Here is a 144,179-nt window from a genome sequence, read left to right on the forward strand (position 1 = left end):
ATATCCTGTATGATTTCTCTCTCAATGCTGTTGAAAGAAAAATGCTTCATACCCTAAAGTTCTTTATAAATAGTATTAATATATCCTGGGGACAAAAAAAAGTCCTTGGGCAGAAAAATGCCATTTCTCCTTTTGGACTGCTTTATTCTAAGACATAATCACAAAGAATTTGTCACTGCCCATCCCTGAGACTGTCATTGAGATCTTTCCTAACCTTTGGTTGCCTTCCCACTTAATATTCCATTTACACCCCAAAATAAATCACTCCATTCTAAATGTTCCAAGAAATCTTATTTTCTTTATTGTTTGATTTTTTTTGACTCGACAATGGTTTCTTTTTTTTTTTGGAAGTTTTTCTTTTTTTTTTTTTGAAACGTACTCGTTGTCTTTATGAGTCTTTTGTTTTGTTCTCGTTAAATGCACTCGACCCAAAATTGGTTTGGCATATCGAAAAGGAGGAGACCAAGGTGGGGCAGGTGGGTGGCAGGAGGACAGGAGGAGGGAAGCCCAAACAGACAGAGAGAAAGCAAGGATGAAAAGAAGGGTAAGAAGACAAGACAGATGGGAGAGACACAGAGGAGAAAGACAGACAGAGGGAAAGAGAGGCAGAGACAGAAAAAAAGGGAAAGAAGGCAAGGGAACCAAGAGAAATGAAAATTCAGAAACTGCCTCCCACAAAATTTTAAGAGGGAAGGAACTCATGAGCCCAGGGAAAGGAGAGTAGGGGGAGGAAACCAAGAACCTTCTCTATACAGTGGGTCCTGTCCCAGCTGGGGTGGGGGTGTCAAGGCACCAGGGCTGGTTGGGGTGGGGGGAACAGTTGGGTTCTCTAGGGTGGCTTGGAGCTGGGCTGCGATGGTCTCTGTATCCCCACCAGGGGGCCCTGCCATGCAGCCATGAGGCCTAGGAACCCTTGCTGTTGCTATCCCTGTCCTTGCTAGATGAGAACCTATTGACTCATTTCACCCTACCCCCATGATTGTCCATGTCTGGGGAGAGAAGGGGAGGGTGAGGGGGGTGGGGAAAGCAGGACTCCTTACATTCCTTCAGGTTCCACAGAAACCCAGGAGTTCCCAGTCCCCAGCTGGTGTCATAGGGCTGCCCCCAAGTTTGAGGCAGAAAGGGTATGGGGGCCCTCTAGGCCTTCCACCTACCAGCTCCCTCATCAGTCACATCCCTTCTCTACCTCTCCCCCCCCTCTCAAATTGGGCTTTTCACAGCCCCCCCCCCCCAGGTGGCCTTTTGCCACAACCAGGGAATGGAGACAGAGGTCATTGGGGGTAGCTCCTTCCCTAAGTCTCTCCCAAGCACAGAAAGAGGGGAATGTTGTGTTGGGGAAATGGTGATATGGGGCCTGTGGATGGTCCTTCCCCAACCTGACCTCACTGCCATTCAATCCAGGGGCTCCTGGTGAAATGAATTTAGCACTTTCTCCACAGGGTCACTCTCAGTCTTACCTAGGAGAATAAGAGATGGAGACCAACCATGTTCTCTTTCTAGCTGTCCTCCCCACCCCTGCCCCTAATGGGGGACAAAGCCGTCATTCTTTGGTTTGACCCCTTCTCCCCCACATGATGGGGGCAAGCCAGCCCCAGCTCCCCAGGAGGAGGGAGGGGGTTTCTAGCAGCAAAAAGGATTCCCCCAAGACCCCCTCTCTCTCCTCCTAACCACATATACTTGTTCCCCAATTTCTCCCTGGAGCTCCTGTCCCCCAAACCAAGAAGTTAATGGCAGCAGCAGGCTGAGACCCAAAGATGTTAGAAAACTCATGGCACTTGTGAGAAGAGTGGTAGAGGGAGGGTATGAGGTGGGGGGAGCAGGAATGGGGAAGGGCCACCCTTTGGGGAAATGGCCCCGAGGGACTCCAGGAACTGGGGCATAGGAGCAACACTGCCCAGCTGGGCTGTTCCCAAGAGGTGTGGAAAGGAGGCCTTAGGTGAGGATGAAAACAGGTTAGAGAAGAAGGGAGACTATTATAGCAGGGAGAGGCACTCATGAGCAGCCCCCCCCCAAAAAAAAAACCCAGCTTCTAAGAAGTGGAGGAGGTTTGGAGAAACAGTTCAGCTGAAGTGTCCTCCAATGCCTTCCCAACTGGTAACCTCTCATGCTTTCCAGAGAGGGCATACTCCCCCCACTCCAAACCCTGACCCCAAACCCACAGACATGAAACTCCCATCTTACCCTTCCCTTCTCCATCACCTGGGGACAGGGGGCCTTTGCCTTTTTGCTCGTTTTTTTAAAACTCTTCCATTAGCCCCTCTAGACAGAAAAATGACGCCTTTATCCTTTTGTTGGTCCTGAGGCCCAGAAGCAATTTTCAGTTAACAGAACTTAAAGAGGTGATGCAGCCACCTCAGGAAAGCATCTTTGGGTCTGAGGGGTCTCCCCTTGGCAGGGAAGGAGGGGCAAGGAGAGGAACATGGGTCTATTCCTGGAGCAGGTGGCAGGACACATGCCCCAGGAGAGACGATACTAGGGACTAGATTCAGAGGGAAATGACAGGAACATGGTGCCAGGAAGGAAAGAGGTTGTGTCTCTTTTGCTTCTTGTTTGTTTGTTTTTTCTGTCCTTTGATTGTAAAAAGCTGCCATGGAGGCCCCCACTCCAACCTGGCCAGGATGCACGCACAAGCAGAGAGAAGTCTTGGCTGCTGGGTGGGTAGGTAGATGGGTGGGCAGGTAGGTGGGTAGGTGCTCTGGTTTTGGTGGAGAGCCAGAGCTGGCCTGGGCTGTGGGCTCCCAGTGGCTTCAAGTGATGAGATTTTTTTTTTGTAATTTTTTTCTTTTCCATTTCGTTGAAATATTTACAGCAATGAGGGAGGAGGGGAAGGGTAAAGAGGCCCCCCGCCCCAGGGAGAGTTCCAGACCCAGAATCTACTCCCCAGAGATCTGAGCCCACAGAGCTGGGAACTGCCCCCCCTGAGGGGTCACCCCCATGGGCTAGGGGCCCCATGGGGGGTTGTGCTTAGTCAGGAGTCACCCTGGGGGGGTCAGTGGGTATAGTCTTGGGGAGGGAGCTCAGAGCAGGCTTGCTTCCAGAGAGGGAATGAGGGGTAGTTGGCTCAGAAGAAAGTTCAACATTGAAACCTCCAGCCGCACCCCTCAGTTTCCCTCCTGGGGCTTTCCCTTGGGCTAGAATTCCCAGTTTCAGGGGAGTAGGAGGATATACAGAAGGCTGTCCAACTGTCCTTTGCCCTGAAATTCTTCCATGGGGTGGGGCCTGCAAGGTTTCTGGCTGCAGAGAGGAGCCACTGAAAGGTTTGGCAAAGTGGGGTTTTGGCAACCCTTTACCCTGGGGAGGGAATCAAGGAGGAACTGTGTTTCTCCACCTTCTCACCCATCTACCCCAGAGGGCCCTCAGCTTCTCCCCGCAACACTCCCCCAAAACAGCTGGTGCGTGTGGCTGTCAGGAGCTCCTGTGTACTCTGTACATCAGGGACCCTGCCCCCTCTGCATCCCCTAAGGAAACAGTAGGGCCCATAGGTGAGAGGTACATCTGGAGAGGACAGCCTGTCTCCTACTCCGATTAGTTCACCTTTGATCCCCTAAAGTCCTCCCCTCCCCAGGGTTCCCCTCCCCTGGCACTGGGCCACCCAGCCCTCTGGGTCCACAGGGTCCCTCAGAGGCTGGTGACCAGTTGCATCTGGCCATCACCATCAGGCCCCGGCCCCTCGAGGCCTGGGGCAGCCAGGTAGCCTTCGTGGCTAGGCCGCCGCACCTGGTAGTAGCCCTGCAGGGGGTTCCGAGCCACCAGGGCCGGGCGGGAGGTGTAGTAGATTTCAGGAGGACCAGGAGGGGCCGGAGGGGGGGGAGGAAGGGCCTCACTGGGCCCCTCTGGGCTACTGTCCGGGTAAGAGGGCGAGTCCCGCAGGTTGGCCCCACTGGCATAGAGCGAGTCCCGGCCAGGAGGAGAGGAGAGGGGCCGGCTGACTGCCCCGTCCTCAGCCGCACAGCTCTCTGATTCGTCCAGGTCGCTCTGATACAGCACCGACTGGGCCCGGGGCAGCAGGAGGGGCTCCTCCAGGGCCTTGTAGAGCAGTTCGATCTCAGCCCGGTCAGCCCCCCCGGGCACCCCTGCCTCTTCATCCCCACCACTACCTGGGACTGGTGGCACTGGGGGTTCAGGTGGTGGGGGGCCCTTGGCTGCCCCACTGCTACCCCGAAGATTGTTGTGCACCAGCTCTGAGATGATCATCTTCTCAAAAGCAGCAGCATCAGCCAAGTTTCGTCCTCTGGGTGGTTCTGGACCTCCATCTCCTGGGGGGAAGTCACCGCTTCTCAAGGAGTAACTGTTGTTAAAGTTGCCATTTAGTGGAAGGGTGTCCATGCCACATGCATCCCGACCTCCTAGAGGGTGTTCTGTAAGACAGATGGGCATAGTCAGGAGGAAGAGGGCAATTCGCATGAGAGCAGGAAAAGAAGGGAGTGGGGGGGGGGGCTATAGGTGTGGCTGGAATGATGAGGGAAGGGAGCAAGTGAGGCAGGCCGAATTTTTCTCTCAATTGCTCTATGACTCTTCCCTTCACCCTGGGGAATTAAGCTCTTCCCACTTCTTACCTCCTCACCTGCTGTTGGGGATACTATTCCCTGTTCCAGCTCTCTCCACCAGAGAGAACTAACTTTCTCAAGGGCCATTATATCTCATCAGGAATTCTTCAGAAGATCCTGAGGAGTCAATAGCTAGGGGCTTGGACACTTAGGAATATGAAGGGCCAAGGTTGAACCCTGCCTAGAGAGCAGGGCAACCTAGAACTTGAGGCCATCCCCATCTGGCAGCCCTACTGCCTAAGATTGTCTCCCACCTCCTGAAATATTACTGGAAAAGGGTAGGACGTACTGGGCTCCCGGTAGCTCCCTGTAGGTTTGCATGAGGAGAGAAAAGAAAGAAGTTTAGAATCAGATTGGTCCAGAGATATCATCTCCCAACTTCAAACACCTAACCCCCCAAACCAGGGGTGATAAGCCATCCCTCAAATAAAGACATAGGTACCCCATTCCTCAAAAAAGGGTCCCATTTTTCTTTAAAAAAAAAATTTTCTTTAGTGGCTTAAGGTTACAATGCTTTCCTCATGACAGCTCTGAAGCAAAGTATTATTATACGCATTTTATAGATGAGGAAACTGTTCTTAGTCACCCAGTAAGTCAAAGAACTGCATTTTGAACCCAGGTCTCCTGATTCCAAGTCCCACACTCTTAGTGCTACAACCAACCATGCTGCCTTTCTCAGCTCTGTCCCCACAGGTAGTCCTTTTACCTGGGGAGTTGAAGACAGGGGGCGAGGAGGGATTGAAACCCACAGACTCAGCAATGAGGGTATTGTATGGGCTGGTCCCACCTCGAGGCTGCAGTACAGGGTTGGTGAGCAAGTGGTTCCCCATGGTGCCTACCAGAGAAGAGTCGGGTGTCAGAGATCACTAAAGAGTCTGGATTCTGATAGAATTTCAGGACTAGGAAAGGCAGCTGAATAGAGTCAGGAAGGGCAGGGGCATCAGGTTCTCACCTCGGTTCAGGGTTGGGGTACTGTTGATGTCTCCAGCCATGAAGGATGACTCCGTCTGTTTCCTCACGGTGTCATTCCACATCCTTCGAATTCGGCTCTAGAAAGACAATGCCAGACATGAAGGATGGTTCAAGAAACCTCAGTGCCCAGACTGGTTGACCCCTCCATGACAAGGCTAACACCTGACCTTTCTCTCCTAGATGGATAGCTTCCTCATCACCAACCCTGCCATGGAGCTGCTTTCCCAGCCCAGACAGAGCCCTCAAGCCTCTGCAGCAGCCCCGGGTACCTGAGTCCCAGTGTAGTATCGGTTGTTGCTGCGCATGGCAGAGGTCTTGAGGGAGCCATGGGCACCTCCAGGGGGTGGTCGGATGCAACAGTAGGAGTGGCGCAGACACTTGCTATATTCCTTGTGTACCTGAGGGTGGGTGGAGGAAGAAGCAGGAGGGTGGTGGGTCAGAGTGGGAGGAGTGGGGCTAACTCACTCACTCTGATCCCAAAGCTGGTGTATAGGGGAGAAACTGTTCCAGAAAGAAGAGGCCTGGGTTGGGGGGGGGGTGTGAAACTCAGAATACTTGGGTTGGAGCAATAGCCCCTCACCTTCTTCTGCAGAGCGCAGTGAAAGACAAAGATGAAGACCCCCTGGAAGGCATTGAAGGTGGTGAAGAGGTAAGCCATGACCACCGATTCCTTGTTGATGAAGAGGAGGCCAAAGGCCCAGGTGAGACCCAGTAGGAAGAGGAGGGCAATGGCCCCCAGGGCCCAAGACCTGTAAGGTGGGTGGGGGGAGCAAGAGGAGAGAAAAAGCATCCTGATCATTCCCTATGCAGCAGCTTCTTGGAGTTAAGTCAATGTTACAGAGCAGAGGCGAACTTAGGTGAAGTTGGAGGGATCTACAGGTAGGGAGGGACCATCTCCCTAAGTTTCTGCATCCTCCAGGTTACCCCTTCAATTGGCAACAGGCCAATAAGGTCCTCAGCCAGGCTGAGACCAAGGTCTGGGATGAGCAGTCAGTTCCTGGGGCTGGAGCTGAAGCTGAAGGGTCCTGGGGGAGAAGGGGGAGAGAGTTGTCTTTGAGTGGCCACTTACTTGATGTTATCCAGGCGGCTAGAGTCAGGTTTGAGCACAGAGGAGCTACGGATCATCTTGTGAAGTGTCACCATGAGGAACACCAGGTTCACCTAAGAAACAGAGAAAGGAAAAAGGACATGGTGGAAGGTGGATTAGCCTCCTTGGCTTGGCATAACTTTTCCTCACCATGATGCTCTTAAGATTTGGCTAGATCTGGTTTGAAACCATTGAATGCTGAAGGGAGAGTACCCTGTTGTCTGACATTGGAAACGTGTCCTTTATGGGGACTTAGAGGATAATCTGGAGCTATTTTGTCATTCCATTCCTATTGAAGAATCAACCAAAGTAGCTTCACTTGTGTCCACACCAACACCCATTGGATATTAAAGGGAGACTGAATGTCATCACTACCAGAATGTATGGAAAGAACACCAGATTTGGGAGTCAGGAGAACCTGTGCTTGAAGTTTGCTCTAGAGCAAACTTATTTCTGTCAGGGACCAATTGGATATTTATAAGATCATTTGCTTGCTATATTTGATCAAACATTTAGTTAATTCACCCCTAAAAACTTCTTAAGATTTATTGAATTTTAAGTCCTGCCTATGGTTGCCATGGCATCATCAGACCATGGACCTTTCACAGCCAGCACATTCCCTGCCTCTGGTTTAGAGGAACTCTGAATGTTTGTCTTGCTCTGTAGGAGTGTGAGTCTAGAAACTATTCCCTGTATGAGTAAGATCAGAAACCACCTTCTTTTGGGGAGACATCATAATTAGGCAAGGGAAGATTTGAAACCACCGATAGGTGGTGGAGAGAGGATTGGTTCCATTTCTTGGGTCTTTGAAAAGGGCAGGGAAGAACAGGATACAAAAATTTTCCTCCTTTTCAAATTTTAGGCTAAGTCCCTTAGTAACAATTCAAAGAATGAGAGGATGAAGTCCACTATGATTCAAGGAGCCTGGGGCTCCTCAGTTAGGGCTCTCTCCTCTGACTCACCACAATGACAAATGAGACAGGCCCAATGAAACTCCAGATGAAATAATTGTCCACTCGGAGCCAGCAGCTGTCAGAAAGATAAGGTAGAAGTTATGCTGGGAAAGGAGAAGGAAGGGTAAGAAGCATTTCTACAACCCCTACTATGTTCCAGATACTGTGCTTTACAAATATTATCTCATTGGAGAGGACCCAGGGAACCCAACAGCTCCCCTTCCACTACCAATAGGACTCCCTACTTTGTCCCTGGGGGGCTGATCCTGCCCGGTGGAGTGGGACCTTGAATCCCAGGCTCTGGGGAGTCTAGGGGGTTCCCTCTCCCTGAATGATCCTGTCCCAAGGGCCAGTGCTATCTGGGGGTTTAGGGAAGCAGATACCAAAGAGACAAAGGGATGAGCAAACACTCACGCCTTCTCAGTCCCGTAGCTGCGGTAGTCGATGGCGGCGGCGATGCCCACAACCAGGGCTGGGAAGCAGTAGCCTCCCAGGTAGTAATATTTGGTGCGTGAGTACTCGCTTTCAAACACCTCCACCAACAGCAAGTAGAGATGCACGCCCTCCAGGCACAGCCAAGAGAAGGCTGCCAGGAAGAAGTAATGCAGCAGCCCCGCAAAGATGGGGCAGGCGATCTACGGGCACAGGCACTGGGCATGAGGGGGAATGGCCCTGCCAGGGCCAGTCCTCCTGCCATGCTTCCAACCCGGCTGTACCCGTGAGCCCCTCTGCCCAACCCCCCTGATGCTGGAGAGGTCCAATGTTGGCACATGTTGACATTGCCTCTCCTCAGGGAGGGAAAGAAGTCAACCCTATTCCCCTGGGCAGCGGACTCCTTAAACCCTGACTTACCTCATATTGAGTCTTGTCAATGCCAACAAGGAAGAGAAGCTCAGCCAGGAAGAGGTTGATACAAAGATTCTTGTGGATGGTGTTTCTATCAGTCTGTAGCCCCCGAAGGAAGCAGAAGGTGGAGATACAGATAGCCAGGCAGACAAGGGAAATCACAATGCCCACCCAAGTGATGACAGATAGCAACAGCTCATTGATCCGACCTTGGTACTGGGGAGAAATCAGGAAAGGCAATTTTAGTATGCACCTAAACTTGATTCAACCAGGGCACCATTTTAGGCAATTGCTAAGGACAATATGGACCACCCATCCAGACCTTCTGCCCCTTCATCAGCTGACTGGATCCCACCCTTTTGTGGATGATATGCTCCCTTCCCCCATGCTCTGGAATGCCCATAAAGAAGTAATGAAACTAGCACTTTCTCCTCAATGTCTGAGGAAAAGGTGGCAATTGAGACAGAGTAAGGAAAAGTAACCCTTTTCCCTTGTCATATCTACTTGCTTCAGCCCCATGCCCTGAACAAGGGAGATACTGATGGCTCCCTATGCCCAGGAAGTTGGGATTCCCTTGGCATGCCTCATGTTATAATGCCATGCAAAGCCAGGCTAACAAGCAGGCCCTGGCCCAGTAGAGCTGGTGGAGCCACTGGCTTACGATCTCACGGTGAGCCATGAGCACGGCAAAGTTAGTGAGGTGGCTGCAGGCACAGGTGGTATGGGTCTTGTTGGAATCCACCAGACGACAGCCCTGGGTCGACCAGTAGCCCAGCATGGAACGCTCTGAGTAGTTCCAGAAGGAGCAGTTGGCATTGAAGTGGTTCTTGGCCTGTTGTGTGGTGGTAGTTGGGGGGGGGTGTCAGAGTAATACAGTGAGAGGCATAAGATCTTTGGAGTCCTTTCCAACCCCTCACCCCCACCAGGGCCTCAGACACAGATACAGCCACTGGATAAGTACCATGGGGTGGGGGTGAAACCTACAGGTAAGAGGCTTTTAAAATAAGATAAGAACTTAGCACTCCATGCAAATGGGAGGCAGTATAGTGAAAAAAACATACTGAACTAAGAAAGAGTCTAGAGTTTGGGGTTCAAGTCTCCTATCTAGCTCCAAGAAGCTATGTGACCTTGAGCAGCCGCAACATCACTGAGCTTCAATTTCCTATTGCAAAATGGGGGAATTGCAACAAGAAACCACTATGATTCCCTTAAAGTTCAAAAATTCAATGGTCTAGTTTAAAATAACTGTACCTGAAGTAGGGAGTGCTAAGTACTATGAGAATCAGGAGCTAAAGAACTCTCCTATAGGGAAGAGCTCTGACAGTTTCCTTCTCATCCTAGGGATGTGGTTCATTAAGTTCTGCCCTGCTCATCATCCCCTCCCCAGATAAAGAATAGGACCCCTGGGAGGATGATGCTCTTGATAGGCAAGGATACTCAGAATCATCCTGAGGAAATGAGCATTGTGAGAGGAGGAGCAGGTTAAGTTCCAGGACTTACCTCTAAGTGGGCAACAGTGAAGATGACTGGGTCCATGAGGAACACACGGCTCGATTCTTTGTTGATGGAGGCGGCAATGACTTGGGAATTTACCACTAAAGCAGCTCCCCCAGGCCCCCCAGAGCCTGCCTCCCCTGCCAGCTTCACTGTGGCATTCTCCGTGGACAGAAAGAGGCCGAGGTTATTATAAAGGATGAAAACAACTTTCACCACCCCTGGAATAGAGAGTAAGGGGAGAGCTGTCAATACTGTTAAAATACTTGCATCAATGTTGACTATTTCCTACCTGTGTGACCTTGGGCAATCTCTTCACCTTAGTCCTTCATGTCCTCAGTTGTAAATTGAGAGGGTTAGACTAGATCAGAGTTTTTGTTTGTTTTTTTAAACTTTTGTTGTACCACAGAAATGAAGTCCTTTATCAGAATAATGTATTTAAATACTTAAAATAAATACTTTAGATGGCAAAAGTAACCAATTATAGGGAAATGCAGTTTTCAGAATTTAAAAAAAAAAAAAAAACCATTCACAGATCCACCCATCTCCCTCCTCCACTCCAGGTTAAGAATCCTTGACTCAAAAGACTTCTAAAGTCTTTTCCAGGTCTAAGTTACTGACTGGAAGCATTGGAGAACTAGAAGAGATTTTGGGAGATCTCTAGTTCAATTCATACACAAAAAAGAACCCCAGCTATAACCTGTCCAAGAAGTGTTTGGGAGGCCTCTCCTTGAAGATCCAGAATGAAGGGCAACTCATTATCTCCCAGAACAGCCTATTCCACTTTGGGATAGCTCTAATTTTAAATACATTTTTCTTGACATCAAACCTGAATTTGTTGTTTTGAAACTTTTTCCATCCATTCCTCCAGTCTCTGCCTTCTGAAGCCAAATAGGATATGTCTAATCCCTCTTCCATTTAACTGAGAGATTCAGATACTTGAAAATAGAGACTATGCTTGTGATTTTATTTTTCAGGTTAAATATCCCCAATACTTAGATACTGTAAATTCAAGGTCCTTTGGCCATTCTGGTGAATTTCCTCTGGATGCTCTCCAACCTATCCACATCTTCTCTACATGTAGTCCCCAGGACCACAATACTTCAGATGTGGTCTAACCAACCTGGATAAAGTAGGGTGGTACAAACAACTCATTATTCCTGGAGGCTAATAAATTACTTCTGGAGAGGACCCATTCACTATATATTCTGGTTTGCCATGATGAAGCTGAGTGCTGGGGTGTTAAAAGCTCTCAGCAATACCCTCCCGAATGGGTTCACTTCCATCCCCCTCTCTCCCCTGGTACTGACCATTACGGCTGTTCTGCTTGATGGTGTTGGCAGATAGTTGGATAGAGTTTTCACTGGGGTACTCCTGGGGGAACACCAGTTCTTGTACCTGACCCTCAGTGTTCAGCACGGTAACCTCGAGCACTGTGAAGGGACATGAGAAGTGCTTCAGTACATTTGCCTTTGGTATCTAGGCCTGAAGATGGAACTCTCTGGTAGGAGACTTGGCTGAAGGAGCTAGGCAAGATGCTCTCCCTCCTTATGGCCTAAAGTCTTCTTATCCATGCTTAAGTCCCTTATGTTCTCAGCAGGTTCCTGGGTTTATATCTGGAGCCAAGACATATGTCCAGGTGGGTTGCTGAGTTCTAGGCTTCTTTTGGAGGTACGTCTACATAACTTAATCATTGCTTCATGTCCCAGGCAAGGAGATGGTTTTTTCCCCAGGGGGGATTACTCACCCACATTCTGCTTCGCAGTGAGGAATCGAGCTGGTTCTTTGACATTGTCAGCCAGCAGGAAGGCCCCCTCCTCCAGGATGTCCAGGAGCATGGTGGCTGTGTGCACTTGTTCTGTGGCGTTCATGTCTTTCCATGACTCCAGGGCTTCTGGGCGAAGCAGGTTATCCACTGTCTCTACCACTGCCTGTGGGGGTGGGATAAGTAAGATTTAGAGTATCTGTTCTAACCTGACTACCCCAGCTCCACTTTTTTCCCAAAGTCCCAATGTTCCCTTTCCAACCTGTAGTCATTCTTAGCCTGGCCTACCCTGGTCCCTCCCTCAGCCCTAAGCTGTAGTTGGAGCGCCGTTTATATCTCACCTTGATATAGTCCTTGCAAGTCCTCTCTCGCTTGTGCATCTAGAGCAGAAGAAGAAGTTGTCAGACTCAAAACCCTAGTCCCCATACTGGCATCCCAGTCCCATTGTTTCTGTCTCAGCTAGGATCCTAAGGGTCCTGTTCTCACCCATGTCACCAGCTCATCCTGATTGCCAGCCAAATATCTAACTCAAGTGGCTTCAAAGGTGAGCTTGGCAACTAATTTCAGAACTTCCTGACCTCACAAGATGGTTCAGGTGTTATAGCTGCTAAATCTCAGCCTTTTGGATTCATTTCCTTTTTCAACCGGGGAGTTGTGAAGGTGCCTCAGAATGGGGCTGCAGAATTGGGAGGTAAGATAGCTCAGAGGCTGGGTGGTACCCAGGCCCCATTTGAGTATCTTTTTTTCCTCTCTAAACCTAAGCATAGGGGATCCTTTTAGTTTTCCAAATTCTCCCAAGATGCCCATGATCGGGCCTACCTTGTTGTAGTTCTTGCCAGCGGACTCGCGCTCGATGGGACGGAGAGCCTGCAGTTGGGCATCCAGGATGTCCAACAGCTGCTCCATTAGCTTCACTGAAGATGAGACATCACCCGCATAGATGGAACCCCGGGTATGGCGGGCCAGCTCACTGGCAATGTTGGCTGCATTCTCACCACTCTTGATCTGGAGGCAGGAATCCCTTACCATGACTGTTGCCTTCTCTAAGCACCCATTCATTCCCAATTCTTATTGAACTTCTCCTTGCCCAGATTTTGTCCTCGTAGCCCTTGCAAGGATCAGTTTTTCTCTCTTTTCTCATTATTCCAGTTCCTCACTCATTCCCCTACCCAGTCCCTCTTTTCTATGTCTCTCCAGTAACCTAGGAGCTCCCTCTCACATTCAATCTCCCATCAGACCCTTCCCATCCCTATGACTCAATGCCTCAAGGTACGATGGAGTAGGAGCAACTACTGGTACCTTCTGGGCCACCTGGTTGACCCAGGGGGACGTACAGTTGCTGAGATCTGGGCCTCGGGGGTTCCAAAGTCCCAGGGCTGGTAGACACTGGAAGGAAGCGATTCCTATAAATATGAACAAAGATAGGAAGAGACAAATGGGAGGGAAGAATGAATAGGTGAGAAAAAAATAAATGAAAGATGGGGAAGTGAGGAGATAGTGATAAGAAAAAATGGGAGAGGATCAAAAGATGAGAGAGCAGGAAAAACCAAAATAAGGTTTAGAACCAAATGGATGGGAAGAGACAGGAGAAGGGGAAATGGAAGAACAAAAAAAGAGAGACAAAGGAACAAAGTTGTAGGAAGCAGATGGACAGTTGGATGTTGACATTTTCTATTTACCCTTTCCACTCAAGGGGAAGAGGTCACCCTAGCATCCAGAACTGACTCACCTCTTGTGCCCTTAGGGCAAGGCCTTTCTACCAACATGCCTTGCTGGGTGGCTGGCCATTGGACTCTCCGAACCTCCCGGGGCTCACAGAATAGCTCAGGTGACACATGCAGATTGGGGGCCGGGGGTCTTCGAGTACTAGGGGCTGGGGCTGTAGCAGGTGGTACATCAGGTCCTAGTTGATTGATGGCACCCACAGGATGGGTAGTGAGGGGTGCTCGGCGGAGTGGTGTGGTAGCAGCAGGTGAGGCTGTGCTTGTCAACGGGGTGGGTCGGGCTGTAGTGGTCGTGCTGAGGGGAGGTAAAGTGGCTGGGCCTATATTTTAGTAGGGTGAGAGAGAATGTTAGAGTTGGACCTTTCTGAGCACTATATCCCATCCTCAGACACATCTTACCCTGGTATTCCAAATCACCCCATTCATAACCATTTTGCTACTGTGTCTCCTGATAAGTCCAGGAAATGTTTTGGCCCCCTGAAGATCCTTACTTCCCTCCACATCTAGTGTGGCCAGTCTTTCCACAACTTTAGCACAACAGTTAGGACAGGTCTTACCCATACAAATGACACAGATCTGAGGCCCTTCGCTATCTGGTTACCCTTCTTGGGATGCTCCAGCTTATTCACATCCTCCCTGAATATAGTCTCCAGGACCACAGTACATCAGATGTGGTCTGATTCAACCAGGATAGAGTAGGGAGACAAATCACCTCCTTATTCCTAGAATCTAATGAATGACTTCTGGAATCCCACACGAGATAGACCCCAAAGTCATGCCGTGTGGAAAAAGCAGTTGTTTAAAATCCTGGCTCTTCTATTTAGCATCATTTTGGTCAAGTTACTCAACCTGATCCTCAGTTTCCTTATCTATGAAAAAAAGAAAATTGAACTAGATGATCCCTAAGGTCCCTTTTCTAGAATCTGACTATACTTAAGATGGTGGAAGTATTGAAAATGAAGTCAAAGATTATCATTCCTGTTACTGAGTCTAAGACCAAAGGAGTATCAATGACTCAGCCAAGCCTGGGTCAGAGGTTACCCTTACCAGCACTGGGGTCTGGTGGTCCAAACTCAAGACTGTAGCGCACCACAAAGTAGTTGTTCCACACATAAAGCTGGTTGTCACGGGGATTGTAATCAACTGAGGAGACAAACTGGTAAGGGTTGGGAAATGCCAAGCTGACGGGTTCTTCTCGGTTGGCATTAGTGTTGAAGGCATAGTCGACTCGGTTGCCAGCAGCCTCACTGTCATCATCCACATACACGGAGCGCAACACGTAGAGGACACCACAAACCATGAAGGCATTGGAGGCTGATCGCTTGTCATAGCCTGTCTCCCAAGTACCCTCAAATCGCAGGGTGTAGGGATTGAGCTGGCTGACTACCAACCGCCCATTGTTGCTTTCTGTGGCATAAATGACCCACAGCCCATTCTCGTCCACTGCAAGGTCAATATCTGTCTTTCCCCCCCAACGATAGGGTGAGGTATCATGGTAGTTAGCAGTGTTGATCACCGTCTCCCCACTCTTGATACGCGTCCGTAGGTCATACTTGACAATGTTTCGAGTTCGTTCCTTATTGTAGAAGACAGCACCATCATAGACCACAAAGCCTGTGCCATCCACACGGTTGGGTAGGCGGTAGGTGGTGGTGTGGCGGGCAGCCACATAATCCTCCCATGATGCATATTCGGTCAGTGTGTCTGTTCGGTAGGGGATCCATGGCATCACATAGATGCGGTCCCCAGCTTGTAGTGGGTCCTTGCACCATGCCCCTGATTGGTGCTCTGACTCATGTGTAGATGTGGCTTCCAGCACCTTCTGAAGAGTCCCAGGGCACACGAAGACTGGGCCAGGGGCAGGCAGGATAGGGGAGGTAAGGGGGTAAAGAGAAGGCACAGGGAGAGAGAGAGAAAGAGAGAGAAAGAGAAAGAGAAAGGAGAAAGGAGGAATCGATCATAGGAGGCCAGGTTAAAAGGCAGGTCTCCCCTCCTGCAGCTGCAGTCACGGTTGCTTGGTGGGACTGGTGATGGGAAAGGAGTTTCTGGGGTGGGGATGGGGTACCTCCCTTGCTGTTCCCTGCCCTAGAGAGGTTACCTCTGGAAGCTGAGAGTGGTAAGAGTCAAGACCTGGTTAGTGTATGGGAATATACCTTTCTTTTTTCTATGCAGAAGATAAAGAGACTACACTGGCCCTGGATAAAGGGTTTGCTTTGATACCTCCCCTAAGTGTTCATAGCATAACTGAAATTGGGGGCATATATATTCCTCTGATTTTTTTTACCCACTCCCCACTTTGTGCCTTTAGGTTTTTCCTTCAGGAAAGTCAATCAATATTCCTGTTTCCAGGAGTGTTTTAGAGGACTCACATACTCTCCTCCACTGGGAAAGACTGTGCCCCACTTTCTCTGCCTGGAAAACCTGAAGGGGTTCACCAGTGGTGTTGCTGAGAGACTCCCCCATACCATGGACACTGTCTAGGGTCCTCCCGGACCAGAGGTGGTGTTGAGGGGTCCCTCACACCACGGGTAGTGTGGAGGGCTCCTTCTCACCAGTAGTACTGTCAAGACCTCGCCCCGCCAGGGGGCAGGGGAAGGGGTATCAGCTCTTCCAGTGATGGTTATAATGATGTAGATGGTGATGATGATGATGCCCAGTCTTCCCCCACACAATAAAGAGCAAGGAAGAGGATTCCCTGGGGGCAAGTTCCAGCCTAGGAGGGGCCGGGAGGAGCGGGGGAGGGGCGGCTCCCCTCACCCTCCTGCTGGTAAGGTTTCACTAGGGGGGTCACTACACGATCATTTCAGCAACAGACACTGGCACTCGTGCACATGGGGGGGAGGACTGGCGAGGAGACGAGGGAGGAGGCAGGGAGGGGAGGGGGGAAAGGGCAAAGGACAGCTATGCGGCGGAGAAGAGAGACAAGGAAGGGGAGGGGGCGGCGGCGCCAATCCTGGGTCCGAGGTGAGCCCGAGAGAGCCTGGGGAGAAAAGGTTAATAATGCTGGCGGAAGGAGAGAGAGAGAGAGAGAGAGAGAGAGAGAGAGAGAGAGGGAGAGAGGGAGAGAGGGAGGTCAGGAGGGAGAGAGAGAGAGATAGAGAGAGAGAGAGAGAGAGAGAGAGAGAGAGAGAGAGAGAGAGAGGTTGGAGGGGGCGAGCAGAGAATTCACTCCAGAATCTAGGCCCGCCCAGGATTACTCGGGTGCAATCCCAGGTCCGGCCAGGAGGGGACGAGGGAGGGGACGAGAATCTAGAATGAAGATAGGGCCCCCCCCCCAACCACCGGCCCCCCTCTCCCTCCCCCGCCCCCCGATTTACCTGGGGCCGTCCCGGGCTCGGGAAGAGGGATCAAGGCAGCGTTGGTGTCAGAAAGGTGGGGGCCCCGCCCCACCCCCCCCATTCCCTGAAAAGGAGGAAAACCTCGACTGCATCTCTGTGTCCATTCGGCCCTGCCCCTCCCTGCTCACCCCCCGAGGACTGGCCTGGAGGGGATTCAGCCTCTGCCCATCACGAAGTGCTGGTCCTGACTTCTTGGTAGGATGAGGATCAGTTTCCCGCCCCGCCCCCATTCCCACCCCCACATGGGTGGCTTCTCCTCTTTCCCACAATTTCTAGTCTCACCCCTATTAAAAAAGCTCAGTCACAGGATAATGATGATCAGTTGGGGATCGTAGAATTTAGAATGGGTAGTGACCCTCTTCTAGGGCAGGGCTTCTTAATCTGGGGTCTGCGAACCCTCAAGGGCAGGGGACTAGGGATAGATTCTAAAAGGTCTGTGAATTTGGATGGGGGAAAAGAACATCTTTATTTTCACTAATGTGAAAATCTTCAGTTATGATTCTAGAAGGGGAAAAAAAATGAATATTCCTAGAAGGGCTTTGTAGGTTGTGACCATCCGGCCAAAGGGGTCCAAGACATAGGAACACTTACTCTAATCCTAACAGAGGAGCATGAGATCCAACAAGGTTATGGACCTATCTCAGGGTCACAGGGTGGTAAATCAAAAATTCAAATTCAAGGGTTCCAACCCTAATTATTTCCTTTACCTTTACAATGTTTCCCCCCATTAACACCTATTTTGTTTTCATTATTATTCAGGAGAGTTCCTATTCTCCCCTTCACACAATAGCAGTTTTTAATTTGCCTCTGAACCACAATATATTTCTAGTATTCCCCTTTACAATTGAAGCTGATTTGTTTTATCTCCCTCATTTCAGGGACTACAGGCAATTGAATGCAACACAGTTATGTGGTTCAGGAAATCTTAACCCTCCCCAGTCTCTGCCCCACCTGAAACCAAGGCCATGAGGGAGAGGGAGAGGCACAGGGAGATGGAGTCCTGGGGGGGGGGGGGTCTGAAGTGAATTCTCTGCTTTCACTCAGCTGCTTTCTGAAGCTGCTGGCCTAGTAGTGGGCACAGGGAAGGGAAGGGAGTGTCTCAGAGCTCCTCTTGGACATTGACCTGAAAGGGCAGCAGCAGGTAGCCATTGCCTCTCAGGGGTCCTAGTTAACTTGGGGAGTTCATGCATGAGACACACAGAATTTGCCTAGGGTTCAACTCCTTCCCCAGTTTCTTGGAGATCCTCAAGAGGGCCCCAAAGCATGAAGCAGGCAGAAGCTTCTCCCATGTAAACAGGCTGAGGGGAAACCGAGGCACAAAGGTAATGAAGGAACATGGAAACTTACCATCCAATAGGCACTGCTTCCCTTTGGAATGGGGATTCTCTGGAACCCATGTAGGGCTCTGAGTGAGGGTGGGTGACACCACAGGCATTTCCTCAAGGGAATTTTGGCTTAGTTTAAGAGACCAGCTCTGGGAAGGAAAGTAGGTGCACACCAATGGTCCCAGGGCTCTTCATCCATCCATCTGTCCATTTTTACCTATATCCTTCTCTCCATGCCTCCCAGAACTTCTGCCAGTCAACTCTGGCATATATACTTTAGGTTCTTTGCCCATCCTTTTCTGGTATTAGCTCAGGCTGTCACCTGGTTGAGAGTGATGACTCCTTCCCCTACCCCCTTGTGCCTCAGTTTCCCCCTTTTTCATGCTGGGCTTTCTCTGCCAGGTGAGTGGGGGTTGGCTGCATATGTGGTATGGTGGTGGTAGTGGTGGTGGTGGTGGTGGTAGTGGTGGTGGGGACAACACAGGGTCTTGGAGCCTGACCTGGCAGAGGGGGAAGGAAGAATAAATTGTTAGCAGTAATACTGGGGGAAGGGGGTGCCAAAAGGGGAGGGAAGAGCAGGGTCTATACTCATGAGTTTGGCCCTTAACCACAACCATAGTGGTTGCTCCTATGGGTATGTTCATCCATCAATATATCACCCTTCCCCAAAACCAGGAGAGAGAATAATCCAGAGCCGGTGTGTCCAAGCTGTGCCTGCAAGGAGAGCGTCGGGGTGCCAGGAGGAAGAGAGACTCAAGGAAAGAGAAAGGGTGAGAGAGGAGGGATGGAGCAGGGACCCAGAAGGTCTGACTGCCCAGGTCTCCTACAGATGGGGAAGAGGAAAGGGAGGGGTAGGAGAACAGCTCAGTAATATCCCCCTTCCTCATAACAGGGATACTCCATGTACCGTAATTTCAGGACAAAAGGGTCATTGATGGTGATGTTACCCAGCTCCTTATCTCTTGCAGATGTATTTCAGATTTGCCATTTGTAAAACTCTGAGGAAGAGTCACTATTTTCCCTACCTGCCCCCCCCACCATGTCTTTCAAAGGAACCTGAGGTCAGGACTCTGGCCTGCCCACAATGAACACTCCCCCAATTTCTTTTCTCTAATGGAGAAGAAGATATATATTTATATATAGACTTGAAATTACGGTACTTCTGGAAGCACCCCTCCCCTGAACCCCCACTCTCCTCTGGCCCTCTAACCACAACAGCCCAGAAGAAACCCTGACTGCAGCTTGGCAAGTATGGAAAAAACAGAAAGTCCCACCCCCACTCCCATTCCATACACACACACACACACACACGCACACACACACACACACACACACACAGACACACACACCTCCAGGCCCCCCCACCCCGCCTTCCCCAGAATCCCTTCTACTGCAGGACACTCTCCCAGGTCTCTCGGTTCACCTGACTTGGAAGGGCAGAGCAAGGCAAGGGTGGGGGTGATGGGGAGGACTGGTACTCCATTCTCCAAAACACCTCTTTGCCTTGGAAACTCCAAAGTGAGAAGAGAGCTTCAATAGCTGTCAGAAGCCAGTGGGAAAATCAGCTCCCCCAAAGGAAAATGAACCCCTTTTTCCTTCCCTGCCCTCCCTCCCCCCAACCCAAACCCAAATCCAGAGAAGGCAAAGGAAAGAAGGAGATAAATGACCCCCAGTGGGGGGAGAGAGGGAAGGAAGTCTTGGGGCAAGTTGGGTTGGGCAGTTTGGGGAGAGAGAGTGAGGTGCATGCCCCCCTACTCCCCAAACAAACTAGCCCTGGTTGCTTACATATTTCCCCTGAAGGAGGCAAAAAGAGGCATGAGAGGCTGTCAGGTCCCTGACAGGGGTCAAGGACTAGGTGAGAGAAAGAGAAAGAAAGAGAGAGAGAGAAAGAAAAAGAAAGACACACAGAGAGACAGAGAGAGAGAGACAGACAGAGAGAAGAGTCCGGACCTCAGAGAGAAGCCCCTCCGTGGGGTTGTCGGGTGGGCAGAAGAGCCCTTGGCTGGCACAGGGGGGGCTGCCCCAACCTGGCAGGGGGCACCAGGGTCGGAGAGCATCGACTTGATTTGGAGGGGAAGAGGGGAGGAAGGAGAAGGTGAGGATGGGGAGGGTGGGGGGGCGGAGGAAGAGCCAGGAGAAAGGGGCAGGAGTGGGGGGTCACATTAAGTATAGGCACGGGGAGAACAAAATGTGAGTTAGGGGTTAGCATTGGTAACAGTGCGTTTACCTTTCTGCTCCACTTCTACTTTAAGCATCGGAAGAGAGAGAGAAAAACAATTGAAAAAGGGTGCAAGAAAAAAAGAGAAAAAAAAAGAGATTAAATTGCTTTTTGTTTCTTTTCTGGCAATGCATCCCCTTCTCCTTTTCCTTCCTCACACCTGCTTCCCCAACCCCTTCTCACCACTCGGCCGCCCCCTCCTCCCTCCAAATCCCTTCCATTGGGGCAAGTGGGGGGGCTGGGGGAGTGTCTAGAGAGACAGACACAGATAGACTTGGCGAGAGAGGAAGACAGAGGGCCTAATGACAGGGACAGGCACAGAAAAGGAGGGAGACAGAGGGAGAAGGAGAAACACCCAGGCAATTGAGAGCAAAGGGAGCAGAGACAAAGAGACAGAAGGAAGCAAGGAAGAGAGACATGGAGAGACGGACAGAGGGGAGACTGGAGCTGGGAGCTCCAGCTGGGAGGCTGCAGCTTCACACTGAACCCTCAGTTGAAGGGTCTGGGCTGCCTTCCTAAAAGAGAAGCTTGGCCCACAGAGCCTGGGTGGGGCGGGCCGAGAGGGGTGTGAGGAAGAGCCATTGGCCAAGGCTTCTTGGCCCACTATTGGCACCCTCTCCTTTCTCTGGGGGACCAGGGAGGAATAGGGCCCATTGTTCCCGATTCCTCCCAGCCCTTCTGCCCTTCCTCAGGTCTTCCTTTGTCCTTCCTGCCTCTCTACCTCCAGCCATCTCTTGTTCCAGTTCTGGCTCAGATCCCCTATTCAAGGGAATCAACCTCTCCTTTCCTATGCTCCCTCACTCATTGCCCTTCCAAGTTGAAGTAACCCCCTCTAATCCACGCAGAATAAACACAGGAAGAGAAAATCAAACAGAGAAAGACACAGATAGCAAAATAGCACAATAATAATAATAATAATAGTAATAATAATAATAACATTTATATAGTGTTTGAAAGTTTGTAAAGTGTTCACACACACAGAGACGGGCAAAGATGGAGAGGAAAATACACACAAAGATCAAGAGTGGGTCAGTTTATACACAGAGAGGGATAGAGATGGAGGGAGAGACAGATGGAGAGAAACAAAATACCAGACAAACTGGTGGAGAGACAGTGAGGTCTGGGGGAAGAGGAGGGAGGGACGTGGGGTGGTAACAGACACTCTCCCTGCCGGGGTGACTGAAACTCAGATTTCCCTAGCCAAGCTTGCCTAACCAAGGAGCTGGGTGCTCCACACGCACACACCTGCCCGTGACCCAGCAGGCACCTGGGGGAGGAAGGGGGTGAGGGGTTAGACTGCACTCAGCTGCAAAGCAAAGTGGCTGTTAGTTGGGTGTCTTCCATGGGGTCCCTCCCCCTTCCCCCAGCCTCTACCCGCAGCCCACCCCAGACCTCTTTGAGAGGCTTCCACAGCAGCACTGGGGTCCCCCATCTCTGCTCCCTAGGGGAAGGTAGTTGGATGGACACCATTTCCATCCTGCTCTTATTTTCCCCTGCCTCTACTCTCTGGCCTCCTCTGTAACTGCTCTACCCTTTGGACAATTCTTCAAGCCTCTCCCAGGATGGTCTCCTTGTTCTGTTTCTCTAAGGAAAACAAGTGAAACCCGAACAAGCCTCAGGGTCCTGATTCCTCCCAGCCCTTCCATCCTTCCTTATGTCTTTGTCCTTTCTGCCATTTCAGCCCATTTCTTGTTCTAATTCTGAGTACAGGAAGAGTTTATATTCTTCCTGATTGGCTTTGAGGGTAAGTGCTCACATACAATCTCTATACAGTTAAATTATATTACTGGTAAGTCTTGTGGGTCCTTCTTGGACCTTCAAGGACAGAACAGATCAAAGACTCCTGGTGAGTAGGGATTATGTCCTACCCATCTTCTGTGTGTTCACCAAGCCTAGGACAGGACTATGCACAGGACTCAATGACTTTCTTAGTCCATCTCTTACTTGGTCTTTCTCCAAGCTCTTCCTTCATTCCTCTCAACTTGTGGAGATCAGGGCCAGACCTAGAGGTTCAACATCCCAACTACCCAGAATTTAACGTGGACTAAGACCCTTTAACTTTATTCTTGCCCCTTCTCTTTGCCTTATAAAGTCCACTCTGACCCTAGGATCTTTGTCAGCCTACTTTTTTTTGCCTGGGTAACAGGGGTATAACAATATTTGCACTGTCTTTTCAGTGATTTATGCATTGACTGCTATCTATATTCTCTACTATCCCATCATCAGTGGGTGAATTGGAGGTGGGGGCAGGGATGGAGAGCTTGCCCCAGTGCTGTGTGGGGGGAGGGCTTCAACGAGGAGAGAGGAACTTTCCCCTTAGGTGATAACTGGATAGAGGCCTTGGGTGCTGAAAGGAAAGGATGAGGAGTCAAAGGAGAAAGTTAAGGAAGCACATTAGCGATTTCCCTCAGCATGGGCGGCCACCTGTGAGAAGAAATTAAAGTGGGTGGGGATAGGGCATGGGGAGGGAATTATCAGGGCCTCCTGCTCCCTCTACCCTTCCCCTACCCCCAAAACATACATACTGGGGGCCCTCACTTCTCCTTTTCCACCTCCCCCCAAGTCCTTGCTTCCAAATTGACTATTAGAAGCTGGGGATGGGGATAAGGCTGAGGGGAAGGAAAGAAGGGGAGCAGGAAAGAAGGGAAATGGTGGTGGCAGGGGAGGGGAGAGTAACCGAGGAGGAGAAGAAACCCGTTCCCCAGCTCCCCTCCGAAGGGTGTATTACAGCTGAACTACTGGCTCCTTAAATCCCCCCCTTGTGACCTCCAAGGGTTCTCCAATGGCCACTCCCAATTAAAACATGGTAGAACTTCCTAAATAAACAGGAAGCCCGTTGTGGAGATGGAAAGGCAGATTGAAAGGAGAAGTGATTCTCTTTGAAGATGTATTGACCTCACTCACCCCCTGGGGTTTGGTATTAGCCATCCCCTCTGGCCCAAGAGCCTACAGACCTTGGCAGGCAGATCCTATAATGTGGGGGAACCAAAGGAATAAGGGCACAAAGATCAAATTCTGGGGCCACATAAGTGTGACTGTGTGAGAGGTGAATGTGAGGGTGCCAGGAGGAGCAGATGAAGGTATAATGAAAGATAGGAGGGTTTGAGAATGAAGAGAAGGTATGAGGGAAAGACAGGAGATGGATTTGGGGTGTGAGTAGAATACTCAGGGAGAGAGATGATTGTGAATGATAGAGTGGAGGATAGATAGGAAAAAGGGTGAAAGAAAAACAAGAAAACGTGAGAGAAAGATGGTGTATGATAGAGGGAGTGTGACAATGCTTGAGGGGAGGAGAGTGTGAGGGTCTCAGGGTGAGAAAGTAGGAAGAGACAAAGTCTGTCCCCTAGTGTCCTGAGCCTCCTTCCTTGTTCCCACCCAGGCTTCATGGGGACACAGGTGTCATCTCCTCACTCGGTGTGTGTGTGGGGGTAGTTGGGGGCCCGTGTCCGTGCGAGGAACAAGGTGACTCACTGTAGGGGACACAGTCGTACTGCACCTCCAGGTACTTGTAGGTTCCAGGACAGGGATCTGGGAAGGCGTCAGAACCGGCCACCACCACACACTGGGTTCTGTTGTTACACCTGTGGAGAGACAAGAGATAGAAGGCTGTGGTGAGGGGCAGGATAGAGAAGGGGACTCTCTCCTTGTCTCTTGGCCTAAGTGGAAGAAAAAAATAGGAGACTACTCCAGGGAGAGGATTAGGACCCAAGTGGTAGGTGAAGCCAGGGTGGGGGAGAGCTGTGGCAGGATCACTCTTGAACTCTGAGGCAGAAACACTTTCTGCCTCTGCGCCAACTAGATCATTGAATGTGTAAATCTCATCTCTCCTATTAGTGTGTGATTTTTGAGGTGACCATATTCATTAGACTATTTCTATATTTTCAAGGTTTTCAGTATGTCTGTTTACCTTTTGCTAATACCAAGAAGGAGGTTCTCGAGCCTTTATGTAAAGGGTTATTTAGCCTTGCACACTGACTGGGTCTTCAGGGGTCCAGGGACTCTTTTTTATAGTGATAATTGTAGAGTTGTTTCCAAGCTTGGGGGAAGACTAGGTCAGAGGTAGGTTGGAGAAGTAAGAATTCACTCCTCAGGGGAAGGCTTGGAGACAACCTCACTGAACGATGAGCTCTGTAGCATCCAATTGGAACCAGGCAAGGAGAGTAGTATGGAGCCATGGACCATCTTTCTTAGCTAATAATTGTGCTCAGCATTGGGGTTTGGGGAGAAGTTCATTAAACTTTCTGGTTTGTTTAGTGATATAAATTATTGTTGTCTTTAAAAAATAAAATGTTTTAGAACATCTACAAAAACAAATTAAAAAGCCTGCAAACTTTCTGTAATAAGAAGCATGGGATGCTAGGGGAAAATACTGAATTTAAAATAAAGATAAACCTGAAAGACTTGCATGAACCGATGCTGAGTGAAGTGAGCAGAACCAGAACATTGTACACATTAATAGCCACATTGTGTGGTGATCAACTATGATGGATTTGCTCATCTCAACAGTTTGACAATCAAAAACAATTCTAAAGGACTTGTGATGGGAAATACCATACAAATCCAGAGAAGGAATCATAGAGTCTGAAAGGAGACCAAAGCACACTATTTTCAATTTTTAAAATTTGTTTTTTGTTGCATGGGTTTTTCCCCCTTATGGTTTTTTTCCTTTTTGTTTTGATTTTTCTTTCACAATATGATTAATATGGAAATATGTTTAACATGGTTATATATGTATAACCTGGGGGCAGCTAGGTGATGCAGTGGATAGAGTGCCAGCCCTGGAATCAGGAGGACCTGAGTTCAAATTTGATCTCAGACACTTAATAATTACCTGTGTGACCTTGGGGAAGTCACTTAACCCCACTGCCTTGCAAAAACCAAAAAAAAAGAAAAGAATAGAAAAAAAAATATATGTATAACCTATTGTATTACTCTCTGACAGGGGTGGGGGAAGAGAGAAAGGAAGGGAGAAAAATGTGAAACTCAAAACCTTAGAAAAAATGATTTTTGAAAACTACCTTTGCATGAAATTGGAAAAATAAATAAAAATTAAAAATTAAAAAAAAAGGTAGACCTGAGTTTGAATCCTGATACTGACACTTAATGATAAATTATGTGACCGTGGAAAAGCTAACCTCTCCGAGCTTCTCCTCATCTATGAAATGGGAAAAATATCTTGCAGTGCTAGTCTCTGAGAGTTGTGAGAAAAGTGATCTGTAAACTTTAAAATGCTATAGAAATGTGAGACGTTATTCCTTAGATAGCACGGTGGATAGACCCCTGGACTGGGAGTTAGGAAAACTGGGTTCAAATCTGGCAACAGATAACATACTAGTTATATGATCCTGTGAATTTGCCTCAATTTCCTTATCTATAAATTGAGAGTAATTGTGAGGTTCAAATGAGATAATTGTGAAGTGCTTAACAGAGTACCTGCACATAATAGGTTGGTTCTTATCCTTTATTCTGAAAGAGGACCAAAATGATATGTTAGAGACAAGGTACAGTGCATGAGACAGTGGAGGATCAGATCAATATAAGCTTGGAATGTTCTACCACAGGATAGGCACAAATATTTCATATGAACACCTCGGATGGGTCTTCTCAAATTGTACATCTCACATTTTCTTTGAGCTACCTCAATCCTGCCCTTGCTCTTAGAGGAGCAACCCCCTCTCTGATGAGGGCACACCTTGCTGGGTGGTCCTGTGCCAATGTCTCCCATGTCATGTAATCAATTCCAAAGTTCTTAAGAGAGACCTTGTATCGCTTTTTCTTATGACCCTGTGAGTACTTGCTCTCCATAAAATAGTCTTAAACAATGTGGCTCAAACTTGAGAATATCATTGTCCATTTTCAGTGTGAGTATCTGTATCTTGAAAATCAGCAAATGCTACAGATCAGGGCTTGAGCTGGCTCCAGCACACCCTGTTTATGGGTCAGATATGAAGAAGTGACTTAGGCACCAAGCTATTAGAGAAGAATGTCCACTAGACTTTGGAGCTCAGTTCCAAAGTGCAATGGCACTGGAGTCCCTTAACAGAAGCTTCCCCATTTTTCTGAGATGTTGTAGGGGGGCTTCTGTCCTGTTCTGGTAGGAGCTTGACTATTCCATCAAGCATTTCTCAGACAGTTTGGCTGGGACTGCATCCCTGAGACATCTCCTAACTGTGGCTGTCCCCCCAAGATTCTATGCTAAGCCCTTTTCTCTCTGTTGGTCCTCTGACCTCATCAGCTCCCTTTGGTTTAACTATCATCTCTATGCGAATGTTTTTCAGATCTAGATATCCCAACCTAGTCTCTCTCCTGAGCTACAATCCTATATCACCAACTGCTTAGTTGACATTTTCAATTGGATGTCCCATAGGTCTCCTAAACTCCAAAGGTTCAGAGCATATCTTATCTCCCCCCGCCAAAAAATACCCATTGAAATAAGATATTTGAGCAAATGAGATAATATTTGTAAGGCCCTTAGCCTAATGTCTGACACTTTTGTTCTTAATTTCCCTATTTTGGTCAAGGATATAACCATTCTTCCTGGCACCCTAGTTCATAAACTCTATATCATTCTTAATTCCTTTCTCTCAGCAGCTAGATGGCTCAGGGAGATAGATCACTAGGCCTAGAGAAGGGAAGACCTGAGTTCAAATCTAATCTCCCCGCCAGATGCTTAGTAGCTGTATGACCTTGGGCAAGTCACTTAAACTCTGTCGAGTAGGTAGGTAGGTGACTCAGTAGAGAGAGTGCTGCACCTGGAGTCAGGAAGACCTGAGTTCAAATGTGGCCCTAGACATTTAACCCTGCTTGCATCAGTTTTCTCATCGTTATAATGAGCTGGAGAAAGAAATGGCAAACCACTCCAATGTCGTTGCCAAGAAATTCCCAAATAGGGTCACAAAGAGTCAGACATGACTGAATAACAAATTTATCCTGATTGCAGCTTGTTCATATACATTTGTTTTCATGTTGTTTCTCCCATTAGATCATGAGTTCCTTGAATTGGCAATCCTCAGCCCAGTGTCTGTAAGGGTCTAATAATAACAGGTGCCTAATAATTGCTTATTGACTAACGTTTCCTGGACTACTGCAGTAGCCTTCCTTTTAGTCTCCTTGCTTCAAGTCCCTCCCTGTTTAAATTCATCTTCCACACAGCTGCCAGTGTGTTTTTTTTTTGTCGGGGCAATGGGATTAAGTGACTTACCCAGGGATATTCAGCTAGTAAGTGTCAAGCATCTGAAGCTGTATTTGAACTCAGGTCCTCCTGATTCCAAGGCCAGTGCTCTATCCACTGCACTACCTAGTTGCCCCAAAGAGGTTTGCAAACAATAGTAGGTCTGACCATGTTAAGCTCTCATGGCTCCCTATGACCTCCAGGATCAAATATAAATTCTTTTTTTTTTTTGGAACTGACATTTACTCCATGCTCTATGTTACAGTGTTATTTTCCTTCATTTCTTGTACAGTCCAGTCCAAATGAGGACTTTTTATTATTCCAGGCAAATGACAGACTCTCTACTGCCTCTGAGTCAATGAGGTGGTGACTTTCCTCTCCTCACCTCCACTTCTTAAAGTTCCTAGTCTTCTTCAAAGTCCAGTTCAAGCAGCACCTTCTGCATCATTTTTTCTGATCCCCTTAGCAGTCTTGTCTCCCATTTACCTTGTATCTCTTTTGTGTGTTTACAAGTATTTCACTTTTGTTTTTGTACTCTCCCCCCCAAACACTTAGTAGACTGCCAGGGAATATAGTAAGTGATTTATAAATATTTGTTGATCAATCGATTTGGCTGGTTAAAGTCGAAAGTCTTAGAAGATCCTTACAAATGTGAGGTTCTTTAATTCTCTGCTTAAGTGGAAGGCAACCAACTGGTCAATCCATCACTCAAAAAGCATCAAACTCTACCACATGCTAGCCACTGTGCTAAGCCCTAAGAATATAAAAGCAGGCAAACGATAATGCCCATCCTCAAGGATAAGCACCTAGGTAGCAAGATGAATAGAGTGCCCAGACCTGGAGTCAGGCTCAACTTCCTGAGTTCAAATCAGGCCTCAGACACTTACTCCTTAGATAATTGTTTGCCTCAGTTTCCTCATCTTTAAAGTAAGCTAGAGAAGGCAATGATAAACCAATGGAGTATCTTTGTCATCTTCAGTCATTTTTTTCGTTCAGGTTCAGCTCTTTGAGACCCCAATTAGGGTTTTCTTGGGATCATGAAGAGTTGGACAGGATTGAAATAACCGAACAAGAACAACTACTACTATAAAGTAATAGAGATGGTATTCAAACAGATCTATACAAATAAGCTATTCTTGTTGGTTGTCCTTCATTTTGGAAGAAGATCATGACATCAGAGGGAGGTGATGCTTCGACAAGCACAAGAATTGGATTTGAATGAGGGGGAGGGGGCTGTGTTCAGTCACCAGCCTCACTTGCTTTTCTGGAGCCATCTGGGTCCAATGGTCAGATATGAATCAAGGAGACTGGAGATGACCCTGGATATGAGGCAATTAGGATTAAGTGACTAGCTCAAGGTCACACAGCTAGGAAGTATCTGAGGTCAGAATTGAACTCAGGTTCTTGGGACTCCAAGGCTGGTGCTTTATCCACTGTACCACTTACAGGATAAATAGGAAGTAATCAACAGAGGATTAAGAGGGATTGAGAAAGGCTTAGTGAGTGTAGATGGTGAGATTTTAGTTGGGACTTGAAAGCAGCAAGGAAAGCCAGGAGGTAGAAATAAGGAGGGAAAGCATTCAAACGAGAGAAAGAACAATCAAGGCTCCTTCTCCTAAGAGAAATAGGAACTGGGGTAGGTGAGTATGATTGGGAGAATTGGAAAGAGGGTAAGGTAAGCCTAGCAAGGGAATCTGTTAGACAAAGGTGCAGAGGTGGGAGATAGTGGGGGATGGCCCAGGCAGGTGCTTGTGAGAAGAGTCTGGTGAGGTATGGACCCTGACTGGAGAAGTGGATGCATGTGTAGAGTGAGTGGGATTAAAATTATGGAAGGTCTTGAATGGCAGCAGAGTTTGGATTAGATTCTATTCAATTCAGATCAATTTAATTTAACACTTATTATAAGGCCTACTCCTTGCAAGACACTGTGTTTTAGGCTCTGGGGATACAAAGATACAAATTTTTCCCCACCTTCCTCACCCTAAGGAACTTACATCCTATGGAGGTGATACAAGAAGTGTAAATGTGAAGTATACAGAGTATTTATAAAGTTATACAATGTAAATTCTAGGAAGAGAGCAGGAAGGAGGAGGGAGATAGAGAAAGGGAGAAAGAGAAGGGAGGAGAGAAAGAGGGAAAGAGAAGGGAAGGGAAGACTGAGGGGGATAGAGGAAAGAGAAGGAGAAGGAGGGAGAGAGAGAGAGAGAGAGAGAGAGAGAGAGAGAGAGAGAGAGAGAGAGAGAGAGAGATACAGGGTTGGGAATCAATCACAAAAGCTGCAAGTAATACCAGACTTGTGCTTTCAAGGAACCCAGGGCTAGTCTAAAAATTGAACATGAAGAAGGTTGGCCTTCCAGATATGGGGGAGAGCCAATATAAAAGGAGAGATGGAATGTTTAATATGGGCAACTACTAACAAGTCAGTCTGCCTAGAATGATAAGTGAATTAAGAGAAATGATATAAAATAAAACTGGGAAGATTGGTGGAACGCCGATTTTGAAACTCTTTAGATGCCAGTTTGATGATTTTTTTTAAGTTTTTTTGCAAGGCAAATAGGGTTAAGCGGCTTGCCTAAGGCCACACACCTAGGTAATTATTAAGTGTCTGAGCCTGGATTTGAACCCAGGTACTCCTGACTCCAGGGTCGGTGCTTTATCCACTATGCCACCTAGCCGCCCCCAGTTTGATGATTTTTTAATGTGAACCTTGAGGCATTGGGGAGCCAGTGAAATTTCTTGAGTACAGAAATGCCACCATCAGACTTGTGTTTTTGGAATAATGATTCAATCCTGGAAGTAAAGAGATCATTGTATTGCAATAGTCTAGTCAGACATGAAGAAGGCTAAAAGCTATGTTAGGAAAAAAAAAAAGAGGATGGATGGGAGAGTTGCTTTAATGGCAGAATTGATCATCATTGGTATTAATTTATATATGGAAGGGTGAGAGAGGGGACAGAGTCAAGGATGATGAAAATCTGGGAGACAAGAAGGATAGTGGCATCTTTAGCAAAAACATGGAGGTGTGGGGTAGAAATAGAATGAGTTCTGTTTTGAGCACGAGTGTGAGATATGTACACTCTGTGGGTTTGTCCAGTAGCCAGTTGGTGGTGCAAGACTGGCATTTGGGATAAAGATCAGGACTGAATATATAGACTGGTGAGTCATCTGCATAGAGATGCTAATTAAACCCCAGGAGGCTGATGAGATCATTGAGAGTACAAAGAGAGAGGCCTGAGATGTATAGGTGTACCCTGTGATACACCCACAATGCATCTGGTCACTTCTGAACTGGGAGGAACTATGGTCAAAATGATATTTTAGAAACATTGCACCAGGGTTTATGAATGAATAAAGGAAATAAAAGTTAGCCCAGCAACATTTTATAGGCTGGGGCGGCTAGGTGGCACAGTGGATAGAGTACTGGCCTTGGAGTCAGTAGTACCTGAGTTCAAATTCGACCTCAGACACTTAATAATTACCTAGCCATGTGGCCTTGGGCAAGCCACTTAACCCCATTGCCTTGCAAAATCTAAAAAAAATAAAAATTTATAGGCTTGATTTTATTGAGGAGGCCCTAGCATCTGAAGGAAATTCTGGAATCTTAGCTCACTCTTGGGGTATCTGCAGGAGTAATCTCCTATGAGTTTTTCATCTTCATTCTCTGACCTCTGTAGCTGGAATAATCTTCTTTATGAATAGAAATGGAAATATCCCTCCTCAGCTCAAAAGTCTTCAATGGCCCTCTACTGCCTCCCAAATAAGTTAAAATTCTTCTGCCCAGCAATCAATCCTTTCCACAATTTGATCCACTTTACCATCTCCAGTCTTATATCCCTTCCCTGAACTCCATATCCTCACCAAACTAGACTATTTTTCTATCATCTGTAAATTCCCCTGTGCTTTTAATTATGTTGTTTCCTACTGATGAAGTGTTTTTCCTCCTTCTTCTTCCTCATTTAACCTATTAAGTTTCTGTTCAATCTGTAAAGTTCAGCTCAAATATCTCCTTTAGGAAAGTTTAGGAAGCTTTCCCCAGTTAAAATAAAACAAAACAAAAAAATCTTCTCTCTCATGCATCCCCATGTTAACTGTTCAGTCATTTTTGAGCTGTGTCTGATTCTTTGTGATCCCTTCGAGTCACAAAACCCTTTGGGGTTTTCTTGAGAGAGATACTGCAGAAAATGGTTTGCCATTTCCTTCTCTAGCTCATTTTTCAGATGAGAAAATGAAGCAGAGTTAAGTGACTTGCCCAGGGTCACACAGCTAGTTAGTGTCTATAGTCATATTTGAATACAGGTCTTCTTGACTCCAGGCTTGGTGCTCCATCCACTAAATCATCTAGCTGCCAATGCATCTCCAAAGCAAGTTGTTTTTCATCTCCTTAATGGACTCATAATTAGCAGTGTTGTGTTTCATCCCTTACTAGACTACAGGTTCCATGGTGGCAGAGACTACATATTATCTAAACACAGTATGTCTCCCAGTGGCCAGCACAGTACTTTGGACACCATAGATACTTGACTTTTTATGTTGAATGAAAAAATAAATGAATGAATTTTGAATGAATGGCTTTCCCCCCATCCCACCTCAACCCCCAAATCCCAGCAGAGTTCTCACCTCTGGGACATGATCTTGAAGGCATCCGGCAAGTAGCATTGCACATTCTCCATCTGGAAGGGGTCAGCATCACAAATCTTGTCATCTGTGCGTCCATAGTTGGCATTCTCCACCATGATGACATCACTTCCTGGGCAGCGGAGTTCAATGGGGTAGCCCTCACATGCCAACTCCCGGCGCATCAGGCCAAAGGGAAGCCCAGCCCGGCTCAGGCCTGTAAGGTTTGGGTCAAAGGAAGGGAAACATTTAGATCCAGGGGCCCCTTCTACCAAATTATAGGGCAGTAGCTCCTTTATCTTTGCTCTCCCCTTCCCTGATCCCTACCCCACACCTTCCCTGAGACTTCACAGGAGTAAGGAACCTAGGCCTCTTTCCACCTAGATTAGACTAAGGTAATGAGTTGAGAATGGTGATGGTAGAGAGAATATAATCATAGGCTCATCACTGAATTTAGAGCTGAAAGGGATCAGAAACTTTACCTAAATCAACCCTTTCATTTTACAGATTAAGAATCTGAGTCCCTCATCCAACCTTTCTGGAGAGCAATTTGGAATTATGCCCAAAGGGCAACAAAAGTGTACATACCCTTTGATCCAGTAATACCACTACTGGGTCTATACCCTGAAGAGATTATGAAAAAGGGTAAAAACATTACTTGTACAAAAATATTCATAGTGGCCCTGTTTGTGGTGGAAAAAATTGGAAATTAAGTAAATGTCCTTCATTTGGGGAATGGCTTAACAAATTGTGGTATATGTATGTCATGGAACACTATTGTTCTATTAGAAACCAGGAGGGATGGGAATTCAGGGAAGGCTGGAGGGATTTGCACGAACTGATGCTGAGTGAGATGAACAGAACCAGAAAAACATTGTATCCCCTAACAGCAACATGGAGGTGGATGATCAACTTTGATGGACTTGCTCATTCCATCAGTGCAACAATCAGGGACAATTTTGGGGTATCTACAATGGAGAATACCATCTGTCCTGAGAAAGAACCTTTTAATTTAGGAAAAAAAATCCGTTACCTTATTATGTAATTCTGCTATCTCTTATACTTTATTTTTCATTGTTAAGGATATGATTTCTCTCTCATCACATTCAACTTAGATCAGCGTATACCATGGAAACAATGTAAAGACTAACAGATTTTCTTCTGTTGTGGGGGGGGGGAGGGAAGCAAGATTAGGGGAAAAATTGTAAAACTCGAAATTAATAAAATCTTTCTAACAAAACAAAAAGTGAAAATTTTCAAAAGTGAAGGATACAAAAAAAAGACCTTTCAGGATGGATATGATCTAACTTCCTCCTATAGTTTATAACATTGTTTATTCATATTAAATAAAGGCAATAAATATTTTAAAAAAAAGAAAAAAAGAATCTGAGTCCCCTAGAAGTTAGTTGACTTTACCAAGATCATAAGCTATGAACTGAAATCCAAATTCTCTGAGACCTTAAATATCAAGTCCTTTCTGTGAGGCAGGAAAGTGAGTCAAAACCTAAGACTGGGGAATTCCCAACTTCAACACTTTCTTAGTTATGTGACTCTGGTCATATCAGTTTTATTTTCAATGGATGAGAAATTGCTTTGAAAAGCATTTAGAGCCAGGCTGATATAAGATGTCACTCCTAGTGTTTGGAATAACTGGAATGTTAAAGAAGGAGCCTTATAAATTCTTGATTTTACAGAAAAGTAAACTGAGGCCAGAGGGAAGGGACTCAAATGCAGTTTGTTTCTGTAGGCCCAGCAGAATGACCAATTTGATGGGAGGGCCTAGGCTAGCATGTGGAATTCAGGTGAGACAGAAAAAGCAGCAATGAGATCAAAAGGAGGTTGGGGGGGGTTGTCACAAAATCACAGAATGTTAGAGTTGGCAAAGACCTTAGACTTCCATCTGGTTCAACCCCCTCGTTTTACAGAGGAGGAAGCTAAGACCCAAAGAGAAGTAATTTGCATGCAGTCACATTGGCCCATGGCAAAGCTGGTACTTGTACCTAAGGCTTTTGACTCAAAGACCAGTGCTGGAGGACCTGCTTCAGGGAACTTACTTATTAAATACAGAAATAGGAAGATAAAGGCTGGAAACTGGTAGGAGTCTTCTAAAGGAGTAGAGATAGAAGGGAAGGAGAGAAGAAGGGGTCAGTCTAGGGATGGATGGGTGGGTATTGTGGGTGCCCCTGGGTTGTGCAAACAATGAAGAAGCAGTGGGACAGGGTCCAAGAGAGATATGACTTGGGGTACACTAAGCCAGTCACTTAGAACCCCTTGGAGAGAGTCTTATGCCTGATGGGGGGGAGTCATACAACATTTTATCACCCACTCCTATCATTCTCTTCTCTCCTGTAGACCAGGTGACTTATCTTAAATATCTTGGAGCTCCATAGTGAGAAAAGGGGAGGCTCCAAGGGGCTGTGTACTGAAGCTCTAGACATGGGGGGCAAAAAGGGAAGGATGTTCTGGGGCTAGGCTGGGAAAAGATTTTTTAATCTGCTTCACTTGGTACCATCTGCTTCCTCCTCTAATTTTAGCATCAACTCGGCCTGGGGAAGAGTCGGGGAGGGCTCAGCTGGGCCAGGGGAGGGGGGGCAGGCTGGGACTGCTAGGCAGTAGACCTGGATGGCCTGGGGTGGTGGAAATCTTGGCAGGATGGCACCAGACCATGAGGTGGCATCAACAATGGTCAGGAGGACAAGGGGACAGTGTGAGGAGTGTCCTGGGATAAGGGACGGAGCTAGGGCTACTGGGGAAGAGGACTTGATGGAAGGCTAGATTGTGTGTGGGGAGGTCCCAAAGGAAAGACAAATTGAGTCAGGGAGGAGTGAAGATTTGAGGTGGGACAGAATGTGAGAAATGGACCAAAGGTGGAAATGGGAAGCTTTCTGCTCCCCATTTCATGGCCTGGCCCCTGACCCCTGCAGAGCAATGCCTTTGGGAAAGTAATTGGATAATCGGGGTGGGTGGGTACTAATTGCTATGTACTTGGGATCCTGGGGCCAGTGCCGGCCGAGCTGGGTAATTAGTTGTTTTTAAATAAACGTCAGCGGGCACGCTTTAATTAAGCCTTCTTCCCAGTGAGAGCTGCTGATATGTAATCACAGAGAGAGGAAGAGCAAGACAGAGCCAAGGACACCCAAGGGCCAGGGTGTGGTGTGATGGGGAGAGTGAGGGCAAGGATGGCATGAGAGGGCACAAGAGCTTCCTGCCTTGGCTGTCTATTTCAGGACCAGCACCTGACCCTCAGAGGGATTGGCAGAAAGTCAGAGTCACTGGACCGAGGACCCCATCTCTTATGCACCTATCATCATGGTCTAGGCAACAGACAAGTGGGATCCTTGGACCATTCTCATTACAGCATCATCCCCCCCACCCAGCCCCATTCCCTACCTTGAGTGGCTGAGGTAACCAAGACGGCAGTGACGCAGAGACTCCAGAGGGCAGGAGCCAGGCGGGCCATGGCTGAGAACAGGTGGGCACAGGGGGCCTTGCCCCTCATCACCAGGTGAACAGGATGACACAGACAGACAGCCTAGTAGAAGGGGAAGGGGCAAAGTGAAGAAGAGAGATTGCCTCTAGACACCCAGCCAGGGTGTGGGGTGGGGAAGAGGGAGAGATAGTGCAGAAATAAATGCACACTCACCATAGGCACAGGCAAACAGGGACAAACAGGCACCCAAGCACACACCTACAGGCGTAGATACAGTCCAACACAGACACCCAGGCACCAACACACACAGACACAGACAGGCACACAGGGAGAGATGGCACACTGACAGACCCAACACAGGTACAGGCAGACAGGTCCACACACATTCACACACACAAAGATCACCCCCGGGCATAGGAACAATTATACATATATTCCTAGCCACCCAAACACAGAGACAGACCAGAGAGAGACACAGAAACAGGCCCCTCACAGTCACAAAGGCACATATAGACATATGCAGAGAAACAGACACAGATATACATCCAGGGTACAATCACATATGCAAACACAGACACAGACACAAGAACAGTCACACAGATATCCTGGCCCAGAGATCCAGTGAGTCACACAAAGAGCAAAGACATAGACACACAGAGGCAGAGTCACATAGAGACAAAGACACACAGAAAGGGACATTGACACAATCAACTCCTCTCTCTCTCTCTCTCTCTCTCTCTCTCTCTCTCTCTCTCTCCTTCTCCTCCTCCTCCCTCCCTCACTCACTCTTTCCTTTCTCCCTCCTTTCCTCTCTCTCTCTCTCTCTCTCTCTCTCTCTCTCTCCTCCCTCCCTCACTCTCCTTTCTTTCCTTTCTCCCTCCTTTCCCCTCTCCTTTCTTCTCTCTTCTCTTCCTCTCCTTTTCTCTCCCTCTTGTCCTTTCTCCCTTCTCTCCTTCCCCTTTTCCTCCCCCCAACACACACGCACACACACGCACACACACACACACACACACACACACACACACACACACACACACCCTTAATTCCTTCTAAGGGTTCCTATCCTTCCTGACATTCTCTTTCTATGGCTCCCACCTAGTCTCCCCTTCCCTTATTTTAGGCAGATGAACTTGTTTCTGGCCTTGCAGCTTTGCCCACATCCATGATCTCTTAGCTGCACAGAATTCTTGGCAATGCTTCCGGTCCCACCCCTTGGAATCTTTCCTTCTCATCCCCACCCCTGAGCTGGGTCATGCCAGCCAGGCTCAGCACCTTCATAGAACCAGCTGCATCAAGGGAGGAGGGAGACATGCCCACTGGTTACAGAGTCCATGAGCTGACTCCCTTGAACATTATATCTGCAGGGGAGGCATACTTACACCCACCAAAAAAAAAAAAAAACCAATCAGACACACATCCATCACAATGTCCCCAAGTAAGAAGAGTCCAGAATTTTACCCTCCAGCCCTTCTCCCTGAACTGGAGCTCTCTGGGGATTTCTCCCCTAGTGCGGCAACAACACACTGGGACATTGGGCTGGTTGCCCAGTGACATCAGAGCTTCCAGCTTATGGGCTGACTTCAAGTTTTAATGTCTGGGTAACCCATCATCTCTCCTCTACCCCAATATCCCTGTGAAGCCTAGTACTCTTCTCCCAGTTAGCATGGGAATGGACAGAATCATAGAACTGCAGCTTTGGAAATGATATCAGAAGTCATTTGGCCTAATCCATATCTCAATAAGAATACTCTACCTTATAACTGACAAGTGCTTATCTAACTTCTGCCATAGGATCTAAACAAATCCAATTGATGGAAAACATACAAAGCAATAATTGTTAGAAAGCATACAGTAAGAGACAGTGGATAGAAAGCTGGACCTGAAGACAGAAGACCTCAAATCTAGACTCAGACATTTCCAAGCTGTGAAATTTTCTCGGTCTTAGTTTTCACATCTGTAAAATGGAATTGATAATAGCACCTAACTTCCAGGTTGTTGGGAAGATCAAATGAAATCACATTTGCAAAGTGCTAGGCAAACCTTAAAATTCTAGATTCAACTGAGAGTAAGATACCCCAATCCCTGGAGGCCAGCCTACTCTTCCCCTCTCCCACTCATCTTCCTCCTCACCAAGTCTCTTTGTAGTTGGTCCTCCCCACATTTCCTATTGCCCTTACTTGAATCTCTTTCCTCATTCTATGGTCTCCATTCCAGTCAGACTGGCCTGCTAGCTTGTCCTTGTCAAGATGTCCATCATGCTTCCATCTTTTGTTACCTGGGATGCCGTCTCTTCTCATTTCTATCTCTCAGAATCCTGAATTCTCTTGAAAGACTGTGTTAGGTACTGTCACCTTTCTTGACCTTCCTCCTCATTAGTTTTTTTTTTTCCCTCTTGGATATATGTTGTATTCACTTACTTGTGTACATGGCGTATTCCCCTAAAAAAAGTCAGCACGTTGAGGGAAGGGTTTGGTCTGATTTGGTCTTTGCACATTCAGCTCCTAGTATATGGCCCTGGTTGGTGCATTGGCACTAATCCCCTCTTCTCCTTCTGACCCCCTCCACACTTCTCTGCCTGTCTCCTCATTTAGACTCTTCCTCCAACAAGGAAAGGATCCCCTGTGGGTGGGGACCCAGAGCCCCGGCTATGACTGAGGACTGAATTACAGAGTGAGGGGCATAGGGCTCTGAGCACTACTCCTCCATCCCTCCAAGCCCCAGGCAGGAGCCCCCAGCCCCCTTGCTTCCTGCTCCCTAGCTCCCGTGGCTAATTAGAACCTGGCTGGCTGGCAGAGCAGTGGCGCCACAGATATGGGACCAGGGACGCCCAAGTCCCCTCTTTCCCCTTGTGTGGACCCCCCGGGGCAGCCAGGAGCCTAGCTGTCGGGGACAGGCGTTTGTCTCTCCAGGGCTCTAGGAGGAAGTCATGTATGTGAGAATAAAGAGCAAAGAGTGGTTGTCTTTGGGTTCCTCCATTTCTCTTGTTCTTTGGGGCCCAGGCTAAAGTTAGGATTATTTGTAAAACCCATCTATTAAAATACAGGAGGAAGATAAAGGCAGGGTGAGGGGGAAGGAAAGGGGGCAGGTGAAACTCAAACTACTTAGGATCCTTTTTCCTGCAAAAAGGAGCATAAGAAAGCATAAGGAGGCAGGTACATCCTTCACATTATGATCAGCCTAATCTCTCTAGAATGTCCCTTTTATTTATTTTGCCAGCCTCCCCTCTACACAACCCAACAGCTAGCAGTCTTTCGATGCCCCTTCCCCATTTTCCCATAAGGGCAAATCATAGCTTCATGGGATGTAGGGCAGAAGAAGTCTTAGATAGTGAGGGAATCATAGATCTGTAGTGGGAAGGACCTCAGAGGCCATCTAATCCAACCCTTTCATTTTACAGATAAGGAAACTGAATTCCAGGAATGTTGTGAATAAATGTTAACTCTCATTATTGTTGCTTTTATCATTATTCCCCAACAAGTAGCAAAAGAACATTAATAATCCTTGTCTACCAAATTTTGTGTACTTTCCACTCTGGTCAAATTTTCAAGTTTGGCATTCTGGGTCTGGCTGAGCTCCTGAATCCTATAGTCTCAGAACTCTAGGATTTCAGAAGTCACCTAAGACAACCTGTGCCAGAGCACAAATCTCAGCTAGGTAGGAGCTCTTCATTGCTCTCTTCCTCTACCCCAATCCTACCTGAAATCATGGACATTCCCACCTATACTTTTATCCACAATGTACCACAAGTCTAGAATGTTCAAGGGCCAGAAGGAAGCTGGTAGAGCACTGGGCCTGAAGTTGGGGAATCAGAGTTTAAATCTGGCCTCAGACACTAGTTGTGTGTCTCTGGGGAAGTCCCTTAACCTCAAGTTTAGCCTAAGTTTTCTCAGCTGAAAATGGGGATAATAAATGTACTTAGCCCATAGGGTTGTCGTGAGGACCAAATGAGATCACAATTATAAAAAAGTACAGTAGTACAGTGTCCAGGACATAATAGGATCTCTATAAATGCTTATTCTGTCCTTTCCATTCTCTCCATCACCCCTAATCTACTTCCAGGTTTCCATGCTTGAGAAAGGCTTTTCTGACCAACTCAGTCCACAGTAACCTTGGATCTCCCTTGGGCACCAAATAGTTTGAGATCATACAATAAAACTTAGGAGCATACCATCTTGTATTGCTCTCTTTATCATATGTCTGTCTTGTCTAACAAAATGTGTGCAAAACTTCAGGTTACAGATTGGATCTTCTACTACAATGAAAAGTTCCCTTCCTCAATACTGGTTCTGGCACAGATGAGCTGGATGTCAAACATTGTGCTGATCTTTTTTCCCTCTAGATCTTAGTTCTATCAAGAAAGAACTAAAGGGTTGGGCCAGACTGAGCAGGGATTCTTAACCTGGTATCTGCAAACTTAAAAAAATTATTTTGGTAAGTATTATTTCAATATAATTGGGTTCCTTAGTAATCCTGTGGATTTTATTTTACATGTCTAAGAAGAGTCCCTTGGCCTCACCAGACAGTCTGCCAAAGGGGTCTATGTCCACCCAGAAAGATGAAAGGAATCTTTAAGGGCTTTCAGCTCTGGGGTTCAATGCTTTATGATAGCACTTGTCATTTATGCACTTTCTTAATGTCTACAAAGCACTTTGCATATATTATCTCATCTGATCTTCCCCCAAACCCTGTGAGACAAGAACTCCTGGCATTATAATCTTCCCTTTACAGATGAAGAAACTAAGTCTCAGAGATATTGAGTTGCCCATGACCACACAGGCAGTAAACAAGCCTGAATCTGAGACTAGGAAGAGGCTGCCCAGTCCATTTTTGGACAGCTCTTATTGGGGTCACTAGGCAGTGCCATAGTAGGCAGAGAATCAAGCCATGGAGTCAGGAAAACTCATCTTCCTGAGTTTAAATTTGACCTCAGACACTTACTAGTTGTGTGACCTTGGGCAAGTCATTCCTCCTGTTTGCTTCAGTTTCTTCATCTGTAAAATGAGCTGGAGAAGGAAAAATAACAAACCATTCCACTGGTGACAAAAAAACTTGTCACCCAGAGCTGGACTCAAAAGAAAACAATAATAACTTTTTTTTTGGTGGTGGTGGTGGGGGGGATGAGGAGAGCCTTCTCTTTTCAAGAGCAGAAATTTGTAGGTTCCTTCCTTTTGATTTCCTGTCTGCCTTATAGGTCAGACACAATAAGTCTAAGCTTCTTCCCTAAGTCAACCCTTCAAGCAGTTGAAGACAGTCATGTTGTATCCCTTTATGTCTTCTCTTTCCCAGGTTAAATATTCCCATTTCCCTCAATATAGGCTTATAAATTTCAAAGACCCTTCCCATTTTGGCTGTTCTCCTCTGGACTCTCTCCAGATTCTCATTGTGCTTTCCTCAAATGTATTTTAGGAAATCAATAATATCCTCTAGATGTGGTTTCAATATAATATATGTCTAAGAAGAGTCTCTAGATGTGCAGAGTGCAGGGGGACATCACCTTATTTTTCTAAAACATATTTTATTTACATTTTTTCAAAGAATAAAAAATAATCATCTTTGCTCTCTCTTCCTTTCCTCCCCCACCTTCACTTCTTCCTACCTTGAAACTATGCCTCTCTGGATACAATCTTAGAGTATACACATTTTTTTTTTTTTTGGCGCCATATAGCACTGTTAGTTCATAGTGATCTTCCTAACCATTAAGAGTCCCAGATCTTTTTCAGAAAGTCTATCATGGTTCCTCTTTAAGGCAGCTAGGTACATAGAGTGCTAGGTCTGGAGGCAGGAAGACCATCTATGTTAGAATTCAGCCTTGGCCATTTACTAGCTGTGGGACTCTGGGCAAGTCATTTAACCTCCATCTGTCTCAGTTTCCTCCTCTGGAAAATGGGGATAATAGCCCCTATCTCCCACAGATGTTGTGATGGTCAAATGAAATAATATTTGTAAAGTGCTCTGCCAATTTTAAATGCTAACTCTGTGGAAGGAAGTTTTGAATGAGAAGCTAACAAATGGAAAGCTGACAAGGTGCCAGACTGTGGAGGACCTCAACTGCCACTCCGGGGAGTTTGAACTTTACTTAATAGACAAGAGGAGGCTACTGAACTGAATCTAATAAGATGAAGTGCAATAGGGAGAAATATAAAGCCTGGCTTCAAAAAATCAACTTCTCATATACAAGAATAGTAATAGCAGCTAGAATTTAAATAGCATTTTAAAGATGCCTTTATTCTAGGCTAAACTAAACTATTCTATGTCCCAAACCACATCTTTCATTCATCTGCCTCCACACTTTTGTTCCTTTTGACTAGAAGGTCTACCCTTAGTCTTTTCCTCTGGTTGAATTCTTGTGTCGGAGGCACTGTATGACCTTGGATAAGTCATTTCACACCGATTAACTCACATCCAGGACCATCTTCAGTCATTTTAATTCATATCTGGCTACTGGACTCAGATGGATCTGGGGGAGAAACTGACTTAGCATAGCACCTCTTCACTTAAATTCAATTCATGTGCTAGTCATGGCCTCTCTGACATGTGCATGTCATTACTTCCCTGATGTCATGGTCTTCTTCAAGAGTGAAGGTCAAACATCATTATGTTTTTGTTGTTCAGTCATTTCAGTTGTTTCTGACTCTTGTGATCCCATTTGGGGTTTTCTTAGCAGAGATACTGGAATGGTTTGCCATTTCCTTTTCCAGTTCATTTTACAGATGAAGAAACTGAGATAAACAGGGTAAAGTGACTTGCCCAGGGTCTTATAACTAGTGTCTAAGACTGGGTGATCATTATTCACATTTTATATAGTGCCACTCACACATTTTATAGATAACTAAACAGAAGCAAACAGAGATTAAATGACTTGCCCAGGGTCACACAGTTCCACCTATCTGAGGCTGGATTTGAACTCTAGTCTTCTTAACTCTAGATTCAATGCTCTATTTTCTATATCATCTAGCTGCCTCTCCTGAGAACAACATACAAAGAAACATACAAAGTATTGATTTGGGAGAGACCCTAGCAACCAAAGAGAAATCTTAATAAGTTTCATGTATATAGTATGAACTGAGTTTTGAAGATAACCAGAGTTACTATGAAATTGAGGTTAAGAAGGTGTTGCTGGCATGAGTATGGCCTGGACAAAGTCAGAGAGGTGGGAGATAGATTATCAGCAAGATCAGAATAATATATAATAATCCTGGAAAAGGATAGTTAGAGCCAGGCTGTATTTGACCTCTGTCCTCAAATCTCATCTTACCTTTTGGTTTACCTCCATGAAAACACTCACTATGTCCAATTGTGTATAATAGTGATTTAAGAGCCTGAGAGCTCCATGAGAGGATGGAACCTTCTCTTAAGGGAATTTTCCTCTAAAAAAAAAAGTGTTCTACTGAATGTGGAAGCATGCAGGGGAGAGCTCTCATTTGGATCACCAGGTTGCAACATAGTGGATAGAGTAGGAAGAAGGAGCCAGTTCAGCTTTGGGAGTCTGGAGGTAGGGAAGGGGGGAGCAGCCAGTTTGTCTCTCTGGGGTCCCAGCCCAGGAAGTAGTCTCTTTACCTCAAGGGACAAGGAAGCAGGGGATAGAACAACAAATAGCCCTGGATTTGGAGTTAGACAATTGGTGGTGGACTTTGGATCCTAGCTCTCACTCTTCTTAGTTGTGTGAACGTGAGCAAGTCACAGCCTCTCTGGGACTCAGTTTCTTTTTCTGTATAGTGGTGATAACTTAATGTCATATATGAAATTGTGCATTTCCTGATGACCCATCAATGCAATGACTACATATCAAAGAAATCAATGAAAGAAGAAAAGGACTTATATGTACAAAAATATATAGAGTAGCTTTCCCTGTGGTCATTTAAAAAAATGGAAATTAAGGGGTTGCCCATCAATGTAGGAATAGCTGAACAAATTGTAACATATAAACAAGTTATTATGCTGTAAGGAATGATGATGTGAATGGTTTCAGAGAAAGCTGGGAAGACTTCTATGAATAGATACAATGTGGAATAAGCAGAACTAGGAAAACAATTTATGGTATGTGTAGATATATCTCTGTCTCTCTATATATGTATATAGATATATAAATACAATAGTGTTGTAAAGGCAAACGACTTTTGAAAAATTTAAGAATTCTAATCAAGACTATGATTCCAGAGGGCACATAATGAAGCCTGCTACTCACCTCTTGACTCAGAGTGCAGAATAAGACTCTTTTTATAGACAATACTAGAATTTATTTTGCTCGATTATGCATATTTATAATAAGGATTTTTCTTCTTTCTTTTTAATAGAGGACAGGGAGAAGAAAGAGAAGATGGCTTTTCTTTTTTTGGGGGGGAGGCAGTCAGGGTTTGGTGACTAGCCCAGGGTCATACAGTTAGCAAGTGTTAAGTGGCTAAGATTACATTTGAACTCAGGTCCTCCTAACTCTAGGGCTACTTCTCTCCACTTTACCACTAGCTGCCCCAGAAGAATTTTTTTTTTTTTGGTTTTTGCAAGGCAATGGGGTTAAGTGACTTGCCCAAGGTCACACAGCTAGGTAATTATTGTATAAGACCACATTTGAACTCAGGTTCTCCTGACTCCAGGGCCAGTGCTCTATCTACTATGTCACTTAGCTGCCCCCTAGAAGAATTAATTGAAGAAAATGCCTTGGACTAGTCAACCTCAGCAGCCATCTAAGGGTAGAATAGGTTGTCTCTTGAGGTAGAGTGCTCCCTGTCATGGAGATCTGCAATCAGAGAAGGCCAGATGAGCACTTGTTGGGGAATACTGTAGGGTTAATTCTTGCCCAGGTATGGCCTCTGAGGTCCAATAAACGACCCCTCCCAGCCTACAGAGCCAGAAAACTAGAGGCCTTGATTGGGCAGAGATAGTGCAGGGCAAAATACTGGGCATGAGGCCAGGACCCTGCTACTCTGTGGAATAGAGGCTGCTAGCAGAACCTGGCATGGTGCCCACCAGGGACGAGGAAGCTCTGTGTTTTTCTCTTTCCTTGGTTGCTCCCCTGCCCCCACCCCAGGGATCCTCAGCCAGTGCACCTGGTACCCAGGGCAGGAGGCTGGATGGTGGGGGGTAGAGCTTCAGGACTTTGGGAAACATGGTCCTGAAAAAGGGTGGGGCCTGGGGGGAAGATGTCTGGGTCCTGGCCATGAGATGGGCATTGGAGACAAAGGAACCATAGAATCCTAAGGTTCAGAGAGAGCTCAGAAAGGAGCTCAACTGATCTGGACATAGCAGTCTCCTAGCCAGTCGGTGATCATACATACAGATCCTACTTAATGTCTTCAGTGATTGGGAAGTCACTGCCTTCCAAGGCAGCTACACCAGGTCTGATCACAAAGAATGTGCTTATTTAACATCAAGATGAAATCTGACTTCTTGGAATTTTCTCTTATCTTTCTTAGATCTTCCTTTGGGCTAACAGTCTCCCACCCCCACCCCAAGTCACTCCTACCTCCAAGAGAGTGTAGATGTTAGTTCCTGGAGGCAAGAATTTTTTGTTTTGTCTTGATGTCTTTTCCTCCATTGTCAGGGCCTTGCACATAGTAGGCTCTTTACTGTTTCAGGAATTGAATTGAAATAAAATAACTGGAATCTCTCTTCTATACTCTTAGGAGCCTTTAATATCGGCTTCTATTCTATGTCATCTTTTCTCCAGGCTAAACATTTCCTCTAATGATCTGCATTCCAGTTCTCTCATTGGTCTGGCTGCCTTCCACTCAAGGTAATTTTGATTTGTCAATGTAGCTTTTAAAATTGCAGTACCCAGAACCACACAGGGTGGTCCAGATGGGATCTGACTAAGGTAAAGAACAATAGCCTATTGCTCCTTTCTTTAGATAAGTGAATACAGTGGATAGAGTCCTACAGTCAGGAAGAGGAGTTCAAATGCAGCTTTAGATAATAATGGTGTGACCCTGGGCAAATCACTTGACTGCATCAGTTTCCCTGTCTGTAAAATGGGAATAAGAATAGCACCTACTCCCCAGCGTTGTTGTAAGGACAAAATAGACTAACATTTATAAAGAGCTTAGCATAGTGCCTCAAAAATAGGTGTCTAATAAATTCATGCTTCCTTCCTTAGATCTGGACTCTATGTTTCTCTTAATGTAACTCTTTTTCTTCACTTGAATTTTTTTTCATCACACTTCCCTCAACCAGTATAGTTAAAAGTTGATTTTTTTTTTAGCCCAAAGATATAGGACGTTATACATGAATGTCTATCAAATTTTATTTAACTAGTTCCTATCCATAGCTTTGGAGATTCCAAAGGAAGGGGAAGGGACAATATTACAATATAGCTTACAGGGCAGCTAGGTGGCGCAGTGGATAAAGTACTGGCCCTGGAGTCAGGAGTACCTGGGTTCAAATTTGGTCTCAGACACTTAATAATTACCTAGCTGTGTGGCCTTGGGCAAGCCACTTAACCCCATTTGCCTTGCAAAAAAAACCCCTAAAAATAAAAATAAAAAAATACAATATAGCTTACTATCACTTAAGCATCCTCTAATTTTATACAAATATATAAATGTAACTACATATTTACATTATAATGTATAATATATGATTATATACTTATATATAAATAAAAAATAGAGGGATTGTTGTGTGCTGGGAGAGACACAGTTTAGAAAACATCTAATCTTTTCCTTCTAAGAACTGACAGATGAGTAGGGGCAGAAGATGCAAAGATGAATATAGTTTACCACGGATAAATACATTTAGACACATACAAAATAAAGAACTAGTAGTGGTGTCAAGGGTAAGTTTATGGACCACGAGTGGCCTCAGAAAACCTTCCTGAATGGGATTGTATCTCATTGAGTGATGGAGTTGAAGTCAGAAGGATGGGATTGGTATTCTGGTTTGTTGTTGGGTACCTGCAAGGACTTCAACTAGACTTTCAATTGCTTTAGGTCTTAGTTTCATTGTCTATAAAATGGGGACAAGGACAAGTGGGCTAGTTTGTCTCACAAAGGTCTCTTCCAATTCTAAATCCTAGAGACTCCTATCCTATGGAAGAGGAGAGGTAGAATGATAAAAATGGGCTTCCAGAGACCCCAAGAACCCCAAATGAAGAGAGTGTAGTTTTCTCTGGCAGGGATGCTATTAGCCCCTGAGGGTATGTTCTCTCACCTTAGTCTAGTAGCAGGAGTGACACTGCCTTAACTCTGGACTCTATGTCAATATTAAAGCATCCAAAAATTGTATTAGTTTTTGGCTACCATGTGGAGCTTGTAGTCATTGACAGCCCATCCCCATTTTGTTTCCAAATCATGCCTTCCCTGATTTGTACTGTCTTAGTTAATTTTTTTTTTGAACTCAGGTATGTAGGAGTTTATATTTATTCCTATCCAACTTTATTTGACTAGATTCTGTCCAAATCTTTCTTTTGGATCCCAAAGGACAATGCTACAACATGGAACAGCGTTCATTTAAGTGTTTCCTGATTCAGTTGAAGATGATGAAGTTATAGTTTAGGTTAAGTCCCAGACTTCACGGAGCTGACAATCAGGGTGCAAGTAAGGGGGCCTTCAAAGCTTAACCCTGATTGCCTCACATCTAGAGCCCTTTCCAGTTGTTGTCATTCACATTTGATTCTTATCTGGCCACTTGATCCATATGGTTTTGGAAGAGAAAATGAGGCTGTTGACTTAGCACAGCACCCCTCACTCAAATCCAGTTCACTCGCTTGTCACAGCATCACCTCCCTGATGTCATGGTCTTCTTCAAGAACAGAAGACAAACTTTATCATCATCATCATCATCATCATCAGTGGGCATGAGTTCATGTCATTCTGTCTTGGTCTTTTCTAACCTCTTTCTTTCTTTCTGAGGCTTCCAAATTAAGTGACTTGTCCAGGGTCACACAGCTAGTAAGGTCCTGCTGAGTCCAGGGCTGGTGCTCTATCCACTGCACTACCTACCTAGCTGTCCCAGCCTTTCCTATTCTAAATGCATGGGAGCTGAAAGAGAAAAGAGAAGCATGGATTGAGGGGTTTGGAATGGATTGTGTTCCTGTATGTCTCAGTATCTCTGTTTCTATGTCTGTTGAAATAGTCCAAAAAGCTGGGGGTATCGAGGCAGAGAAGCTGCTGCTTAAGAGATCAGAAGACCAGGGAGTGCCTGGGTTGGGGAGTGGGTGGTAGACAAGGAAGCTTTACCAGGCCATATGGTAAGATAAAAAGAGTCAGAAGGCCAGTATGCAAATTCCCAGCTCTGCTGCTTACTGACTGTATTTAATTTTGACCTAATCACCATCTCAGAGTTTCAATGTCCTCATCTGTAAAATGGGAGAGTTAGACAAGATGGTCATTTTTCTAGCTCTAACAGTCTGATTCTGTCATTCCCATGTGGTTTACTGAGCACTCCCTGGGTCCAGGCTCCATCTTCAGTAGGGGTGGGTGGGGCCCAGCTGAGAAGGGGGAGGGAGGGTGACAGGAGGTGAACAGACTGCTTTAGCATCCCTCCCCCCCACCTCACTTAACCAGCTTCAGAAGCCAGTTACCATAGCAACCGTCTTGGCTTCACAGGCCTTCAGGTTCTGCGGGGGAGAATAGAGGCTGGATGCCTGTTCAGGCTCCCCCCCCCCCAACTCCTTGCCTTCTATGGCTCTTCCCGACACAAAGCCTGCACATGATCCATTCACCTCAGTTTAGATATTCAGTCCAAGACCTTTCAAACCCTAAATATTCTTCCCCAGTACCCCTGCCCCAGTTCATCCATCCTTTCTACTTCTCCCTCATCTCTATTAGTCTCACTTCTCATCCAGAGCCTCTGGGGCAATCTCTAGTGAATTCCAACCCCCAGATAATCTCCTCCAGGCAATTTATATTTATAGAACTCTTTAGTATTACATTTAGTATTATAATAATATTACTAATATTATCATATTAGCATTAGTATTCCCACCACTGCACATACTCATATTATATGCTTCATAGTTTTATCTCAATTGTTATTTACCACCTGTATCCCCATTTTATAGATGAGAAAGCCAAGGCCCAGAGAAGTGAAGGCATTTACTCAAAGTCACATTATTAGGTAGTTGGCTTAGATCAAGCCTATTTCCCAGTGCTTTGTTCTTTGTCTTACATGGTTCCTCTCACAGAATCTCAGAATCATAAAGCAGAGCGATCCTGGAAGCCTTAGTCCTTCCAGTACCTGAAGAAGACTTCCCTTCACAATCTATGCAGCAAGTGGTCATCCAGTCTCTCAATCTAATTCAAAGATAGCCCCTGTCCTCAGGGAGCTTACATTCTACTCAGTATAAGGAAGGGGAAAGAGATAAGTAAGTGTAAAGTACAGACAAACTTAACAGGAAGAGGGAATGGGGCAGCCAGTAAGGGGAGAATCAGGAAAGACCCCTGTAAAAAGTAGCACCAGATCTGTGCAGTGAAAGAAGCTAGGGATTCTAAAACATGGTGGTGAGGAGATGGTATATTTCAGGCATAGGTGAACCCACTTGGGCAAGGCACAGAAGCAAGAGAGGGGTGAAATGTTAGATATTCAGAACCTGCTAGTGCAGGTTAGTTTCATTAGAATGGAGAGTATAGTAAGGGAATAATATGGAATGATTGGAAAGGTGGGTGGGAGTCAGATTATAGAGAGTTGTTGATCCTAGAGGCAACAGGGAGTCATAGAAAATTCTAGAGTGGGGGTGACATGGTATTATATGTTTTAGGAATATCAATATGGTAGCTGCATGGAGAACAAGTTGAATAGAGGAGAGACCAGAGACAAGGGAACTAATTAAAAGACTATTGAAATAGAACAGTTATGATATGATTAGTGACTAGAATAGTGTAGAGGCTGTGTGAATAGGGAGAAAGGGACCTGTAGGAGAGATGTCTCAGAGGTAGGATCAACAAGGACTGTAATCAAATGGATATAAGGAGAGGAAAAAGAAATGGGAGAATTGAAGATGGATCCAAGGTTGTGAACCAGAGTGATTGTTAAGGATGGTGTGGTCCACTCAACAGAACATTGGAATGTTAGAGAAAGGATAAGTATCCGAGGGGAAACAATGTTCTATTTTGGACAAGCTGAGTATGAGTTGCCTATGAGACATCTGATCAGAGAGTTGTTCAGTTCAGGACTAGAGAGTGAAGAAAGATTAGGACTGGATATATAAATATGAACATTGCCTACATGGAGAAGATAATTGAACCTTTGGGCATTTTTTTTTAAGATTATCATGGAAGAGAGTCTGGAGGGAGAAGAGGACCCAGTTGGTCAGTCAATAAATATTTATTAAACGATTATTGTGCTCCAGGCACTGTGTTGGGGATATAAGTATGTCGAAAGACAGTGATGGCCCTCAAGGGCAACTCTATCCAATTTGGGATAACTCAAATTTTTTAAGAGGTTTTCCTTTACATCCAGCCTAAACCTGTCTGTGCAACAATCACTATAACTCTTTTTTGTTTTCTTTTTTTTATTTAAATAGTATTTTCCCCCAATTATATATTGTGAAAATGTTTGCATTCATTTTTTAAAAATTTAAATATTTTATTTTCCAACCATTTGCAATGATAGTTTTCAACAATTATTTTTTTTGCAAGGTTTTGAATTTTTCATTTTTCTCTCTCCCTTCCTTCCTCTCCCCACCCCTGACAGAAAGCAATCTGATTTTGCATTCATTTTTTTTTAACAGGTTGAATGATTTATTTAGCATCTGAGGCAGAATTTTAGCTCAGGTCTTCCTGATCCCAGGCTCTTTTCTAAGTCACCTAAGTGGAAACTGACATTTGTAGGTTTATTTCAGAAAGTACTTCTTGGATTCTTTCTATTTTTACTTTTTTTCTTTCCAGATCTAATAAATCTCAGTTTTCTTCCATAGTTTCTTGAACTATGATGCTCAGGCAATTTTATTTTCAAACTTAGCTCTTATGTATGTCAAATATTTTTAAATTGTCACTCCTTGATCTGTTTTACTGGTCAGGTGAAAGCTGATTCTCATATATCTTGCATTTTCTTCAATCCTTTTACTTTACTTTTAGTATTTCTTATTGACTCATGGAGTCATTAAATTTTACTTCATTCATTCTAATTTTCAAGGAAGCCCGTTTCTTGGGTAAGGTTTTGTATTTTGCAATAAACTAATAATTCTCCTTCAAATTCTTCCTTTAAAAAATATCTCATTTTCCCTAATTCTTTCCCCTACTTCTCTTTGCAGTTTAAAAATCATGTAACAATTTAAAAAAGAAAAATTTTTAATTTTTTCATAAATTTTTTGTCCAGTATCTTCTTTTTCTTTGAAACTATACAGTGGATAGAGCACTGGCCCTGGAGTCAGGAGTACCTGAGTACAAATCCGGCCTCAGACACTTAATAATTATCTAGCTATGTGGCCTTGGGCAAGCCACCTAACCCCGTTTGCCTTGCAAAAAAAAAAAACCCTAAAAAAAAGAAAAAAAAAGAAACTATGTTTGTAGATATTCCAGTTATTCTCTTCCTTAGAAATTGTATCTTGAATATCACCAATATTTAATTGGTCTTTATAAATCATTTTTTGTTTGCTTATTTTTTGAGACTTGCTCCCTGAAGTAGAACTGTATTAGGTCCAGACTCTGTACCTGTCTGGATAATATAGAGATTTGCTTGGTACTGATATATCTTCTTTGGGATCTTGCTTCTTATTTTTTTCTGTTCATAGATTTCTATATTGTTCAAGGATTTTAGGGGTAGCTACAGAACACAAAGTAGTCTAATTTAGGTCAAAATCTGACTGTTCCCTTTCACTATGCCATTAATTAAATGAAAAATATATTATTTTAGGAATGGAATATAAACTATTAGGAAGTTCTCCTTTATCAAAAGGTGAAGAAATCACTATTGATTCATGACTGCTATCTAGCTAAAAAGCTATGCATGTGTTTGCAAGTTAGACTGATAGCCTCTTTTAGTAGAAGCTCCCTGCCCTACTCATTCACTCTATGGGGGCATAGGGTGGAACTTTGTGGTAAATATGGATCTGACCTCTGGGTTCTGAGTCACACAGCTGTAGTTTACTTCTGTTCCTACTCTGTACTCAGTATGAAGTCTCAAGCTTGTGACAACTCCATGCCCTTTAGCTATAGTTTGCTGAACTTAGGCCCATGTGCCCCTTTACAATCCAGCCTTATTTTGACACATAGCTCTGGGGCAAGAGTTACAGAATTCTCATTTGGCTTATGTTCTTGCTCCCTGAATGCCATCTTTTGTTCAGTTGTTTTTCAGTCATGTCCAACTCTTCATGATCCTGTTTGGGGAATGTTTGTGTGTGGTGGTTCTTGACAAAGATACAAAAGTGGTTTTCCATTTCTTTCTCCATCTCATTTTACAGATGAAGAAACTGGGGTAAACAAATTAAGTCACTTGTCTGGGGGTCACACATTGAGTTTCTGAGGTTGTATTTGAACTAAGGTCTTCCAGGACCAGAGCTCTATCTATTCTGACACCTAATTGCAGACCCAGAATTACCTCTCTCCTTAATATACAGATACAGGTCTCAGCTTAGATCCTCAAATGTAAGACTCTACATGGTGCCTTCCTAGTCCTCAGTGACCACAGTCTTCTGTGTTTCTGCCTTTGCTAAGAAGCTGGGAAAGAAGCAAGATTCATTTTTTTTCTTTCCCCCCCCCTCCAATTTCCAGATAATTATTTGGTCTGGTAATGTAATAATAGTTGCAAGGAATATCTAAGTTGTAACATATCTCCATTTTCCATCATCTTTCTGGTCTCTTCAGTATCTTTTGTTTTCATTTCCCAAAAGATCTCTCTTCCTATTCTTGAAAGGCATCCTGGTAAAAGGAAGAGTCAGATAAAGGCCAGATTCCTAACTGAGAACTCTCCACGTGGGCCCAGTTGAAGGGAGCTTCTTGTTAAGGATCTAGACTGGAAAGGCTCTGATATATTCACGGTTAGCCATGACTGTGATATTTAAAGAGGTCCAAAACTACATCAAAAGACAAAGTTTGTGAGTAATTTAATTACTTTATTAACAAGGTCAACAGGTTATTAATAAAAGCGTGGTCATTTGGCCATCCATCTCTCTTAGACCAAAGACCTGCATTTGTTTCTTACAAGATTTTGAGTTTCAAATTTTTCTCCCTCCCTCATCTCCCCTTTTCTGATCTTAGACAGTTTGATATTATACACACACACACACACACACACACACACACACATGATTCACCTATTACTCTCATTTCTGTCAAATTAGGTGACCAAGAAATAAAATCGAATCTTTCTTTTCCCCCCAAATGATAACTATGCAGATTTTTGAAGGTAGTTATGAAACTAAACATCTCTAATTCTTTCAATTGCTCCTCATGTAGCAAAATGTAGCAAAGGCCTTTCACCATTCTGGTTTTCAATATCCTGGCTTTTCATTGAATTTAAAACCATAGCACATATCCTAGGCAGTTTCACTAGCCCAAGACCTTCCTCAAAAAACTCCCAAGATGGCCCAGTCCTCAGGAAGGACCCTCCTCTCCACTTAGACTGACCCCATTCTTATTCAGGGTCTATCACCTTTACTCCTGGACTCCTGTCACATTGATACCTACTGGTTCTGGACCTTGGGCAAATCAATCACTGTTCCATCTCAATTTCTTCATCTGTAAAAATGAGGGGATTGGACTAGACTGAGGATTCTTAACCTGGGATCCACGAACTTGTTTTTAAAAATTTTTTTGATATTTGTATTTCAAAATAATTGTTTTCCTTTGTAATCATATGTAGTTTACTTTATACATTTAAAATCTTTCCTTTGAGAAGGGGTTCATCAACTTCACCAGACTCTCTAAGGGGTCTAGAATACAAAAAAAGGAGAGAACTGTGTTGTGAAGGTGTTAAATGATTCTATAAGGGGTAGGGAACATATTCTAAACATTGGGAACCATTTATACAGAGGAAGCACTTAAGCAAACCCCCAAGTTAGATGATCTCTAAAACTCTTATTCTGTCACCCTAAGTCTCTTCTCTCTGGGTTCAGTTTTGAAATCTGTAAATCTAAAACTGATTGGTTTAGAATGGATGGCAGCTATTGTCCTCTCTAGCTCTAAAACTCTATTACCTCACCTCCCTTCCCTGGGCTTCCTAGGGAGCCAATTTAATTAAATTCAAGAAACATTTTTTAAGAGTCGATATGTAAGGCACCTTACAATGCTAGGCATTAGGAATACAAATTCATCACACAAAAAGAAAAGAAACAATCCCTGACCTCAAAAAACTTATATTCTGTACCTTCTGAACTAGGAGGGGAAGGAGAAGAGTGGGTTTGAGGCAAGATACCTGGAACTGGAGAGAAAGTGGGTAGCCAGGACATGGGATTAGATTGCAGCTCCCTGCAAATGGGAGAAGAGAGGTCTCCTTGCTTTCAGGTTTCTTTTCATTCATTTCCATCCTCAGTCCATTCTTAATTATCAAATATTCATTCTTTGATATGTCACTCCTCCCCCACTTCCATCCTCTTCACCTAGAGTTTCAATGGCTCTATATTGGAAAAGCAAATTGTGGGACAGATACCTAAGAACAAATCTAGACTCCTTGGGTTGGGATTTCAGGCACTCTCTCCTTCATTGATCCTGAACCTACCTTTCACAATATTTTCTTTCTGGAGTCTTCCTGTCCAGCCAGAATCACAGTCTCTCAGGATTGGAAGGGCCTGTGCAGCACTATCCTATACCTGAAGAAGAACCCTTCTTGCACTCCCCACCAACTCCTCTGCTAGCCTTCCGTGGAACACTCCCAGTGCCTGATATTTCACCATGTCCCAAAGCCACTTATTCTATTTATCCATCTCAGCTCTAATGGATAGGAACAGGAAGAAATATATCTCCCTGTCCCCTTCCTCTACTTCCAAGCTCTGACCTCTTTGGACCAAAATAAGTTGAATCTTCCTCTAATACTTGAAGGCAGCTATTTTATTCCTTTCTCCAGTTCCTTCGACTGATTGATCCAAAATCAAAAAACCAAGGTTCTCACTCTTGTACTGTCACTTGTCATCTACATGAGCCTAACCAAGTCATTTCACCTCTGTGGGTCTTATTTTTCTCATCAGTAAAACAAAGTGGTTACAGTAAAGCATCCCTACAATCCCTTCCTGTTCTATACCTGTGATTCTTATTGGACATCCTGGTTTATCTCCAGTGTGTCAGTATCCAGAATCGAATATAGTATTCCAAATGTGTTCTGATCAAAGCAGAGGATAGTGGGACTTTCCCATTTTTGAATACCATGCTTCTATTCATGCAACCTAAGATTCCAGAATTTTAATTGTCATGATATGGTCAACTTAGACTGATCTTAGAGTCCACCAAACTCTCCAGAACTTTGTCCACAAGAAGTGTGGTTCACCATAGCACCACCATCTTGTTGAACAATTGACTTTTTATACCTAGATATAGATCTTTACATTTGCCCCGTTCACTGACCCAGCATTTCAATCTATCGAAATCCTTGGAGGCTATGAGATAATATTTATAAAGTACTTAGTTTAGTGAGTGGCACATAGTAGGCATTATATAAATGCTTATTCCTTCTCCCTTCTTTCATGATTCAATTATCCAATGAGTTAATTCTCTCTCCTGGCTTCATTTCAACTAGAATTTAGATAGGTATGGCAGCTATGTTCTAACCTGGAGCTTCTTAACCTGGAGTTCATGACACAAAAATAGTGAAGAACCCTTGCTCTGGCCCAATAGTCATTCTTTTTTTTTTTTAGGTTTTTGCAAGGCAAATGGGGTTAAGTGGCTTGCCCAAGGCCTCACTGCTAGGTAATTATTAAGTGTCTGAGACTGAATTTGAACCCAGGCACTCCTGACTCCAGAGCCGGTGCTTTATCCACTGCGCCACCTAGCTGCCCCATAGAGTCATTCTTTATTTCCCAGATGAACTAAATGCCCACCTTCCTCTATACCTTTGCTCAAAATATTCACTATGCCTGCAATGCCCTCCTTCTTTTTTGATTATTAAATTTCTACCCATCCTTCAAAATTTAATTCAAATCTTATATCCTCCATGATTAATTCAATTGATCAAATATTTATTAAGTGTCTGACAAATATAAGGCATTATACTAGTCCTAAAGACAAAAATAAAGCCTTTTCGCCTCAGGGACCATCTGTTCTATTGAGGAATGGCAGCCAGGTGATGTATTGGTTAGGGCACTGCACCTGGAGTCAATAAAAGTTCAAATTTAGCGGCAGTTGAGTGGCCCAGGGCAAGCCGCTTAACCTTGGTCTGCCTCACTTTTTCTCAACTGTAAAATAATAATAGCACCTTCCACAGAGGGTTGCTGTGAGGACCAAATGAGATAATACTAGTTAAGTGATTAGCACAATACTAATATAATAAAAATGACAATTCTGCCTAAATCAAATTACTTGTTCAGTGCCATCCCAATCAAACTACCAAAAAACCATTTTACAGAACTAGAAAATATAGTAATAAAGTACTTACACAGTGTCTGGCACCTAGCAGGTCTTTAATAAATACTTATTTCCTGCCTTATTTCCTTGTAGAGCATGGACATGATGACTCTGGTCCGTGACTCTCTTCCCCTTGGACCCCACGTATCCCTTTGCTTTATATCTCATTCAGTTCTCATATAATATTGGATTTTATAGGCATGTGATTGTATATTATCCCCTTATTAGAATGTGAGCTCCATGAGGGCAAGGAAATAAATTTTATTTTACTCTCAGCACCCTAGAATAGCATTTCTGTATACATTATATAAATTATATAATGTGTGAATTAATTTGGGGGCAGCTACGTGGTCCAGTGGATAGAGTGCCATTCTTGGAGTCATCTTCATGAGTTAAACACTAGCTGTGTGACCCTGGGCAAGTCACTTCACCCATAAAATGATTGGAGGAGGAAATTGCAAACCACTTTATCTATGCCAAGAAAATCCCAGAGTCACAAAAAGTCAGACACAACTGAAAAATGACTGAATAACAATAAATGAATTAATCTATTATTTCATCCAAGTCACTGATAAAAAATGATGAGGCCTACAGGATCATAGATCATAGAGCTAACAAGTCCCTTAGACACGATGAAATCAGCCCTTCATTTTATGGATGTAATCACTGGGTCCCACATTGGTTAAGTGATTTGCCCACAGTCATGCAAGTAAAGCTAGGTTCAATTGGACACAATATTCTTTCTGTTACACCATTAGTCTACTGTTGTTACATTTACCACTCCATGCCTAGCTTATTCCAGTCTTTGTTCATATTACTCCCCCAATCCTTTGAAACCTTCAAAACCCAGTCCAAGTCCCATGTCTTCCAGGACTGTAGGCTAACTCATAAGACCTATAGGGTTCTCTCTAGAGCCTCATTTCCCTGCAGATCTCAGAACCCTTCCCACTCCCAAGCAGCCCATTAAGACATAGAACATTCCTTTGTACGGTTCTCTGGATGTTCCAGATGTGAGTCTTAAGTTGACCCCTGCCTCCAAATTAACATAAGCTCCTTAAGATTCAAGGATGCGTTTTTCCCTCTGGTCTCCTTGACCCAGTCTGCTTGTACTCTGGCACAGCTCTGAACATATTAGGAAACTCAGTTGACTAGAACAGAAGACAATGGGGGGGAGCTGTCACTTGCATTTCCTCTTTCTCCCACCCAAATCATTCACTCACCCATTCAATATATTTGTCCTCTGGGCAGAAAGGTTCACTATTCCCATCTCTCAGGGTTTCATCATAGCACCATAAAATCTACAGCTAGTTGGTTCAACCCTTTCATCATCATACGAAGGAGGAAACTGAAGCTTAGAGAAGGATCTAAAACTGAGAGAGTCTCCAAAGGCGACTTTATAGATGAGAAAACTGAGGCCCAGGGAAATAAAGTAACTTATCCAGGATCACATGGGCAGTGAAATTCAGAGGAAGGATTTGGATGAGAATTCTCCAGGGTCTCACGGGAGGTCAGTAACAGAGTTTATTAAACATCTACTAAGGTGGAAATCACTATGCTGTGTCATAATGAGTTCCTATGTGGGACTAACTTGGGGGGGGAGGGTGGAGCATGGATCACCTAGGGAAGATGGGGCTTGACCAGGTCATTGAAGACTTTAGCTTCAGTAGGCAGAAGATGGAGGATAATCATTCCAGACTTCAGGGTAGGGAATATGACCCACAGAAAGAAGGCCAAGATTTTGGGCTGTAAGGATAATGGTGTGGTTGGAGCAGAGAAGCCACATGGGGCTTGGAGGTGGGGAAAACCTAGGATAAGTACCCTCTGGTCAGGATTTCCTCTAGAAACTTGCAGAGGGAAAGATAACAGGAAGGAGTTAGCAAAGGAGAGATGTAGAGGCCTGATGTCAAGCAGAGAAAGAAGAGATGGGAGCGCAGACTTATTGACTTGCTTGGTCCCCAAACCCCTTAGATGACCATTACCACTATGGGCTATAGGAGAGATAATGATAGAGTAGAGTTTTCTTCCCTGTTCTTGGCTGGGGTCAAAGTATCTCTGTTCCTGGGCACCTTACAATTATCCTTCCTCCTCTACCTAGTCTGATTGACTGCTAGGGTTTTGCCTTGGTGAAGCTAGGGAGGAAGAGATAGGTAACTTCTCTATCTTCTTCTAATAGAAGTTTTTATCCTGAGGGATAGACTGCTGGTCACAAGGTCACTTAGTTCAACCTGGGAAGGACAGATCATTCTGAGAACCAGGAGGTAGAGAAGGAGCAGTGGAACCTTTCCTAATCCAGACCTTCTGGCCTAGGTTAGCTGGGAGCTCTATTCCTTCCTGTCTCCTTGGGAATTTTCTTCTCTGGAGCCAGGTCAGAAGGGACCTTAAAAGTCATACCTTTTATTTAAAATTAGATGAAACTAAGGCCCAAGAGAGGAAAATGATTTCCCCAAGGTCACAGAGTTAGGTAGCAGACCTAGGATCTGCACCCATGATCTCTGTGCCCAAATAAGAGAGCTCTATGCCATCTTTCCTTTTCTCTCAGGTTTCTGATCCAGGATCAGGAGGGGGGGCTGGCATTTTGAGTTAGACATTTACAAATGGAGTTTCTGTTCTACCCACACACAATGCACAGGGATAATGCCCTCTCTTTTCCCTCTTCTCGCCCTGCCCCCTGCCCCTTAGACTCCAGAGGTCTTCTGATCCCAGTGATAGTGGTGGTGGAAGATAGTTGTTAACTTCAAAGTGTAGAATTCAGGCAGCTAGGTAGCTCAGTTGATAGAGCACGAATCCTAGAGTCAGGAGGACCTGAGTTCAAAACCCACAGATATTTGATACTAGCTGTGACCCTGGGCAAGTCATTAAATCCCCATTAAAAAAAAAGGGGGGAAGTCTAGGATTTAGGGTTAGAGAAACATTAGAGATCATCTCATTCAACTCTCTGATCTTAGAGAGAAAACTGAGGCCTGGTGGAATTATGTGATCTACCCAAGGTCACACAGTTAATAAGAAACAAGGGCAGGAATTGAATTTAAATCTTTTGACTCCAAATCCATTATACCACATGTTCAAGGGTATAGCTGTGCTCTCCCCACTGAGGGAAGTGAGAAGATCAAGGCAGAAGCTGTTGAATTTTGGAAGCCCAGTCTGATCCACTCCAAATTGACTCTGGGTGCTATTGGGTAGGGTCCTACCAGATTAGCTTCCATTAAGAGCTACTTATCTTCTTTCATTTTTAACAGTCTTTAATGAACATCACAAAAGGCATAATAAGCCTGGTCTCAGATGAGAGATAGAAAGGCCCAGTTGTTGGAGGTTAGTCAGACTGACCAAGTCAAGGGGAAGTTTTCCCTTCTTTTCCTTTACCTTTAAAACAAGAAAGCTGGGTTGGCTTCCTGACTCCCTTTAAACTCTCCCTAAGAATTTCCCTGTCTTGCTCTCAGTGATACTCAAGTGTATGATTCTAAGCAAGATGATTGATTTCTTTAAACCTCAGTTTCCCCATCTTTCAGATGGAAAAGAAATTCTTTGATGACTTTCCTCACAGGATGAATGTGAGGAAACTGCTTTGCAAATCCCAGAATGTTAGGGAAAAAATGAGAATTATGCTTCTTTCCTTCCTCTGTCTCCAGAGAGACATAGGACTCTGGCCAGAGACAGCTCAGTCCATTTCGACTGCCACTGAGTTTTCCTAGTGGAATAGACTCTGCTTTATTCCCATGGATTATCTACTCCTTCTTCAACCCCGGTTTCAGGGGAAGCTGAGAAAAGAAAAAAAGCTCTTTCCTGAGAGAGTGAATACAAAAAACCCAGAGTCCTGAATCTCAGGCCCAAGCATCTCCTCCGATTGCTTCCTCTCCTATCTCACCTTCTACCCCTTATCTTCAATCCACTAACCTACCCCTCCATCCCCACCCACCTACCAGACACCAGAACAGGATCCCAGTTTCTGGCACTGAGACCTAGGGAATCCTAGAAGAGGGAGCCCCCCCCCCTGTAAGATATTCTGTCTTCTCAGGGAGACACAGGTCCCCCCTCCCCAGGGGCAGGGGTCGGAGGGAGGGTAGGCTGTCTGCTGTCTGGAAACTGAATCCTACAGCAGCAGAGCCCACATTGAAACCAGATTCTCCTGTGTCCTTGGCCACGGTAGTATCCCCCTGGAGTAGGGGAGGGGTCAGGAGCCCACAGACAACTTGTAAAGGAAAAGGAGGGATTGGAGGAGACAGAATCATTGTATTTTGATTTCCCCCCCCTTCTCTTGAAGGGCCTAGAATAGTGTCTGGCCCAGGGGAGGAAATTAATAAATGCTTATTGATTTAAATTTCAATTTTCATAATAAATATGGGAGGGGCTTTAGAAAACATCTAGTTCAGCCTAATTTTACAGATGAGGAAACTGAGGGGAAAATGGTCTGCCCAAGGTCACACAGTTCATAAATAACAAAACTGAGAACTCTAGTCTTCTGACTTTAAATTCATTCCCAGTGACTGGTCACACATACCCATTTGCATGCTCAAATCCAGAAAAATATGCAACCACATACAAAGACATACATATATATATATATATATATATATATATATATATATATATATGTGGCCATACTTATGTAAAGACAACAGAGACATAGTTATCTACCCATCTCTTGCCCCCACATATAATCTATACATAGCAGATAGATCACTCCCCTGATTCCTGGGCTGAATCTAGTTTTTACTTCTCTCCCTCCCTATCCTATTCCTCATATTGGCAGGTAACCTTCCAGGCCTCCATCCTAAACTTTTCCTTCCTGAGGTTCTCCTTGCCCAGGATTCCCAACAGTGGGTTCTTACTCTTCTTTGGGAACAAGACAATTTGTCTCTTGGTCCTCTATCCCCACACCCACAGAAGGTCTCAAGGGCATGAGTGAATATGCCTGCTCTGCCCAGAGAAGCATGAGACATATAGGGGTATTCCCAGTCAAATAAGAGGAAAGCTTCACATAGGAAAGCTCATCATGCCACCCAAGGGTGTGGGGTGAGGAGTTCCCATCAGATACTGGCATATTCATAGAAGTCACCATCTCTAAGGTTGGGGGTGGGAGAGGAAGGGAGGAGGGACAGGAAGCAGAAAAGGAAGGAAAGAGATGGCCACCAACTCACTTGAATGAGAGTGGGAGGGAGAAGCCCACGCATGTGCGTGCACACGTATGTGGTGGTGTGTCTGTGTGCATGGGCACTGACTGTTGCTGGCGAGGGATCGAATTAGTTCCTTTTCCCTCTTTCCAGATGATTTTTCATCTCTGTAATTAATGGGCAAGTCAGTGCTGAACGGCATGGCAGGCAAATTGCTAGTTAGGGAAATCACGGATAATTTTCTCGATATGATAATGAAGGTTGTATTCCTTCTTTTATTCTCCCTGTTTTCATCCTACTTTTAAGTAATAAATTCAGCATTAGAGGGAGGAGTGAGTGGGAGAAGGGAAGAAGTCACCCACCCTCTAAGACCTGGGTCTGACCTGAGTTAGTATTGGGACCCTCTACCCCAAAAGGACAACTGGACCTTTGGATGGATAAGGGGAAGGGGGGTGAGGGAGAGAGGCTTTGGAATCAGCTGACAATGGAAGGGGAAGGCATAAACCCCAATGTCAAGAAAGGCTTCTGTACGCCTTTATTTAAATTTTCAGCAAGAAAAAGCACTAGGAGGGAGGAAGAAGAGCAAAGGAACTGGATTTGGGTAGGGTCAGGAAGGAATATGGTGGAAGCCAGGAAGCTACTGAGGAAGCTACTTTCCACCACTCTACAGGAAAGGAGAGAGATGAGGAAAAGAGGAAGCCAGGGGCAGAGTGGAACAGAGCAGCAGAGGGTGCTGGGAATTTTCTAGGAGAAGGTTTTTTAGGCCACTAAAAGGGGCTGAGGCTAGAGATAGATGAGGAGTGGGTATGTGATGGAATGGGGGGGGGGGGTGGAGTCTAAGCTGGAAGTATTAGGGCCAGCCCCTCCAAGGACCCTGGGAACTATAGTCTAAGTCCTTAGAAAGTACACTTCCCTTCCTGCCTACCTGTCCTGAGATCTTCCCCCTCGGGCCGCAGCTTCTCACTGAGTGACAGGGGGCATATTATATGGGGAATAGGATAGGGAGGAAGAGAAGGAAAGAAGCAGCCATATTGGCATCCATTTTATCCCCCACGCCCCAGTGTCCACACCCCAACATGTTTGGAGATAGAAAGACAGAGCTATCAGGAACACGGTGGGGGAGAAATAAACGAAGGGATAGGGTCATTGGATTGAGCAGCTTTGAATCCAAACCTTTCATTTGACAGCAAGAAAACTGAGACCCCAGAAAGGGACTTCCCTAAAGCCTTAGGGAAGAGGCTGGGGTCAGGATAGAGATTCTCAAAAGGAAGAAGAGTGGAAGATGCACTCGAATTCTTGCTACCCATTTCATTCCACAGTCTTATGTGATTTCCCCCTGGGGCAGACCCTGTGGTTTGGCAGGAGTATTTACTGGTGCATGTGTGTGTGTGTGTTGAAGAAGAGATGGTATATGCCTGTATTCTATCTGTGTATGGCCTTTCCTCCTACTAAACTATAACCTCTTCTACTTTTTCATCTTTGTGACCCTAAAAGAATACAAGGCCTTGCACTCTGGCATAGGATTCATAATGGTTTGGTGAATTCTCCATATGTGTATAAGGACTGAGGGGGGTATGTGACTGGGTTCGGAAGGGTTGGACTTCTGTTCCTACGGGTGCGTACAAGGTTAGGGGGTATTTGCTGGTGGGATTGAATAAAACAGGTATTACACGTCCCTCGGGGAGGTTATTGATTCAGGGCACAGACGAATGTTGTCCCCCTCCCCCAGTCACCTTTCCAGTGGTTATGACTCGCTCCCCCTTCGCTCCCAGAATCTTGCTGTGGTTGGGGTTGGGGAGAGGAATAAGACCCATCCTCTGTACAGCCGCCCCCCGTCGGGGGCACGGCTGGGTGGGGGTGGGAGGGAGGCGGCGTTCCTCCCCCTCTCAAGCCTGGCATTTCGGGCCCAGCGCAGGGGGGGGCGTGATTGACGGCCCCTCCCCCACCCTCAGCCGCAGATGGGACCGAGGGGCAGCGGATGCGGGCCTGGCGCCGTGGGAGGCAGGAGCGGGCATCGGGGCGCCCCCGCCCGGGGCCCGCAGCGGCGGGCGGGAGGGGGCCTCGGGCAGGAGGCGCCGCCACGGCCCCCCACAACCCCTCCCCCAGCGCCCCCCCGGGAAAGCGGGCAACACGGGCGGCACGTCCGCCCGCTCCCCGGGCCTGCTGCGCTACGGCCCCGCGGCCCGCCGGCCAGGCACACAAAGGCACGGCACGGCGGGGCCGGGGCACACGCACACGCACACACACGCACACGCGCGCCCGCTCGGGGACACAACGCGGCGGGGCCGGCCGGGCTCCCGCACCCCGCTCCCCTCCCCCGCCCGCGCCAGCACCTCGGCCAGCTCCCCGCCGCGCCCACACTCACCCGTCCAGGGGCGGCTCGCTCTCCTCGCCAGTCCTGTCCGCCCTCCTGCGGCTCGTGGTCCCCGGGCCCCCCGCCCGGCACATCTCCCGGAGCCGAGGAAGGGGGGTGGCGGCGGAGGGGGGGCGGGCTCCGGGGCTCCCCTCCCCCAGCCCGCCGCCGCCGCCGCCGAGGATGGGGGGGGTCGAGTCGGACAATCCGCTTCCCGCCCGGGGCGGGCCGGGGGCGAGGGCTCGCGGGCTGCGGGCGCCGATCCGCGCGGGCGCGGGGCAGGGCGGGCCGCGTCAGGGCTCCGGGGCCCGGGGCTGGGGCGAGGCGGCGGCGGCGGCGGCGGCGCGAGCGGGCAGCATCTCCCCCGACGGCGGCGGCGGCGGCGGCGGCGGCGGCACGTGTGGGTCCAGCCGACTCCCCCGCCCCCCTCCGGCGGCGGCGGCGGCGGCGGCGGCGGCGGCGAAGGGGTTAACGGGGCCGCGCCAGCCCCCCGCCCGCTGCCCCCAGCCGGGCCAGGCCGCTCCGGGACGCCCGCTCCGCCATCCGCCGGGGCCCGCTCTGCGGCGGGGCTGCTGCGCCTGCGGCTGCGGCTGCCGCCCCTACGGCTCCCGCTCCCTGCAGGGTCCGCGGGGGGCTCGGAGCGCGGGGGCCCCGGCCCGCCCTGGCAGCTCGGGAGGAGCGGCTGGAGCCGGCGCCGGGACACAGCAATGACAAGCGCCCGCCCGCCCGCTCCCTCCGCGCCCTCCGCGCCCGGCGCACCCGCGGCGGGAGGGGGCAGCGGGGGACGGCAAAACGCGGCGCGGAGCGGCCGGCGGGACCGGGGCCCGGCCACCCGCGCCGGGGCGGGAGGGAGAGAGCGAAAACGCGGCCGGGATCTCCTCGGCGCCCCCCCAGGGCCTCTCCCCGCCCAAGGAAAAGATTAGGTAGCGAGAGTGTGGCGCGCCTGGCGAGGGCGGGGGCGGGCGAGGGAAAGCGCGGAGAGAGGGAAGGAGCGAGACGTGCCAAGCGCGAGGAGGGACGTGAGAAAGGAGGATTGGACTGAATGGAGAAGGGAGCGGGCATGCGACATGCCCAATCGCACCGGGGGCATGCAAACCGCGGACTGGATTCCGCCCCGGCAGACGGGGGGAATGCGTCATGCCCAATGCGGTGAGAACAGGAAAAACTCGGGCCTGGATTTTCCCGAGAACCGGGGGGGGGGGAGGGGCGGGAGAGGCAGCGAGGGAGGCCGGGAGGCGGCGGCTGCGGCGTGGGCAGGGCTCCGCCGCCCCAGCCGCTCCGGACACGGGGCAGCGGCAAAATGCGGGCAGGATCCAGGTGTGAACGGATCGAGGCGGGCCCGCGCGGGGGTCCGGCCCGCCAACGCCGGCCTAGATTTGTCGGGGCATGAGCCGGCGCTGCAGGGAGCGGGACACGGGTGCCAGGGACGGGCGTTTTCCGGGCCGGGGGCCGCACACGCTGCCCCGGCCAGGACGGACACTTGATATGGGGCGGGGTGCAGGGGGAGGCGGGGGGCCCCGTAATACCCCCTCCGCTCCGGGGAGGGCAGAGAGGAAGGCGAAAGGAAAACCCGGCTCTGGATTCACCGGAATCCAAGCAAAACCCATTGCTGCGGGCGGCCGGGCGGAACTAGGACACGGCCTGGGCCCGGATTCCCGGGAATCTGGCGGGGGGCGGGGGAGGCGGAGGACCAGGGCCCGTTACCCCCTGGGGTGCGGAGAGGCAGCAGGACCCCCCCACTGTGGACTGAGCCCCGTTTGGGAATAAAACAACAACGGGAACCGCCAAACCTGGCCCAGATGTCCCAAGATGGACATCTCCAAGGAGCAAACCCGTTAGGAGGGCGGGGGAGGGGGAAGAGAGCCGTCGGGGGGGCGCAGGATGACGAGAGCGAAGGTCCGGTGAGGGTCTCCGGAGACCGAACCGGGCCGGGTTTCGGGGATTAAGAAAGAAGGGAGGGGAGAAGGCCCAAGGAGGGGTGGAGGAGCAAAATCCGGCCCCGGATCCCGGGGGGAGGGAGCCCAGCTCTCCTGCAGGCCTGGGTAACGGAAGCGAAGGGAAGACCCAGGACGGATTCCCTACACCTGAGCAGGCAGGCCTGGCAGCCCGGGGAACAAGACGGACGCCCTAGGACGGGGACAAAGCTAGGCTGGGGGCTTCCAGACCAGCCATCTGAAGCTGGGGGAGGGGGCGGCGCAAAACCAGGCCCGGATCTCCAGGGAAGGGCCCGAGAGTCTGCCCAAGCTTTTCCTTGAGGGCTCTAGCTTGCAGTGGGAGGGAGTGGGAGTAGGGATGCAACATAATTTGGGGGGCGGCTAATGTGGAATATAAGAACAGCGAGCATCCCTTAAAACCTGGATCGGAGGCCTGAGTAGAACTCTCCAGGCAAAGCTGAGGGTTTGAGCCAAATCCCGACTTGGAATGCGCTGCCCGGTTGCTGCACTGCCACCTGGACCTGGAAGAAGCGAAGGGAAGGAGGGCACCGGGAAGGAGGGACACCTGGCTATGAATCTTGGTCCTAACTTTGTCCCTTGTCGAGGCTCCATGTTCTCTGCATTTCTAACACAGGATACAGAATCTCGGAGACAGTAATAGGGTGGGTTAGGTGGAGTGCCACGAGATTAGAGCAATCGTTTGAACATCGGTTCAGGGAGACATTTTCCTCCAAGCCACCCTCCTCTCAAACCTTTCTCACTTCGTCCTTCTCCCTTCAGTTTATCTTGTATAATCTTGTTTATACACAATTACTCCCAAGTCTCGCTCCTTCCACCTCCCCCCCCCCCCCACCAGAGTGGGAGTTCCTTGAGAACAAGGATACTTTTTGCCTTTAGCTCAGATGTCTGTCACATAATAGACACTTAATAAATGCTTATCGAATGACCGACCAGAAGGAGAGAAAGCCTTGGTCGGGTCTTCTCACTTATTCCAATTCCATCTGAATCATCTCAAAACAGAAGGGAGAGTCTCCCTATCTGGCTATTCTCTCCATCTCACTATTGAAGTACGATTTGATCTTTGTGGTCAGCTAGGTGGTGCAGTGGATAGAGTCGGGAGGACTGGAGTTCAAATCCAACCTCAGACACTTGCCACTTACTGTGTGACCTTGGGCAAGTCACTTAACCCTGATTGCCTCACATCCAGGACTATCTCCAGTCACACCTGGCTACTGAATCCAGATGCCTCTGGAGGAGACAGTGAAGCTGGTGATTTAGCGCAGTACCCCCTCACTCAAATCCGGTTCATGTGCTGCTCATGATGTCATGGTCTTCTTTGAGAATGAAGGACAAATATCATCAAGATTTGATCTGGCTCAGTTCTGATGTGATGAGAGATGGGGAAAGAAATAGCAATACCACTTACTACTATTGCTAATGACAAGTTTCAGAAGCATTTCAGATGAACAAAATACTTTCTTCACAGTAACCTTGTGAGATATAACTTGGGAGGTCTGGGTTTGGTTTCTGGTCTATCTTTTTTTGGTTTGTTTTTGCAAGACAACAGGTTTAAGTGACTTGCCTAAGATCACACAGCTAGGTAATTTATTAAGAGTCTGAGGGTGGACTTGAACTCAGGTCTTCCTGAGGCTCTATCCATTATGCCATCTAGCTGTCCCTTTCTGGTCTGTCTCTGTACCTCAGTGGTCTGTGTGTGTGTGTGTGTGTGTGGTGTTCCTCTTCCCAATTCCCTTTGCTGGCTCATTTTCCCTTCTGAAAGGCACACTTACCAATGTTAGATTAGCAGACTGCTCTGAGAGTCTCTGTGATCTTGGAGTAGCTATGCAGTTCCATATGTCTGAAGGAGCTTACCAGTCTGCTCCCCTGTCCCCAGATCCCCCAGAAACTGCTTTCAGGGACCCCGGAGTCCAGAACAGAAAGAAAAAAAAATAATAACCTAATAACTGGAGCCCAGGGGTTGCTGGGAGTTGTAGTCTTTCTTCAGGTTTTCTCAGTCGGCAGGGGCTTTTCCTCCCACTAAGGGCTCAGTGTAGATCTTGTTCTTGCTTTCCTCTCGCACACCCTACCCTTCAAGTCCTCCAGCTGGCCTTCGCCCGAAGATGCTAATCATCCCCTCCCTAGTCAGTGTAAGACAAAGTTCCCTTGGGGTTAGAAAAGTTTATTGGGGGCGAGGGGGGGATGGGAGGGCGCCCATCTTTTTCTGCAGATCCAAAGACTAGAACAGCAGGGACTGGGAAGAGGAAACAACAGGAGCAGATACTACTCGCTTTGCAGTCCTAGTGGGGTGCAGGTTCTTGCCTTTCTGTGTTTTACGAAACATGGGGAGGGCGAAGCGGGGGTGGGGGTGGGGGACAGAGAGTGGTCCCACAGGAAAGCATTAACCTAGGCTCTTTAGGATGAATGTTGGCGTAGGCCCCTCCCTCTTGAGGTCCAAAGCCGGGATCGAAGGGGCTCCAGACTGGCCAATCTCCCCTCCCCCCAACCCCCAACTCTGAGTGCTTTCGCGCCCCACTCTGCCTAGGAGTAGCAAGGAAGTTGTGGGCCACCAAATTGGACAGTTCGGGCCGTGCACACGCACCCGCGTGCAAAGAGCCGAGAGCCCCACGCGGGCGGGCCTCGTGCTCCTTGCGCAACCCCCGTGTACACGCTTTTGCGTGCGCAAATGTACAGGCCTGGGGTAGCCTGGGAAGAAGGATGTGGGTGTGGATAGAAGTGGGGAGTGGAGAGAGAAAGAGAAGAGGGGAAAGAAAAGGGAGGGGAGGTATGGGGAAGAATGGAGCGGAGGAGGGAATATGAAGAGGCAGGTGAAGGGCAAAAGGATGAAGGGGGATGAGACACAGAGGGAGGAGAAACACTGAAGGGGAGAATGAGAAAGGAGAGAGGTAAGTGAGGATGAAAGGGAGGGGGGAGATAGGAGAGGGAGAGAAAAGGAAAGGATCCCAGGGAGATGAGAGAGATGGATTGGGGAGGAAGTTTGGGAGGAGAAAGGGAGCAGGAGAAAGAAAAAAGATCAGAAGGGGGAGGGGCATAGAATGAAGAAGAAAATGAGGAGAAAAGATAGGCAGTGATGGGAGCAAGAGTGAGGGGAATGAAACAGTGACGAGAGAAGAAAGGAGAAATGGGGTGGAAGAGAAAAGAACCAGGAGGCAGGGGAGAAGGAAAGGAAAAAAGAGCAAAGGAGGGGGAAAGGAGCAATAATAGAGAGGGGGGAAGGGAGGGGATGTAGTGGAAGGAGAGAGGGAAAAGCAAAAGAGAGGGAGAGGATTTGAGGGAGAAGGAGAGAAGGAATGGAAGAAAAAAGGACAGTGATGTTGAGTGAGAGGAGGGAAGAGGAGGGGCAGAGGACAGTGAAGGGTAACCCAAAAGACCTTCTGTATCACCCTTCTCTACTGGGTAAAGGGAGGAAGGAGGTCTGAAGGGAACAATCTCTCCTGCCTGCCGAGGGCCAGTTTTTGAATGTTGTTCTTTGCCCTTCCTTCTGGAAGAAGACCATGACATCAGGCAGTGAAGCCATGACAAGCATGTGAATTGAATTGGAGTGAGGCTGTGCTGTGCTAAGTCACAAGTCTCACTTTCTCCTCCAGAATCAGCTAGGTCCAATGATTGGATACAGGTCAGGATGACCAGTGATGGCCTTGGATGTGGGGCAATCAGGGTGAAATGACTGGCCCAAGGTCACATAGTAAGTGTCTGAGTCTGGATTTGAACTCAGGTCTTCCTGACTTCAGGGCCAGTGCACTACTCACACTTAGCTGCCTTCATTTTGGTAGCTGAAGTTGATAGAAGGGGAAGTTCAGCTTGCCCCCCACCCCAAACTTTCTGAAGTCTTCCAAAGATTTAATTTACCAGTAAGGAAATCTGTTATGGTAGAGGCCTTTATCAGAAGACTGGGGACCAAGGCATCTTGCTAGAACTACTAAGGATTCAAGGGAAATGTAGTTCCTGGACATCTGTTACAACCTCAACTTGCCTTCTGTCTCTCAGGTGTTATTTGAGAGACAGTACGGTTTGTAAGGAGGCCCTGAAGGACCTGTGTTTGAATGTTACTTATAAGGTGTGTGACTCAGCAATCAGTTAAACCTCTTTGTGCCTCTGTTCTTCCTATTGTAAAATGTGAGGGTGTTGGACTCTATGGCTCTTAAAGTTCCTTTCTAGAACCAAATCTACAATCTATCCTTTTCCCAGTACACAGAGGCACCCTTCCTCCATATTGTTTTTCCCTCCCCAGAGGCCAGGGGTTGCTATGCTGCTCAGCAAGAGATGCTGTAGAGGAGTTGGTAATAAAAGAAATTAATGAATATTTGGGAATGGGAATAGGGGACAGGTTGGGATGAAAGTAAGAAGAATGAGGGAAGAGAAAATGGGGGAGGGGGAAAGAGAGGATGAGGAGGGAAACAGGGAAGAGATAAAATGGAGGAAGAACCTTTCCTTCTTCCCCTTTCCCCCCTTTATCTCCTTCCTCTCTAACCCTAATCTTTCCCTATCTCCCTTCTTTTTCCTGGCTTTCTTTTCTTCATCCTGTTCACCCTCCTCCTACCTGTTCTATTCTAATTTTCCTGTCCCTAATTCTATTGTCTCCTTGAATAGGAAGTTGGCTGGGAGGTGTAGGAGAATAGGAAACTCTTGCTCTCTTGCTTTGGACTCTTCAAGTCCAGGGAAAATGAGTTGGAGAGTTGGAAGGGGAAGAAAGGAACTGGGAAGAATGAGATGATAAACGGGGGTTGAGAGGGAAAACATTGCCTTGGAAGGGGATGTTGTGGAACCTGGAGGAAAGAAAGATCAAGAGGAGCAAAATTGTGGTGCTAGGAGAGGAGAGGGAAAGGGCTAGAGCATAAGAATGAATTTTGTAAGAGTCCACATAATTTATGGTGAAGCAGTGTTCAGAAGATTGACCAAAAGGGTGTGTGTCTGGGAAGAGACTTTGGGTACCCTTTGGGGAGATGTGAGGAACCCACACTTTGCTGACTTGCATGGCTTGCATATTCACCACTGAAGAGCTAATGAACGCTGAGCCACACAGACCTCAACCTGATGCACACTTTTTCCTGATCATCTCTGGAGGAGGTCAGGATACTTGGGACACAGGTCGGAGCTTGACTGGGATGATAGCAAGGCAGAGTAACAGGGCTTTCTGATCCTGATACAGTGAATGGGGTGGAGAAGAGGAGGGGCAAGATGGGCATGTCCTTGGAGAATCTAGAAACCCTAGCAAGAAACTAGAGATTCGCAAGCCCAGAGTGGGAAAGTGTTGGAGGATTAATAGATGTTACACAAGAACAGAATATGAGAAGATGACAGAAATATGAAGGCTGTGTGTTCCAGGTGCCTGCATAATGATGCAGGATGTGTGGGTGAATATGTGTGTGTGTGTTTTTATACCCAAGTATATGAACACAACTATACTCAAGTGCCTAGATGTGATTCATTTGTGCTTGTTACTGCTCAATATGACAAATACAAGGACCAACCTGAGAAGGAGCGTCACGACTTACCATCTGAAAGGGTTCAGGTCACTGGATGTGTCCTGGAAGTGAAGGGGGGAAAGGGTGGGCTGATGAAATTAATGGAAGAAAAAATACATCTCTGTTGCTCTAGGGAAAATCTATGTCACATCCCAGCCCACTCTACCATCCTCCTGCCTTGGAGCAAAATTTGGAGGCAGGTGACTAGCCTATCAAAGTGAAGTAGAGATGGAATAGGGTTGATATATAGGAAAGATTAAAGAACCCTCTTTATAGGAAGTAGTGACTGGAAAGGTCTTTGTTGGGCCTTTTGAGAATGAATGGGGACTTTCTGTGTTGGTAAGGGGAGTATCTTGCTAAGGATGAGGAGATTAGGGGGGAATTCCCTGCTTGAGGGAACCCCAAGTTTCACTCTGTAGAGGGAACTTGCCTTCCTCCTGGAGACATTGGGCTTTTCCCCTCTAGATCTCTCCTCCTTAGAACCCATTTTCTATATCAGCTCCCTTCTTTCTTGGACTGAGTGATTATTTTACCAAGCCTTCACTTTGCTCTTCAGTCTCAAAACTCAGTCAGATGAGAGGAACCCTGGAGCTAGATCCTGTCATTTGCTAGGGAGCCATGAAAATATTTTTGGAGGCCACAGTTTTGTCAGGATGTTGAGGGCAATTAAACATACCTCCAGCCTGGAGGACAGGAGTCAAGGTTAGAGGAACATGGGGGAAAGTTAAGAACACAGATCTAAGTCCTTGGCTTAGACTCCTGTTCAAGATTAAGATGATAACTAGGGAACTGCCTTGACTGGGACAGACAAGCATGGAAAACATAAAGTCTTTGAGGATAGGCAATATCTTCATTTTTATTTGTGTCCCTGGTGATTAGCACATTCTAGGCACTTAATGTTTATTGAATTGAGTTGTTTAAGAGCTTCATAGCTCAACTCTAGAATATATTGGAGCTGCCTAGAACCTTTTAGATAGGGCATGAATGAATGAATGAATGAAAGAATGAATGAAAAAGATTTGGTTAAGCACTTACTATGTGTCTAGCATTCTGAAGCTATCTGAGTTACAAATATAAAAAGACACAGTTCTTACCTTTAAGGAACTTACATTAAAATAGGGCAGAGTTGGGGTGGCTAGGTGGCGCAGTGGATACAGCACCAGCCCTGGAGTCAGGAGGACTTGAGTTCAAATGTGACCTCAGATACTTAATAATTACCTAGCTGTGTGACCTTGGGCAAGTCACTTAACCCCACTGCCTTGCAAAAACAAACAAAAAACAAAAAAAATAGGGCAGAGTTATTTTTGTGTTACAAACACCTTTGGAGGTCTTCAGAATAACATTAGAAAAATTCCTAATGGAAGGAAACACTATATGATATAACTTTTTTCAAATCTAATTTATCAACTCTATGGTCTCCAGGTTAAGAAACCCTACAATAGGGAAAGATAAGATTTCAGGGGAGTGGTGATTAGAAAAGGACGGTCAAAAGGGAGAGGAGGTGAAGCCTATAATAACATAACCTAAATGAATATAAAGAAGAAGCACAGTCTGATTGAGATGGCTCAAAGATCTGGTTTGTACTCAGTCAACAATCAGCTGTGTTGGGCCCTGTGACTGGAGCTCTAAAGATGAGTGTATTAGTTCTTCTCAGGAAGAAAAGGGGGGGCCGGAGGTCCAGGTCTAAGGAGAGAGAAATAGGGCTGGGGTGGTAAGCAGATGGTAAAATGGGCTTGGATGGAACTCTGGATGTGAAACAGAAGATGAATCCAGACAGAGGGAAGTAAGGCACTAAGAGTTCCAGGAATGGAGCAAACTGAAGGGAAGAGTGTTAGAGGGACATCACTAAGTTGCAGTGGTCACATTCATCTAAGGCCTGGCTTGCCTGGGCTCTTCAGCCTCCCTCCCCGCCCCCCCCCCCCCGAAAATGAAGCAAAGATCAAATCTGCAGCTGATTTAAGATTCCTGACTCTGAGCCTGAGCCAGGGAAAGGGGTGGGGAAAAAAATACCCATCTGTTCTTCCTCTGATGGAATGTGATTTTTCACCAAGTCCTTAAATCCCTCTCTTCTCCTGTTTCCTCTCAGCAGCCTCAGTGACACGATATAAATTGCTGCAAATGACTTTTCCTGGCTGGTCGCGGTGATGTTTTAATAATGGTTCATTTTCTGCACTGAAAAATATTCCAGCAAGAGATTGTGCAAAAGGGGCAATGTTCTCTCAGTGTCTGCATGACCATGCAGGGTGTACATATGTGTGTGTGTATGTGTGTTTGTGTTTGTATGTGTGTGTGCTTGTCCTTGTGGCAGCTCAAAGATCTGTGGTGTGAGAGGCAGCCTGTAGATGAACTCAGCTTGCCTGCCTATGACTGGGCCGGCCTATGCTTTGGCCCTAGGTGTGGCCATGGGGGTCAGGTCTGGATACATCCTGGATCAATCTTTCCTGATAAAGGAAACCCACTAAGTGAGTTCCAGAGCAGCACCTTCTTGTCTGCAGTTCAAAATGAGAGTGGAGGGATCTTGAACTACCCAACTTCTGGGATATGCAGTCATGTATTTCACAGAGATCTAGGATCTCGTTAGGGGAGATATCTGAACCCCAGGGGACATTGAGGTAAGTCTAAACCTGGACAGGAATCCCCTCAACAACATCACAAGCAAGTGGTCATAACAGCCTCTCAGTGGACGGTAGTTTTTCCCTTTCTAACCTCAGTTTTCCTATCTAGAAAATTAGGGGATGAAAATGCTTTGAAGGCTAATTAGGAAAGTATCTTAAGTTGAAAAAGCTCTGTAAAAATTATTATTAGCTTCTTGAGGCAGCCCATCCCACTCATGGAATTATACTGATTCCTAGGAAATTCTTCCTTATAGAAAACTAAAGTGTAGATCTGTACTTTGTAGTCACTCAGGGATCAAGTAGAATGAGTTTAGCCAGTCTCTCCATATTTGTTCTCCTACTTTTCAAGCTCCTTTTTTTATATGTCCTATGCTGGAATCTCTTAATTGTGAGGGTACCCAAAGCTCTGTTTAAAGCTCTCTTCCATGTTCTCTCTACATCTCTCTTCTTGTTGAATTCATCAGCTTCCTTGGATTCAACGAGCACAATTGAGTGTGCAATTGTCTGCAAATGAGTCTCAGATCTGTGGGTCCAGCCTTAGTCACTTTTCTGAACTCTAATTAATTGCCTACTGAATATTGCCAAGAGAATGTTCCACAATAATCTTAATTTCAACTTCTCCAAAATAGAACTCATTATCTTTTCCCCCACATTCACCTCTGTTCCAAACTTCCCTATTTCTGTCTCAGGGTACCACCATCCTTCCCAACATCTAGGTTAACATCATCCAGGCAGCCTCCAATCTTTATTCTCCTGCACTCTCAATAACTGGCAACTGTCCATTTCTACCTCCTGAAGAATACACATTTCTTCATTTCTTTCATCCATCCCCTTCTTCCCACTCACATGATCATCACCTTAGTTCAAGTCCTTATCATCTCTTGCCTAGATTCTTGCAGTAACTTCTAATGATTCTCAGCTTCATCTCCTCCTCCTCTAATCTATCCTCTACACAGCTGTCATAGTGATCTATATTCTTAAAGTACAGACCTGATCATGGTATCCCCCTACTCAATGACTCCACTGGCTCCTTATTGACCTTCAGAAACAAATACAAACTCCTCTGTGTGGCAGTCAAAACCCTTTATGACCTAGCTTCAACTTATTTTTCCAAGTTTCTCATATATCATTCCCCATATACATATATATATGTATATATATACATATATATATATTTTGACTGTTTCCCACCACTGCCTCATTTCTGGAATATACACTCTCCTTTCCTTTACCCCTTAGAATCTTTCCTTTTGAGTTCATCTTAAGTTACACTTTCTGCCTTTTTCCCTATCTTTTCAGCTGCTACCACCTCCCCTCCTTCCAATCTCTTTCATTTTCTTTGTATATAATTAATATACTCTGTGCTTAACAAGTAAATGATATATCCTGTAAACTCTTTGAAAGTTGAGATTGTTAAATTTGTCTCTGAATTCCCCCAACTTTCAGCATAATGACTGACACTTAAGAGCTTAATAAATGCTTGTGAACTGATCAGTTGTATAGTCTTTCAGCTATTACATCTTTAAAATTTCTATCCTTCTGAACCTCAGTGATAAAATGGGTATAATAATAGAAGCTATCTCATAAGATTGTTGTAAAGATTAAATGAAATAATAAATGTATAATTTAAAAAATAGAATGTAGCAATGGATGAATTTTCAACAACTATCTTCTACATATTTATTTTAGGCAGTCAGGGTTGAATGACTTGCCCAAAGTCATACAGATATTAAATGTCTGAAGTCAAATTTGAAATCAGGTCCTCCTTACTCCAGGACCAATGCTTTATCCACTGCACTACCTAGCTACCTTTTGCTTTTACATGTCTTAAAAGGAATCACATCTTAACTATTTGGGGCAATTTTAATTATAAAGAAGTGTTTTACCTGATATCAAGCTGAAATTGCTCCTTTGTCACTTCTAACCAGTGTTCCTCATTTTGCCTTCTGAAGTCAAACAGGAGAAATCTAATCTCTTTTTTTCCCACAAAATTGCTCTTCACTGAATACTATCCAGCTTGTCATTGTCCTTGAGAAACTTTAGTCCTTAGAACTGCTCCCAGTGCTAGTTGGTATCCACTCAGGACAGATCAAAGATCACATAATCATTTTCTTGTTCCTAAAAGTTATGCCTCTCAATATAGCTCAAGTTCTAAGGGACTTTTTGGGTTTCCTCATCATACCCCTTATTCACACATTGAGCTTGTGGTCCACTAAAATCCCAAGATCTTTCTCAAATGGCTGTGCAAACATTTACTTATGAAATTTATTTTCAGAACCCAAGTGTGACATTTTAGATTTACCTCTATTAAATTTCATTTTATTCAATTAAACTCAACGTTCTGGCCTGCCATGATCTTTTTGGATCCTAATTCTGTCTCCAGTGTGTTAGCCACCCCTCTCATCTTTGGGTCATTCTCAGATGTGGTAAACACGCCTTCTATGCCTCTAAGTCACTGATAAAAGTGTTAAGCACTATAAGGCAAAGTACAAAGCCTAGGTCTACTCCACTGGATACCTACTAAGCTGACTTTGAACCACTTAAACAATTGGTCCACTTGAGTCTGGCCTTGAATTCAATTGATTCAAATTCCATTTAGCTATTCATCATGGTCCACATCTTTCCATCTTTTCCAGGAGAATAGTATGAGATATTTTATTAAATGATTTGTTAAAATCCAGGTAGATCACATCTAGAGAATTCTCCTCTATTAGCTCAGTAATTCTGTTTTTTAAAAAAGATAAGGTTAGTCTGGTCTGATCTATTCTTGAAGCCAGGCTGACTCTTTGGAATCACTACATACTTTTCTAAAAGTTCACTAGCCTTCTCTTTAATGACCCCTTCTCAAATTTTCTCAGGAATAGAAGTTATGTTTACCAACTTATGGTTTGCAGATCTTTTCTCTTCCCTTTGTTTGAAAATGTTTACCCTTCTCCAGTCTTCAGAACCTGTTCCCTTTTCTATGATTTTTCAAATACCACGAATAGTTTTCAAATATCAACATTCATATCCTCCATTTTTTCAGTATTAGACATATAGGTCATCTGGACTAGGTGATTTGAACAAATCAAGGGCCTCTGTCTACTCTCTTATTATCTCTTTACTTGTCTCCAGTATAAGCTGCCCGTTGGCCATTTTTCTTTCATATTTCTAATGCAAAGGTCATTCTCCTCTGCAGAGAAAACAGAATTGAGGTAAGAACTGAGCCCATCTTCCTTCACTCTGTTGTGAGTTATCATCACCCCATCTACCCTAGGCAACAGTTTTTTCCTCCTTTGATTCTCCTCTTTTTCCCCAAACCTTAATGTACTCTAAAAGACCAATGTTATCATTGTTGGTGTCTTATTTTCCTAGACCTGTGAAGAAGCAAGGTTAGTTACAGGGAACACCAAGGCATCGTGGAGCTGTCCAACACAAATTGTAGAACCAATACAGATTGTGGAGCTTTCTGGTTTCCAAAATGATTGCATACACATTAAAGAAATCTGATATTTTTTTTGTCTGATGTAGTCATTAGACAGACAGATAAGAAAATAGACACAATTCATCTGGATTCCTGTGTAGCATATGACAGGTTTTTTTTTTTTTTCTGAGCTATCTTTGTAGACAAGATGAAGACATGAGCCTGGACATATTTGCAACTGGGTGAACAACTCTATCTGGAGACTTGGTCACTTGCTATTATTTTTTAAAAATTAATTAACTAATTAAAATGTTACGTTCCAAATTTTCTTCCTTCCCACCCATTGAGAAGAAAGGAACATGATATGAATTATACATCCTTAACATTATTATTCTCCCTCAGGATGTGAGCTCATTGCAAATAGAGAGTGTTTCATTCTTTGTACATGTATTTTCAGTATCACAAAATAGGCACTTAATAAAGACTATTGATTCACTTGTAGTTTGGTTTCCTACCTGTATGACCTTGGACAAATCACAAAACAAGGAGTTTTCTCTTTGGTAAAATAAGTGGATTGAATTCCAGAGTGTTCTAGGAAATGCTTAACATCCTCAAGATGAACTTTTGAGTTTGTTCTGCAATTATTAACATTTTCTCCATACCTTTCTTAAGTCAACTCTAGACAATCATCAAAACAATAAACCAGTAGTTTTTGCTGATTTCTGAACTATAAATTCTTGCAATGAAAATTTAACAATCAGCTCTCTTGAACTTTCCAGCACATCCCTGGTTGGCCTGGATAGCTTCAAGGTTTCTTTCCCATTCTAAATCTATGATACTATAATTGCATAGATTAATATCATATTGGATTGAGGTCTCTAGGCAGCAAGGTGTCACAGTAGAGCTTAGAGTCTAAATATTCAAGTCTAGATATCTGAGTCTAAATCTGACCTCAGATTACTTATTAGCTGCGTGACTCTGGGCAACTCATTTTACCTCTGAGCCTCAGTTTTCTCACTTATAAAATGGGGATAATGTTCATACCTACCTAGATAAGGATCAAATGAGGATAATGGGTAAAATCAGTTTGCAAACCTGTGACCTTAGCCTCTCTTCTTGACCCTATCCTGTTAAAATGTTTATAAATTAAATGAAATGACTTGGTATAGGTGACCAGTTATGGATGATATAAGCTGGGGAAGGAGAGCTTACAAGTATACAAAAATATCTTAGAAGACAATATGGTATAATGGATAGAGCTCTAGAGTTGGATTCAGGGTGGTATGATCTTGAATTTATCTTTGGATATTTTCTAGTTGTGTGTTCTGGCCCAAATCACCCAGCCTCAATTTCTTTATCTATTAAATGGGGATAGTAATACTTATCTTTTAAGTGGGGATGATAATAATTTATCCAAGAAAATAATAAATGGAAGGGTCTTTATAAACCTCAAAGAACTATGTAAATGCCAGTTGCTATTATTTTTTGCTGCTATTAATTTGACAGATTGGAAAATTGGACTGAATTTATTTAACAGGATGTATCTTAAATGGAATATTTTTCCTTAAAAAAATCAATTTCACAAGTAAAGGAAAAGGCACCATATTAAGTGAGGGATTGGTGACATTATCCACCCCACCCCCAGGAGTTAGACTATATCTAGAACATTATCTCAATTCTGAGACCTTTTACTTTAAGAGGAAGATTGAACTGGGACCTGTTCCTGGGTAGAGTGATTAGGATGGTAAGGGAATTCTGCCATATTAGGAACAGTTGGAGATATGTGGGATGTTTAGTCTGGAGAAAACTTGGAAAAACTTGTCTTCTGGATATCTGAAGGGTCCATTTGCCAAACAGAAGAGGGATTAGATTTATGTCTAAATGACTCCAGGGCAGGAACTAGTTCAGTTCTGTCTTTATATCCCATGTGTCCACCCCTAGCTTTTGCACATAGGTTGACTGCATAGTATAGAACCGTGGTATGGAGTAGACCTGCCTCTAACACTCACTGCCTGTGTAACTTTGGGGAAGGCCCATCTTTCTAGGTTTCTGTGTACTAGATGGCTTCTGGGGCCCCATCTCAGTTCTAAAGCTAGGATCCAATGATACTATTGGTACTTAATAAGTGCTAACTGAAATGATTTAAACTCCAGCCACTAGAAACTTGGGTAGCAAATTTTGGTCCAATGAATCATGGAAATTTTGAATAATTAGAGATACTCATAAATAGATTATACTGTTTCCTTAGATAGGTCTGGCATCAGGTGGAGCCATGCTACCTTAAGGTGGACCTCTGTGTGGATCTCTCGATGGTGGCAGCCTCTCAACTGGAAAAGGCAGAAGGCAGTCTTGCTGGCATTCCCTTCAACCCTGGGCTGTTTGCCATAAAAATCATAGATCTTGGAGTTGGGAGGGGCTTTGTGAAAGCATCTGAATATTCAGAATCTCAGAATCAGGGAGGATCTTACAGGTCATCTCATCCAGGCCAAAGTTGATCAGGAGTCTCCTCTTGTTCATTCCTGGCCAGTGGACATTGTTTGAAGAACTCCATTGAGAGGAAATCCCATTGTTTTCTGAGTCAACCCATTTTACTTTGACTCAGTTCTAATTGTTAGAAGTTTTTTCTTTATATAAGTCTCAAATTTGCCCACTGTTTCTAGTTTGGTCTTCTTGGACCAAGCAGGACAAGTCAGCTCCTCTTTCCCATGACAGCCCTCCAAAGAATTGAATGTAGCAATCATGTCATTCCTTCTTCAGGCTTTCAATCTCAGTTCCTTTAATTGGGAGAAATGCAGTCTGGTAGAGTAGGGGATCTTAAACTAGGGGTCTAGGTTTCCTGGAATTTATGAACTTGGAGACCTTTATTTTTTTAACTAATCTTTGGTTTTCTTAGTAATGTCTTGCATTTTGATGTGTGCATTTTAAAACATTCTGAGAAAGGGAACATAGGCTTGAATAGGCAACAAAAGGAGACCATGACCACAAAAAATGGTCTCCTGTCCTGGAATGGAAAAGACCTGGGCTTAAATTCTACCTCAGATACTCATTAGCTATATGCCCTTGGGTCACTGAACCCCTTTGGATCTCAATTTCCTTATTTTTAAAATGAGGCTATTGGATTAGATGGCTACTAAGGACTCTTCTAGCTCTCAATAGCTTGTATGGCATATGGTCCAATCCTTTCAACATTCTGGACATGTTCTGTTTATAGATGAGGAACTGAAGCAAAGAGGTTAAGTGACTTGCCCAGGATCACAGTTATAAGTGCCAGAGACCAGATTTGAACTCAGGAAGATGGGTCCTTCTGACTCTAGGACTTGCACTGTATTTACTGCACTACTGAACTGCCGGTATTCTAATTAGGACAGACTATGTTCCAACTATTACCTTCCCCTATTCCAGACATTATTCCTTTCTTCTTAAATTGATGCCTTTTGTTTATATATCATCTTCATTTCCAAATGTGTCTCTCTGCTTTTTCTCTTCCCACTGAATTGTCTTTGTAAAAAAAAAAAATATTAAACAAGAAAGAGAAACAAAGCTGTTCAGAAAAAGTGACCAATATAGCAACCAGATATGTGATATTCCACATTCATTGCCTCACACTGCTATAATGAAGGAAGGGATGTATATATTTCATCTCTTCTCTAGGGTCAAACTTAGCCATTCTATTTACACTATATTCCCTCCCCTCCCCTTCTTTTCTCTTACCTTCCCTATTTCTGTTAACTTCACTCTGAACCATTCCTCTATGTTCTCATGCTTCTCTGAGTTCTTCATATTCATTGGGCTGGATGTTTAGCAGCCACCCTGGAACTCAATTCCAATACTGATCAGCACAAAAACTTTGATATGCTCTGTTTTCTTCAACTGAGTGAGTTTACCCCCCTTAGGCAAGCTGGTGGCTGGTCCCCCTCTGGAAGACTCCTGATGATATTTAGTCCAATTAAAGCTCAGAACCCCCAACTCAAGTGACCCACTTGAGTCTCAGCTTCCTACAATAGAAGGGATTATAGTCTTATACTATACCACCTGATATATTCATTATTTCTTATAGTATAGAAACATTCCATTATATTTATGTATCACAATTTGCTTAGCCATTCCCCAGAGGACATCTACTATGCTTCCAATTCTTTGCTATCACAAAAAGTATTGACATGAATATTTTAGTGTATTTTAGATCTTTCTGTTTTTGATCTCCTTGGGGTAAATATAAATATATTTTATATATGTATATATATATATATATATACACACACACACACATCTATACATACACACATATGTGTTTTACGTATGCCTGTGTATGATATGTGTATTCATGTGATTGTACATGTATATGGACACAATATTTGAGTGTACATGAATATATACTGATGTGATCTGTATGTTAAAATACATTAACATTATACATTAATAACAACATTGTGAGTTGATGACTGCAGCTCCTCTCAGCAGTTCAGAGAGCTAGGACAACCCTGGGAGACCTATTATGGACAATGCCATCCACATCTAGACAAAAAACCAAACATATCAAAAAAAACCCACAGAATCTAAAAGAAAACTGTTCACTTAAAAAAATTTCTCATGTTTTTCCTTCCTATCTCATGGTTTCTCTCTTTTGTTTTAATCTCAATTCCTCATGCATAAAATGACCAATATGTAAATATGTTAAACACAAATATACATGTACAACATGTACAATAAACAGTTCTTTAGTTCATTATTGAAGGGAGTGGGGAAAGGGAGGGTGGAAGAAAATTGTGTAACATAAATATGTAAGTGGATAAATGTTGAAAAATTTGCAAAACACATTATTGGAAAAGTAATAAAAATAATCTAAGGGCAGCTAGGTGGTACAGTGGATACAGCACCAGCCCTGGAGTCAGGAGGTCCTGAGTTCAACTCTGACCTTGATACTTAATAATTGCCTAGCTGTATGACCTTGGGCAAGTCACTTAACTCCATTGTCTTGCAAAAAAAATCTAACATTAAAAAAGATAACATTTTAATTTTAATTTTTTAAAGCATAATTTCAAATTGCTTTTTGGAACAGTTGTACCAATTCACTGTACCACCAAAATGGTATTAATTCTTCCTATATTCCTTCTAATTTTGACTATTTCTAAATTGTGTTATATGTCCATTTGCTGAGTGTGAGGTGAAACTTCAAAATTGTTTTGATTTCACTTCTCTTATTATTAGTGATTTATAAAGGTCTTTCATGTAATTCTTAATGGTATGCAAATTTCCCTTTAAGAACTGTCTTCTATCATGACTAATATGGAAATATATTAAACATGATTGCATGTATATCTTGTTTTGGATTACTTGCTGCCATGGGGAGGGGGAGGGAAGGAAGGGAGGTAAAAAAATGTGGAACTCAAAAGCTTATAAAAAGATAAATGTTGAAAACTATCTCTGCATGTATTTGAAAAAAATAAAATGATATTTAAAAAGAACTATGAGCTCATATCCTATGATCAATTCATTGAGGAATAGCTCTTGATCTTGTTTATTATCTTATATATCCTGGGTATCAGACAGTTTCTCTACTTATCTTGACAGTATTGCTTTTGCTTTTTTAAAACTTTTCAATTTCATCTAATTGGAATTATCTTTTTTGTTGTTTTTTTAGATTTTTTGCAAGGCAATGGGGTTAAGTGAGGTCGGATTTGAACTCAGGTACTCCTGACTCCAGGGCTGATGCTCTATCTACTGCGCCACCTAGCCGCCCCGGAATTATCTTTTTTATCTTTTTTGTGATCTCCTCCATCCTCTGTTTAGGTAAATATTTCTCTCCTCTAATAGAATGTTATTATGCCATAAGAAATTAATATGAAGAATTCAGTTCAGCATGAGAAGAATTATATGAACTGATGCAGAGGGAAATAAGAACCATAAGAACTATATAGCAAAAATTTCAACAATGAAAATAGAAAGACAAAAAGATGAATGTGAATACTGCATAATTATAATAATAAATCTTTTCCCTGGAGAATAGTTAACATCTTTCTTTCCTTTTTTTGCAGAGGATTAAACATGGAGAATATTGCATATGCTATCAGACATCTTTAATGTTTTGTTTAGTTTTGCCCCCCCTTTCTTCTTAATTTTTCATTATAGCGATGACTTGATGAGTAGGGGGAATAGGAATGGATTATATTAAAAATGATTTAATGTAAAAACAAAATTTATTAATACTGTAAGATATTTTTTAAATAATTATTTCTTTTGCCATAGTTGTGGAAAATACCTGCATTGGATTTCCTCTAATTTTAAAAAGTGAAATGAACATTTATATTTAAGCTGAATATCAATTTGGAACTTATTGTGATATATGGTATAAGATACTGACTGAAGTCTATTTTTTTAAAACTGCTCTCCAGTTTTTCTAGCAATTCTTGTCAAAGAAAGAATTCTTCACAAGAAGTTCTTGGGTTCCTCACCCAAAAAGTTAAAGTCCAAGGTCACATAACTTAATGTTGAATTGATAATCAAACAGAGTATATGTTTGTATATTTGTTTATGTGTGTGTGAGAGAGAGAGTAATAATTATGTTGAGGGATGCCTAGAATCTAGGTTTCATACTCCCTATACTATACAACAGTGTCTCTCTTATGTATATGCTTCCATCTCCTGTCCCATTCTCCTTGATAGATCTCATTGTGTTAAACCCAACAATTGGTTAGTAGGTCAATAAACATTTAAGTGCCTACTATATGTTATGTTAATAATCTAATCAATACCAAACAAAATATGCATGACAGACTAACTATGTATATGTATATGTGTATGTATATGTATATGTATGTGTATGTGTATGTGTATATATATGTATATGTATATGTATACACACATATATAGTGTATATATATACAGGATAAAAAGGAAATAATTTAAAAAGGGAAGAAGATATCTAACCAGAGCAGGAAAAGGCTTCCAGTAGAATGTAGGGATTTTAGTTGGAACTTGAAGATCAGGAAAGCTAGGAGGCAGAGGTGAGAACAGGTAGCTTTCCAGGCACAGGGGAGAGCCCAAGAAACTGTCTGGAACCAAGTGATGGATCAAAGATTATACGGTGAGGAATAAGGTGTAATAAGACTGGACAGGGGTGTGTGTGTGTGTGTGTGTGTGTGTGTGTAGGGAATTGGATTATGAAGGAGTTTAAATACCAAACAGGATTTTATATTTTATCCTGGAAGTGATATAGAGCCAATGAAGTTTATGAAATAGGGGGTTGACATGGTCAGATCTATACTTTAGGCAGCTAAATGGAGGATAGATTGGAGTGGGGGGAAAGATGTATGCTAGGCAGATCCACCAGTAAGCTATTGCAATAGTCCATTTGTTAGTTGATGAGGGCCTGCACCAGCATAGTGACGGTATCAGAGGAGCAAGGGATTGAATTTGAGAGCTGTTGAAAAAGGGAATCAGGCCTTGGCAACAGAATGGATATGAAGGTTGCAAGATACTGAGGAGTTGAGGATGGTACCTAGATCATAGACTTAGGGGAATGGGAGAATGGTGTTGCTCTCTACAGTATTAGGGAAGGATGGAAGGGAGGAAGATTTAGGAGAAAAAGAATTATGTTCAGTTTTGAACATTCTGAGTTTAAGACATCTACTAGACAAACATTTTGATGTGTCTGAAAGGCAATTGGAGTGGTAAGGCTGGAAGTCAGCAAACAGATTAGGGCAGGATAGATGGATTTGAGAATCATCAACATAAAGATGATATTTAAAGCCTTGGGAGCCTATGAGTTTGCAGAGTGAAGTAGGATGGAGGGAGAAGAGAAGAGGGCCTGGGTTAGAGACTTGTGGCACACTTAAAATTAGAGGGTCTGATCCCAGATGAAAATTCAGCAAAGGAACCAGAGGAGGAGCAGTTGAATAGGTAGGAGGAAAATCAGGGGAGAGTTGATGTCCTGGAAATCTTGAGAGAAGAAAGTGTCAAGGGGAAAAAGATAATCTTCTGAGAGTTCTGGGAGAATAAGAATTGAGAAAAAGCCTTGGATTTGTCAATTAGGTAGTCATTGGAAACTTTGGAGAGACCAATTTGAATGGAAAGATGAGGTCAGATTGTAAGAGATTAAGAGCAGAATGGGAGGAGAGAAAGTGGAGACACCTATTGTAAATAGCTTTCTCAAAAGGTTTAGTGATCGAGGGTGGAAGAGATGGAATGATAGTTTTCAGGGAAAGCACAAGTGAGAGTTTTTTGAGGATCGGGGATACACGGGCATGTTTGAAGGCAGGAGAATCAATAAACAAGGAGAGATAGAAGTCAAAGTCGGGATGAGAGAGTGGGTAATTTGTTAAAGGAAATGTGTGGGATGGGATTGCTTGTGTAGGTAGAGGGGTTTGCCTTGCTAAGGAGTAGGATCACCTCTTCATGAGTTACAGATGAAGTAATAGACAATGGCAGAAGACATCTGAACTCTATTAGATGAGGAGAGAAAAAGAATTCTCGTTCAGTGGAAGATGTGGATTTTATGAACCTCAGAAGAGGAGAGATAACTTAGTAATGGATTGGGGGAGAACTTGGAAGTGTCAATGGGGAGAAAAGAGTATTTCAGCTCTTCCTCACCTCAGTGAGCCTAGGGGAATGAGTGAAGTTGTAATCAGTATGATCATGGAGGCTTTGTTAGCAGTGAGGGAATCAGGTCCCAGTGATTGCTAGAAAATGGAAAGAAAGGGAGAAGAAAGGATTTAAGATGAAGAAAAGTTTATTGCCTATGGAGCAGGTATTCCAGAGAGCACAGTGAAAGGGGTAGGTAGTATTTGGTTAGGACTTTGGAATAAGATGGTTGAAGGGGTTGAAAATAAGTAATCAACTGGTAAGGGATGGGGAATAGTGTTTAGATGATGACCTTGATGATTTAAGGGGGGTTAGAATCAGAATTAGGGATGTTCAGGATAAATATTTTAACCGTTGAGTGGAAGATGCCTCTCTTCTTCCACGAGGAGGTTGGAGATCAAACAAGAGAAATTCAAAGCTCAAGATATCAGGTATTAGGTCAGATAGAAATCCTCGTTTCACTTTTCTCTGAAGTCTGGAGATTAAATAAGAGATAGTGTAGCAAGTGATAGTGCTGCAGGAGATAAAAATTGAACCTGCCTCAGTAGGAGATGGAAGGACTATCAGCTTTCTGTTTCCTCTTCCTTCAGGGTACAGGCACACCAGAAGATGGAAGACCAGCAGAGATGAAGGTCACTCTTCTTCATCTGGAATATTCTGTGGATATATATTCTATGACAATTCTGTGCTGTGTACTGCAGGGAATTCATAAAGTAGAAGATGGTATTACCCTCAAGAAACTTATATCCTAGTTGGAGAAATAAGATCCTCACATGTCAAAAAATTTTTTTCAAATTCATTGTTCAAATAGTGATTTAAAGAGTAAAATTTTAAAATAATTTGTTCAATATCCAATTAGTGGCTAGATGATAAATAAAATTAATTCATTTAATGCCTAATTAGTGGTATAGACAATAAATTAAAAATAATTAGTTCAATGCCCAATTAGTGGTATAGCTGGTAAATAAAAATAATTTGATGGCCAATTAGTGGTAAGGACAGCAAATATTATTATACAGATCAGAGGAAAGAGAGTTCACTGGGGTCTGGTGTGGTCAAGCAAGGCTTCCTGGAGGAGATGGAATTTGAACTGAGCATTAAAAGATGAATACTTGATCAACAGTAGACAGAGATTGAGCCAAATATGAGATGAAGTGTCAGGACACAGGGAGTGGACCAGGCCAGTAGTAACTGAGAATTTAGGATGTAGGATAGGTACATCACAAGACCATTACAGGTGTTCCCACCAACGATGAGGATTGCAGTGCATTCATATTTTCTCATCCTGTTAGATTCTCTTATAAGTCCTCTTCCTTCTGAGGATTGGCCCAATCTTCCTCTGGGCTTTTTTTTTTTAACATTTTAAAAGTCCTAGAGTAAAACTTATGCCATCCATCTGTTATCTGCACATGACCTGTTCACCTCCATTCCCACACTTGTATTTCTTCTGTGATATTTCCCTTATGTTAGTGGGATCAAATAGAAACAGGTCCCTGTTCCTGCCTGTTGACTTAGAAAACAACAAATTTTATTTTCTGCATTGTATTTTATTTTTATTTATTTTGTTAAACATTTCCCAATTACATTTTTTTCCGCCCAATTACATTTTAATCTGGTTTGGGCTGCCCTTCCCTGGAGGCATAGAGTCTGACACATCTGCCTTATATCATTCTTTGTACATAGGCATATGTATTATACACTTCTCCATTGTTTTTTAGGTGCCTAGGTACCCACTGCTTGAGTAATCTTCCTGAGGAGCAGATGTGATTATATTATTTCTCAGCTCAGAGAAATTCATTGGCTCCCCATTTCTTTAATGAACATTTATTCATAGAAGTTCTATATGCAAATATTGTAGCTCCACCAAATATAGTCCAGTTTTCCTTTACAGTCTTCTCTCTGTTAGACAGAACTATATGTGGACTATTTAAATATGTAGGTACGGTTGGAGTGAGGCATGAATAGATATGATCTGAGATCTGGCCTACCTTTTCAGGGAGAGGAAAGGGAGGGAGGGAGAGAATTTAGAACTCAAAGCTTTAAAAAATGTTTAAAAGTTGTTTTCACATAAGATTATGGAAAAATAAAATATTATTAAAACAAAGGAAAATAAAAGGGCAGGGCTTGCATCACCAGCTTAATGGTTCAAGGGCAGGGAGAAAAGAGATAGGAAGAGATGGGAGAGATAGGAAATACCCTGGATCACTTAGGTTTGGCAATTTTTCCTCCAAGGGGGTACCAGACTAGAATGAAATCTGTCTGCCACTCCTCAAAATAACTCTAGGTGTGTGATAGGTTCATAACAAAAGCCCATTCACTCTTATGGAGCAGGTTAGCCTTCAGATTTCACTCATTAGCTTTGTCCCTTATTCAGTTAATCAACAAGCGTTTCTGAAACTCCCAAATAGTATATATTTTAATGTTAGAGACAATAAATAAATAGGGACATACACAACATGTACAGAATATATGATGATGTTTGGCCTTCATTCTTGAAGATGATGTCATGACATGCATATGAATTGAATTTGAGGGAGGGGATGCTATGCAAAGTCTCCAGCTTCACTTTCTCCTCTGAAGCCATCTGGATCTAGTGGACAGATATGAATCAGGATGATTGGAGATGATCCTGGATGCGAGGCCATCAGGGTTAAATGACTTTCCCAAGGTTACACAATTAATAAGTGTCTGCAACCACATTTGAACTCAGGTACTCCTCTAGGATTAGTGCTTTATCCACTGCATCACCCAACTGCCCTGAATTTAGTCTTAAAGCAAGCCAGGGGAGCTAAAAGACTAAGTTGAGGGACTCCAACATTGGACATAAGAGATAGCCAAAGCAAAATGAGAGATGGAATATTGTAAAGGAACTACAAGTGGGACAATTATATAAAAGACCATCACACATAAAGATTAGTGAGCAAGTCCATTACCTAAGCAAAATAACAAACAGAAATTGGAGAAGTTCTATAGAGTAGAATATATCAGTGAATACACAAGAATCAATGAACTGTTCATTTGGGAGGGAGATAAAATCTCAGTTCAAACCAGAAGAGAGAAAAATCTCACTCAAGGGAGGTCTTCTGTCTAGAATCACAAGCCCTGGAGAACAAAACTATTATGGGACCAGCACTCAGAGGGCTCCAGTCCTATTCAAACTCTGTGTGTGTGTGTGTGTGTGTGTGTGTGTGTGTGTGTGTGTGTCTGTCTGTCTGTCTGTCTGTCTGTCTGTCTCTTCCCTCTTTTTCCTTCCAAGAAAGTCCCTTACAATATGTTCGTCTCCTACAACATTCTCCCAACCAATCATAAGTCAACAAAGCACTTTATATGCAGCACTAGCACAGGGCTCTGCTTCCCCCACCTTTCATGGATCAAGTGGGCATTACTTCTCATGCTACTTTCCTTTGATGTGCTAGTCAGACTGGATGATTCTCTATCCCCAACCTTTTCTTTTCCTCTTCCACCCCAGTACCTTTGTTCATTTGGTCCCCTTTGCCTGGAATGAACTCTTTTTCCCTCTCACACTTCTTCCTTCCTCCCTCCAATAATTAAATCCCTCCTTTCTTCTAAGAAACCAAAAACCTTCCCTCACCTCCCATTCCCAGAATCCTCCCAATGAAAATAATTCCTTTTCTCTTCAAATGTCAAGTAGTACTTTGCATGAGTCCCACTTTTGCCCTTATTTCCCTACCCTTTGTAACATAGTTATATGCATTTGTCTCTCCTTCATCCACTCCTACATTAGATGATAAACTCCTTGAGGTCAAGGCATTTCATTATAACTGTATTTGTATCCCCAGATCCAGGCCCAGTGTTTTGTAATAATATTCCAAAGCTTCAAGGTTCTGTAATTTTGTCAGTGTAAGTGGTGCTCCTGCCAATGCAGAGAGCATCTCCTCTCTGATTATATCACCCCTGCCCCCCCATTTAATAAACTCTTGTGACTCCTTATTGTCTCCAAAAAAAAATCTAGGCAACAAATAGGGCATCTATGACTTGGAGAGTACTCAAAATGTTTCCCTTGTAGTAGTCACTGCCTGGTATCATGGCCCACAAAAACTGTGCATCATCTTTACTTCATGGGAGAGAAGTATTTTAGAGGATGGAGGCAAATGGTAGCATCTACATAACATACTAGCTAGTTAAGCTTTATTCTTAGAGGCAAGATTGTGTGAGTATTATAGGTCCCATTTTAAAGTTGAAGAAGATGGGGTTCTTCCTTCAATTGGATGATCTGACTCTGGGGTCAGAATGGTGGAGTGATATGCATGGTGTCACAGGACTGGTAATCATTAACAATCAGGACTTATATTAGCTAGTGTGTACAACTATAAGGACCAGTGCTATTTTGTCTATACTGAGCTTCCTCAATGAAGGAAGGAAGGGAGAGAGGAAGGAGACATTTACATTTTTTCTAGTCATTAGAAATGCCTGACCTCCTGATCCCGGGCATCAGACTGTGCCTTGCCCCCCCCCCCCCACCCCGCCCAGCCCAAGGTGGGCAGTTTCCCTGAAACTGGAGAGGACAGTGGAGATTCTTTACAGGTGTTTGCAGCTCCCTCTTCCCACCCAACCCCCACCTCCCCCACCTGGGGGGATGAAAGGTCCCCAGGCAAGTAGATCCTTCCTAATTTTGGCAAACCCAGCAGGCAAGGGGGAGAGCTATGCTTCTCCCCCCCGACTGTGGCTGAAAGGGAAACAGCTGGGGTTGGCTAGCCAGCCCTGGCTCCTGCAGCACACGGCCCAGCCCCTGATGGCAGCCGAATGCCTTTCATCCTCAGCACTATTGTTCAGAATTAGCAGAGCTGCCATTCAGGGCTTCAAATGCAAAACCGCTCCCTGCCGGACAGGAGCCAGGGGGAGCCAGGGGAGCTGAGTGGCCTCTGCTCAGCTTTTAATAGACCAAAGGACCCTGGCAGTTTAGCTCTTTTTCCTAATTTAAAGCTATTTTCAGTCGTTTGGAAACTCCCCTGTGGTGGAGCAAGAAGGCCAGGAGAGGGGGGTTGAGAGCTGGGGGACTTGAAACTCTCTTCTGGATCTCCCCTTCCTTTTTTCCACAGGAGGCTTGTCACAGGATTGTCCAGGGATGGGCCTGAAAGCAAACAAAAGCAGAGGGGAGTCTCTGGGTTTGGGGGTCAAGGTTACTGGAGCTCCAAGTCCTGGGTCAGGGGGTCCAACACTGTTGAGGAAGACAGGATTTAAACCTGGAAAGGATGCTCAGACATCATTTTAGCTCAGCTTTCTCATTTTACAGGTCAAGAAATCTGGACCAGAAAGTTCACCTAGTCTTGCCAAGGTCAAATAGTTGGTAAATTTCAGGCAGAACTCTCAAGTCCAGGATTATTTGGGCTACACTACAAGGCAGAGTGCTTCCTTTAGTCATCCATCTGATCCTGCCTTCTTTTCATATCTAAGAGGAGGATTCAAGGGTCCGCATCTGCTCTGGAAGTGGACTGCAGGATGTCTAGAAGGATCAAACTGAATCACTTTCCCTCCTAAGAAGGAAGAGCCCTTCGGGACAAAGCTGCAGGCCCAGAGATGGAGGCTATATAGGGTCATCTGAAGAGATAACAAAGTACAATTGAAAAACTGGCTTTGGAGTCCAAGGACTTGAATTCAAATCCAGCCTCAATCACTATTGGTGACTGTCAGTAGCCTTGGACAGGTCACAATCCCCTAGACCTTCCCTTTTCTGATCTGTTAAAAAGTTACTAAGGGTCCTTCCAGCTTTAGATAGATGACTTCATAATTTAAACCTTCAAGCCTTTCCTCCCAATCTCCTAAACCTAGGGAAGATGAAATTACAAAGAGATGAAAAAAGCCAGATCATCAAATTAGGTTGAAGAAGGAAGTCCGGGTATTTCATTAATAAATACTCTCAACACTAGAAATAGGGAGCCCCCTCATTCATTCCATTAACAAACATTGATTAAGCCTCCCTCCTATTTCTTTGACTCTTTCCTAGCCTCTTTTCTCCATCTCCATTCCAATTTTCTTCTCTTTCTCTTTTTTCCTCCCTGTCTCTCTTTCTGCTTTCCCCAGCAGGAGGAATTTCTCCAGTGAATTTCTCCAGATGCTATGTACAAAACACTGTGCTAGACACCAGGGATACAAAGATAGAAACGACAACTGGCCCTGCTCCTAAGGACCTTTTAATTTATTAGAAAGACATCTAAGGAGCCATGTGGTATGGTAGGAAAGAGGATTGAGCCTAGCTTCACAAAGTCCTGGCTCTGACATTTACTACCTATGTGTCCTTGGGCAAGTAATTTAATCTGTCTGGGCTTTGGGTTCCTCTTCTGCAAAATGAAGGGGTTGGATTCTAGATTGCCTCTAACATCCCTTCTACCTCTAAATCCCATTACATACGCAAATAACTGTGGTATCTAGTTAATGAGAGAAGAGCAGAGTCCCAGCTAAATGAGAGGAGCGATTGGAGGAGGGGAAAGCACTTTTATCCAGGGATGATCCATCATCAAGGAAGGCTTCTTGGAGGAGACCGAACCAACTTTCCCAGGCCAAAGAAGGATTAAAGAAGGAGATTACGTAGAACAGCCTTTTGCAGCCACAGGTGGTGGCTGCTGGTGCAGCTCCTGGGGGGTACCCTTCAGATTGGAGGTAGCCAGGCAGTAATTACAGCATACTGCCCCTGCCATGCCAGGAAGAAGATGGATGGCATGTGGTGGAAGGCAGAGCCCAGCCAAGCTCCATTCCCTCCCAGCCTGGCACCCCTCATGCGTGGGAGGCAGAGTAATGGGGTGAAGCCAGGCTCCATCCTCAGGCAGACAGGAGGGGGCCTTCCCTGCCCATTTCCATGAGGAAGGCAAGGGGAGGGGAAGGAGCAAGCCTGGGGGGCATACAGAGCAGAAGGGAGGGATGAAGGGACGCAGGGAAAATGCCAAAGAAGCATTGAAGAGGGAAAGGCATAAGGGACATGGATATGGGTCAAGGGAACTGCCCCCTTTCCCCTTCATCTCCATCATGCCCCTGTCTCTTGCTCATTCCTCATTTTATCTTGTCTCTCGGCTAGTCTTCTGTCTTCCTCCTTTTCAGCTCTCATTTCTCTATGCCTGCCTCTCCCTTTCCTATATATCTCTCTCCCTCTTCCCCTTTTTTCTTTCTTCCCTTCTCCCTCCCCCTTCGCACTTCCTCCCTGCCTTTCTCCTTCCCTCCCTTCCTCTTTCCCCCTTTTCTTCCTCTTTCTCCTCCTCCCTCCCGTTTCCCTGCCTCTCTTCCCACCTTCCCCAGCAGGAGGAGGAGGAGGGGGGCTGCTTTCCTTCTGGCCCAGGCACTGGATCTTTTCTCTCCTCTGGGGCTGTCGCCATTTTGCCTAATGATGGGAAGCTGCATGAATGCCAATGGAAACAATACATCTTTTATGAAGTGCTCCCCCCGGAGAAGCTGGAAATCTTACATTAACATGGCATTGATTTGCCTCTCTGGCTCCCCGAAGAAGGGGAGGGGAAGAGAAAGGCGTCACCAGAGTTCTTGGTGCTAGATGTTCTTCCTCCGTCTCCCCCTCCCCAGCTGAAATCCAGGATCTGTCACCTCCAGGGGCGGGGTGGTGCTGTTTGGTATTGCCCCTGAACCCTAACTCTGGAGCAGAGGGTGCTAATGGCTCACTTCTCCCTCCCTCTGTTTCTGCTGCAGTGACTCAGCCGGCCCGGCTCCATCTCCACGCTGAATATTTATTCGTTCAGTCAATGACTGTGCTTTGGGGTGTGGGACTGTGTGGAGGTGATGCGAGGCTTGGCAGAGCAAACCTCAGCAGCCACCCACCTGGGACCCCCTTCCCCAGGCCTCTGTACAGAGCAGGGTCAGCTTCTGGGAGTTGGACTGGGTGGGGAGGGGGGGTTCAGCACCACCCTGAGGCTGAGGGATGGGCTTGGGTTAGTTCCCCCTCCCTTGGAATTCAAAAGTTTGGTTCCCAACAGTGGGTTTGGGTTATCCCCCACCCTCCACTTGGATTCTGAAAGTTTGGTCCAAAAACTCCCATTCTTGTCCCTAACTAGCTACTAAGTCAGCCATAGGTTAGAGGCTCAAATCCTCCTCTTTGCAGGTCAGTTTCCTTTCTTTCTGGTGTCAGGGCCCCTCTCTCATCCCAACCTGTCACAAACTGCCACTACCCCCTAATGCTTCACCTTCCTTATTTCCCTCCTCTGATACTCATCTAGATAGTAATCACAATAGTTTACATCTTCCCAACAGCCTTGGAAGCATCTGCTATTATTACTTCCATTTTACAGATGAGGAAACTGAGGCAAACAGAGACTTGCCCAAGGTCACGTGGCTCACAAGTCTTCGAGGTCACATTTGAACTCAGGTCATCCTGACTCCAGATCCAGTACTCTATGTGCTGAGTCCTGAAGCTGATTTTGTGCTATATAGGTGATGCAGTGGATAGAGCACTGTTCTATAGAAGTCAGGAGGATGGGGAGTTCGACACCTGACACTTATCCAGGGCCATCTCCTGATGGCCAGTCTTCCTGATCCATATCTGACCCCTGAACCCAGATGGGTCTGGAGGAGAAAGTAAGGCTGGTGACTTAGGACAGCACCCCCTCACTCAAATCCAATCCATGTGCTTGTCATGACATCACCACCCTGATGTGGTCTTCTTTGAAAAATGAAGGACAAATATTATTATTGTTATTATTATTATTATTATATACAGTCTGTCTGTTTCTCTCTCTGTTTTTGTAAGGCAATGGGATTAAATGACTTGCCCAAGGCCACACAGCTAGGTAATTATTAAGTGTCTGAGGTCAGATTTCAACTCAGGTCCTCCTGACTCCAGGTTCAGTGCTCTATCCACTGCACCACCTAAGCCACCCCTTTTTCTCTCTCTTGCTTTCTGTCTGTCTGTCTTTTATAAATTTCCTTTTGCTAAAGCATATCAGACCCCAATTTGTCTTTTAGGATCTTAGTTATTGTAGGGAATCAGGAATTTAAGTGACCTGCTCAAGGTCATCTGACTAGATGAAACTTGAACCCAGGTCTCCTTGACTTCCTGATCAGTTCTCTATCCACCACATTGGAGCTGCCTTAATTTGCTTGATAAAGACTTGTAAAAAGTTTAGCTCCCCTGGAAGAGATATGGGAAAACATATTCCCTATCTTCTACAGAGAAAGACAGGCGCACTGTTCTTTTCTATTATTTTTCTTTGCTCTTTTTAAAAAACTCTTTGCTATTAAAGCAAGATTGCCTCAGTTTTTTGAGGAGTAGGGGAATGGACTCCATTGGCAAACTGGTGTAACCTATAGACTTCTTAGTGTGATGCTTTTAAATTCATTAAATAAAATAAATAGATTACAAGGAAAATTAATTGTTAAATTGAAATAATATTATTATCAAACTATATATTTTTAAAATCATAGATCCCATCCCCTCTCCAGGTTAAGAACTCCTGAAGACTTTCTGGAAGTTAGAGTGGGGAGAGATAACTGGAAATTTTAGGTCATGTAAAAACAAAATGTGGATAAAAACTTTTATTTGAAAAATGCTTGTTGAGGGGAGGCTAGGTGGTGCAGTGGATAGAGCACCAGCCCTGGAGTCAGGAGGACCTGAGTTCAAATCCGAACTCAGACACTTAATAATTACCTAGCTGTGTGGCCTTGAGCAAGCCACTTAACCCCATTGCCTTGCAAAAAAAAAAAAAAAAAAAAAACCTAAAAAATGCTTGTTTAGTTGAATTGAATCACTTTATTTTACAGATTAAAGGAACTAAAGCCTGAAGTTTGTGACTAAATTTGTGACTTGCTCAAGGTCACATAGATAATAAAAAGTACCAGAGCTGGGATTTCAATTCAGTTGATGACAAATCCAACAGACAAAAAGTATGAATAAAGTACCTGTTATTTCAAGGATTTTTGCTAGGTACTCGTGTATAATGATTTTGATGTAGCATTCTTTCCATTCCATAAATCTTTAAAATGGGCATAATAATAGCACCGAATTCACAGGGTCCTTGTGAGGATCAAATGAGAAAATATTTATAAAATACTTTGCAAACATTAAAGAGATATGTGTTTATATACACAGACAAATATTCATATATATTGGTAAAATTGTTGAGTTGTTTCCTGAACCCATTTAGGGTCTTCTTGGCAGAGATCCCATAGTGATTTGTCATTTCCTTCTCCATCTTATTTCATAGATGAGGCAACTGAGGCAAACAAGGTTAAGTGACTTACCCAGGGTCACACAGCTAGTAGTAAATCCCTAAAATTGGTTTTGAACTCAAGTCTCCTGATTCCAAATCCATTACTCTCTAGCAGTCACACATACAGTTATATATATATATATATATTTATACATACTTCATTTGTACATAAAACACAACATACATGTATGCTTATATTCTGAGTTTTGTGATTTCTTAGGTATGATTCTAGATTGGTAGACAGAATAATTACTCGATGCATAAATGTTAGTTATCATGTTTAGTATAATATTATAGTAATATTTTCAGAGTTTTCCTCCCTGAGCCTCAGTTTACTGGTCTGAACCAGTTTTTCTCTGTCCTAGTTCCCTAGTTTCCTTCCAACTCTGACATTTTGTATCAGGCTTGTGTTTCTAGCTCAAGAGAACATCTGAGGGAAGTTCAAGGGTACTTTCTCAAAAAACCGAAAATCAGCCTAGAAAGAACTGAAAGTCAGCCTGGTGACTATCCACTTTCCCTCTATATTCAGACTCCGTTTTCCTGCTAAATGCAGGGAGGAGGGGAAGAATTGGGAGGTCTATTTTCCAATCCTGATGGGCATCCTCTAGTCTGTCTGGAATAACTGGTGAGAAAACCCAGCACAAGGGCTGAAAGAGTTACTATGCTGGCAACATGCTTTGAGCTCCTCAGATAGGTAGAGGGGGGCTGCCGGAGCTGTTGACGGTTTCCCAGTTATTAATAAAAGGATTGGGCTTCCTCCCGTTCTGAGCTGAGCTGCCAGCCAGGGGGAGCGCCATCAGAGGGCTGGGACTTCTGCTGTCTAGAAATTACTGGACTGAGACCAGACAAAACTCATCTCACTTGAGACTGACTCTAAAATGGAATCATGTCGTTCTACCTATATTTGGGGGTGGGGAGAGGAGTACAAGGGCCAAGGCTTCAGGGTCTAGGCCAGCTTGCTTTTGATCCCTCCCATCCATCCCCAGTCCTGGCTTGTGATGAAGATGGAGCAATGCAGTGACTGGAGTGGAGGGGGCATCTTCCTCTGAGGGGGAGCAGAAGGGAGAGCCTTCGTCTTCCTCAAAGGGGAGTTGCCCCAACTACCCCTTTTTGGAATGTGGTGAAGTAGAAAAGGTCTTAGATTGGAATCCTGGCTACTAAATCCTCTCAACCTCAGTCTACTCATCTGTAAAATGGAGATAATAATAACAATAATACCAACCTCACAGGATTGTTATAACATGCAAAGGGATTTGCAAATTGAAAGTGCTATTAAAAAGCTATTAGGTTATATTATTATCATGATATTCTTTCTGTAAAATGAAAGGATTGCATTAAATAACATCTCAGGGGCTTCTTCAGGATACTTAGGGTTCTGCTCTTTGACTTTCCTTCTCCCATCCCTCCAAGTTTGTCTTTGGGCTATCCTTCTGCAAGGTGTCTTGGGCTTTACAGTCTTTTCCCCAGTTCTCCATTTTTCTTTTTCCATCTCTGCTTCCAGTTCCCTCCGGCTCCTCCTTCCTTCCTGGCTTGCTAATGCTTGGGTAGCAGCCTCAGCCAGCTCTGCTGATGTTTTCCAGGGGCAGGCAGGTTTACATCGAGTGAAAACGCACTAGTGATTTGGGGGTGAAGGAGGAGGGGGGAGAAAAATTATATACACAATAAATCTAGGATAATTTTGGCAATGGTGGCAGGCAATGTTGCTAGCAGAGAGTAGCAGCGGTAGTCTGACTGCTCAGAAAAAAGACATGGGAGGCCTGGCTCCTCTCTGCCTCGATGTTCACCCGGCCTCAGGGGCTTGTTAGTTGGGGAGACTGGAAACCCAGATGCCCAACTTGGGCATCAGGGAAAGGTCAAGGTGTCAATGCCTTGGGCTGCTTCTATTTCTTTTCCTGAGGGTAGCTCAGAGGGTTTCTATAGATAGTGAGGAGTACCCCAGGACCACTCCCTGACTGAATGTGATCAGCCTCCCTGCTGCCCATACATAGCCCAGGTTGGTAGGGGGCAGTGTCTGGCATATCTCCCACTGGGGCAGCAGCTGTAGATTGGTGTTCACCTTCCCAGGGGGCCAATTTGCACCAAGTCTTGAAGGCAGCCCTGGCTGTTGGTTATCTGTCAAGTGGGGAAGTCTGTCTGTGGGCCCAGGGCAATGACTGGCTAGTAAACAAGTAGCCAGTCTTCCTGCTGGAATGGAGATTGTTAGAATGTTAGATTTTAGAGCTGGAATGGGATTTGAGATCATTTTATTCAACCCCCTTGTTTTACAGATTAGAAAACAGAAAGGTCCATAGATAGTATCAGGATTAAGATCTGAACCCAGATATCCCCGAATCCAAATTCTATGACTCTTTCTTAAATTTGAGCTCTGCTCTTTACTCAGACTTTGACAGTGGGAAGAGCCCTTGCAGGTCAGATAGGCTCTTGATTTAGCAGAGAATGGAAAATCAGTGATTTGGCCTTACAGCTAGTGAGGTCACAGGCAGGGCTTGAATATAAATCCCAGGCTCTTTTATTATCAAATTTCCCAAGAGCCAAGGCTTCTCTCCCTCCTTCTCCACAAAGTCTATTGTGCCAACCTGGAGAGATCTCTTTGTCTCTGTCTCCATTTCTTCTCTGTCTTTCTGTGGGTATCTCTGTCTCTCTTTCTCCTCTTTCTGTGTGTGTCTCTTTCTTTCTTGTCTTTCTCCCTTAAGGACCCCAGTCCCAGGGGCAGATAATCTGACTTTCTAGAAATGCTAGATTGTAAACTTTTGGAAATCTTAGGTAGATTGCAAATGTAGAGTGGCTAGCATGGGTTCATGAATAAATATCCTTAAAGAAAACCTGAACTACTTTCTCCTCTCTATGGGCAGAATGCTACAGGGTATTGGAAAAGGGCCTGAATTTGGAGTTAGAGAACCTGGATTCAACCCCGCCCCGCCCCCCCCCCACCTCTGCAATTACTTACTTGTGTGACATGTGGCAAGTCATTTAATCTCTTTATAGCCATTTCCTTGTCTGTATAATGCAGGGGGTGGGCTGGATGACCATTTAGGGCTATCTCATTCTAAATTTATACTCCCATGACCTTGTCAGTCCTATTCACTGTGGCCTCTACCCTGCTGGGTGGTCAATATATGAGTAGTCTGCAAACAGATGCTCCCCAAAATGAAAAGGGTTGCTTTAGTCCTAGGGGAAAGCAGTCCCAGGTTTGGGGCAGGGATTAGGAGGTAATGCAAAAGGGGACTCCGAGGCAGAGTCTTCTGCTTACCCCTCCCTTCCTCCATGACCAGTAGAAGGATTGGGGCTGAGCCTCTCTTTAAGCTGATTCAGTCCATTCTCTCTGCCGGGGAACTTTCGAGAGAAGGATGAGAGGACCAAAGATCTCACTGGGAGGGCTGGATGGATTCAAGATGAAGGAGAGGAAGCTGATGCGGCTGCTATCCATCCCTCCGTCACCCTCCCTGCCTTCTCGGGCTGTAGGCCCTGGGTTGCCTTCCTACGCCAATTACAGGTTAGCAAGTCTGGTTGCCTTAGTAACAGAGCTGCCAAGGCCCCCAGAAACCTGGCTGCTTTACCTAGTTTCTATGCCCCCCCCTCCATTTAAAAGGATAGGGGTAAAAGGTGAGGGTAGAAATCATACTAGTTACCCTGATTTTAAAGCTGCTTCAGATAAATGATGATATATAGGGATCTGATATTGTTGGTATTATAGAGGGTTTGGGGGGAAAGGGATGGGACAGGTGGGTGGTTGGAAAGAATGCCCTTAGGAAGAAAAGGCTATATTTAAAACATTCTTACTCCTTTACCCTCCTGATCAAATGGGAAGGGCAAGGTCTTTCTTTCATGATCAGGTGGGCCAGGAGGGGGGAAAGGGCAAGGAATGGGCCTTCTTTGCGCTTTCAATTCTCTATCTTTGTTGAGAGACAGGCTAATTTTCACACGAGTCTTTTCCCAGAATTATCCTCTTTGAAAAACACTGCACCTAGATTCTTCATCAGATCCTGAAGCCCCCTTTGTACAGGTTCATGGTTTAAGGCAGGGATGGGGAAAGTCTGACCTGAGAGCCATATAAGGCCTTTGAAATCATTTGACCTGGCAATGCTACAAAAGGATTTGAAATTCAATAAATCTAGGAGCTTTTTAGATGTGAATCAGTTAAATGTTTGACTAAGTAGGCTAAATAGGCTAATTTTTAAGTTGATAATTTTTTTTTTTGTAAGGCAAACGGGATTAAGTGGCTTGCCCAAGGCCACACAGCTAGGTAATTATTAAGTGTCTGAGACCGGACTTGAACCCAGGTACTCCTGACTCCAGGGCCGGTGCTTTATCCACTATGCCACCTAGCTGCCCCTTAAGTTGATAATTTTGAGTGATATTATATATACCCAAATTTCCCTTGTCAAAAAAAAAAATTTCCTCACTCCTGGTCAAATGGAAGGGGTAGAAGAGAGGGAGTTTAGGTGGCATGCTATGTCTTACCTGAAGCCCTTTTGAAGCTTTGAACACTTGATTCTTATAGTCAGGATACATGGGTCCTATGGGTGTTACCAGTCCCCACAGCCTTCCCCTCTCTGATGAATGAATGGAAGCCTGGGAGCAATGACTATAAAGAAAAGTTGAACAGGGGCGGCTAGGTGGCATAGTGGATAAAGCACCGGCCCTGGAGTCAGGAGTACCTGGGTTCAAGTCCGGTCTCAGACACTTAATAATTACCTAGCTGTGTGGCCTTGGGCAAGCCACTTAACCCCGTTTGTCTTGCAAAAACCTAAAGAAAAAAAATTTGAACAGCATATTAGGAAGGATTTAGAGTCAGAATTTGAGTTCAAATTCCATTCCACCCTGGATGGATAACTTTATCTCTCTGTAGAAGGAGGTTTGACCAGATGATCCTCTGAGGTTGCTACCAACTCTAGTATTTACATTCACATGAGCAATCAAAAGGAAAAATTCTGGAGAAATGTGAGTTTGGAGCCTACTGGAGAGACTGAGACTGGTGGATTCTTTGGATTCAAACCTGAGGTACAGTGGGTGAAACCAATCTTGGGTGTCTACATAAGACAAGATCCTGCAAGGGAAATATAGTGGGCCCCAGGGAAGAAGGTGAGCCCTGGATTGACTGCAGAGAAGCAAACCAGTCTAGGTTGAAAGCAAGGCAACAGATCAAGGCTCTCATGCTGATCAGCTAGCTGCAAGTAACTGCTTTACCTCCAGCCTTGTGAAGATCCAGAGACCTGGTCTTAGGTCTGTCACTAAACATTTATTAAATGCTTACCATTATTGTTTGTCAGACACTGTACTAATTTCTGGGGTTACAAAGAAAGGTGAAAGACCAGTCACCTGCTCCCAATGAGCTCACAGTTTAGTGGGGAGACAACATACTATATACCAACAAGCTATGTACAGGATAAAAGGAAAAATATTAAGTTGAGAGAAGGCATTAGAATTAGAAGAGATTGGGAAAGGATTCCTTAAGAAGGTGGGATTTTTATCTGGGACTTGAAGGAAACCAGAGAAGTCAGGGGGGCTGAAATGAGGAAAGAGAGGATTCCAGACCTGAGAACAGATAGTGAAAATGATTGGAGTCTAGAGATGGAGTGTCTTGCTTGAGGAACTTCCAGGGGGCAGAGTTACTGATTCCAAGAGAGTGTGGTGGGGTGTGAGGTTTAAGAAGACTGGAAAGGAAGAGACAGGTCATATAGAACTTTGAAAAGCCAAACGTTGAATTTGAACCTGGAAGTGATAAGGAATCCCTGGAGTTTATTTGGAGGGTTGAAGGTGGGTCAATGACATAGTCAAACTTACTCTTCAGGAAGATCATTTTGACAGTCAAGAGGAGGATATATTAGATAGGAGAGAGATTTGTGTCTGGGGAAACCAATCTGTTGGCTATTGTCATAATCTAAGTCTGTGGTAACGAAGACTTGTACCAGGTCATGGCAAGATCAGAGGAGAGAAGGGGGCATATGAGAGAGATGTTACAAAGGCAAAATAGACAAGCCTTGGCAACAGCCTGGATATAGTGGAAGGGTAAGGGGGAAGCCGGTGTGAGAGAGTGAGGAGTCAAGGATGACTTCCACATTGTAAGCCTGTGGACTAGGAGGATGCTGATGTTCTGGATGGTAATAGGGAAGTTTAGAAGTAGGTAGGGCTTGGGAGGAAACATAATAAATTCAGTTTTGGACAAACTGAATTTAGCTGTCTATAGGATGGCCAGTTTGAGATGAGCAAATGCACAATTGAAGATGTAAGATCAGAAGTTAGAAGAGAGGTAAGGATTGAATTAGTAGACATGCAAATAATTAGTATAGAAATCATAATTGAATCTATGGGAGCTGATGAGATCATCAAGTGAAATAGTATAGAGGGAGAAGTTTCCAGGATAAGAGAAGATAGACTTGGGTGGGAAACCCATGATTAGGGGGGTATGGTCTGGATGAAGATCCGGGAAAGGAGACTGGGGAGTAGTCAGGTAGTTGGAGAAGCAAGAGAAGAGTACCATGGAAACCAAGAAGGAAGAGAGAAAGACAAGAGTGTCAGGCTGCAGAAAAGACCAGAAAAGGTGACTGGATTTGGCAATTAAGATTAATTAATCACTTTAGAGAGAGCAGGTACTATGCAATGATGAGATTGGAAGCCAGATAGTGGAGTTAAAAGAGCAAAAGAAAAGGAAGTTACAACACAACAGTAATAACAAAAAGTGTGAGCAACCATAATAATGGAGAGCATGAAGCCTTATCAGGTCAGGATGGGCCAAACAATTGCCCCAAATCTGAGGGGTTTTTTTGTCAACTATTTGCTATGTGATATTAGATGCCTGCTGCCCCTCTTCTAGGTGCCCACTGTCTTGGAAAGCATCCCTCTTTCCTCAATACTTCTAAAACCAGACCTTCTCAACTTTTCCTTTGTGCCATGAAATTCTTTGAGAGACCTTACAGGCCTCTGCTCAGAATAATATTTCTAAAATCACAAAATAAATACAAAGGATTACAAAGAAAACCAAAGGTTAGCAAAAATGAAGATATCCTTTCTGCCTCCACCCATCCAAATTCATGGAGCCCCTGAAATCTCTCCCTGGACCTCTTGAGCTCAGGTTAAGAACCTCTCCTCAATACCATAGAAGATTATAACTTGAAATTTCTAATTTATATTTTTGAGCTTCCTTCTCCTTGGAGGAGAGGTTTCTCCATACATATATATATGTATTTTGTTTAAAAATCCTGACCCAAATCCCCTGTGATTACCATTCCCCAACTGTAGCTTTTCCCACCTGGGATCAGTGATTGTGATTCCAAAGGACTGGAAATGCCTCGTTTTTCCAGCTGCCCCAGGGAGTGAGCTGTTCCCCATCAGCCAATCCACTAGATAACCTAGATTAAATCCTTTAAAGTACTAAAACTTAAAAAATAAAAATAAAAAATCACTTCCTGTGGAAATCTTTCCAAAATGGGTTCTTTTCCTATTTTCTGAAACAGAAAACTACATGTAACTCAAACATTCACAGAGGTCACAGTACGAATATTATCCCATAGGGGAGGAGTCCTATACTTGGAAGTAAGGGATATCAGTTCAAATGCTGACTGTGCTTCTTTCTCTGTGACCTGAGGCAAGGTCATTTCCCTCTCTGATCCCGCTTCCTCTTATGGGAAATGACAAGGTTGGACTTGACCTTAAGGTCATTTCTAACATTCTGTATATACAAAATGACCTCAAAACATTTGACTTCTTTGAGGTTCTGTAATCTTTTGATAGTTTTTTCTTACTTTCAGTTGCTATTGGGTCTTCCTCTGGCAGTGCCTCCCCCTACTCCCTCCCCCTCATTCCCCCATTCTAATTTGGGAAACTAGACAACCAAGTCTGTTTCTATCAGGAACCAAGCTGATGTTCCAAAGGTAGGGCAACTGAAGCTTTGCCTCAGAGATAAGCATTTAGAGGGAGCTTGCTGTCCAGAAAAAAACCGGAAACAATAAGTAGCATCTAGATAGCAAATAGAATTAGTTTAAAAAAAAATTAGCTAGATGACCAGGCTGGAGTAGACTCAGACTTGCTCCCCACAAAGCATTGGCCTCTACCCTGGCTCAGAGGAAGGTATGGTTCTTGCAGCTTGTCCATCCCTAGCCTGGATCGGGATACTTGTCCCTGCCCTCATAATGGCTAGGATTCCTGAGACTCTCCCCCCCCCCCCCCAAGAAAATATATGGATTTCTTGACCTTTGTTTTGTCTGACTTCTGAGCAAGGAAGAGCCAGGCTCAAGTCCCATCTTTGCTACCTACTGACTGGGCAATCACCAAGCTCTGAAAAGCAACCCTGGCTATAAGGGTATCCTCTGAATGCTGAAGGCAAAGTTTCAAAGGTATTACTGATATGCATCTCAGATGGAGTTTCCTTACCTTTAAGTTCCCTTTAATCAGTAAAATCATAGCACCCATTCCAGGTCCAATAAGAGACTATTTTTGAAAGCTAATTTCTGTATGTGTTCTAAGCAGCAGTAATAATAATAATAATAATAATAATTAGCTAACACTTATGAAGCACATTAAGATGGGCAAAGCACTCTATCAATATTATTTCATTTTAGCCTTATAACCCTGAGGGGTAGAGGTTGTCATAGTCCTTATTTCAGTCTAGATTGCTGGAGAGTTGACACCTGGAAAAGAAGGTACTTACTGTATGGAACTGCATGTCCTAGGCATGTTCCTTCTCCCCATACACACCCCCTGAGCAGATTTCTACCAGAGGCCTAGGTTGCTCCCATAAGGCAATGATAAGTGGGAGAGAGTTCCCACTGGCTACAGCTATTCTTTTCCAGATACAGGCCCTGCACCCCAGGTTATGGACTGGGTCCAACTGATAATCATTCTGATATGTTATATTAGAAGGATGAAAGGATTGCATATTTTGAGATGGAAAGGACCTCAGAGGTCATCCTGGTCTCACCCTCTCATTTTACAGATAAGTAAACAGAGGCTTAATAGAAGAACCAGAATTTGAACTCAGGGCTTCAGTAGCACTCTTTCCATGGCACAGGGGATTGCTTTTAGATCATTTGGGTGACTAAATGGTATCCCTTTGTCTCTTTCTTCACTGACCTTATCTCCTGGGCCTCCCTCCCATATGAAAGCATAGCCAGACTCAAGCAGGTTGATTAAATGAAGGAGAAACCAAAAGTCTGAGACAGGAGGAATTATAATAATTGACCTTTAGAAAATGTTTTCCTTTAAGATTTACAAAGCACTGGACCGTCATCTCATTTGATTCCCCATCGTAGCCTGAGAGGTGAGTACTACAGCTAATTTTCCCATTTTACAGATGAGCAAACTGAGGGGGGGGGGGGGAGTGCCCAGGATCACACAGGTTGTAAGAGTGTGGACTTCCAGACTGCAGGTTCACATTGGTAGAGAAGAGGGGAATGGGCTTCAGAGACCAAGATCCTCTTCCTCACCACAGAGTAGGGGGGATGGGGATGGAAGACCAGCTGGGCCCCCAGTAAGCCTGTTAATTACCGGTAAGGGCAGGAGATATTAATGAGGCCCCCCAGGGAGATCTTTCCGGAAGCCTCAGTACATTGATCTCATCTAATCTCTCGGTGGAGCAGGAGGGGGCTCTAAATCCTACTTAGCTCTAATTTCCTTCCATTCCCTGGCAGGGAGGCCCTAAGGGCAGGGTTTAAATCAGCCAGGATCTCAGATCCCCAGCCTTTTTAGCTGGGGGTCCTTTGGAGAAGGAGCTGGGAAATGAACCCTCACCTTGCAGGAGGAACATGTAAAACAGCATCTTTTTGATTAGCTCTAAAAACCCACAGCAAGGTGGGGGGGGAGGGAAGGGACAGGAGAGTCATTGAGGAACAGCCTCATCTGACACAGGCAATGATGTAAAGAGGTGAAGTACTGGGATTTGAAGGCAGAAGACCCGGATGTGAAGCTCCTTTAGACTATTTACTGATCAAGTGACCTAGGGCAAGTCCACTTTCTCTTTTGGGGTTTCAATTTCCTTTTTATTAAAAAGGGGGGGCTAGATTAAATGAATCAGTTCAAATCTGGCTCTTATTATATATGTAGACATTTTTGTTTTTCTCTTTCGAGGGTGGCCTCAGTTTCTTTTTCTGTAAAAATCATAAGGTCAGACAAGGTGACTGATTAGGTTCCTTACTAGCTTTAAATCAATTATCCTCTGGTGCCCATGAGATGGGTACTACTGAGAGGGAAGTTGCTTTCCTCTATACCCTGGCATTAAGGAGGGCTGTATTCTCATCTTTACCTCTCTGGGCTTTGAAATAACTATTGGAATAGGTGAGTTTCTTTTTCTCTCCTCATTCTATTTGTAAATGCTCCCTTTTAAAATTCTACCTAGGCCTCAGGGCCAGACCCTGTCCCAGTGGCTTTTAGCAAGTGAGGGAGGATTTGGGAAGTAGTGGAAATCCATGCCAGCAACTGCCAGCAAGGTCTACTTTTTCTTCTTTCCTTAAAGGAGGGGAGTGGAGAGTCAAAAAATCCCCCCCTTCTCCAGGAGATCAAGGTGAATACTCTGCAGACTGAGTTTCCTTGGCATCCAGGGTCCCTGCCTTAAACTCATTATGAGGTAATTAAGCCGGCTCCATGGAGGATGCCAGGGCATTAATTGGAGCTGTGAGCGATTTTCGGGCCCTCCGGCAAAGTGAGAGGCTGAGGGCTGCAGGCTGTTCAGGTGGGCTCCTGGGAGCCTGGGGAGGCCAGAGCTCCTTTCCCATCTTTGAAGTGAGCATGGGGTTCAGGTGTTGGGGGTGGTAAAAGGAAGGCATTTTGGGAAAGGAGGGGTAGAGAGGCTGTTTCCTTAAGCCTTGATAGAATGACTCTTAGGTTCTGGGAGGGAGCAAGAGAGTAGGGGCTACCTAGGATTCATTCACCACTCTGCCCTCTCATTAAGAGTTGGAGACACAAGGTGGTATATGAAAAAGACTGGGGGCAGCTTGGTGGCTCAGTGGATAAAGCAATGGCCCTGGAGTTAAGAGGACCTGAATTCAAATCCAGTTTCAGACACTACTTGTGTGACCTTGGGCCAGTCCCTTAAGCCCATTGCCCCCCCCAAAAAAAAAAGAAAAAAGAAAAATATTGGCCGAGGTTCCCCAGTACTTGAAAGGGAGAGTGGAGAACTTGGCATTTCCAGTTGAAATTAATAGGAACCTATCATCCAGAGCCCTTCCATTCTCCTTTCTTGAGTATTATGCTCAGTTCTTAGTGCCACATTTTAGGCAGAATGGCCAGAGGATGTCCAGAATGATGAGAAGATTAGAGATCAAGCTGTGTTATCCACTGGGTTGCTCCCATTTGAATGGAAGTTCCTTGTGGTCAGGGACTGGTTTTGCCTTTCTATGTGTCCCCCCATCAATTATCACAAAGATACATTGTAGGTGCCTAATAAATGCTTATTGCTATTGGAAATGGGGCAGCTAGGTGGCAAAGTGGATAGAGCACCAGCCCTGGAGACAAGAGGACCCGAGTTCAAATTTGACCTCAGACATTTAATATTGCCTAGCTGTGTGTGACCTTAGGCAAGTCACTTAACCCAATTGCCTTGCGACCCCCTCCCCCCCCCAAATTGGAATGTTTAGCCCATATAAGAGAAAATTTGGGTAGAGGACACAATTACCATGTGAAGGATTGTCTGGGGCGAAGAGATTAGATTTGTTCTGCTTAGTCCCAGTGGCAGAAACAGAAATTGGGAATAGGAATTAAAGAGAGTCAAGCTTTACCTTAATCTAAGGAGAAGTTTCCTAACATTTAGAATTCTCCAACAGAGGAATGGCAGCCTCATTAGAAAGTGAGTTCCCCAGGCAGGGTTCAAACAAAGAAATTAAAATTATATATAGTCATATGAAAAATGCTCCAAATCATTGATTAGAGAAATGCAAATTAAAACAACTATAAGGTATCACCTCACACCTATCAGATTGTCTAAAATGACAAAAATGGAAAATGATCAATGTTGGAGAGGTTGTGGGAAGATTATGCACTGTTGGTGGAGTTGTGAACTAATCCAACCATTCTGGAGAGTATGGCCAAAGATCAATAAAACTGATCATACCCTTTGACCCAGCAATACTAATACTAGGTCTCTATACAAAAGAAATCATAAAAATGGGAAAAGTTCTACATGTTCAAAAATATTTATGACAGCTCTTTTTGTAGTGACAAAGAATTAGAATGAGGAATGTCCATCAACTGGAGAATGACTGATCAATTTACGGTATATGAATGTTATGAAGTACTTTTATTCTGTAAGAAATCATGAGTGGTCAGACTTTAGAGAAGCATGGAAAGAATTGCATGAACTGATGCTGAGTGAAGGGAGCAGAACCAAGAAAACATTGTACACCTTAACAACAACATTGTGAGCTGATCAACTGTTATGGATGCAGCTCCCCTAAGCAGTTCAAAGACCCTCTAGGAGATCTTAATATTTTATATTGAGCTTGCAGTCCACTAAAACCCCAATGGAAGAAAATGCCATCCACATCTAGAGGAAAAAAAAAAACCAAAAAACCCCAAAACCACAGAATCAGAATGGATACTATATTCACTTTTTTTATAACTTCTCTTACATTTTTCCTTCCTAGCCTATGATTTTCTTTCTTTTCCCTTATTCTTAATTCCTCATACACAAAATGGCTAATATATAAACATGTTAAACAGAAATTTACAACTTTTACCGGACTGTTCCCCATTGATGGGAGAAAAATAATGTAACTTATAAATAAGCAAGTGAATAAATATTTTTAAAAATTCAAAGCATGTAATTGGAAAAATAAAATATCAATTAAAAAGGTAGTGAGTTCTCCATTGAGAGATGTCTTCAAGCAAGCACTAAATGAATGACATTGTTTGAGTATGATCTCAGATTATTTCTGAGGTCCTGAGACTCTGCATCTCTTCCCCTTGAATGAGAACTCAACTCTTTAACAGTTGACTGCTGCCCTCCTCCAGGTTTCTCAGATGGGTAGTAGGTAGGACACTGCCGAGATGAGAGAGATCTTATCCAGTCTATTCACTGATCAGGAGGCATTGAAATCAGGAGGACTTGAGTTCAAATTTGACTAACTGTGTGATCTTGGGTACCTTGCCTCACATTCAGAGCCATCTCCAGGCATCCTGATTCATATCTGGCCCCTGGACCCAGATGGCTCGGGAGGAGAAAGTGAGACTGGTGACTTAGCACAGCCCCCCTCACTCAAATCCAATTCACATGCATATCATGGTATCACTTCCCTGATGTGTCATGGTCTTCTTTGAGAAAGTAGGACAAACATTATCATCATTCACCAATCCAGAGAGTTGTCTGTTCTCCACCTGCCAGGGAAGTATTTGTCTCTTTTCCAAAGAAGCTAACAACAGAGATCTCTGTAACTATGCTTTCCCCAATGATGGACCAAGGCTGCTGTGCTCAGATCAGTATCCGTGAAGTTTATACATGGGCTCATTCATTTTTTCACTCAACCAGTGCCTATGACATCCCATATATGCTGAGACATATTCAAAGTTGAGATTAGACCCTGTCCATGGCCTTGTGGAACTCACCTTCTTGAAGGAGACTGAGACACACAGATAAGTGTAATATACAACTTCACAAGATAAGGGCATTATTCGGGAGGAATAAAACATAATCACAGAACTGCAGAGTTGGAAAGGACCCTTCGAGGTTATCTAGTCCAAAGCAGACACAAAAAACAGCCTACTATAACATGCCCACCAAGTGGTCCTCCAGCTTCTGCCTGGAGACCTCCAAGGAGGAAGAAGCCAACACTTCTACAGGCAGTACTTTCCTCTGAGGCAGCTCTAATTGTGGAGAAGTTGTGGGGTTTCTTGTTTTGTTTTGTTTTGTTTTGTTTTATTTTTTTCTCTGACATCAAGCCTAAATTTGCTTCCTTGCGACTTCCACCCACTGCTCATGATTCTCCCCTCGGGGGCTGAAAGAACAAGTCTAATTCTCTTCCACAAGAAAGCCCTTCAAATATTTGAACATAGCTATCATCATGTCCCCTCTGAGCCTTTTCTGTTTCAGGCTAAACAACCCCTTTTCTTAGAACCGATTCTCATATAATATAAGCTCAAGGCTTGTCACCATCCTTGCTGCCCTCATTTAGACCCTTTCCAGTTTACTTCTGATGCCTGCATCTGAACATAATATTCAGGACAAGGTCTAATGAAGGCAATATCCACTGGACTTATCACATCTTCATTCCTGTAAGCTAAGCCTCTTTTAATACAGTTCAAAACAAATTTAGCTTTTTTTCTTTTCTTTTCTTTTTTGGTTGTCATATCACATTAATATCTTATATTGAGCTTGCAGTCCACTAAAACCCCAAGATCTTTTTCAGACAAGCTACTCTTTAATTATTCCTCTTCCAAGAAGTTGAATTTTGGAATCCAAGTGAGAGCCTTTACAATCCTCCCAATTGGGTTTCATCTTTTAGTCTCAGTTTGATGCTTTTAGTCTGTCACTGGATCCCTGACTCCAACATCAATTATATTAGCTATCTCTCCTAGTTTTGTTTTGTTTTTTTGGCCATCTGCAAATGTATTGAGCACGATGCCTTTATTCAAGTCATTGATTAAAAAGGTTAAACAACATAGACCAAGCTCAAATTCCTGAGGCACTCCACTGGAGACATGCCAAGTTGACATTGAACCATTAATAACTCCTTTTTGAGTCTGGCTGTTCAACCTCTTTTGATGCCTTCAAATTGCATTATTCTCTCTTTTTTCATAAGAATAGTATAACAGACTTTATCAAATGTCCGGTGAGGCCCAAAGGAGATAGGGAGGGAAGAAGATAAGAGGAAGCTTCCTGGAGCTAGCAAACTCAAGCTTTATTGGTGTACAGTTGAAGAGGGGTTTGGGGGGGAGGAGTGCATGCAGAAATGGGGAACAATTTCAGCAAGAAAAGAGAGAGTAGAAAGTTGAGTTGAGTTGGCTGGATGACTGTGTGTCTGTGTGTCTGTGTGTGTGTGTGTGTGTGTGTGTGTGTGTGTGTGTGTGTGTGTGTGTGTGTGTATGTGTTTTGGTGAGTGTAATCAGGAGCAGGTGAGCCCTAGATTGGCATTCATTACTGGAGATGGAAATATAGATAAAGAAAGGTACCGGGAGAGCAGCTGTGCACCCATGTATGTGTCTTGGATTCTAAGAGTGACTTCCAATCTCAGGGACTGGGAGACTCCCTTCTCTCTGAACCTTCACCAGAAGCCCTCTCTAGACCCCCTTCTCTACTGAGAGTTCCAGGCATCTTATTTCTAACCCGGCCCAACAGCCTGGAGAAAAGCCTGCCCATCCTCTAGTACCTAAATTAGGTCAAGGCTCCTCCGGATTAAGGACACAGCTGCCTGGGGGAGTTTGGAGAATCCTGAATATGTATGAGCCACTGGAAGGGGTGGTGGTGGAGCTGTTTTTTTCTTTTTTAGTTTTACTGTCAGTGAAAGGGGATCCCTTTGTCCTAAGAGGCAAGAGGTAGGCAAGTTTTGAATCTGACTTTCACCTTTCATACTTACTGTATGACCTTGAGAAACTAGATTCCTCTCTCTGAGCCTCAGTTTTGTCACTATCAAATGGGATCTACAACACTTTACAGGGCTGTGAGGAAAAAGCTGAGTAAACTTTAAAGCTCCATAGAAATGGAAGTTATTGTTATTATTATTTTTATTACCTTCCTTCCTAGGAGAGTGGATACCTCTTTACTCTAAGTAGATGGGGGAGAAAGATGGAATAGCCAGGCTAAATTACGTTTGGACTTATGGGAGAGGGTAGGAGGGAAGAATGAGTTTCTTATAAGCCTCAACTCATCTAATTCTCTGCTTCTTACTCCCCATCCTCCTGATCCCAGGAGATCTCCCTAGACTTGCCTCAGCAAGTTCTGAAGGTAAGGGGAACACTGATTCCCACAGCTTCAAACTCCCTCCCAGAATAAGGCATTTGGTTTTCCAATCCTATATTTTTGCCTCTTCAAGAAGAAAGGAATACAAAGGGTAGAGCTTCAGGATGATAATTAATAATAATGAAAAGAATAATAATTTATATATTTATATTATGCCATGTTATATAAATATATAATATGTGAATATTTCACATATATATATATATATATATATATATATATATATATAGGGAGAGAGAGAGAGAGAGAGAGCAAAGTTCTTTTATCTCATTTGATATGCATAACAACCCTGGGAGGTAGCTTGTGTCATTATACTTATGTTATGGATAGGGAGACTGAAAATGAGAAAGGGTTACAGATCACTTGCTTTGAAGTAGGATTGGAAATCAGGTATTCAACCAACTCTAAATCAAACATTGTCTACCTTGCCACTGAGTTATTAGATCATAAGATCTGAGGGCAGGGACTGTCTTTTGCCTCTTTTTGTGTTTATTGACTGATTTACTAATTAAACTTGGGTTCTGGAATCAGTTACTTAGACTATAGAAGGGAATTTGCACTTCATGGAGTCCAGTGTTTTCATTTTTCAGAAGAGAAAAAATGGAGCACCCAAGAAGCAAAGTAACTCAAGGAAAGTCATTGAATGAAGGCATCTATCCCTGGCCTTTTTAAAATACAAATTCAAGGGCAAGACAGTACCTGTCCTCAGAAAGCTTATATTCTAACAGGGCATAAGAAGAGATTACACACACACACACACACACACATATGGGGAGTGGATGGAGTGGATACCAGTAAGAAGAGATTACATCTATAGTGTTAGGGATAATGAGTAGAGGCTGGTAGCCATGTCCTGCCCAATAGCAAGGGTAATAATAATGATTCTGGAACAGGGGCAGGGAGGAGGCAGCAACTAGAGGGTAAAAGATAAGATGTCTGGGGTGCAATGTGAAGCATCAGCATAGGTGGGATGTTGTTCCAAATTTGAGAAGGTTAAGTCCCATCCCTTCCCCCACCCCTAAAGCATGATCTCTGGTCCAGAGTCCATTAGAATTTTGAATATGGATTTCAAAGAACTCTTTCATTCCTTTTCTTGAGAAGCTAGGTCCTCTGAAGTAGGCTTCTTTGTATAATGCTGCAGTCTGTATGGTATAATGGAAAAAAAACCCCTAGATTTAAAGTCAAGGGAACTTAGAATTGTAACAGGAGTGGACATGAGAGGTCATTCCAGTCCAACTCCTCATTTTACAGATAAGGAAACTGATGTCCAGAGAGATTAAGTGACTTGCTCAAGATCACATGGTAGTAAAGGATAGAAGCAGAAATTGAACCCTGGATTTTAAATACAAATCCTGTGCTCTTTCTATCACTCTAAGAAGGTCAGAAGATCTGGGCTCAACTCCCAGCTGTATTATTTAACTCTTGAGATCTTTACTATGCTCTTTGGGCTTTAATAGCTTCACCAGTTAAATGAGAGAAGTTAGACTAAATGACCACTCATGTTTTTTCCAGCTTCATAGAGCTTGGTTTGTGGACAAGACCTTTTCCTCTGTGACTCAGTTTCTCCCTTGACTTCCCATGAAAGACAGGCAAACAAAGCCCCTTTGACTTGGAGACCCCCAGTGGATAACTGGTTAGTCCAGGGCAGAAGGAAAACTCTGTAAACCTCTGTATCTTCTGCTCTGTCCAGTTAACGAGACACTTATTCTACATTAAATACCAATTGGGCCAATTTTCCGCTGTAATTAAAACCTCTGCAGACATGTTTCCTGCTCATTGGTGATGAGTTTATTAACCTTCAGTCCCAATGGGGATAGAGGAGGAGGTGAAAGGGAAGGAGGAGATTTGCCTTGGGACTGCCAGGATGGATCCTTCCCCTTTGCTTTTTAAAAGATCCTTCTGGGGCTGAGAGAACAGAGGCCATGCCCAGCCAGGCACATGGCAGAACACTCACAAGAACAAGGGCAAGTCATCCTGATGAGTCCATTTCACTTGAAATAAATCTTAAAACCTTAGATTTGTAGCTGAAAAGGAACTTCAATGGCATCTGGTCCAAAAATCCCGTTTTACAGAGGGTTACAAGGCACCTACTCTATAACCTGAGCTACAACTCCTGAGTTGTCAACACAGATTAATTAAGCAACTTTGTGCTTAGGAATATAAATATGAGCAGAAAGAAACACAGTCCCTGCCCACAGGGAGCTTACATTCTAATGAGGGAGGACAGCCTATAAAATGAAACTGAAAAGGTTAGCATGGGAAGGGGGGAAAAGGAAGGAAAGAAGGCAAGGTTACATGTGGGATCAGGAAGAAAAAATCCAGTACAGTCTGAAGAGGAAGGAACACATGGATGGCCATGTCTTTAAAATGAAGGTTCTTCAGAGAAAGAGATGGCAAGGACAGAGGGCCCTTCCAGTGTAGGAAGTTCAGGGAAGAAGCAAGCTTCCAGGTGAAGAGGTTCCTGTGGCATGGTAGAGAAAATCTAGAGAAGGGTAACCTGGGAAGGAAGGGAGACTCCTTGGGTAAGTGACTTACTTAAGGTCAAACAAGTGATAAGAAGGTCTGAATCTGAGCCTCTGTCTGGTGACTGGTCTTTCCACTATACTAGAAAATTCTACTTCCTCACCCTACTTTACCTTTTTAGGAATCTTTTAGGGAAGGAAAGAAGAGAAAAAGAATTTATATAGTGCCTCCTATATTCCTTACATTATAATGTGTACTTTACAAATATTATCTCATCTGATCTTCAGATAACCCTGGATTTCAGGTGTTGTTTATTATTATTATTATTATTATTATTATTATTATTATTATTATTATTCCCATTTTGTAATTGAGTCAAAGTTTAATAGGCTTTCCCAGGATCACACAGCTAGTGTCTGAGGCTGGATTTGAATTCGGGTCTTCTTGATTCTAGGCTCAACATGCTTTCTGCTATACCACCTAGTTGCTCCCTAACAATATGCACACAGATAAATAAATATAAAACATGTAGAAAATTACTATAACGTAATTTCAGGACTATGGAAAAGCACTAAGAACTGGAGGAATAAGAAACAGATTATTGTAGGCAGTGAAATTTTCACTGGACTTTGAGAGAGCTGGAGATGCCAAGAAGTGACTGGTAAGCACATCAGGTAGAGTGCTAGACAGTCAGAAAGAGCTGAGTTCAAATGTTGCCTCTGACAATTATTAGCCATGGGACCCTCAGTTTCCTCATCTATAAATGAAAATTTTGGTTTTGACCTTTAAATTTCTTATAGCTCTCAATCTATTAGTAAAAGGTGAAAAGGCAGAGATACAGCTGAGTAAAAGGTACAGAGATGCAGGAGAGGGAATGTTGAGTTAACTGGACCAGTAGAGATGGAATGTAGGATACCTAAGAGAAAATATTGTGAATTCAGGAAGGAAAGATAAAATGGAGCCAGATTGGAGGGAACTTTATGTGTCAAATTGAAGGGTTTGTCTTTTATCTCAGAGGCCATAGGGAGCCACTGAAATCTCCTGAGCTGAAGGGCATTATGATTAGATCTGTTGGTTGGCCTCAAGGGAATGAATTTTTCAGTCTGGGCAAAGGGCTATAGTAGAGGATTTTGAATCTGCATTGAAGGAATACATTACATAAACTGACTAAAGGATCTTGCTCTGGAGCCTATCCACTCCGACTCAATCCTGAATCAGGACAGAATCCTGTTTGGGCTTTTTACCCCTTTACCACTGAATCAAACCACTGAGATCACTATGTCCACAGATGATCTCTGTTTTGAAAAAACAAACAAACAAACAAACAAACAAGAAAAGATGGAGGATAAATGCGACACCATCAGCAATTCAAAGGGAAGGGAAAGAATGGTAGTTGGGTAGCCTTCATCTTGCTAAGGCTCCTTAAGAGAGAATATAGGCATGGTGGAAGGGGCAGAGAGGTCAGAGGCAGCCTCTGCCTTTCACCCCTTCTTCTTGCAGGTACAGAGGGACTTGAGGAATGGCGAACCTGCCCCTGTCGCTGACTCTCTTTCTGACCAGTGTTGCTGTGTTTGTCTGCAGAGAGAGGCAAATCCGTGTTTTGGAAAACATTGGTGTGCTGCTTCCATGATTATTGTAAGGCAACAACAACAAAACCTCCCCAACCTCCCCATGAAGCTTTGGTAAATTACAGGCCTGGCCTATTGCATTAGAGTGGCTTTGGAAGGTGGCGCGATTTCCAAGACCGTTGGCGGGTCTGCTCCTCTGAAATCCGGGAACACTCTCATCTCGTCTGGCAAGTGACTTGCTTACTAATCTAGGTGAGACCAAATTGTTTCCTAGGAAGGGAACCTGGCTCTTTGCCTGTGCCAGAGAGAAAGGGAGAGAGAGAGAGAGAGAGAGAGAGAGAGAGAGAGAGAGAGAGAGAGAGAGAGAGAGAGAGAGAGAGATTGAGGGAGACAGAAAGAGAGACAGAGAGAGCAAGAGAAATTGAGACAGAGAAAGAGAGATTCAGAGAGAGAAGGAGGAAAGAGAGAGAGATTGAGACAGAGAGAGAGAAAAATTGAGGCAGAGATTGAGAGAAAGAGAGACAGACAGACTGACTTTGGTAGGTGGTGTTGGAATGGTTCTGATCCCCTGGAGCAGAGGGTGGGCATCCATGTCCTTTGGCTTGGGGCAATTTAGAGAATCCCAGATCTTTCAATCTCTGTGATTAAAAACTAGCAAAAATAAGAGCAAGAACTTAGAGCATCAAGGTTTGCAAATCATTTCACACAGATTCTTTCATTTGAACCAAAAGAAAACATGGATCCCATTTTACAAATGAGGAGACAGAGGGTGAGGGAGGTTAAGTGATTTGCCCAAGGTTACAGAGCTAGGATGTGTCCAAGGTGGGGATGCCAGGAAAGGTTCAACAATACTGATTAGGCCCATAGAATTTCAGGCTTGGAGCATCCTAGACAGCATACAGCCAGGCCTAGTCAGTCCTGAAGAGGAATCCCCACAATACTGCACCTGACAGGTGGTCTTCCAGCCTAAGCCAGAAGCCTTCAGTGAGGAGGGGGGGTATCTCCTGAATGAGCCTGCTATATTGTTGGGGTGGGGGTGGGGATAGGGACTGTTCATAATGCTTTTTCCACCCATGTTCCCAGTTCTTCTATCTGGGACTAAACTGAAAGAGTCTAATCCTTTTTCCAGATGACGGCCCTTCAGATGCCTGAAGACAGCTATCATGAGTCTTCTCTTCTTCAGGCAAAACAACCTCGGTTTCTTCAACTTAATTCTCATATGACATAGACTCAGAACCTTTCACTGTCTGGTTGCCCTCCCTCTGGAGAGAGGGAGAGAGGGAGAGAGAGAGAAAGAGCTTATCAATGTCCTTCCAAAATGGTAGTATCCAGAATGAGCATAATACTCTAGATGTGGTCTGACCAAGAGAGAGGAGAAAAAGAAGGGAAAAGGGGAGAGAGGAGAGGAGAGGGGAGGAGAGGAGGGAGGGGGAAGCAGAGGAGAGGAAAGGAGGGAGGGAAAAGGAGGGGACAGAGGAAAGAAGAAGAGGGGAGGAGAGGAATGGGGGTAGGGAGGGGAAGGGGAAAATACAGAAGAGAAGAGAAAAATCAAGGAGAAAGGAGGGGAGGGGAGAGTGGAAAAAAAGGTAGAGAGGAGAGAAGAGAAGAATGGAAGGAAGGAAAGGGAAAAGAGAGGGAAAGAGGAAAAAAGAGGAAAGGGGAGGGGAGAGGAGGGGAAAAGGAGGAGAGAAGAGAGGAGAGAGAGGAGGGAGAAGAGAGGAGAGGGAGAGAGAGAGAGAGAGAGAGAGAGAGAGAGAGAGAGAGAGAGAGAGAGAGAGAGAGAAAAGAGAGACAGAAAGAAACAGAGACAAAGAGAGACAGAGAGTCATGGTAGACAAAGTAGAACAGAAATTTTCTTGCCTTTATTGGGTTCAGAGAGCTGCTTGTTTCTGTCAACCTAAAAGAGTTTACTGATTGACTCAGTGGGGAAAATAAGATCTAATTTTCCCAGCTCCTAATAATAACACTTCCATCAAAGTCCTCCTCTGATGCCTCACTTTGGCATGTAGGTGACTGAAGGTTTTACTCCTTAAGGCTATCTGTAAGAGAGAAAACTATAGTAGGTTCTACAGAAAGCTGGACCGATTTTCAGAAGGGTTCCAACGTTCCACCTGCTGCTCAAGGACAAGCCTAGGACCATTCAGAGAGCTTCATTGCCAAACTGTGCAGAGAGATGATTTTAGGCCCAAAGATCAATTATCAAGAAGATAATTATGGAATTATCTAGAAGAGCTAGAAAAGCTGGCTACATGTCAGGGGAAAAGGTCCCCCCAACTCACCCCATGAAATGACAGGTCCTTGATATACAATAATAAGAATGTTTATGGCTTTTTTTTCAAATTTTTAAACATTTTTATTTGCAGTTTTGAGTTCCAGGTTCTATTCCTCTCTCCATCCCTGGGACAGTAAGGAATCAGATATACGTATGCAATCATGTAAAACATTTCCATATTAGTCATTTTGTACAGAAGACTCAATTTTAAAAAATGAAAGAAAGTGAAAAATAGCATGCTTCAGTCTATATTCAATCAATATCTAGTCTTTCTCTGGAGGTTGATAGTATGCTTCATCATTAGGCCTTTTGGATTGCCTAGGATCATTGTATTGATGAGAATAGGTAAGTCATTCACTGTTCTTCATCAAACAATATTGCTATAGCCATGTACAACATTCATTTCACTATATATCAGTTTAGGTAAGTCTTTCTAGGTTTTTCCCAAATCATCCTACTTGTCATTTCTTATAGCACAATAATATTCCATTAAAATTTTATACATGGCTTGTTTAGCCATTTCCCAATGGATGAGTAGCCCTTTGATTTCCAATTCTTAGCCACTACAAAAAGAGCTATTATAATTATTTTTGTACAAATAAGTCCTTTCCCCTTTATCTTGGAAGTCTTTGGGATATAGACCTAATAGTGGTATTACTGGATCAAAAGGAATACACAGTTTTATAGCCCTTTGGACATGCTTCTGAATTGTTCTCCAGAATGGTTGAATCAGTTCACAACTCTACAAACTGTACATTAGTGTCCCAGTTTTCTGACATTCTCTCCAACATTCAACATTTTTCTTTTTTTGTCTTATTAGCCAATTTTTACAGGATTTTAAGAATTGCAGAGCACTTTCCTCCTTTCCATCTCAAGAAGTAGGTAATTCGTGTGTTATAAGTCAAATGAGGGAAAAGACGATGAAGAGATTAAGTGATTTACCTAAAGTCACATAGCTCTCAGATTTTGGAGCCAGTTCTTAGGATGGAATCAGTCAATCAATAAGCATACATCTATGTCAGACACAGTGCTATGGGAATTCGAAGAGAGAAATGAAAACAGTCCCTGCCCTAATGAGAAGAGACAAGATGTACATATGGAAATTTATACTAATTATATACAAGGTAATTTGGTTGGGGGGGGTGGCATCAACAGCTGGGGAGATCAGGAAAAGTTCCATGAAGAAGGGGTGGTAATGTGACAGTGCTGCAAAGGTAGCTTAGGGCCAGATGTGAAGGGTTTTGAAAACCAAACAGAGGAGGGTATATTTGATCCCCAAGGACCATATCATAGAATGATAAAATCCCTTAGGGAACAGTGAACAAAGACATGGAAGTGAGAAGAACTCATACCCTATTTAAGGAAAAGAATATAGCTTAAAAATTTACAGTGAATGAAGTAGATCAGACTTTGAAGGTAGGCTGGCAGCAGATTAAGGAGAACTCTGCTAGTCAGGTAAAGGCTTTAGAACATTAAACAGGAGGAGCAAGGGAGCCAATGAATATTTTAGACAGCTCTTTCTGGTTTGAAGGACTGATTGAATGTGAGGAGGGAGAGAGTGGGAACTCTTACCTGTCTATGGAGCTAGGAAGAAGTGCTCTCCATCCACTTCCCCACTTCCCCTTGCATAATCTCTTACTTCCTTCAAGACTCAACTCAAGGAACAGTTAGGTGCCACAGTGGATAAAGCTTGAGTCAGGAAGACCTGAATTCAAATCCCAGATTCAGACACTTGATACAGCCTGGTCAAGTCACTTATTCCTGATTGCCTTGGGGGGGGGGGGGGGAGAAAAAAAAAGACTCAACTACAACCACCTTCTAAACAGAGCCTTCTCTGATTCCCCAGTTACCAGTGTCCTGGTTATAAAGTCTGTACATATTTTATATAAGTATATGTTGTTTCAACCATGAAATAGAGTGTAAGCTCCTTGAAGGCAAAGTTATTTCTTCTTCTTTTCTTTTTCCTCCTCCTCCTCCTTCATCATCTTCTTTTCTTCTTCCTCTCTTCTTCTTCCTCCCTCTCCTCTCCCTCCTCCCCCTTCTTTGTATCCCCATCACCTCATTTCCTGGGAACTTCACAGAACCATCAAAAGGAGAGGAACCTTGTCGTTGGCTTCAGAGGTTAAATTGAGTAAGTCTTTACTGTACCCTCTAGAATCATAGTGCTACAGTGCTGTGAATTTTTCTGTTATTTCAGTCATCTCCTGATGCTTCAGGCCCCAAGGCCTCTGTGTACTGACCTTCTGGCCAGCCCTGTAGAACAACAGGGAACATCAAGCTAAGGACCAGAACACTTTGGATAGAGTTCTGGGCTTAGAATCAGGAAGACATGAATTCAAAACCCATGCTAGATATTCATTAGCTTTGAGATCGAGAAAGTTTCCTAACCTCAATTTCCTCATATATAAAATGATATTAGTAATATCTATCTACCAGGCTTATTTTGAGGACTAAATCAGACAATAGATGTAAAGCACTTTGCAAACCTTGAACCTACATATAAATGTTAGCAATCATTATTTTTTGACATTAAAAAGGTTCTACTATGCCTGTGCTTTGTAGGATTTTTAATATAATGTTCTATTTTGTCAAAGGCTTTTCCCTGCATCTATTGAGACAATCATGCAGTTTGGGTTTTTCAGTTTTTAAAATGATGAATTATATTGATTCTCTCCCTAACGTTGAATGATGATTATTATTACTATCTGGGGCAACCTGACTCATAGTAAGGGGCCTTTTTGGGACTACTCCCTCCCGTTACTATGTTTCTACTACCCTCTGATCAAGATGGAGGTATTCCACTCTCCATCATTTTTATTCCTTTCTACCTCCCTCTCTAGATTCCTTCTGGAGACGGCCCTGGATACCATGGGAGGCCTTGACCTTTTTAAGTTAAGATTTTTAACAGGTCTCAGTTTGGCTGAGGCAATGACCATTTAGTGATTAAGTAAGAGATTAAGATTAGGATTAAGTAAGAGATGAGACAAAGAATGGCCTCTTTTACCTAATTAAAAAAAAAATCAATCTGGGAGGAGAAGACCTTTGGGTTTTTGGTCAAAATAGAAACAATTTCTATTTACATTCACTCTGCTATCTGGGCCACGTAATAATAAGCATTACAAAAAGTTTAGGAAGACCATGTATAATTCAAGGAATGGAATTAATAGGAAAATAGAGAGAGTAACGCTTATTAAAGTGGACATGGTATTGTAGTTGGGAGGATCTAGGCTCATCTTAAAATGATTACTAACTGTGTGATCCTGGGCAAAACTCTTTTTTTTTTTTTTAGATTTTTTTCAAGGCAATGGGTTTAAGTGGCTTGCCCAAGGCCACACAGCTAGGTAATTATTAAGTGTCTGAGGTCAGATTTGAACCCAGGTACTCCTGACTCCAAGGCCGGTGCTCTATTCACTGCGCCACCTAGCTGCCCCTGGGCAATACTCTTAACCTCTCTGAACCTTCATTTTTTCACTTATAAAATGGAAATAATAATAGTATTAGCACTTTCCTAGAAGAGTTGCTTTGAGAAACAAATGGGATAATATGTGCAAAACATTTTTTTCTAACCTTGAAGTAGTATATAAATATGAGTTATGATCTAGGGAGATACTAGGAAGTAAATGGATCAAATGGATCGAGAATGGTAAAAACCTCACACAGTAATTGGCACTTAAGTCAAAACTTGAAGGATAAGTATTCTTAAATCAGAGAAGAGAAAAGAGTTCATTCCTGACATGGGATACTGCTTGAGCAAATGCATGGAGGTGGGATATGGAATGTTGAATTCCCAGGATAATTTATCATCCAGTTAAGTTGTAACATAAAGGGAAATAATATGAGATAAGACTGACAAGGTAGGTTGGAGCCAAATTGTGAAGGGCAGCAAATGCTAGTTCTACCAGAATGAAGCAGAACTGGTTAAATAGCTAGAACCAAAGAGTAACTGTTAATGACTCCATCTTGGAAGAAGGTCTCAAATGGCATGCCTCAGGGATCATTGACTGCTTGACCTCATATAACATAAAAGGGACCTTTATCAAAACTGCAGATGACCTAAAGCTGAAAGAGATGAGCAGCACTATCAATGCCAATTGGAAGATCCCCAAAAGACCTTGACAGGTTAGAACAACTCAGTTCAATTCAACAAACATTAATGAAGCCCTTTACTATTATATGTCAATCACTAGGTGATGGGCTTACCAAAAAAAGCTCCCAAGGAGATTACAGACTAGATGACTCAGTGGATAGAGCACTGACCTAGAGTCAGGAAGATTTGAATTCAAACCCAGCCTCAGACACTTATTAATTATGTGACCCTGGGTCAGCCATTTAACCTCTCTTTACCTTAATACACCAGAGAAAGAAATGGCAAACCACTCCAGTATCTTTTCCAAGAAAACCCTTTGGACAGAATGGCCCTCAGGACCATGAAGAATTGGACATGACTGAAAGACTAAACAAGAAATTCTCAGGGAACTTAAATTGTACTGGGGAGAAACAACATGCACAGAAAGAAGTAACAAACAGGTGAATAAAATAAACATATGCTTGTGGGGGGAGTACAAATACTTGAGAAAATCAATCTATCCATAAACATTTATTAAACACCTACTATGCTCCAAGAACTGGGCTGGGGATACAAGTGCAAAGAAGGCACCAATCTCTTCTCTCAAGGAGGAGGACTTTTTTTTAGGGTTTTTTTTTGCAAGGCAAATGGGGTTAAGTGGCTTGCCCAAGGCCACACAGCTAGGTAGTTAAGTGTCTGAGGTCGGATTTGAACTCAGGTACTCCTGACTCCAGGGCCAGCACTCTATCCACTGCGCCACCTAGCTGCCCCTGAGAAGGACATTTTAATGGGAGAAACAAGAAGTAATGTTTTGAGTTTGTGCAGAAAAAAAATTATGAGAATAAATTCAAAGTGGTTTGGTAAGGAGCCATGAGTTAGGAGGGGGGGATCAGCAAAGGCTGATGAGATCCTGAACTAAGATGGTGGTTCTTTGAATGGGGGAAAAGGGATGGATTCAAGAAATGCTGAAGATATAGAATCAACTGGACTTGGTGACTGAGGGGCTATGGGGGCTTGGGAGAACAATTAAAGATCAATTAATCAATCAGTAGGTATTTATCCAGTACTAGGTACAGGGGATACCAAGACAAAATGAAACAATCCTTGCTTTTAAGTAGTTTACATTTTATCAAGGTATATCTACAGAATAAAATATAAAGTAATTTGGGGGGACACTAGCAATTAGGAGGAATAGAGAAAGGTCTTACATAAGAGATTGTGCTAAGATCTGAAGGAAGATAGATTCAAGAAGGAGGTGGGGAGAGCTGAGAGCCAGCTTTTACAAAAACAGGGAGACAGGAGATGAAGTGGTGTGGGTCAAGAACTAAGAAGATGGGCAGTTTGGCAGTATCACGTTTAGCCTGACCGTGTGTTTGTATGTGTATATGTGTGTGTAAAAACCTGTTGTAGCCAAGTTGTAAAGGACTTTGAATACCAAATCAAAAGGAGTTTAGAGGTCATAGAGAGCCAGGGCAGCTAGGTGGCGTGGCTCCAGGTCAGTAAGTCAGGAAAACCTGAGTTCAAATCTATCTCCAGTGTGTGACTGTGTGACCTTGGATGAGTCACTTCAGCTTGTTTGCCTTTAGTTTCCTCCTATACCAAATGAGCTGGAGAAGAAAATGGCAAACCACTCCAGTGTCTTTGCCAAGAAAACTCCAAATGGATTCATGAAGAATCAGGAACAACAGAACAACAACAAACAACCACAACAGGGAATCACTGGAGGCTATTAAGTGTGAGGGCTGCATAGTCAAACCTTGTACTTTGGCAGATGGATATAGGATGGATGAGAGAGGAGAGAAATTTTAGGCAGAGAGACAAATGATGAAGTTCCTAAAATACTCCAAGCAAGAGGTAATAAAGAGCTGAACTAGGGTGGTGCCCAATTGAGTGAAAAAGAAGGAATAAATGGAAGAATGGTAGAAGTAGTAGAAGAAATAAGACTCAGCAAAGGAGATGACAAATCTAGCTGATTAGAGAAATGGTGGTATCCTCAACAAAAATAACGACATTTGCAGGGAATTAATTGTATGGTGAAATATGATGTGATAGGCTGAGTTTGAGATGCCAACGAGCCATTCAGCAGAGCTGCCTTGCAGAGAGAAATGGAACTGGAATTTGGGGGAGGTGGGGATGAGGGGTTAGAGTATGATTAGATCTGGATTTTGACTCAACATGAAGAAAAATATCTTAGCATATCGAGTCATCCAGAAGTGGAATGGTCAAAGTAATAAGTTCCCTATCAATGCAGGTCTTCAAGCAAAGGTTGGATGACAACTTGCTAGCCATGTTTTGAAGGGGATTCCCATTTAGTTATTGGTTGGGTGGACCAAGGACCCTGAGAGGCCCCTTTCAGCATTAAGGTTCTGCAATTCCAGACCTTACTTTGCCAATTGTGTCTCCATTTTCCTCCCTCTCTCCTCTTTGTCTTTTTGGTCCTTTTCCCTTTCTATTTCACTCTTCTCTCTCTCTTACTTTATATCCCTCCTGTCCTGACCATGGAAATGTGCAGAAACTACAGGCAGAAATTGCAATCTCTTCTCTTCTCATGTGGCTCCAAGATAAGACAGGGAAAAAATCCGATTTTCAGCAATTTGCTTCATTTGTGAGCTCTTCAGCACCTCCATTTCTCCCCCTGACGCAAGCTTTGCAAAATTGCATAGCCGGAGTGTATATTTTTAACCACTTAGCTGTCGAGATAGTTTTATAAAAAGTTCTCACCAAGGAAGCTGTCACTAGTCCTGGCCCCAAACATCCCTGTTCCCTCCCCTCTTACCCAGGAATACAGACACCAATCTCACCTGTTTGCTCTAGCTCTTTGCCTCCTGAGTTTACTGGGTCTTGGCTCACTCTCACCTTTTCCACCTGCCCTATTCCTTCCCTCATTCCATTGGTTCAGCGCACAGATCCTGAGTCTGGGTACCATGGGACACCCTCACTTTTCCTGGTGCTGTCAGCAGTACATCTTGGCTGCATCCAAGTTTACTGTTTGTTCCAGTGTGATGTCCCTTCTGGGTCTGTGGAAGAGGTCATGCTGTTCCTTGCTGAGGTACTGGAAATCAGAGATAATCTCTCTCCCCTAAGCACTTTAGCCAAAGCTAGATTCTCCTTGAACTCCAGAGTCAGAGCTTTTGGAATGAAGAGGTTCTTTCAGGACAGGAAAACTTTCTCCTTAGAGTACTTCCCTTTCATGACTTACCCTGCTGCCATGCCCTTGACCTCCTTTTTCACCCCTTCTGATGCTCTGCAGACTTTCCAAAGGAGCTGGTATTTCTGTAAAAGATATGATTGTTCTCTGCAGCATAAGACCTCATCCAACAAGACAGAAGAAATTTTGATTAGCATCTGTTTTGCTCAGAGGTGTGCCTTTGGAACTGGCATCATGATCCTAGGATCAGAAGTTCACAGATTGGGGGGGGGGGACTTAATTGCTTTTTAAAATCTTATTCATTTTTATTTAAGGCAATGGAGTTAAGTGACTTGCCCAAGGTGACATAGGCAATTATTAAGTGTCTTGAGGTCAAATTTGAACTCAGGTCCTCCTGACTCTAGGGCAGGTGTTCTATCCACTGCACCACCTAACTGCCCCCTTAATTGCTTTTTAATACTAAAAGTATGGATTTATAGTTGGCAACTTTCTGATCCAGCACCTTCATTTTATAGATGAGGAATCAGGCCTGAGGATGTTCAGCGACTTATTCAAGGTCATACGGTAAGAGTATAACCTAAATCCCTTGACTCCAAATCCAGCCCTCTGGGTAATCTCAGACAGGTCTTTCTACCTTTGATCTACATTTTTCCTATTAGTAAAATGGAGCTAACATCCAATTCACAAGGTCATTTTGGAGCCCAAATGAAAAGAACTATGTAAAGGGAATAAAAGAATAGGGTCTGTACAGATGATTTCATCAGCATAGGGCTTCCTTCTACCAAGGCAATTGAGCACCTTTCTCTGAAACTTAAGGTCTTAGAGAGTTGCCTAGGACATTGAAAGGTTAAGGAAATAACTCAGGGTCACATAGTCTGTATTGCCAAAGGACCTAAATCCATATCTTCCTGGCCACTGGCTCTCTAGTCTCACAAAGTTCATATAAATGCCTCTAAAGGTTCATTGTTATGGTTACTCCAGGGTTTAGGGGAATTTTAGGTCCTACCCATTAGGTAGGGAGAAAAGCACAAAAGTAACTAAAATATACAGTATGTGGAATTGCTAGAATGAAATTGGAGTCAGAATAACTGGGTTCAGATTCTGACTCTATCACTTGCCTTCTGTGTGACTTCAGGGAAGCCACATGCCTTCTTCCAGACTTTTGTCTCTAAGACTGTTGAGCTATTTTCAGTTGTGTTTGATTCTCTGTAACCCCATCTGGGATTTTCTTGGCAAAGATGCTGCAATGATTTGCCATTTCCTTCTCCAGCTCATTTGACAGATGAGGAAACTGAGGTAAACAGAATGAGGTGGTTTGCTCAGGGTCTCATGTTCAGGCTGGTTTGAACATAGGTCTTCCTGACTCCAGGTCTGACTGATCTATCTATCCACTGTGTCCCTAACTGCCCATAAAATAAGGGAGTTGAACTAAGACCCCTTTCCATTCTTAATCTTATGACCCCCCAACTAGCCATGAAAAAGCGAAAAGGCTGAGTTTCCATCAGATGGCATTTTTTTCTTTTAGGCCATATAATGATGTCCCTTCTGATGATTTCCTCTCCATTTAGCCTTCTGTCTTCTCTCTTCTCTTCTATCTTTCAGGTGATCCCATCACTATGTCTTCTGAGGTTACCCTACCCTTCAACCCCTGCCTCTGCTCAATTTCCTTGTCGTTCCAGGTGGGTCAGAGACTCAGTTCCCTCGGTTCTTGATGTGCTCGGTCTTCCCTTCCATCGGCCCTATTCGCCCTAACCCTTGCCGGGTCTCACCAAAGCAGAGCAAAGCTGGCTTTGCATGCAGGTAGCCAGAGCCCCATTCTCTTCCCCATCTCTAAATCACAGATCTTGCCAGTGCACTTGGTTGGAAGCTCAGACATCTGGTCTCCTCCATTTACAACCGCTGGGAAGCAGAATGATTGGACCCAGTTCCCAGCTTCAGGAATGTCTGCTTTTGAAAGAAGGGGGTGGGGGCAGGGGAGCTGGCAACCTGAGCTTCTGGGTTTTCCTTTTTCTCCCTCCCCCACTTTCAAGTCCCCACAAAATGTGCAGCCCCTCCTAGCAGTTTGTCGTGGCTTTGGGGACCTGGGTCCAAGTCACAGTGGACTGCCACTTACTCCTGCTGCTTTTCTGAGCCTCAGTTCCCCAATCTGCCTGTTGTCCACGTTGTCCCCAGTGTTAAATCCCAGGAAGCCAAGACTCCATCTCAGACTCGACCTGGTCTCCCCAGCACAGCTCTCCCCCGGTTCCCTTGGAAGCATGCGCGTCTCCCCCCCGGTTTCCTCTTTCCCTTTTTGGTAACTGAATTATTCAATCTCGGCGCTTTCGCCAGCGCTTGGGGGCCGCCTGCCGCGGCGTGGGTGGGGAGGGGGCTGCTGGGTCACAGCTCGCGATATTAAACCATCAATCACACCGCCTGCGCCGCCTTCCCCGCGTCGGGGGGCCCGCCGAGGCTGCAGCGCCGCGTTCTAGCCACGCCGGGCGGAGACGGTGCGGGACCCGCGATCCGGGAGGCGCGGGACCCGCGATCCGGGAGGCGCGGGGGAGAGGACGGGCCCCGGGGCCCGGGCCCCGCGCGCAGCTGCCCCGCCGGTCCCTTGGTCCTGAGGCCGAGCAGCAACCCGGGGCCAGAGGCGGCTGGGCCCTGGCAGCCCCAGGGAAGCTCACCGGGGAGGTCACGCAGGCCGCCCCGAGGCCAGGATGCCCAGCCGGGGTCCCTATGGAGGATGAGGACCCTGACAGCTGGAAGGGACCGCTGAGACAACCGGCCGCATCCCCTCTTTAGAGAGGATGAGGAAGAGGGGGAAACTGAGGCCCAGAGAGGTGGCTTCCCCAAGGGCACACATGATAAAGATAATGCCATGAAAAGCGGAAAGCCGGTTTTAATCATCCCTCTTCCTAAAGATCTGGAGTCGGGGATCCTTGGTTCTAATCCCCACTCTGCTGCTTACCATCTGTATGACCGCGGATAAGTCCCTTGATCTCTCTAGGTCTTCATCTCCTTATTCCTAAAGAGAAAGTCTTGATCCAAAGATGGAGGACCTCGGGGGGCTAGGTAGCGCAGTGGATAGAGTACCGAGTACCGGCCCTGGAGTCTTGGGTTCAAATTCGGCCTCAGACACTTAATAATGACCTAGCTGTTTGGCCTTGGGCAAGCCACTTAACCCCATTGCCTTGAAAAAAAATCTAAAAAACAAAAACAAAACAAAGATGGAGGATCTCTAAAAGCCTTTCTGACTCTTCATCCCAGGATCAAAGTGAGGGCCTCTTTTCAACCCCTGACCCCGGTGTGCTGGACAAGAGGGGCCAGTAGAGGGCGGTGCTGCCCCAGTCCTGTCTAGGACCTCAATGTCAATGAGGAGAAGCCCACCGGATCCTCAGCCTTGAATGGTTAGGGAATTCAGGGGGATGAAGAAAACACTAGGAAACCCAAGGGCTAGAGTGTATCTGGTGAGATCGGACAGCTGGGGCCTCTCCCTACCGAAATCAGTTTCTGAGTGACAGCTCCAGCTGGTCATTTGTTCTTCACCTTCCCGGACTGTCCCTTGACTCTGCCTCTTACTCCCTATATGACTTAGGTCAAGTCTGCTCTGAGCCTGTTTCCTCATCTGTAGGATGAGAGGATTGGACCAGATAATCTCTAATGTGCATTCCAGCTCAAAATCTGGGACTCTAATAGTAGTGTGAGGCCTTGAGCTCCCTCTCAGAGTCTTAAGAGAAGATGTGACTTTTTAGGCTAACTCTCCATTATCTCCCAACCCCCATCCCAAGAGGAACTGGGGTTTCTTATGCCAAGAAACTTTTGGGACAGGGCATGACTTTTCTCTTTTACCTATAGATATAGATATATAATATAGGCATATATAGATTTAGAGATACATAGATATCTATTTATAAACATATAGATATATCTATAAATATATAAATACAAATTTATATATAAATATATAGATGTATTGATATATAGATGATCGATATCTATGTATCTATCCTCTCCCCAATGGACTATATTCTTTTATGTTGCTTCTACTCAGTTTTCTCATCTGTAAAATGAAGGATTGGACTAAATAATCTCTAATATCCCTCAAAGATATTAATCCTATTATCCTGGTCTCTAATCCATTTCCTTCTCAATCCCATCTCTTCAGTCATCCTTTGGCTTAGCTCATAAAATCCCAATACCTGATCTCTCTCTCTGAAAGTAACATTTCTCTCTCTCCCTCTTTTCTCCAGTCATCCAGAGCACTGTCTCTGTCTTGAGCACAGTGGCTATTTTTATTTTTCTTCTTATTAAATTTCCAACTTCTGCAAACACCCCAGCCCCTGACTCCCCCTCCTCTTCCCTCCGAGCGGATTTGATTCACTTGCGTTTTATTAACAGATTAAAAAAAAATCTGCTGCCACCACACACTCGCTGCTCAGCTCTCCTGGCGATGTTGGGAAAACAAGGGGGGAGAGAAGTGGGGGGGGCCTGCTGTATGGCACACTTTCTTGTGGATTTTTATTTCTTTTCTTTTCCCTGGTGATAAAGTCTTGTCCATCTCATCCATCAATTGCCAAGGCCTCACAGCTCTGGGGTAGGCCTGACTCTTGGAGGAGGGAAGAATGGGGCTAAACTAGTCTGTGTGTGGTGGAGGTTGGGGTAGGTTAAGTAATCGATGAGGAAGTGAATTGGGTGGGAGGACAGCTATCACCACTATCACCCCCAATTCCCATGGGGTTTTTTGGAAAAGGTTGGAGGAAAAATGGGAATCATGTTTCCTAAATCTTCCCTCGCCACATTCTCTCCCCCAACAACTTTTTTGAGGAGTAAAAGGAAAGGGAGCCTATCATGAGATAGGCTCACTATCTCAGAAAAGATGGAATAAAATTAGGTGGGCCAGAGACTCAGTTCCCTCAGTTCCCTCTGTTCTCCTTTGTCTCTGTTTCCCTTCCCCTTTTTTAAGTTCTGTCTGCAGGAAAATCGATGGTTAACAGCTGGCACTGTCTAGGCTTGGACACATCCAGAAACCAAAAAAGGGTCAGCTGACCCTGAGCAAGGGGTACACACCAAGGCTGATGGAAAGCTAGGTCTCAGGACAAGGGGAAGTGGGCACTGCCTAGACTTTTCTTATTTTTCTGAGGAAGTAGGGTCTGGGATCCATTCTCCCTCCCCAGACTGTCAGACCCCCATTCTGGCATGACAAAAGCCCAGAACTGAGAGCTCACTGCTTGGTCTTCATGCCCCCGGGGTGTCATTCCCCAAAATTCTTTGTGGCAGTTGCCATGGTAACCCAGAGCTAAGCTGCTCTTCAGTTTCCCAGGGATACAGGAGGGTAGATGCAGAAGGGGCCCAGGTTCATGTGTCACCCACTCCAGAGTCTCTTCTTATCCTTTGGCTCCTTGACCTCTACCCTTACCCCCATGTTCTCCTTAGCCTGTAACTTCCCTAGTTCAGGCCTATAGACTCTCTTCCCCCAGATCCTCCACAGCATAGGTGGTACAAAGGCAGTAGCCTCTTCTATCTACTTTAGAGAAGATCTAAGGCCTGGGAGAAGGAATTTGAGGCCACTGAGCAAAGGAGGAAATATCTCAGGGATCTAGCAGCAGACTAAGGGGTCAAGGATGGTCACCTAGATAGCTCTAGTGAAATGGGAAAAACATCTAAGATGGAATCTAAACATCTATATGGAATCACATCTTTCTGGGTGATTTGGGGCAAGTGACCAAACTTTCTGAATCTCAGTTTTTTGTCTGCCATTCAAGTTCATTCAGGTCAAATCCCACCTTTTGTAAGAGCCCTCTCCTGGTTCCTCCTGCACATTCTCTCTGTTATTACCTCCTATTTTCATTAGGTACATCCTGTATGTATGGTGTTTGCACCTTGTTTCCCAAGTAGAATGTGAGTTCCTTAAGGAGAGGAATGCTTTTTACCTTTATTTTGCACCGTCAGACATTAGCAAGCCCATAATAAAGGCCTATTGACTGATTGATCATCTTCTAAATCCCATGAACATATGCTTGCAGATGCACAGCCATTTCTTCATCCCAGTATACCTCCCTCCAAGAGGAGATTATGTTCTCCCTATGTACTTTCCTGGCTCTTGGACTTACAAGGCCAGGGTAGGAATTACTCTACCTTCATGTAGAAGGATAACAGGACCCTAGATTTAAAACTAGAAGGGACATTAGAAGGTGATCTAGTTCCACTCCTTTGTTTTAGAGGTCCAGGTGACTGGTCAAAGTGGCAATCTTCTGACTATAAATCCTTTGCTTTGCTGTGTCTTCCTACTGAAAGGGGTTTAGACATCTAATCTAATCATTAGAAAAGAAAAACTGAGGCCCAGAGTAGGCAAACATTATTTTTTTTCCTTTCTTTTGGAGGTGATTGGGACTGTGACTCATCCAGGGTCAAACAACTAGTGAGCATCTGAGGCCAAATTTGAACTCAAGTCATCCTGACTCCAGGGCTGGTGTCCTATCCACTGCCCTATCTAGCTGCTCCTGTAAGTATTATTTCAATGGCACTTCCTTTCTTGATCGCAACCTGGGAATTGTTAATAACCAGGGAGCTAGTGGATTTAAAATCAAGTTAGAAGGAAAACTTTTATAAACCAGTTATGGAACAAGAAGTTTCCAGATGTTGCAGCAAGGCCTGCAGTGGGGAAGTACCCAAATCATTGTCTCCTTTGGAGACATATCTTCAGAGTTCCTTTGTGGTTCCCCCCAATGGAGCTACTTGGGGGAACCACAAAGAAACTCTGAAGATGTTTCCAAGAAGTGATGGGTGCCAAAAAGTCTGGTAACTGCTCGAGTAAATTATGGAAGTGGTGAAGGACTAACTACATGGAAATTGAGAAATAACTCTGTGGTAACCTGAAGTGGAAATAATGTTTCATACTTCCTCTGCCCTTCCCCCAGAGCAGCTTCAGAGATATAGATGGGCTCAGAACAGAGGTACACCCAACTATAGTACTCAAGAAAAGTCTTGGAGAAAGTGGATCCCAGGATTTAGAGCTGGAAATGACTTGAGAAGTTGACTAGTACAAGGGTGCCTTTTTGAAGGAAGGATTTTTGAGGCCCTGAGAAAGTAACTCACCTAAAGTGATAACAATGGTGTTTAGGAGAACTTTAGACGAGTCAGGATCCTTGGGTTCCAATCCCTGAATTCTTTCCCTTATACTCTATTGATTTCCTATGGTCCCTTTGCATTTCTATACAATTTCCTTTTCAATATGTTACCCAAGAATCATGGTCTCCATAATCTAGAGTCTACTAAGGATGGAGACACCACCAGATGTGTGTCCCCCCCCCTTTCTCATTTCTCTTCCTCTCCTTTTTCTCTCTTTCTTCTTTCTCCTGTTTTTCCCTCTCATTCTTTTCATTGTACCTGTCCCTTAGTACCTATCCATTCTCTTTGGGAAGAAGTCTTTGATATGAGTGCCGTGTCTGTAACTTAAGTTGTGAATGATAAAACAGGAGGAATTTTGAGTCCTGAACTGGACAATGTACCCTAGGGGAAAGAGGGATGAGGAAAACAGATATTTGTAGTTAGGCACAAGGGAAAATGCCTTTCATCTTGTTCTAGGAATGACTGGAATGAAGCTCTGGTTCAAAAAAGTTCATATTTGGAGAAGCTGTGGAGCTTATCCCCAAGTATGGCCTCCTGGTTTGGAATTTCTTGACCTTTTTTTTTTCATTCTGTGGACCCTTTTGGCAGCCTGGTGAAGTCTGTGGGTTCCTTTTCAGAATAATGCTTTTGAATGCACCAAGTAAGATATGTGGTATTACAAAGGAAGACAACTACATTGAAAGTATTCATCAAAATATTAAAATAACAGCATATTCATAGTCCTCAGGATAAGAAACCTTATCCTATCCTTTGGGATTTGGGCCCTCTGTACCATGAGGTTAGGGACTGCTTTCCCCCAATCCTATAAGCCTGAGAGAGTGGGAAAGGGCAGAAACTGCACTTTCATTTTTATAGATTCATGGGTATAGAGCTGGAAGAGAACTCAAAATAGCTATCTGCTCCAACCTTTCATTTGAATAGAGAAGAAAACTGAGGCCCCAGGAGGTTAAATGACTTGCCCAAAGTCATACTGGTAAGTATGTATCATAGGTGGAATTCAAGTCAATGCAAGCCTTCTGACCCTAGAACAAGGCCAAGTTGCAAAGCAGATCTGGGAGCTCTGATTCCCAACCCCATCCATTAGCCTGCCCCTTCCCCCTCTCCATATCCCCTGAAGCCTTTTATGGCTAAATGGATATGTGGGTGGATCACGATATGGATTCACTTTCTGGGTGAACAAGCCCATCTGTATAACTCTCTCTAAACAGAGACACCCTTCCGATTGCTCATTATTTTCAACTTCTCTCCATGCTAGGTAGGATGACTGTGAAACCTTGTCCTATTCCCTTGGCTAGCCATTTTCAGTGGCCCCTGGGCACAAACTTATACTGCCACTTACAACCAAGCTCCTGTCAACTGTCTTCCCAATGCCCTCCTTTGTTCCCCTCCAGGCCCTCGCCTTGGGCCAAGTCTCCCTTCTCTGGCTCATCCCTCAGCCCCTAGGGTGACCAGAGCCCCTTTCTCTCGGGACAGCTTTCCAGCACTTTCCCCCTTTTTTAAAAGATTGACTGCAATTTCTATAATAACATCACATTAGCAGGAAATTAATGTCCTCATTAAGACAGCAATTAGGCACATTAGAGCAGCAATAAAAGAAGAGCTTATGAAATAATTGCTGGTTCCAAAATGCCTTTAATTTAGTATTTTATATTGCACCGTGTTATTAATTTTTTCCCCTCAGCAGAAGATAATAAGAGAAACATTTGAATTGTGGGGTGGGCCTTTTTTTTCCACCCAAAAAAGACATTTTGCTATGTGTAGATGGGCATTTTTCCTACTCTCCAAGATTTCTCGTGGGAGCCCAGGATCAAAGGATGCTGAACAGTGGTAGGAAGGAAGAATGGGATTTGAGAAAGGGAAAGAACCAGATACGGGCTCCTTCTTTGATGCAGGCTTCTTCCAGACTCAGGCAACAGCACCTGGTGCCATGGAGTGAAGAGTTTAGTTCTTGATTTGCTTCACTGGAGGGGAAGCAGGCTGGAGGCTTTTATTAGGGAAAAAAATCCATCTGGGTATTCATCCAGCAACAAGTTGAGGAAGAGATTGCTTGTACCTAGAGAGGCCCAAGACTGGAGTGGACCCAGAGAGGTCCAAGTCTGGCAATCTGAGGATCCCAGATTCAGAATTGGAAAGTTCCTCCAAGGTCATCTGCTTGTCCAACCTCTAATGATGGTGAGAGTCCTTGAACTAGGAGCCAGGAAAAAGTGGGTTTGAATCTTGCCAATGACTCACTGCATGATTTTGGACTTCACTCGACCTCTGTTTTCTCATTTGTAAAATGGGAATCATAATACAAGGCTGTTGTGAAGCTAAAATAAGGCAAGACATGTATTTTGAAAAACTTAAGTCATAGAAATGTCAGTGATGAAAGGCTAGTGTTATTGTCCTTTGTTCTCAAAAGGCACAGACAGACTCAGTAAGCAGAAGGTCTGGGTTCAAATTTGAATTTTGCATTATCTGTGAGACTTAGAAAATGACTTAACTTTTCTAGGCCTCAGTTTCCTCATCCATAACATTTGAATTTAGATAATCTCTGAGGTCCCCTCACCACTTAGCTGTCCCAAGCCCATTATTACAGATGAGAAAATTGAATCTCAAGAGTGGTTGAGATTTTGCAATGTCTTCTGATTCTCAATCCCTTTCTTTTTCTGCTGTACTCTGAATCTGGGCCTGAACACACACCTAGCCCTTGGATCTGAACAATAACAAATATAACAATAACTTTCATTTCTTGAGCAACTGAAGAAGAAAATGGCAAACTACCTCAGTATCTTTGCCAAGAAAACCCTAAATGGGGTCACTACAAAATTAGACTTGACTGAAACAATTGGATCACAACAAAATTCTTCCCCTTCTCTTCATTGCTCCTGACAGCAGTCCAGTTTATGTCCTTATCACCTTTCACCTGGACTCTGGTAATAACTTCTTAACTAGTCTTTCCCACTTCTGAGAGCTGAGCTCAAATTCATGAACTCTCACCCAATCCCTGAGCTCAGCCACTTCTTGGCCACCTCCAAGCCATGATGCTTCATTCATACTCTTCCTAATATCCCTGGACAGCTCTTGCTTCCATCTATGTATTGTCTTTCCCTATTAGAATATAAGCTCTTTGAAGGCAGGGATCATCTTGCTTTGCTTCTGTTGGCACTCCCAGCAATTGGTGCCTTGGTATCTTGGCTTACAATTAGGGATTAATATGTGTTTTCTCATTTCATTTCTCCTCTTCCCTCAAACTCCCAGACTCTCCCCTTCTTCAATCCATCCTCCCATTCAACTACAGTAATATGCAGCTCTGTATATTTCTTGTTTGGACATAGTTATTTACATGTCTCTCCTGTTAGAGAATAAGCTTCTTGAGGGCAGCAGCAATCTTTTATTTTTTAACCTTAGCAGAAAGTGTGCCACAGTGATAGATGCTTAGTAAATGCTTTTTTTTTTTTTGGTAAGGCAATGGGGTTAAGTGACTTGCCCAAGGTCACACAGCTAGTAAGTTTCAAGTGTCTGAGGCTGCATCTGAACTCAGGTCCTCCTGACTGCAGGGCTGGTGCCACCTAACTGCCCTGCTTAACCCTCCTTTAACCACTTCACAAACTGGATGGCTTAATTGTTCCCCAAATGTATTGCATTCAAGTAGGTTCTCTCATCTGGCATATCCTAACTCACCTCTTCCTCCAGTTTCACCCTCTTCCTCCTCATGGACTTCATGTTCTGGTCTAAGTGGATAACTAGCTGTGCTCTGAACTCCTAAGGCTTGTGCTTAAGACACACTCTCCCTCTCATCTCCTCTTAAGGAGATATTTTTCTTTCTTTCTTTCTTTTTCTTTTAAGGTTTTTGCAAGGCAAATGGGGTTAAGTGGCTTGCCCAAGGCCACACAGCTAGGTAATTATTAAGTATCTGAAGTCACATTTGAACTCAGGTCCTCCTGACTCCAGGGTCAGTACTCTAATCCACTGTGCCACCTAGCCACCCCGATATTTTGCTTTCTTAAGTCTGTTCTACATTGTGAAGCCTTCTCTAATTCTTCCAGTTGAAAGAGAAATCATCTGAGAACTTTTCCAAAACTCAATAGATCTTACCTTTCCCCAAATTATACTCTTTTTATTATTATTATTATTATTAGTGAATATACCTGTGTCATTGTAAACATAAGTGTCTCGAGGACAAGGACTGTGACGTTTGTCATTTTTGTGTCTCGGAAACTAACAAGGACATAGAAAATGTTTATTGAATTAAATAGAAGTCCTCATATTAGTAATGTGAATTAGGTAATAGAAGTATCATTTCCCCCATTCTATAGCTGAGGAAACATGAGGCAATATGGATTAGTAGGTAGAATACTGGATTTGAAATAAAGGCAACTTGGTCTTAGATCCTGTCTTGCACCCCTGTGTGAACTAGGGCTGCTATCTGCCTCAATTTCCTCATCTGTAATATGATTTAAGGTCCATTCCAAGTCAAATTATAATTTATCTTATGAACTAAGGATCTCTGAGTGTTGACATATCCAGTGTTAGTGCAAATATTTTCATCCTCATCTTTATTCATTCATTCGTTTGTTTATTCATTTATTTGTTTGCTTATTTTCACCCTCATTTTGTAGATGAAAAATCTGAGGTTTAAAGAGGTAGTCCAATTAGTAAATATCAGGTAATATGAGTATTTTACAGATGAAGAAACTGAGGCCTAGAGAGGCTATGTATTAGTCCTATTTTTCCTGGCCAGACACCTGAACCAGGTAGGAATTGAAGCTGGCCAACAAGACTGGATGACCTCTTATTGGAGATGCCATAGAAAGAAATTCCTGCCCAGTTGTATTAAGCCTGGACCTGGAGTTCCCTTTCTGGGCCAAGAAGTGATATATATGGAAAATAAGGATTGACCTGGATGCAAAATTTTAATTGAAAGGTGAGGGAGCAGCTCTCACTGGGGTCTGGGAGGATATGGAAGGACAGGAAGACAGGAGAATAAGGAGGCACTACGAATTTGACCTGAGGGTCTTGTGTCTATGTGAAACTGGATAAGCTCTATATGCTGCTCTGGTATAGCTAAGCAGGGCTAGAAGTAGAAGAGGGGACAGATTTCAAAGTCCTTTCCTGGACTTGGTTTCCTCATCTGCAAAACGGGAATGATAATGGTTCGCTCATAACTATGTTGTGTAATGGACTGATCAGGGAAACCTTGACCAGCCAGATTGGGGCATATACCATGGTCTCTTCACTCTTCTGGCAGGATCTGTGTTCCAGTCCATTGCTAAAGGATGTGTGCTATAAATGGTTGTTCTTCATTTGTCCCCCATGTACCCTCAGGACTGGGATTGTGTTCAAAGATAACTGTTGACCAAGCCAGGAAGAGTTGGCTACAAAAGCTGCAGAAAAGGTCTGACTCCTCTTCTTTTGGATCCTGACTGGTTTACGATGCAACTCTCCCTTTGTTTATCTGAGAATTTGGGGAAGGACAAAGGAGTGAGGGTCTAAAGCATGGACTAAGGCCATGATGTTTAATATGGGCTTGCCTAGACACATCTGAGATTGGAACTCAAGTCCCTGGTCACCTCTTCTGCTTTGTGTTTCTTTCTTCAAACACCAGATGATGCAGTGGATAGAGCAACAACCCTGGATTAGGTAGACCTAAATTCAAAACTGACCTCAGACACTTAATAATTACCTAGCTGTGTGACCTTGGGCAACTCCCTTAATCCCATTGCCTTGCAAAAATTTAAAAAAAAATCACAAGGTAACCCAACAGTGATACTGAGAGATGTTGATTTCCAGCCTCATAGATTCAAGTTTTGAGTGTCTTGTGTTGGGCCAATTGCCTAACAGAAGGCTAGGATGAGAATGTTTGCATTATCTAACACTGGGAATGTCAGCACTCAGATCCTTAGTTCATAAGATCATTTTCTAATTTTGAGCTGGAATGGCCCTTAAGTCATATTCCAAATGAGGAAGTATAGCAAACTATATTTCTCAGATAGGAAGAATACCACCACAAGGAGGATTTTGTAGCCGCAGAACTAAAACCAAAGATAGTTGGCAGAGATGAACCTTGTGAATAGCTTGTATGAGCAGATCAGAGGTGAGCCTGAAGTATCTATTCAGCAGCCTCACTGAATGGTTTTACTTTTCTGGAGCAGATAATAGGTGTGTTAACACACCCTAATGAATCTTTTGTGTTTTGAGTACTTCTGTGGTGAAGGAAATAGGTCTTCTAGACTTGATGTTACTTAGTACATTTGAGTGCCCTCTTCTAGATGGGACCCATTATCTATTTTAGGTGAAACCCTAGATAAGAATCACGCCTGGTGGTTGTCCTTCATTTTCCAAGAGGACCAAAATGTCATCCCTATGTTAGAGTCAAGTTGAAATGTGTCTGATTGTGGCTGATCAGACTGGTATGAGTTCAGAATGCTCTATCACAGGTTGGGTAAAACTAGTCCAAGTGAACACTTTGGGGTGGGTTCTCTAAATCTGCATGTCTCCAAACTTGGGACTCATGGGGTTAATTCATCCTTGAATATGATCATACAGATATGGCCTTGCATAAATCACTTAATTGGTCTGAGCCTTGTCCTAGGAGACTTCATAGGTTCCTTCTAAGTTCCTATTATTGGGCAAATCCCTTTTCCTTTTGGGGTCTTGTTTCCTCCTCTGTAAAACCAAGAGGTTAGATTAGGGTGATCTCTGAGGTTCCTGACAGCCCCCTAGAATCTGTAAAGTGTCCTGGAATACTGCATGTAGAAGAGTGATGAGGCTGATCAGGATTCAAGGAAGGTATCTCCAAAGGTTCCCACAGCTGTCCCAGGACTGAGGATCGGAGCACTTGGGGTAGTTGTTTCCCAGTTCTAGATGGATATCCACCCTCAGGATCATCCCAGAAGCAACTGTTGAGTGACAGTTCCCAATATTTTCCTAGAGAAGAAGGAATCCTACACTAACTCCTAGGAGTGGGAGAGGAAGAACCTTAGAAAAGCAGCCTATACCTCAATTCTCTTTTCTATTTTCCCTTCAATGCTTCCCCCAAAACTCCCCCAAAGTAAGTGAGTTTTACAGGTGAGTGAACTAAGGCCCAAAAGAAAGAAAGAAGTAGCTTACCTAAAGTCACTCTTGTAATTAATACCAGGGGAAGAATTTGAATCTGGGTCTTGGGACTTCCAAGCACTCTCAGCTCTACTTCCTGGCAATCTCTTATGTCCCCGAAATCCAAGGGAAAGCCTCAAGGTTATCACTGTTTGTGACTATCTAAAACTGTTTAGCTAGAACTCCCAAATCCTTGAGAGTAAGTCAGAGGACAAATCCAGGAACAAGTAAGTGGACTTGTCTGCATGGATGTGTAGGCTCACAGCAGGAAGAGTATGATAATATGTTGAGGACACCTTGACAGCTGCTCTTCAAATTCCTTTCTTTGCTTTAAAAGCCTTTTCCCTCTTCTCTGGGGTGCTGACAGATCACTCTAGAAAGCTCTTCCTTCCTTCTTCTTCTTTCTTGTCTCTCCCTGTCTCTCTCCCTCTCGTTGCCCCCCATTGTGTTGAGACACTTTGTCCTTCTCTCTCTTTGCCTCCCCCCTCAACCTCCTAGGCTTTGGCTTTCTATCAATCTGGTTTCTTCCTTGGATCAGCTCCATGGGACCCAAAGAGTCCCCCCAGTGAATAATTCAAGAAGCCCAGCTCTATCTTGACCTGTCCTGGAAAGAGAAACCTGTCCCATCTCTCAGGTCCCAAATTGCCAGGGTTTGGGGCTATATGACTTGGGACTTATGGGGTTAATTCATCCTTGAGTATAATCATAGACTCTCACAACTGCAGAGGACCTCAGAGGTCAGCTAATCCAACCCTTCATTTTCCAGATGGAGGAACAGAAGCTGAAAAGGGGGAAGTGACTACTCTCAATGTGATAGGGGTCACACAACTGGTTTGTGACCGTGTGGGAACTAAGACCAGGGGCTGTGGCCTTCCCACCAAGGGCTCTTCCTGATAGAGAAGCTTCCTCTGAGCATTTAACAATAACTCTCATTTTTTCAGATCTTTAGTATTTACAGAGCACTTTCTCCACGGTCAATCAACCAGGCAGATAGGGGCAAGCATTGCTACATCCATTTTGTAGATGAGAAAACTGAAACCCAGAAATGGGGAGGTGAAGATTTCCTCAGTCTAGGAGGAAACAAAGCCAGAGCCAGAACTCAGCACAGACAGCACCACCAAGCATGATATCTGAGTGAATGGGGATAAAGAATCTGCAGAATTGGGAAGAAGGATGGAAGAGGAAAGCCCTCCCCGCCATTTTGGTGAAGGCTGTCTTGGAATGCCCTACCTATCTGTTACCACTTCTGCTGCCTAGCATTTAGGAAAGGACCTTAGTGTTGATCTAGCTCAACCCTCTAGTTTTACCAGATGGTCAAACAAAAATTAGGTGACTTGCCCAAAGGTCCCCAGAGCTGAGATATAACAGTGTTAGGACATCAACCTTATGGAGGATAGAAGAGGAAATCAGGAAATCTGTCCTTAAATTCCAGTTCTGCTTTTTTAAACATTAGGCGACTTTGAGCAAATGAGCCTCAGTTTCTTCTTCTGTATAAAATAGATAAGATGTAGAACCTCCAAAGTTCTTACCAACTCTAAATCCCACAATCCTCTGAATCCTAATGAGGTTGGATGCCCTAGCAGGAACAGCTATGTGATGTGGTGGATAGAACAACAGCCTTGAAGTCAGTAGAAACTGAGTTCAAATCTGACCTCAGACATCTGATTCTTACTAGCTGGGCAAGTAACCTTGAGCAAGTCATTCAATTAACCCTGATTACCTTGCATCCAGGACCATTTTGCAGATGGCCATTTGCCCCCCCCCCCACTTAAATCTAATTCATGATTTCATGTTATGATATCACTTCCCTGATGTCATTGTCTTCTTCGAGAATGAAGGGCAAAAATCATTATCATCAGTGAGATGTACATTCACCACATCCCTGAAAAAAGGGTTCTTTTCATTGATCACTGGACCCAGATGGCTCTGGAGTAGAAAGTGGGGCTAGTGACTTTGCACAGCTTCCCCTTCACTCAAATCTAAATTCATTTGCATGTCATGGCATCACCTTCTTGATATCCTGAAAACAAAGGACAATCATCAAATTTCTACCTTTTGTCAGACGATGTACTAAGTATTGGGTCTTTAGAGACAAAAATGAAATGGTACTTCAAGGAATCTGTTCCCAGATTAACATGTTAATATGTTCGCAGAGTTTGTCCTAATCAGGGACAACTTTACCAGATGTTTTGGAAAAAGCAAAAGAGAATTAGGTTAACAAACACATTTATTGATATTTTTCTGTTGTGAACTTTGCCAGCTTGCATGGAGGGGGATGTCTAGCTAGAGAGTTAGACCCCCCACCCTCACCCCCATTCCCCTAATGGAGGTCTACTGTTGTCCTTAAATAGCCTTGTTCATCAGAAGGGGTTATTCTGAAATGTCACCTCTGGTTTTTTCAATCAAGGAAGGGTATGGCCCCCCCCCCAACCTAGGATGGGATAGGGGCAAGGTAGGAAGAGGCTGAGGGAACTGACAGCAGCTAAAAGATTTTCAAGGCAAATATTTAGCTGGATGGGTTCTTGATGTGATTAAGAAGGCAAGTCTTTGTTCTGTTTAAAATTAAGGGTGTTCTCTCTAAGCACGATTTTCAATTGGTAAATTGACTTGATTAAAGTATCTAAGTGAATGTTGGGACTTGCCTATTCCTCTCTTCTCTAATTTGATCTCTTTCAAAAGGAGACTTTATGCAAAAGGTGAATTTCTAATCCTTGTGTTACAGAAATAGGATGGTGTTTGTCCTTTGTTCTCGAAGAAGACCATGACATCAGGGAGGCGATGCCATGACAAGCACATGAATTAGATTTGAGTGGGGAGGTGCTGTGCTAAGTCACCAGCCTCACTTTCTCCTCCAGAGCCATCTGGGTATCAGGATGACTGGAGATGACCCTGGATGAGAGGCTATCATGGTTAAGTGACTTGCCCAAGGTCACACAGCTAAATGACAAGTGTCTAAGACCAGATTTGAACTCCTGTTCTCCTGAGTCCAAGGCCAGAGTTCTATCCATTGTGGCACCTAGCTACCCCCTACAAAAATATAACTTTAAAATATGTATGTTTTATTTTATTTTGTTTTTTAATTTAAATTTATTTATTTATTTTGAATTTTACAATTTCCTTCCTAATCTCGCTTCCCTCCCTCCACCCCGACCCCCAACAGAAGGCAGTCTGTTAGTCTTTACATGGTTTCCATGGTATAAAATATGTACATTTTAAAAGAACAAAATTCTTTTTTTCACAAGGGGGAGACAATATGAATTCAGGTTAGCAAATACAAAATATATACATAATGAATAGCACACAGGGAGGGAATAAGCATTGATAAAAATACTGTGCTAAGCACTTTACAAATATTATTTCATTTGATCCTCAAAACAATCCTGGGAGGTTGTCATTGTTGAGTCACTTTTCAGTCCTGTCCAGCTCTTTGTAATCCCATTTGGTGTTTTCTTGGCAAAGATACTGGAGTAGTTTGTCATTTCCTTCCCAGTTAAAGAAACTGAGGCAAACAGGGTTAAGTACTCAGTATTTGAACTCCTGACTTGAAGGCCAGTGCCCTAGCAGACTGAGCCACTCTGGAAGGTAGGTGCTGCTATTATTCCCTTTTTCACATTGAGGAAACTGAGACAAACAGAAGTTAAGTGACTTATTTGGGGTCACACCACTAGTAAGTGTCTGAGGCTAAATTTGAACTCGGGTCTTCCTGACTCCAGGTCCAAATCTCTATCCATTGCCCTCCTAGACTTGTCATTTCATTGGTATAGTTATCTCCCATTAAGCCATTAAGTAAAAAAAAAAAGAAATTAAGGTCATCTTTATGGATAAATAATGTGGATAGAAAGGCAAAGCAGTTCCCTTCATCAAGGAGCTTACACTCTAATGGAGAGAGAATAAGGAAGCCAACACCTATGTACAAACTATCTACAGACAAATGGAGATCACCTCGGAGGGAAGGCACTCAGATTGAAGAGGCATGCTGGGAAGGCTTTTTTGCAGAAGGTGGCATTTTAGCTAAGGCTTGAAGGAAGCCAGGAAAACCAGTGGATGGAAAGGAAGCATGGGGGGTGAGCCAGGGGAAATGCTCAGAGGCACAAGATGGGACATTGTTGTGGTGTATGAAATGGCAGGAAGGATGAGGTCAATGCATCCCCCCCCAGAGGATGGAAAGGGAAGTTGGGTAGAAGACTAGAGAGTTAGGAAGGGTTATAGAGGTTATAAAGGACTTGAAAAATCCAAAGAATATTTTCTATTTGAGCCTAGAGGCCAGAGGGAACCATTGGAGTTTGTTGATTAGGGCAGTGATCTGGTCAGGTGCTTTAAGAAGATCCTTTGGACAAAAGAATGGAGAGTGAAATGAAACCCAGGGAGAAACTTCCTCCATCAGGGCAGATTATATTGCCCTCTTTCAAAGTACAGTTCAAGAGTTGCCTAGAGATTTGAGAGTTTAAGGGACTTACCTAGAGTCACATAGCCAGTATGTCAGAGGTAACACTTGAACTTAGTTTTTCCTGGCTAATAGGTAATGAAATGTTGCCACTCACATAAGTGGCAGGTCTGGAACCTGGAGGACTTATCTTCCTGTATTCAAATCTAAGCTCAGACATTTACTATCTGTGTGATCCCGGGCAAGTCACTTAACCCTATTTGCCTCAGTTTTCTCATCTGCAAAATGAGCTAGAGAAAGAAATGGCAAACCATTCCACTAGCTCTGCCAAGAAAAGAGTTGGACAAGGCTGAAAGGGACTAAACACTAGCAATAACAGTACAGACCAAATAACAGAGAAGAAAGATGAAGAATTTAGGAAAGAGATCACCAGCCTCCAGTGAAGTGATGAGACAATAATGCTGGAAGATTTGAATTATCCTATCCATCTGCTGAAACTCTGTTTCTGCCCAAAGCAGTCCAGTTGATGGCATTAATGAAAATATCAGTCTTCAAAAAGTGGGGCAAATGAATAAAGGGAACAGCTGTCTTAGACCTGTTTCTTACCAACAAGGAGGAATGGATGGAAATCACTCCCATTAAGAATTTGTGAAAGAGAAGGAGGAAGC

The 144,179-nt window shown here is 44.3% G+C and overlaps 1 protein-coding gene across 7 annotated transcripts; it reads right to left on the reverse strand.

Annotated features, from left to right (window-relative positions):
* Positions 1 to 244: 244 nt before the first annotated feature.
* Positions 245 to 63,481, reverse strand: ADGRL1 (adhesion G protein-coupled receptor L1). 7 transcript variants are annotated; one of them, XM_074203619.1, is made up of 24 exons: positions 63,381 to 63,479; positions 35,445 to 35,586; positions 32,058 to 32,271; positions 23,741 to 23,850; positions 20,279 to 20,293; positions 14,436 to 15,236; positions 13,394 to 13,708; positions 12,964 to 13,067; positions 12,484 to 12,669; positions 12,006 to 12,044; positions 11,647 to 11,830; positions 11,210 to 11,332; positions 9,906 to 10,120; positions 9,067 to 9,237; positions 8,412 to 8,621; positions 7,974 to 8,194; positions 7,569 to 7,635; positions 6,589 to 6,680; positions 6,100 to 6,268; positions 5,789 to 5,917; positions 5,500 to 5,596; positions 5,254 to 5,382; positions 4,837 to 4,854; positions 245 to 4,358 (listed from the first exon to the last, which is right to left on the reverse strand). In XM_074203619.1, exons 2-24 carry the CDS (start codon positions 35,551 to 35,553, stop codon positions 3,619 to 3,621), a joined length of 4,458 nt encoding a protein of 1,485 aa, XP_074059720.1. In that variant the 5' UTR covers positions 35,554 to 35,586; positions 63,381 to 63,479; the 3' UTR covers positions 245 to 3,618. The 7 variants fall into 7 exon arrangements, with proteins under 7 accessions (XP_074059720.1, XP_074059717.1, XP_074059714.1 ...); XM_074203616.1 differs by lacking the exon at positions 20,279 to 20,293 and adding an exon at positions 40,423 to 40,487 and having other exon boundaries at positions 63,381 to 63,478; XM_074203613.1 differs by lacking the exon at positions 20,279 to 20,293 and having other exon boundaries at positions 63,381 to 63,478.
* Positions 63,482 to 144,179: the final 80,698 nt, after the last annotated feature.

This window comes from Macrotis lagotis, chromosome X (genome assembly GCF_037893015.1).
Source record: "Macrotis lagotis isolate mMagLag1 chromosome X, bilby.v1.9.chrom.fasta, whole genome shotgun sequence".
Lineage (NCBI taxonomy): Eukaryota > Metazoa > Chordata > Mammalia > Peramelemorphia > Peramelidae > Macrotis > Macrotis lagotis.

Bases quoted from the DNA above. Each gene is read 5' to 3' on its own strand.
- ADGRL1 (XM_074203619.1), bottom strand. From the start codon at position 35,553: ATGAGGGGCAAGGCCCCCTGTGCCCACCTGTTCTCAGCCATGGCCCGC. The intron at 8,622-9,066 runs GTAAGCCAGTGG...ATTTCTCCCCAG, and splicing joins TCATGGCTCACCGTGAGATC to TACCAAGGTCGGATCAATGA. The intron at 5,383-5,499 runs GTGAGAACCTGA...CTTCTCTGGTAG, and splicing joins TACCCCAACCCTGAACCGAG to GCACCATGGGGAACCACTTG.